This window comes from Eucalyptus grandis, chromosome 7, assembly GCF_016545825.1.
Source record: "Eucalyptus grandis isolate ANBG69807.140 chromosome 7, ASM1654582v1, whole genome shotgun sequence".
Classification (NCBI taxonomy): Eukaryota; Viridiplantae; Streptophyta; class Magnoliopsida; order Myrtales; family Myrtaceae; genus Eucalyptus; species Eucalyptus grandis.
In genome coordinates, this window is record NC_052618.1 from 22,614,157 (window position 1) to 22,757,594 (window position 143,438).

The 143,438-nt window shown below is 38.6% G+C and overlaps 8 protein-coding genes, 1 long non-coding RNA gene, 2 other non-coding genes and 1 pseudogene across 16 annotated transcripts; 8 read left to right on the top strand and 4 right to left on the bottom strand.

The window, feature by feature from the left end:
• Nucleotides 1-10,298: 10,298 nt before the first annotated feature.
• LOC104453068 lies at nt 10,299-12,555 on the bottom strand. Its single transcript, XR_005552820.1, has 2 exons — nt 12,013-12,555; nt 10,299-10,616 (listed from the first exon to the last, which is right to left on the bottom strand). It is a non-coding gene; the product is annotated as an uncharacterized LOC104453068 (long non-coding RNA).
• Nucleotides 12,556-17,311: 4,756 nt separating this feature from the next.
• LOC120295982 lies at nt 17,312-18,431 on the bottom strand. Its single transcript, XM_039317621.1, has 3 exons — nt 18,344-18,431; nt 17,920-18,130; nt 17,312-17,873 (listed from the first exon to the last, which is right to left on the bottom strand). The coding sequence occupies exons 1-3, from the start codon at nt 18,429-18,431 to the stop codon at nt 17,312-17,314; spliced, it is 861 nt and encodes a 286-aa protein (XP_039173555.1).
• Nucleotides 18,432-31,459: 13,028 nt separating this feature from the next.
• On the top strand, nt 31,460-36,752 carry LOC104453062 (serine carboxypeptidase-like 13). The gene is made up of 14 exons (XM_010067563.3): nt 31,460-32,108; nt 32,244-32,389; nt 32,881-32,957; nt 33,079-33,201; nt 33,299-33,401; nt 33,643-33,680; nt 33,769-33,870; nt 34,191-34,277; nt 34,416-34,574; nt 35,546-35,617; nt 35,736-35,854; nt 35,941-36,054; nt 36,350-36,404; nt 36,554-36,752. The coding sequence occupies exons 1-14, from the start codon at nt 31,975-31,977 to the stop codon at nt 36,635-36,637; spliced, it is 1,413 nt and encodes a 470-aa protein (XP_010065865.2). The 5' UTR covers nt 31,460-31,974; the 3' UTR covers nt 36,638-36,752.
• A 1,235-nt stretch (nt 36,753-37,987) lies between these two features.
• LOC104454710 lies at nt 37,988-48,251 on the top strand (annotated as a pseudogene).
• Nucleotides 48,252-49,972: 1,721 nt separating this feature from the next.
• Nucleotides 49,973-64,275, top strand: LOC104453066 (serine carboxypeptidase-like 2). Of its 6 annotated transcripts, none has more exons than XM_039316598.1 (14): nt 49,973-50,189; nt 50,330-50,475; nt 50,967-51,043; nt 51,166-51,288; nt 51,386-51,488; nt 51,730-51,767; nt 51,856-51,957; nt 52,518-52,604; nt 52,746-52,904; nt 53,854-53,924; nt 54,040-54,162; nt 54,249-54,362; nt 54,637-54,691; nt 54,842-55,054. In XM_039316598.1, exons 1-14 carry the CDS (start codon nt 50,056-50,058, stop codon nt 54,923-54,925), a joined length of 1,416 nt encoding a protein of 471 aa, XP_039172532.1. In that variant the 5' UTR covers nt 49,973-50,055; the 3' UTR covers nt 54,926-55,054. The 6 variants fall into 6 exon arrangements, 5 of the variants coding, with proteins under 5 accessions (XP_039172532.1, XP_039172531.1, XP_039172530.1 ...); XM_039316597.1 differs by lacking the exons at nt 52,746-52,904; nt 53,854-53,924; nt 54,040-54,162; ... (1 more) ...; nt 54,637-54,691; nt 54,842-55,054 and adding exons at nt 61,919-62,077; nt 63,048-63,119; nt 63,237-63,355; ... (1 more) ...; nt 63,828-63,882; nt 64,025-64,275 and having other exon boundaries at nt 49,974-50,189; XM_039316596.1 differs by lacking the exons at nt 51,386-51,488; nt 51,730-51,767; nt 51,856-51,957; ... (5 more) ...; nt 54,637-54,691; nt 54,842-55,054 and adding exons at nt 60,808-60,910; nt 61,151-61,188; nt 61,277-61,378; ... (5 more) ...; nt 63,828-63,882; nt 64,025-64,275 and having other exon boundaries at nt 49,974-50,189.
• Nucleotides 64,276-64,924: 649 nt separating this feature from the next.
• On the top strand, nt 64,925-77,138 carry LOC104453072 (serine carboxypeptidase-like 13). Its single transcript, XM_010067577.3, is given in 15 exon segments — nt 64,925-65,225; nt 71,666-71,801; nt 71,920-72,065; nt 73,197-73,273; nt 73,350-73,472; nt 73,612-73,714; nt 74,808-74,845; nt 74,936-75,037; nt 75,208-75,294; nt 75,404-75,556; nt 75,994-76,065; nt 76,190-76,308; nt 76,389-76,502; nt 76,614-76,668; nt 76,786-77,138. Coding segments are annotated over 15 exon segments (1,710 nt in total). The 3' UTR covers nt 76,870-77,138.
• A 13,319-nt stretch (nt 77,139-90,457) lies between these two features.
• Nucleotides 90,458-97,734, top strand: LOC104453073 (serine carboxypeptidase-like 18). Its single transcript, XM_039317622.1, has 14 exons — nt 90,458-90,830; nt 90,946-91,091; nt 92,269-92,345; nt 92,599-92,721; nt 92,826-92,928; nt 94,770-94,807; nt 94,899-95,000; nt 95,299-95,385; nt 95,550-95,708; nt 96,598-96,669; nt 96,779-96,897; nt 97,049-97,162; nt 97,448-97,502; nt 97,651-97,734. Exons 1-14 carry the CDS (start codon nt 90,610-90,612, stop codon nt 97,732-97,734), a joined length of 1,500 nt encoding a protein of 499 aa, XP_039173556.1. The 5' UTR covers nt 90,458-90,609.
• Nucleotides 97,735-99,266: 1,532 nt separating this feature from the next.
• On the top strand, nt 99,267-100,400 carry LOC104453074. The gene is made up of 3 exons (XM_010067579.3): nt 99,267-99,605; nt 99,830-99,876; nt 100,042-100,400. The coding sequence occupies exons 1-3, from the start codon at nt 99,389-99,391 to the stop codon at nt 100,171-100,173; spliced, it is 396 nt and encodes a 131-aa protein (XP_010065881.2). The 5' UTR covers nt 99,267-99,388; the 3' UTR covers nt 100,174-100,400.
• Nucleotides 100,401-108,644: 8,244 nt separating this feature from the next.
• Nucleotides 108,645-110,939, top strand: LOC104453075 (cysteine-rich and transmembrane domain-containing protein WIH2). The gene is made up of 3 exons (XM_010067580.3): nt 108,645-108,836; nt 109,060-109,237; nt 110,678-110,939. The coding sequence occupies exons 1-3, from the start codon at nt 108,785-108,787 to the stop codon at nt 110,721-110,723; spliced, it is 276 nt and encodes a 91-aa protein (XP_010065882.1). The 5' UTR covers nt 108,645-108,784; the 3' UTR covers nt 110,724-110,939.
• A 4,318-nt stretch (nt 110,940-115,257) lies between these two features.
• LOC104455228 lies at nt 115,258-117,780 on the top strand. Its single transcript, XR_005552762.1, has 5 exons — nt 115,258-115,469; nt 115,663-115,829; nt 116,150-116,248; nt 116,314-117,107; nt 117,402-117,780. It is a non-coding gene; the product is annotated as an endo-1,4-beta-xylanase 5-like (transcript).
• Nucleotides 117,781-118,795: 1,015 nt separating this feature from the next.
• On the bottom strand, nt 118,796-121,630 carry LOC104453076. Its single transcript, XR_005552939.1, has 5 exons — nt 121,393-121,630; nt 120,967-121,133; nt 120,504-120,602; nt 119,633-120,428; nt 118,796-119,328 (listed from the first exon to the last, which is right to left on the bottom strand). It is a non-coding gene; the product is annotated as an endo-1,4-beta-xylanase 5-like (transcript).
• A 6,162-nt stretch (nt 121,631-127,792) lies between these two features.
• LOC104455230 (ankyrin repeat-containing protein BDA1) lies at nt 127,793-131,412 on the bottom strand. The gene is made up of 2 exons (XM_010070051.3): nt 130,720-131,412; nt 127,793-128,703 (listed from the first exon to the last, which is right to left on the bottom strand). The coding sequence occupies exons 1-2, from the start codon at nt 131,410-131,412 to the stop codon at nt 127,966-127,968; spliced, it is 1,431 nt and encodes a 476-aa protein (XP_010068353.3). The 3' UTR covers nt 127,793-127,965.
• Nucleotides 131,413-143,438: the final 12,026 nt, after the last annotated feature.

The following is a 143,438-nucleotide window of genomic DNA, read 5'->3' on the forward strand; positions in this document are numbered from 1 at the left end:
AAATTGCTTCATAAAGCTCGTTCAAGTAAATGGTAGAAAAGTCTCATTTGGAGGAAACATTTGAGGAAAAATTGTGGATTTGGAACTGTAAAGATTGGAAACCTCACTATAAGCAATGTTTCCTAGTGGAAGGACTCAACTACAATCTGCACAAAGATCGGGGCTGTAATCTGATACCGGGTTTCAAAATCAACTTTCAAGAGGGAATATGTTCAGAACCGAGAAAGATTCTACTCGATCATTCATGGGCCGAAGACATGGAAATATCTATCTCTTGGATGTGAAACTAGATGAATCGCAATGTCTAATCTCAATTCAAGATGAAGCGAACTTATGGCACGAAAGCTTGGGCACATCAATATGAAGCAGATAAATAAAAATTTCAAAGAAGCTTGTTAAGTGGTCTACCCAAATTATCATACTAAAAAGTCTGATCTATGTACACCATGCGTAGGAAATCAGGTAGAAATTCCTTTAAACCAATAAATCAAGTTTCCACTAATCGTGTACTTGACTTCTGCATATGGATCTCTTTGGACCAACCGGAACTCGTAGCATTGGAGGTAAGAAATATTGCCTAGTAATTGTGGATGACTACTCACGATTTACTTAGGTATATTTCTAGCAAGTCTGAAACCTCTTACTTTGAAAAGTTTGCTAAAAAGGTTCAAAATGAAAAAGGGTATGCTATCTCGAGTATAGCAAGAACAGACCATGGAGGTGAATTTGAAAATCAAGATTTTTACAAAATTGTGATGAATCTGGTTTTTCAGCATGTATTCTCCTCTCCATATACTCCCAGCAAAATGGAGTTGTGGAAAGAAAGAATAGATCGCTTCAAGAAATGGCTAGAACTCTTTAATTGAGTAACATCTCTTCACGATTTTGGGCTGAAGCAGTTTCAACAGCATGTTACATTATCAATAGAGTTTTTCTAAAGCCTATTATGGAAAAAACCCTATGAGTTATTTAAAGGAAAGAAGCCTATTGTTTAATATTTTCATGTGTTCGGATGCAAATGCTTTATATTGAAAAAAATGCAAATGATAGAGTTGGTAAGTTTGAAGAAAAATCAAACGGAGGCATCTTCCTTAGATATTCTACCTCAAACAAAGCCTACAGTCTATAACAAGAAGAGTCAATGTTGTGGAGGAATCAATGAATGTCAAATTCAGGATTCTATGCAAAATGAATTTGCTTTAGACTCATTCTTGAAGAATCTGAACCTGCTCGCATTTTTACAAAGTTTAAATCTCAGAAGCAAACTCGGACTTTAAAAGACTGTAACAAATGGTTATTGAAGATTCAAATGAAGGAAGTGCTCATCAACTCCGACAAATCAACCAAAAGAATGGAAGCATAAGTCAGCCATCCCAAAGACCTCATTATTGGCGACATTAATGAAGAAATTCGCACAAGATCCAAAAGGCAAGATTGAAGAGTCTAAATGGTGGCTCTTATTTGAAATAGAACCTAAAAGCATAGAAGAAGCTTTATCCGATGAAAGCCGGATTGAAGTTATGTAAGAAGAACTCGGACAATTCAGTATTAATGATGTCTGGGAGTTAACTCATAAACCAAAAGGTAAATATATTATGGAGCTAATTGGGTTTTCGGGGAACAAGATGAACGAAAAGGAAAAGTCGTAAGAAACAAAGCAAGACTCGTGGCCCAATGGATATACGCAAGAAGAAGGGATAGACTATGACAGAGACTTATGCACTAGTAGCAAGTTAGAAGCAATTCGATTATTACTTGCTTTTGCTTGTTACAAGAATTTCAGGTTATTCCAAATGGACGTCAAGAGTGCTTTCCTGAATGATTTATCCATGAGGAAGTCTATGTGGAACAACCACCTGGGTTTGAAGACCCAAGGAAGCCGGACTCGGTATTGAATGAAAAAGCCTGTATGGTTTAAGCAAGCACCGAGCTTGGTACGACAAGCTGAGTAAGTTTTTTTAATTCAAAATGGCTTTGAAAAAGGTAAAGTAGACACTACTCGTTTATCAAAAGAGAAAACAAAAGTTTTTGCTTGTTCAAATATATGTTGATGATATCATTTTTGGATCCTCTAATGAAAGTTTGTGCAAGAAATTCTCTAAGTCTATGCGGGATGAATTTGAAATGAGCATGATGGGTGAACTAACATTCTTTCTTGGACTTCAAGTGAAACAATTGAAGCAAGGGACTTTTATTCATCAAGAAAATATGCTAATGATCTTGTCAAAAAATTTGGACTGGAAAATTGCAAAAAGATTGACATACCAATGTCAAGTTCCTTGAAGATAGAGAAAGATGAAGGAGGAAAGAAAGTTGACCAGAAGCTATACAGGAGTATCATCGGTTCACTTCTTTATCTTACTGTTTCTAGACCTGACATTTTGTTCAGTGTTTGCATTTGTGCTAGATTTCAAGCAGACCCTAAAGAATCTCATCTAAGTGCTGCAAAGCGTATTATCAAATACATTGCTTCAACTTCAAGCATCGGCCTTTGGTATCCTAAAAGGAGACTTACTCTTCTTGGATACTCGGACATTTAGCTGGTTGCGAGTTGATAGAAAGAGCACCTCTGCACTTTGTTGGTTACTTGGAAGCAGGATGGTGTCTTGGTTTTCAAGAAAGCAAAAATATAGTAGCTCTTTCTACGTAGAGGAGAGTATGTAGTTCTCGGAAGTTGTTGTTCACAAATACTATGGATAAAACAATAGCTAAGAGACTTTGGAATTGAAGATTCATGAACGGAGATTAATTGTGACAACACTAGTGCAATCAATCTTACCAAGAATCCAATTCTTCACTCAAGAGCAAACATATAGAGATTCGACATCACTTCATTAGAGATCATGTTCAAAATGAAGAAGTTTCGATTCAGTTTGTTGACTCAAAGAACCAATTACATGTTATATTTACGAAGTCTTTGAGAAAAATCAATTTGAAATCATCCGTTCCGAGACTCAACATCTTGAAGCTTGAAGAAGTTAAAGTCTAGAGACTTTCGGTCTCGAGACAATCATGGTTCTTGACTGTAAGTTATTTTATTTTCTCTTAAATCTCGTAAAGGTACGATCTTTTATCCATATATAAATGATTTATACTATTGTCATTTCCGTGAAAAGTACTTTTCCTTTCAAAAAGAGTTAATGGCGTTATCCATTTTTGAAAAGGCAGTTATTTTTTAAAAATGTATCTTTTTAACATTCCTTGCCACGTTGCATTTCCTGTTTCAACTAAGCTATATACTGTTCAGTTTCCTCTTCACTTAACTCCAAAACCCTAAAAGAACTGATCTTCTATTCATGTCTTCCTCCCTTGTTTAATCTTCAAAAAGTTGTCATCTTTCTTGGGAAAGTCAAGAAGGAATCTTTCAAAGACCGAGAAAGATGTCATCTTCAAGAAAGTCTTCGAGGATTGCAAGCGGGGACCACTGCGAATGAGTGAGGGGGCCTACTCACTTTGATCTCACCGAGGAAGAGGAGTCACCAAGTTAGCAAGCAGAGCCCACAACATTCTCGCAGCGTCATTCTCCACCATCTAGTCCACGGGATGTTGGTCATCAACAAGAGGAAGAAATCATCAAAGACACGAGATCCTTAAGAGTTCAAAGGACCTCTTTTATTTATAAACTTTACCGTGCTTTATAGAGAGTTGGTACACCATTGAACTACATCGATGAGTTTCTTAAGGACAAGGGATATGGGAATGAGTACATCTTTTGCGAAAAATGGAGCGTTTGGGAATTGCTCCTAAAGGGTTGGCGTAAGAAACCCTTGCAAATATCCCAAGTGATCCGCATGTTGGGGGATTTAATTCGATAGATGGAAATGATGATGACAGATTGTACAACCAATTTCAACCAAGAATGGGTATTGCGGCAAAAATTGAGGAAAAAGAACAGAGTTGTTTAGATCGAAGGAACGAATGATCTATACTCCAAATTGTTGAAGCGTGGGGTGATAAACCTAGGAGTGTAGATTTTGATTTCTTGATGTGAATGTAAATTTGAGGAAAAAGTTCAGTTTTCTTCAACTTGGAATAGTTTTTGTTACACACGTGAAGCCTATGCTCAATTAATCGCATATTTCTATTCAAATCTTAGTTTCTTGGATGCGAATAGAATCTCTTTTCGGTCCGAGATCAGGACTTTGTGGTGGATGTGGATATTCTCATGGATGTGATTAGGGCTGAGAGAGGGAGATATCAACCCATTAGTGTCTCTATAGCTCGTGCCACATTGGAATTTGTTAAAGACGGAATGACGAGGGAAGGATTTCCCTACTCAAGGATGTGTGCGTTCAACATTTTGCTTCACAAGATTGTGATTAATACCTCGGACAAATCAATTTCCAAGGCGATGTTTCTAACTCGGAGGCAAAGCCTGATGTACGCCATCAATGCTAGGAAAAGTTTTCTTCCTCACACTATACTGTTCCACATGTATAGAGCAAAGGTGAAGGACAAGGGCCAACTTCTTATCCAGGTCTTGTGTCAAAGATATTCAGACATTTGAATATTCAACCTCCACAAATTCTATGTGTTCGACCGTAACTGACAAAATGGTGGTAGGACCGAAAATGGTGTCCAAAATGTGTCCGAAAGAACTCAACAAGGCGTTGGAGAAATTTAAAGAGAAAACTCTTGTCAAATCTCATCAAGTCTCTTCTGCAGCGAAAAGAAAAGGGAAGGAGCCCATGGTTACTCCATCCAAAAAGAGAAAAGCTCTCATTACTGATGAAGATGATGAGGATGACCTCACAATTTCTGCTATAGCATTAAAGAATCCGAGTCGTTAACGTTCTGAATCAATGGAATGATAGGAGAAAGAAGCAGAGGAGAGAGAATAACAGGAGAAAGAAGAAGAAGAGAGAGAAGCGAGAGGAGAAGGAAGAAAAGGAGAAAGAAGCTGAAGAAAAAGCCGAGAGGAGGAAAGGTTTGAAGAAGAAGAAGAAAGATAAAATCAAGAGGAATGAGAGCATGAGGAAAACTCTTCTACACCCGAAGCCATGGAAACGGGGAAGATGGTGAGAACAAAGGAATGTCCTCATATCCTGTTGTCAGTGAAGGAGTCAGCCGTTCTCAAGCAGATCCAGAGGACATCCATGCCTCTCAATTTCCTGAGGAGGAACATGATGCTTCATCGCCACATCGCCAAATCTGCGTGATTTGCTTTTTGAAACTAAAGATGCGGTGATAACTCACAGATTTTCGCGAGAATCATTAATGTTCTTTTGGAAATGCGGGGTCAGATATATGCTTTAGAATGTGAAGTTCAGAACTTGAAAAATGCAGGACAAGCTTCTTCCGTTTCTTTATCTGATCAGATCCAAGCCCTTGCTCTTCAGATTCAAGCCAATGCTAAAGGAGAAGAGGTGGATCAACTGAATGAAGAATTGAAAAAACTGGAAGGCATCATCCAGTCAATGGGAGATTTCCAGCTTGTTTGGCATTCCCAAGTAGACTTGACTCCATTCTATTCCCATCTCAACCTTTTTTATGATGACAAAAAGGGGAGAGATGCGAGATTTGAAATCTTTGAACTTTGAACTTAAACTTGTTAAATTTTTTTTTTTGTTTTGATGTTTGACTTGTATGTCCATGTACCTGGATGTGGATTTGACCGAAAGTGGATTTGGATTTGATTTCTTTGCTTATATTAAGTACTATTGATATCTTATGAATGGCTTTACTCTTATGCTAGACTAACCTATTTTTCTGTGATTGCAGATTCTAGTGTTATCATTAAGCCATTAATCTTTATGAGATATCCATATTTGCTTGAGTAATGTTTTGCAGGTCAAAGTTATTCAAATCTGCATAAAAGTTTTGTCACCATCAAAAGGGGGAGATTGTTAGAGAAATCCTTCGAAATATTTTGAAGGCGACTTAACGTTTCTATCGGTCTAGTATGAAGATTTGCGAGACTCTATTATTAAAGTCTGAAGACCTCTGGACTGCCAGACTCAATACTCAAAGTCTATTCTCATTGACAGTTTCTAATCCGTTGAAGAAAGGCTTAGTGCTTCATTAAGGATTTGGCTTTATCGACTGGAGTAGATCTCTTGGCTTGATATGACATAACATATTCCTTTATTCAAATCAAGAATGATTAAGATCCGATGATTGGTGAAGTATTCTTGGAAGGTTCTACTTATGGAAACCAAGATACTGGATTGTATGGGCATCAACATGTTCCTTTAATAGCTCGAATAATCTTCTTAATTGATTCTGTCCCAACGGAGGATTGGAAGAATTCATTTGGTAAGTGGCAATGGGTATGATGGCACAAATGAGTATAAAAGGAAGACGTTCCAGTTGTTCGAGGAAGTGCACGAGAGAAGAATTCCAAAGTCGGAAGCTTTTTGATTCTTAGTCAATTCATTTCGAGCGAAATCTTGTACGCAAAAGAGAGTCTATATTTTGAGATACCTTGAGGAAGTGTGGTAGAGTATCTACACTGTGGAATCAAGGAAAATCATTCTTTGTAACATCTCTTTTGTTCATAGTGAAATCCAGCCAGTGGGCTGTCAGTGCAGAAGAGTGGACGTAGGCTTAGAATAAGCCGAACCACTATAAACCTTGTGTTCAATTCTCTCTTCCCTTCTCTTTGCTTTACTTTGATCATAGTTCGATTTGTTAACTAAAGGAGAGCTTCCATACTGTTGTTTATCCAGTATTGCTTTCATATCTCGAGAAATTATTTTTACACCTATTCAACCCCCTCTAGGTGCTTATACTAGCTATATCACCTAAAACTATTGGGCAAGAGTGATTGTGTTAGTGTTTATATGGATAGAGAGATGTTCAATTTAAGTTGGAGTTGAAACTAGAAACTCCTAAAGTTGATGGTGTTAGCATGTTAATAAACACAAATAGTGCTTATAGAGAGGTAGAGCTTATAGAAGCGATGGTTGCTATAATTGTTGGGTTTAACAAGGTGCATGTTTGATCTCTTGATAGGTATGCATGCGATGATTTTGCTTTATCTGCAGTTTAGGAAGTTGTGTAGGAAAATCTTTGTGGAGAAGTTAATAAATGCAAGTGGAGTTGGGATTCTAATGAGGTCAAGGTTATGGCGAAGTTCATGTGTAACTTAGATTTCAAGGATATTGGTGGGGTTGAGCCCATAAGGATCTATGGGTGTGACATCCCAAATTTTCGATCATGTTTTCCACTGAATAAATCAGGCATTTTATTGATCGCGTCTAGAGAGTTGTTCTCGAGTTGATCACCTCGAGATAATTGGACCATCTGAGGAAATCATTAAGGAATTTTAATGCAATAGACTTGAGAATTTGACTAAGAATCGATTTCTCGATCGTGTCCATCTTTAGAGATCATTATGGCACAGATATTAATCAATTCGAGATCAGAGATATGTTGGTTTGACTAAGATATATGGCTAATAGTGGGTGACACCACTAAATTTAAAAATTCTCGTCAATCAATACTAGATTGATTTTCTTATTGTTTTGGTACCATGTGTCCGTATTTAGATCATCGGGATTTTCACGACAATCGAGAGTCGCCAATAAGTTAAGTAGGTTCATAGTGGCTCGAAGAAAATCGACCACGGGTCATTTGTACTAAAATTTTTTGAAAGTTACCTAGTAGCCTAAGCCACGCTAATAACGCGTTGAATGGAAATTAACCGTGAATTCAAGTTTGATTTCAAAATTGAAAGTTCGGTCATGTCACGAGCTATTTTAGGAACGTCGACTCACCCTTCGAAGAATTTTGAGAGATCCGAGATTTTCACTGAAAATCTATTCAGATGTTGCGGAAAATTAGCGAGAGAGATTCATATGGGCTAAATCAATGGAAATTATGACTTCTAAGCTGAGCCTTTGAGTGCCAGGGACCTACAGAAAATTGCTCATGATTTTTCTTCAAAGGAATTGGACCTCGATTTGGAGAATTGGTGAAGAAAATTAAGAGTATTTGAGTGAAATTCGGAACTAAGGTCTTGGGGCTGTATTTTGGCACCATTTGAGCTAATTGTGGATTAATTTGCAAGAAAATAATTGGGAGACCAAAGGGTAGGTGTGTGGGTTTTGGGGGACACCATAGGATAAGATGGAAGACTTCTGGACCCATTTCATGATGAAAATTGAGATATCTTACTAGATTTTTTGCCTCTCTCCTTTGATCTTTCTCATCGGTGCGTTCATTCTCTTACCGTTCCATTCTCCCACGCTTCTATTTTCATTTCCTCTTTTCCCATCTCCTTTGCACGCCATAGCCCCACCGAGCGAAACCTCCGCATTTGGCGGCCTTTGTCTTCTTCCCAATTTCCTCTCAGCTGAAGTTCTCCCACGGAAGCGCTTGTTTCTTCAGCTCCTCGCGGTCACGTCCCTCTCCGCGTCCAAGCCCACCGATGGCCGAATCCCCATGCCTAGTCAACGAAAGAGTCCAACAAAAATCGGTTTGTTGACCTCCTAGCCCCACACGAAGCCGCCCATCTCCACGAAGCCTTGCTGAACAAAGCCCCACGCTGCCCGTGTTCAACCCGATCAACCTAGCAATTCCACCGACTCTCCGGTCGCGCCGGCCACGCCCACGCTCCACCAAATTTTGTCTCCTCAAGTCAACCCGCCAAGCAGATTGTTGACTCCTCCACCGAATCAAGCTGCAACTCCATTCGGCTTCACGTTTAGCCGGCAGCCGCCACGAGCGAGGTAGCAGCCTTCATCTTCGGCTTCTTCAATCCAGCTCACCCAACGCCGCAGCTGCTTCTCTCACGCTAGTCCCCTTCGATTGAAGCCGCGGCCCGTGAATTCCAATGAAGCCAAAGACAAGCCCAGCAGCTATTTGGTCCAGTCCATTTGAAACCTGACGAATTCTGGCTTTGGAGCCCGTGAATTTTGGCCTAGCCAATCCGAAGTCAAGCCCCGCGGCAAGCCCATCTCGGCCCATTTGAAGCCCAAGTCCACAAGTGCGAGCCATCTTGAGTTTTCGGCCCAACCTTAAGTAGCCCAATCTTGAAGCCCAAGCCCGCGAAGCAAGTCGGTCAAGCTCGGGCCCAAGTTTGGTTCAAGCCCAGAAATTTTGCGGGCTTGCGAGGCTTGTAGGCCCGGCCAGTGTCCGTCGATCCCGAAAGTTCTTGGTTCGGCCGCCGTTGCGGTGATCCGGTCCCCACTTTTAATCAAGTGAGTAATGTCACTAATCCTTGCTTAGTAGACTAATGATGCTTAAGGGTTAATTAGATTTAGTTAAGTGTAATTAGGTGGTTAGATTAGAATGTATTAGTGATTATTAGTTAATTGCAATGTATATTAGTTAGGTGGTTAGTGTACTTAACTAGAGAACTGTCTATACTATTTATTGAATGCATCTCGGGATTTTTCCTGACTTTCTCGAGCTTCAATTAGGCATTACGGGCCTAAATTTGATTTTTAGAATTTATTTATTAATTTTTGAAATTAATTATTTAATTATTTATTTTTCGAAAATTACGCAAGGATAGCTAACGACCGAAATTTCGTGCTAATCGTCGTGGTGCAGTCCGTTTAATTATTTGAGCTCTACGTTGTGCTGAATCGAATTAATTGTGTAATTTGAGGAATTATTCCTTAATTGATTGAAATTGAGTGAAATTGAATGATTGATTGGTGGATGACCAAGTATAGTTAGTTAGCATTGACAATGCTTTGATGAGTTGTAAAGTAGAGAAAATCGTGAGGCTGAACGAGAATAATCTTAGCCTGAGATCGATTAGGTACGAGGTATAGACATACGTGGTTCGGTGATAAGGAAATGTTTGATGAAAATAGCGCTTAAAGAACGCACGAGTGCTGTCTATTACTTGCATCAATATAGGTATATGTGGTTCGGTGATAAGGAAATCACTGGTGAAAACGACGCTTTAAAGAAGGCACGACTGTTGTCTACTGCATGCCTCATTACGGACATATGTGGTTCGGTGATTAAGAATATCACTGGTGAAAACGATGCCTTAAAGAACACATGAGTGGTGTCCAGTACATATGTCACCTTGGTAAAAACAATGCCCAAGAGCATTTACTATAGCTTTGTGACTGAGAGTGCAAATGGGAGGTTTTATATTGAGAAATGATTTAACCTGGAAATGGTCCGACTGACATGTAATCGACAAGGTCGATTGATCAATGATTTGATCCGTTGTCATGAATTGATTGATTGAGTGTCACGACCCGAACCCCGGGCACATGCACATCCCTCAATGGTCGATTTTAAATTTGCAACATCCTAGGAATTGTTGCCGACCCATTCATTTATTTTGCACATGCGGAAACGTAAAACAATCTCCATACAACAAAACAGTGGGATAGAAACGTAGGATATTATTTTTCACAAACCACAACTACAACATCACAGTACTTATACATATAGACCAGTTTAATACCCCAAGATCTGATACAAAAAAAGTGAAGCTGTTTGATTACCTACTAACTAAGCTTCTATCTATAAGACTGGGGTTTACTATTACAATACCATATTTCTCAATATCTCGGGGGTGAGCTGTCACCCTACATCCAGTCTTGACGGAAAACCCGTCATCACTTGGAAGGAGATAACGAGAGTCCTATTCCTCCTTTACTGCAACCGACTGTACACGACCTAGCCTTCCTCCATTTAGGGACCTGAAAAATGTTAGCCCACTAAGGGGTGAGATCACATCTCAGCGAGTAAATCTCCTAATTCCAGATTAGGTGAAGGGTACATCCAGCATGCAATCTAATCACATTTCTTACCACTCTTTTAACACCAGCAAGTTCCTGCATATTAGTATCAAATAAAATATTCCTAATAGTGTCAAGTTCACACATCACAGGAATACTTTAGCATAAGCATATGCAATGGCGTGAATATCCATGTAAGCATACAGGCCAAGTCAATGTAAAAGCAGATAACAATCTTCCGGTAAAATCGGGCATCTCGTGTGTCACAAATGATGTCAATGCTCAGATAACAGTCTTCCGGTATAACCGGGCATCGCCTCGCACCGTCGAGCGCGGCATCGTCTACATCTAGACGGCATTCCATATAGGAGCATCGGTCCAGCCTCCATTGCGACCGGCATCCGTTGACGTGGGGCATTCCCGAAGGAGCATCGTCCGGCTCAAAGGCACGTGACGGAATCATATCGTGAATGCGTATGATCGATGTCACATTTCAATAATCAATTATATACAGCATCCATAGCATCAATTGATCAATTTCAGCAAGAATACTTCAAAACAACCATACATTCTTACTAGCCCAAATTCACAGAAAACTGTCCAATTACGTTCTTCCAAATTCGAAGTCAGAAACCCACTCATATGAACTCGAAAAATTTTCAAATTTGGACACGTGTTAGAAAATATAAAAAGGAACATTTTTCATGAAGACGCCAAGATCCAAATATCTCTGGATTAGGCCCAGAAATTCTTTCTATCCAGCACAAAAATCGGATCCAATTCCAGAGAGCCAAACCCATCGAAATCAGTTTTTTTTTGGGTCGAAACATGCTTCGTTTGACTTGAAATTTAATTATGTTAAACTAAAAGTTATAACAAACAACTTTCATGAAGGAACCAATTGGAAATTCGACCTCTAAAAGTCATTAACAGCCCTCGGAATTATAATAAGTCACGGATTTCAAAACTGTCCGATTACTGTTCCGAGGATGACGTCATTAAAATCGTCATCTTTTTAGTTTCTAAAAATTAAGAGAAAAATATATGTTATTATTTAAGATGTTCACAACGTTTCTTCAGAACAAAATCATTTCAAAATCGTAACACAAAGTTGTCTACAAAATTAGCAAAACACACATGTTCTAGAAACTGTTTCAGTAATTAACTACTGTTCTAGTCCGAATCTTCCACCACGACTTTTGTTTTGCTCTCTAAACCTTATCTATGCTTTTCTATGTCTATCATAACATCCCTAACAAACATCTATCCATATATAACGTCATCTACATAATTTTAACTTGTACAAATTCCTAATAGAGGTACTCAACCCCTAGTCCAAATTTAGAAGACAACTCACCTAATCACAGCTAACGGCGGCTCTCGTTGGTGCTTGAACAGCAACACAGAGATCAGCCTTGATCCTCTTGGTGATAGTGTTGAGCCGAAACCGCAGAAGATTGTGAAGTGGTATGATGGCAACGGCAACACACAAACTTATAAAGTTTTTGGTAGAGGAAACTAAGTATGGAGTTTGGTCGGTTGTGTGGTTCTTGTGCGGGTGAGGGGGGTTTTTCCTCACTGAAACTATACGACTTATATTTAAAAACCATGGTGGTAGGCGGTTGTCGTTTATGTGGGTCCAAGAATTTTTGGTAACGTCACGTTCACGTCTTGGTTTGTTTTGTTTCTTAGTCTCCGGTTTGTCGTTCAAGAGGAAGCAAAAATGGAAGTAGCACGTTCAAGGGAAAAGAAAACAACGGCTTGTACGTTGAAAAAGACAAGGAAGAAGAATAAACTAAGAGAAAGAAAGGGAAAGATGGAAACTGCCGTGTAAAATACAGCAGGCAGACTTACAGCAAACAGACTTCTATGCGTAAGAAAAAGGATGGGGAAGGAGAGTGTAAATTGATGGGAAGTTTCATTGAAGTTTCCTTCAGCCTTTTGCCTAATTTTCCATGGAAACTTTGGCCACCCATCACCCTCATAGGCCCCACCAAGTTTCCAACATTGTTTCTTCTAGAGGAGATGAAAGAAAAGGTTGGAAATCTACGTAAATTGCTTAATCCGAATTTTGAAGTGATTCTCATAGTCTTTTCCCATGGAGAATGAGTTCCTTTCCTTATCAAGTGGTCCCCCTATCTTTTCCAAGTCAATTTCCATTAAATACCAAGGAAATTGAGGTGAGGTTGTAGGAGAGAGGGATTCCTACGAATTTCTTTTTCTTTGAGAAGACTTCTCTTCTTTATTTAATTACCAATCTAACATCCCATTCAATAGGGTCAAGTCCTTTAGTAACCAATTATAATACCTCTTAAATTGTTTCACAATAGAGGTCTTAAAATCCTACTTAAAATGTGGTAATTCCCTTGCTCTTCTAATTTGCTGATCTTGCATATTTCGTGAACAATTCTCATCATCCATAAATTTTGAGAAGACGCAACCATGTCCTTGGGATGAATTGTGACACGTGACAATTCTTAATTTCTGTAATCGACATCATTTCATCGGTTAATTTCAGTCAAGATGTGATTTTTAGCACAACTTAAACTATCGGTTAGTTTTTGAGAACTTTTGGTGCACTGACCCGTGGTCGATTATTCCCGAGCCACGATATATATTTTCGACGCATTAGCAACTTTCGATTGTCGTGAAAAATCTCGAGGTTTCAATTACGAGCACAGGGTACCAAAACAACAGAAAAATCGGTTTAGTGCCGATCGACGAGAAATTGGTAATTAGTTGGAATCACCCAATCCTAATTTTATTTCTATCGAATCGATCTATTTTCGATTTCTGATAGATTTTCGACTGTGCCGAACTGATCCTTGTAGACTAACACGGTCGAGCAGTCGATTCATGGTCGAATTTTCAAGTCTGTTGCATCAAAATTCTTTAATAACTTTCCCGATTAGTCAAGTTATCTCATGAGTGATCAGCTCAGAGAATAGCGCTATAGGCACGTCGACGAAAAGCCCGAATTATTTAATTGAAGACAGAAGCGAAAAATCAGACTGTCACAATTCTTCCCTCTTATAAAAATTTCGTCCTCGAAATTTAAGTCGTTACATCTTTCAAATAAAAAAGATAAGGGTATTGTTCTTTCATGGCATCTTCTCTTTCCAGGTTGCTCATTCGTGCCATGATGTTGCCAAACCACTTTGACCAACGAAATCGTCTTGGTACGTAAGACCTGCTCTTTTCGATCTACAATTTGAATTGGTCTCTCCTCGTACGATACCCTCTCATCCACGTCCAATTCTTCAAAATTCAGTACGTGGGTTGGGTCAGGTTCATACTTTCTTAACATCGATACGTGGAAGACATTGTGAACTTGAGCAAGTCTTGGCGGCAACGCAAGGCGATATGCCAAAGTCCCTATTCTTTCCAGAATTTCAAAGGGACCTACGTACCTTGGACTTAATTTTCCTTTCTTGCCGAAGCGTGAAGTACCCCTCATTGGTGACACCTTCAAGAAGACGTGTTCACCAACTTGGAATTCTAATGGCCTTTGCCGCTTGTCAGCATAACTTTTTGACGACTTTGAGCAGTCTTCAATCTATTTCTGATGACAGTAACTGCATCTACCGACTGTTGGACTAATTCTGGGCTTGTAATCTTTCGTTCTCCTACTTCATCCCAACACACCGGCGTTCTACACGCCCGGCCATACAACGCTTCAAAAGGAGCCATTTGGATGCTCTGTTGATAACTATTGTTGTAGGCAAATTTGACAAGATGAAGTTGTTCTTCCCAGCTTCCTTTAAAGTCAAGCACACAAGCTCGTAGCATATCTTCAAGGATTTGAATGGTCCTTTCAGATTGACCATCTGTCTGAGGATGATAAGCTGTACTATATTGCAGCTTTGTTCCTAAAGCGGCTTGAAGACTTTTCCAAAATGCAGCCGTAAATCTCGGGTCTCGATCTGAGGTGATTGTCACTGGCACTCCATGTAGGCGGACAATCTGACGGACGTATAGCTCTGCAAGCCGGTCTAAATCATGATCTTTCCGTACTGCAATGAAATGAGCCGACTTAGTCAGTCTGTCGACTATTATCCAAATGGAATCATTACCTCTCTGACTCCTCGGTAAACCTGTCACAAAATCCATTGTGATGTGCTCCCATTTCCACTCGGGAATTTCGAGAGGTTGTAAAAGTCCTCCTGGCTTACAGTGCTGAGCTTTAATTTGCTGACATGTTAGACATTTGGCTACATGCTTGGCTATGTCCGTTTTCATACCGGACCACCAATAGTGTTGTCGCAAATTTTGATACATTTTCGTACTGCCAGGATGTATACTGTAACTACTACGGTGTGCTTCTGACAAGATTTCCTCTTTAAGTTCTGCATCATCGGGTACACATAATCGTCTCTCGAATCTCAACGTTCCGTCTTACGAAACTTGAAAATCTGGTTTCTCTTTCCTACCTCCTCCTGTACAATCTTTTGGATTTCTGGGTCGGTCCACTGGAGTGTTTTAATTCTCATTTGAAGTTCCGGTTCAATTTTCAGGGTAGCCATAAGATTCGAAAGATGGCCTACCTCAAACTTGAAGTTCGAATCTCTAATCTTCTCGATTAAAGCCCACTCCTTGAGCACCATCTGTGCTACTGAAGATTTCCGACTTAGAGCATCTGCGACTTTGTTGGCTTTACCAGGGTGATATAAAATATCACAATCATAATCCTTCAGAAGTTCCATCCAACGACGCTGTCTCATGTTTAGTTCCTTCTGAGAAAATAAATACTTGAGACTTTGATGGTCTGTATAGATCTGGAATCTTTCTCCACACAGATAATGTCTCCAAATCTTCAGAGCGAAGATGATTGCAGTAAGTTCTAAGTCATGCGTCGGGTAATTCAATTCATGAGGTCTTAACTGACGGGATGCGTATGCAACAACTCTACCATGTTGCATCAACACACAACCCAATCCCCTAAACGATGCATCACTGTAGATCTCATATCCTCCAGGACCAGAGGGTATGGTCAGCACAGGTTCAGTGGTTAGCTTTTGCTTAAGTTGCTGAAAACTATCTTCGCACTTGTCTGTCCAGACGAACTTCTCTTCCTTCTTTAGTAGGCGGGTCAACGGTGAAGCTAATGCTGAGAATCCTTCCACAAACCGTCTGTAGTATCCTGCTAACCCCAGAAAACTTCTGACTTCTGTCACTGTAGTCGGTCTTGGCCAATTCATTACTGCTTCTATCTTGCTTGGATCTACAGAGATTCCTTCTTTTGAAATCACGTGTCCAAGGAAAGCAACACGAGTTAACCAGAACTCACATTTGCTAAACTTGGCATATAACTCGTGAGTTCTTAGAGTCTGGAGCACCGTTCTCAAATGTCTTTCATGCTCCTCTACACTTTTAGAGTACACTAGGATATCGTCGATGAACACAATCACGAACTGATCCAAATATTCCTTGAAAACTCGGTTCATCAAATCCATGAAAGCAGCTGGGGCGTTCGTTAATCCGAACGGCATTACTGTGAATTCATAATGGCCGTACCGGGTACGAAATGCTGTCTTAGGAACGTCTTCCTTCCTGATCCTTAGCTGATGATAACCCGTTCTCAGGTCGATTTTAGAAAATATCGACGCTCCTTGCAACTGGTCAAATAGGTCGTCTATCCTTGGCAACGGATATTTATTCTTAATGGTCACCTGATTGAGTTGTCGGTAGTCGTTGCATAGACGTAACGAACCGTCTTTCTTTTTCACAAACAGAACTGGAGCTCCCCAAGGTGATGCACTGGGGCGTATGAATCCCTTATCCAACAGTTCTTGCAATTGCACCTTCAATTCTTTTAATTCAGACAATGCCATTCGATAAGGAGCCTTAGAAATTGGTTCTGTCCCTGGGGCTAGTTCAATCACAAATTCTATCTCTCTTTCTGGTGGTAAACCTGGTAATTCTTTCGGAAACACGTGTGGAAATTCTTGTACTACTGCAATATCTTCGACTCTCAACTCCTCAACTGTCGTGTCGATGACATTTGCCAAATAACTCAGACAACCCTCGTCTAACAATCGGGTTGCCTCGAGTGATGAGATGAGGGCAATCGAAAGTCCTCCCCGACTTCCACTAAATTCGAAACTTTCACCCTCTACTGGATTGAACTTAATCGCTTTACGATAGCAGTCCATCTTGGCTCGTTGCTTGGTGAGCCAGTCCATGCCAATTATTATATCGAAATCATACATGGCTAGAACTATCAAGTCTATTCTCCCCTCTTGTTCACCAATTATCAACTTACAATCTAGACAACCCATCGTAGACAGTATTCTATCTTTTAATGGCGTTGATATACTAACAGCCGATTCCAACAATTTAGGATTTAATCCTATTAACTTAATGAATCGATCACTATAAATGAATGAGTTGCACCAGGATCAAATAAAGCGTATCTTTGGATGATCATTCGGGGAAACCATACCGTGATCACGTTCGGTGCATCCTCCGCCCGACCTCCGGTGATGGCATATGTTCTTCCGCGTCTTTGGAGGTCTAACTGGTTCACCTTGATGTGCGTTTGGGGGTACATATCCCCTATTCTGACCTATCGGCGGTGGAGGCGGTAGTTGTTGTCCCATCGATCTCCTGGGACAATCTTTGACTTGGTGGCCTTGTTGACCACATCCATAACAAGCTCATGTCCTAGTATAGCACGGTGCAGATCCGTGTTGTTTTCCACAGAAACGGCAGGCTCCATTATTGCTGGGTGCTGACTTACCCACCCCACCTTTCCTATTAGGTGGAATGGGGTACCTTCTTCCGACCATAGGCTTCTTCCCGAACCTGATACTGTTTCTGTGTGCATTAAACCTCGACCCTGACGCAGCAGCTTGTTCATTCAGATCCCTTTCTATCAGTTGAGCTCGTCGGTAAATTTCCCGATAGTCATGCAGGTCAAAAGGCACCAATGGTTGCTTCAGCTCCAATCGAAGACCATTCTTGAATCTTCGAGCCTTTTCTTCAGGATCCTCTATCAGCCTTGGAGCATATTGAGAAAGCTCTGCAAACTTGACCTCATACTGGTCAACAGTCATTGATCCCTGGCGGAGACGTTGGAATTCATCCATTTTCTGTTCTCTGGCATTCTTCGAGAAATACTGTTCATTAAATGCCCTAAGAAAGGCATCCCATGTTGGAATTACTCCTTCTGGAAATACGTTCTCTTGAACAGCCTGTCCACCAGATACCGGCATTATCCTGCAATTGATAAACTGCCAGAGATACTTTCTCTTCTTCATTGCACCTTAAAAGTGCAAATGCTTTCCCTAAATCTCGAACCCAGCGAGAAGCAGTTTCTAGATCTCCTGTACCAGTGAACTTTGGCGGATTCAACTTCAAAAACTGTTCCACCAATTGGTGTATAGGTCTATCCGCAACTACATTCCCTGGTGGAATCCCAGCAGGTGGAGCAACAGGCGGAGCAGCAAGTGCAGCAGCAATAGCGGCGTTGGCGGCTGCGAGTGAGCAGCCGGCATGTAGCGGCGGCAAAAGTAATGGCAGTTTGCTTGATTTTGAGCCGCTGTTCCATCAAATCTCTCATTGCTTCTAGCGCCGCATGATCCCTATAGTTCCGGATCACGGGTGCGCTACCCCAGCACCAACCGGTGGAACCGGTTGCGGTGCTACACCACTAGCACCGGCTCGAGCCGGCGCTTTACCCCTATTACCTCGAGCACCGCCTCTAGTTGGCGTCTTAGCTCGAGTAATTAGTCTAATCGCCCTTTTCCTAGGCGTTCTCTGTTCTTGCTCACTCATGGTACAGATTCTTTATAGACACCTGCTTCCAATTCAAACACCTGGTTAGAATTTGAGTGAGCTCACAAGCAAACTACCAATCAATTACCACTCACATGCATTAGCATATTAACAGTCTTTCCTACTAACTATCCCATGACTCATCGCGCCTTATCACTCCAAACACTAACCTTGCTCTGATACCATTCGAACGAGGATGTCACGACCCGAACCCCGGGCACATGCACATCCCTCAATGGTCGATTTTAAATTTGCAACATCCCAGGAATTGTTGCCGACCCATTCATTTATTTTGCACATGCGGAAACGTAAAACAATCTCCATACAACAAAACAAGTGGGATAGAAACGTAGGATATTATTTTTCACAAACCACAACTACAACATCACGGTACTTATACATATAGACCAGTTTAATACCCCAAGATCGATACAAAAAAAGTGAAACTGTTTGATTACCTACTAACTAAGCTTCTATCTATAAGACCTGGGGTTTACTATTACAATACCATATTTCTCAATATCTCGGGGTGAGCTGTCACCCTACATCCGATCTTGACGGAAAACCCGTCATCACTTGGAAGGAGATAACGAGAGTCCTATTCCTCCTTTACCGCAACCGATTTTGTACACGACCTAGCCTTCCTCCATTTAGGGACCTGAAAAATGTTAGCCCACTAAGGGGTGAGATCACATCTCGGCGAGTAAATCTCCTAATTCCAGATTAGGTGAAGGGTACATCCAGCATGCAATCTAATCACATTTCTTACCACTCTTTTAACACCAGCAAGTTCCTGCATATTAGTATCAAATAAAATATTCCTAACAGTGTCAAGTTCACACATCATAGGAATACTTTAGCATAAGCATATGCAATGGCGTGAATATCCATGTAAGCATACAGGCCACAATCAATGCAACAGATAACAATCTTCCGGTAAAATCGGGCATCTCGTGTGTCACAAATGATGTCAATGCTCAGATAACAGTCTTCCGGTATAACCGGGCATCGCCTCGCACCGTCGAGCGCGGCATCGTCTACATCTAGATGGCATTCCATATAGGAGCATCGGTCCAGCCTCCACTGCGACCGGCATCCGTTGACGTGGGGCATTCCCGAAGGAGCATCGTCCGGCCCAAAGGCACGTGACGGAATCATGTCGTGAATGCATATGATCGATGTCACATTTCAATAATCAATTATATACAGCATCCATAGCATCAATTGATCAATTTCGTAGCAAGAATACTTCAAAACAACCATACATTCTTAGGGCCTGTTTGGCAACTTGCCCAATGAGTGCGGATTCCGATTTTTGTTCCAGGAATCAGTTTGGGACGAGAATCGCGTTTGGTAAATTTTTTGTTCCCGGGAACAATTTTGGACAAGATTTGAGAATCAAAAAAAATTTGATTCTCGTCCGAGAATCAGAAAAAAGAATCAAAACGGTAAAACCTTGTTCTTCTCTTTCATCATCTCGGTTGCCATTCGCCATCACCGCCGCTGTCCGCCGCCGCGCCGCCGCCCGCCGCCGCCGCCGCCGCCGGTCGCGGTTCGCCGCCCGGCCGCCGGTCCGGCGAGATCGCGGAGGCTCGCGAGCCAGGCGAGGTCCGCGAGCTCGCCGGAGGCAAGCCCGGCCACCGGCGAGGCTTGGCGTCGCCGGATCGGCGAGGCCCGGCCTCGCCGTGGCCGGCCGGCCTCGCCCGGAAGACCGGCGAGGCCGACGGGCCACCGAAGGGGCGGGCAAGCCTCGCCGGTGGCCAGGCGAGCCTCGCGGCACACAGGCGAGGCTCGGCCTCGCTAGATCGGGCGAGGTCGAGCCTCGCCCGGCCCGCCCGTGGCCAAGCCGGGCTCGCCGAGGCCGGGCGAGGCGCCCCGCCACCGGCGAGGCCGAGCCTCGGCGGGCCAGGCGAGCCTCGCCAGCCTGCCGTGGGAGGCTCGGCCGACGAAGGCCGACCTCGCCGAGGGCCGGCGGCGCTCCGGTGAGCGTCGCCAGGCCCCTCATCGGCTTGATGTCCGGCGACCGGCCAAATGAAGAAGAAGAAGAATAGGGAAAAAGGGAAAAAAAGAAAAAAAGGAAAAAAAAAAGGAAAAAGTAAAAAGTAAAGAAATTATTTAAAATTTTTTTTAAAAATCAAAAGCAATTATTTAAAATTTATTTAAAAATCAAAAGAAATTAATTTGGAACAGAATCAATTAATACGGTACCAAACGCAATTCTATTCCGAGAATAAAAATTTTGAACGAGTTACCAAACACGTGTTTTTACTCGGAATCGGTTCGGAACAGAATCAAAAAGAATCGTTCTTATCGAATCAGCTCAGGGAATGAATCGTTCCAAACGCGCCTTACTAGCCCAAATTCACAGAAAACTGTCCAATTACGTTCTTCCAAATTCGAAGTCAGAAATCCACTCATATGAACTCGAAAAATTCTCAAATTTGGACACGTGTTAGAAAAAATAAAAAGGAACATTTTTCATGAAGACGCCAAGATCCAAATATCTCTGGATTCGGCCCAGAAATTCTTTCTATCCAGCACAAAAATCGGATCCAGTTCCAGAGAGCCAAACCCATCGAAATCAGTTTGTTTTTGGGTCGAAACATGCTTTGTTTGACTTGAAATTTAATTATGTTAAACTAAAATTTATAACAAACAACTTTCATGAAGGAACCAATTGGAAATTCGACCTCTAAAAGTCATTAACAGCCCTCGGAATTATAATAAGTCACGGATTTCAAAACTGTCCGATTACTGTTCCGAGGATGACGTCATTAAAATCGTCATCTTTTTAGTTTCTAAAAATTAAGAGAAAAATATATGTTATTATTTAAGATGTTCACAACGTTTCTTCAGAACAAAATCATTTCAAAATCGTAACACAAAGTTGTCTACAAAATTAGCAAAACACACATGTTCTAGAAACTGTTTCAGTAATTAACTACTGTTCTAGTCCGAATCTTCCACCACGACTTTTGTTTTGCTCTCTAAACCTTATCTATGCTTTTCTATGTCTATCATAACATCCCTAACAAACATCTATCCATATATAACGTCATCTACATAATTTTAACTTGTACAAATTCCTAATAGAGGTACTCAACCCCTAGTCCAAATTTAGAAGACAACTCACCTAATCACAGCTAACGGCGGCTCTCGTTGGTGCTTGAACAGCAACACAGAGATCAGCCTTGATCCTCTTGGTGATAGTGTTGAGCCGAAACCGCAGAAGATTGTGAAGTGGTATGATGGCAACGGCAACACACAAACTTATAAAGTTTTTGGTAGAGGAAACTAAGTATGGAGTTTGGTCGGTTGTGTGGTTCTTGTGCGGGTGAGGGGGGTTTTTCCTCACTGAAACTATACGACTTATATTTAAAAACCATGGTGGTAGGCGGTTGTCGTTTATGTGGGTCCAAGAATTTTGGTAACGTCACGTTCACGTCTTGGTTTGTTTTGTTTCTTAGTCTCCGGTTTGTCGTTCAAGAGGAAGCAAAAATGGAAGTAGCACGTTCAAGGGAAAAGAAAACAACGGCTTGTACGTTGAAAAAGACAAGGAAGAAGAATAAACTAAGAGAAAGAAAGGAAAGATGGAAACTGCCGTGTAAAATACAGCAGGCAGACTTACAGCAAACAGACTTCTATGCGTAAGAAAAAGGATGGGGAAGGAGAGTGTAAATTGATGGGAAGTTTCATTGAAGTTTCCTTCAGCCTTTTGCCTAATTTTCCATGGAAACTTTGGCCACCCATCACCCTCATAGGCCCCACCAAGTTTCCAACATTGTTTCTTCTAGAGGAGATGAAAGAAAAGGTTGGAAATCTACGTAAATTGCTTAATCCGAATTTTGAAGTGATTCTCATAGTCTTTTCCCATGGAGAATGAGTTCCTTTCCTTATCAAGTGGTCCCCTATCTTTTCCAAGTCAATTTCCATTAAATACCAAGGAAATTGAGGTGAGGTTGTAGGAGAGAGGATTCCTACGAATTTCTTTTTCTTTGAGAAGACTTCTCTTCTTTATTTAATTACCAATCTAACATCCCATTCAATAGGGTCAAGTCCTTTAGTAACCAATTATAATACCTCTTAAATTGTTTCACAATAGAGGTCTTAAAATCCTACTTAAAATGTGGTAATTCCCTTGCTCTTCTAATTTGCTGATCTTGCATATTTCGTGAACAATTCTCATCATCCATAAATTTTGAGAAGACGCAACCATGTCCTTGGGATGAATTGTGACACGTGACAATTCTTAATTTCTGTAATCGACATCATTTCATCGGTTAATTTCAGTCAAGATGTGATTTTTAGCACAACTTAAACTATCGGTTAGTTTTTGAGAACTTTTGGTGCACTGACCCGTGGTCGATTATTCCCGAGCCACGATATATATTTTCGATGCATTAGCAACTTTCGATTGTCGTGAAAAATCTCGAGGTTTCAATTACGAGCACAGGGTACCAAAACAACAGAAAAATCGGTTTAGTGCCGATCGACGAGAAATTGGTAATTAGTTGGAATCACCCAATCCTAATTTTATTTCTATCGAATCGATCTATTTTCGATTTCGATAGATTTTCGACGTGCCGAACTGATCCTTGTAGACTAACACGGTCGAGCAGTCGATTCATGGTCGAATTTTCAAGTACTGTTGCATCAAAATTCTTTAATAACTTTCCCGATTAGTCAAGTTATCTCATGAGTGATCAGCTCGAGGAGAATAGCGCTATAGGCACGTCGACGAAAAGCCCGAATTATTTAATTGAAGACAGAAGCGAAAAATCAGACTGTCACATTGAGTGGAAGTGACCTTGAATGGTCCGATTGACATGTAATCGACTAGGTCGATTGATCAAGATATTGATCATGATGTGATTGCTAAGGTGCCTATTGAATTGTGCTAATATGCAGGTGGAATCTGAGGCCAAGGTAAGTCTTCTAACCCGTGCGTGTATAGGCAGCCCGGTTAGCATATTGGTTTCCTAATCGAGTCTTAGTGAGGTAAAACTTGCTGAGACGTAGTCTCATCTCGGTTGTGGGACAACATTTCAGGACCCTGATGAGGAGCCTAAGGAGAAAGAGATTGAAGAGGAGTAACTAGAGGAGAATCCCGATGATGATCCGAGTATGACTGGGATCCCATCATCTTTGTGAACCCTGTTTGTAGATGGTTGAGTGTGAGATTAGACCTTTGTGAATAGTATGGTAAATTACTTTGAAGTGTGGTTGTATAAAAGTTTGGTTGTGAATTTCGTTATGAAAAATATGGCCCTACTTTTCTATCCTATTGTTTTATTGTCTGGGGATTATAATTGCTTCTGCATGTGCATATTAAAACGAAAAAAGGGTTGGCGATACGTAGTCCTGGGATATTGCTTTTAAAATCATCCAAAGGTAAGGGATGTGTGCGTGCCTGAGGATCGGGTTGTGACAATAGGAGAGTAGCAGTGAAGTTCGGAATCAAACAAACGGTTGTGACTTGACTCAAATATCAAGCCAAGGTAAATATTGTTGAAAATATATTTTGAGTTTGAGCTTGAAAAGGAACATGTTCCATAATTTGAGTTGGTTTCTACTTTAAGTAGTTTCCTATTTTTTCTAGGTTTTCTAAAAGGGATTTCCTATTTTGGATCTAACCTTGTCTATGTATAAGAAGTGTTGCTTTGTGAAGAGCATCCAAAAGGTTGCTTCTTTGTGAATCACACCTTGACACAATCCAAGTGTATTAAAGCCAATAAATTATGTGGTAACTATTGTACCCCTAGATCAGCTCATTAAATTTTTGTCCACTTTGGCCCATCTCATATGAAATCTCAAGATTTTGTTCTTCGGCATGCAGGTGAACATTTTCTTAGGAGATCACTCATCTTAATAGTGCTATCCCTTAAGCATGCTTAATGTTATGTTATGTCACAGCTATCTTATAAGTTAATTCCCATTTTACATATATCCCAAGAACACTCTCCCCCTATTCAGGGCGCAATCTGATTCACTTTTGTGTCATTTTCCATACTAAAAGCTTATCAAGAGCCATTTATTTTCTGGGCCCCTTGACATCAATAATCACTCTTTGCTTCATTGGATTGGGTTGTTACAATAAGATTTTAGTGAGGAATTGTTAGTGCTAAACAACGTGAGGATTATTTGGTGCAATTGGGGATGGTAAACACTGAGAGCGGTTGGGTGACTCAAATATGATTGGAATCTACATTATATCGTTTAATCTTCAATGGAATTTCATGTTGCTCTCCCTATGGATGTTGGTTACATTGTCCAAACTATCTAAATCAATTTCCGATTTATTATTTTATTTTGTTTATTTTGCCGTTCGATTTTTATTTTATTTTTTATTTTCTACAACCAAAAATTTGTCCAAAGGGTATGTTTTTATAGAGGTTCAGTTGTTTTTATGAAAATGATCAGCATAGTGTTAGTTAGAAGAGTTCTTCTACAATCTATGTGAAATACTAATGGATCTATGCATCTTGTGTGCAAGTACAAATTTTAATAAAGTGATAATTGCATTGACCAGTTTTGGGATTGTTTGGTAACATTCCCATTTCGAAAAAATACATATATATATTTTCAGAATTAGTCTTTTTTTTTTGTACTCCCTAAAACAATTTCTGAGTAAAATAACAAAAAAAAAAAAAAGGAGAAACGTTGACACGTGCGCTCTTAATGTTCTGATTTCCTCTGGAGTATAATAATGTTAATGACAATCGCTGCATTCACACAAGTCTTCAGCTCATGTTGGTGCTAGCGCTATTGGTGTTTGTTTGATTTCTGTCGTTTGACTTCAATTTTTTTTCCCTAAATGTCAAAAGGTGGTCTTTGTCTCCACTATCTTTAAATATTCGCACATTGGATTGATCCCATCGAAAAACTTATCCAAAACCCTCACTATGAGGTACTAGTACTCCTCCAAGAGGGGAGGGAGTCTTTAGTCAAATCAAGAAACAAAGATGAAACACTTATTTCTTCGAATCTTTTTCTATTTCTACTCTTGCACTAGTCTTTAGTGCTCCTAGCCTGTTTCTCATCTTGTTCCTCATCCTTGCATTAGAACATCTTGTACCAGCTATCGTACTCTCTCATAACTCGTCATGTCCTACATTAACCAATCACTCACTCAAGTAAAAAGATAGGACCTAGACCCCGGAAAGTGATCTTTTGTTGGATTAGATTATCCACTCGAATAACATAAAAAGAGTGATTCATCCCTCTCTTACTCTCGCTCTTGCTCTCACTCACATAAACCGCAACACGCCCCAACGGCTTCAAACGGCGATCATAGTAAGGTGACTAGCTTGGCTATATCTACAACTGCTGGCCTCATGATCGAGCTTTTGTTTCTAGCTATATATTTGATGTTACTATAAAAAATTGTGAATGTTGAGCCTTTATATCATACCGCATCCAATTCTGTGCAATTTCTTATTCCATTGACCAAATGAAGCTTGAAAGACATAATACAAAAATCATATAATGCATTGAATTTCTAATAGATAAATGTGATTTTGGGTAGGATTTTTCCTGAGTTTATGGTATTTTCTTGTAAATATGTCATTCTTTTCCTTTGCCATTTAAGTAGGCGTTTGGTAACATTTCGTTAAAAAATAATGGGGAATAATTTTTTAATAGAAGAACGCGTTTAGTAAACTTGTATAATTTTTATTCCTGAAATAGAAAAGAACAGAAACACATTTAGTAAACTTGTATAATTTCTTTTAATTTTTTTAATATTTTTTAATTTATTTTTCCTTTTTTCTTTTTTCTTTGTTTTGGCTGGTCGCCAACCTCGGCCATTGTCGACGACTGGCCGACGAGGGCCGACAGCCTCGCCTAGCCATGGCGAGGCTCGCTGGCCTCCATCAAGGTCGCCGGCCCTCGACGGCCGGTCCCCGTCATGGCCGAGGTGGCGGCTGACCAAAGAAAAAAAAAGAAAAGAAAAAATGAGAAACAATTTTCTCGGTTACTTTAAAAAAAAAAAAAAAAAACAATTTTTCTCGGGAGCAAGAAATGAGTTTTTTTGTTATTGTTTCTATTTTCAGGAACAAAAATATAAACAAAAGCGATTCTATCTTTTTTTTTGTTCCTTAAAATAAAAGAACTGAAATTGTGTTCTGGGAAAAAAAAACAAAAGAAGAGGACAAAAAGGAGCCATGGGTCAATGAAATTGAGGTGGGACCGAGTGTTGCCGAAGAAGAAAGGAGGGGATAAGACCGCAGGAGGGTGTGTCGGCTGAAGGAATAAGGAACGTGCGAAGCATTGAGAAAAAGACGAGGGAGAGATGTGATCGTAAATGGATAGGAAGGAATGGGGCCCCATTGGTCAACATTTAAACAAATGAAAGACCAAAGCAAAGGGAAATGAAAGCAACGTGAGGACTGCAGGGGTGTGCGTGCGTGGGTCCAAGAATAAGAAAGAGAAAATAAAACAAAACCAATTTATAATTTTGCTCAACTTCAACATTTTATCAATTGGTCATCCCGGGGTCCAATTCTTTACCAATTACAAAATTTGAAGTGTTTATAAATCAACTTCAACATTTTATCAATTGGTCAGTCGGTTTTTTTCAATTACACAATTTGAATTTCCAATGAAGACCGAGATGAGTCAAATCCAAACTCTCTTTCATTTTCTTTTGGAATCCGATTTTCTGAAAAAACTTCTCCGATTGAGATCCGATTTGTTACAAAAAAAGCCCGAAAATTTCCTTTCACCTATTCACTCACACTAGTTGCCAAAAATCCCTTCAAATAGGTCGGTCCAAATTTTTGTTAGTTTTCCGAATCGTCCATTCGATTTTCTATAAAACTCCCGAACTCGCCGGAAATTCTTCGAAAGGTGAGTCAGTGTTTCTAGAATGATTCATGACATGACAGGACTTCCAATTTCTGAAATCAAATTCAAATTTGTGGTTATTTTCAATCAAACTCGCTTTTAGTGTGACTTTACTTACTGGGTAGTTTTTAGGAATTTTTGGTGCAATTGATCCGTGGTCGATTTTCTTCGAATCACGATGAACCCATCTAACACATTGGCGACTGTTGGTGGTCGTGAAAATCTCGAGATTTCAAATACGACAAGGTACCAAAATGGTAGAAAATCGTTTTAGTACCGATCGACAAGAATTTTGCAATCAGGTGGAATGACCCACACTTTGATTGTCATCTTAGTCGAATCGACCTATCCCCGGTCTTTCGATCAAATTTTAATTGTGTCGTAATGATCCTTGCAGACTTGCACGGTTGAGTAGTCGACTCATGGTCAAATTCTCAAGTCTATTGTATTTAAAATCCTTTAATGGCTTCACTAAATACGTTAATTATCTCATGAGTGGCCACCTCAGAGAAAAACACTATAATCACGTTGATGAAAGGCTCGATTTATCCAATCGAAATAAGAACTTGAAAATCAGGATGTCACACTATACAAATTACATTTTGTGAGACTAGGTCAGCTCTGCTCAAGTGTTATCTGCTCAAGTCTTCTTACAAGACTAGTTGACATCGAGCGCCCATTGACAGTGAGCTGGTTTTGATCCGTGTTCGATAGAATCAACATACTGCGATAAATTTGTCCAAAGAGCACGGTTTTAGTGATGTTCGGCCCTAATGAAACGATCAGCATGTTGTTAGATGAGTTGCCTTGCGATTTATATGGAATATCGCTGTATCTACCCGTCTCCTATGCAAGTACAAATTAAAACAAGTGATAACGGCAAAGGCTTTGAATGTACACAAGCACGTGACCTGCGGGAGCACACGTGCGCTCACTTGCATGCTTAGCACCATCCAAAATCTTAAATGTTGAATTTACTTTATTGAGGAGTTCAAAATGTGGCTTATTTTATGGATTGAATCCATCAAAAAGCTCATCCAAAAACCTAACCGTGAGGAACCACTCAAGAGGAGCCTTTTATCAAATCTGAGAAACAAGTACTCCTTTTTGGTTAGACCTCTTTTAGTGCGATCGTGGTGTTGGCCCCTCTTAGTAAATCCTGCACCTGCTCACTGCACTCTCATAACTCACATAGGTCCCAAAAGAACCAAATCCTTCGCTCGAGGAAGATGGAATTGTGACCTCGGCAACGAGTGCCGCATCATTGGGAAATCGTTTGGAGCACGGGATATGAATCCGACCAAGCGTTTTACTGCGTCGATGAGCAAACTGTGTCGGGTTGTTAATCGCGGACATGCACAATGAGCATTAGAATAGAAGCAGCAAGGAGATCTTCCCAAATTCTCAAAAAACATGAAATTTGTTGGTGTTCCGTGGTCTGGCTATTTTTTTTTCCATCACTCTGGACTCTCTCGCAGACAGCAATCTAGGCTTTCCTAGCATTCCCTAGTGAACTTACTTTCTATCTTGAAACAGGGTTGGCGATGTATTAATTCTCTCTCTCTCTCCCTCTGTCTCTCTGTCTCTCTATCATAAATTTCCTAGAAGATGTTAAAATGTCCTATGTCACGTCCCGAATTCCACGAAGGTAGGGGTAATGACATAATCGTCATTTCACCAAAAGATAGGATCTCAAACTATACCTAAAAGTCAAGCTCCCAAAAGTGCTCTTGTATTATCGGTCGCTAATTGAGGAACCCAAAAAAATAAGGAAGGAAATGAGTGAACAATCACATTTTAGTAAGTAGTGCATATTTCTTCTAAACAAATTGAATATCAATTATGCACTTTACAAAACAATGTTCAAAGCTCACTTATCTTAATCCTAGTATAATACACATACAATATAAGAATAATTATATTGCTTTAACATCTACATATCAGAAAACATTTGTCTAATCAATAATATTATAACAAACAACAATGATCTAATCCTTTAATGAATCTTATCAATTCACATGTCAATGGTTTAAACCATTGATTAATCTCAACAAATCACACATCAATGATCCATTCCATCAACTAATCTCAAATTGCATGTAAATGGTCCATTTTGTTGACTGAATTTGTGCTCAAATATTAGCCATGATTATGCATAACACCTCGTGACAAGGCAACAAACTCATTTCTTGGCAATGTCACCACCTATATTGTCACCGCTTGGCCTATTAGGATATATTAAACTAACATGCACATACCCATAAGCCCCACAATGAGCTCATACATATTAAGCACCAACACAAACTAGTAACAGGATCCTTTACAATTTGCAAGCTAATTCGGAATCAAATTACAAATGGTTTCACAAACCAAGCATATTATCTTTCTCATAGAATACATTTACAAGGCATTTCTTAGACTATTTCAAAATCCATTTCATTAACTAGGTTCACAATGTATATATATAACATTTCGCAACATGTTTCATAATCATTCTCAACTGCCTAGTAAATGGCTGATCTAGATTTTTATGCAACAAACATGCTTTTTCATAACTCGTAATATATTGAATCTCTATAACTTTCAAGACATAAGTTCACAAATTCATAAAATAGATATCATCATTTAACCCACAACAAACTATTCGCATCGATGATCATGTAATCTTAACAATTAGACAAAAATAAACATTGAAACCAGTAAGAATACCTCAACTACAAATTGGTTAAACTATGACTCCTATGCACTAACAAACAACATACTATTCACGTTGAGGTTCTCATAATCCTAAAAATTAAACAAGAATCAAGTTTAAAACCTAGTAAAACTCTACCTTAACTACGAATTGGCTAAATTATTCTTAAATGCTAACAAAATGACTTCTATGCGCTAACAAATCACTCACTTGAACTGATTATTCACGCTTAAACGTAATGCGAAACAAAACCCTAAAATTCCGCTCCTACAAAACTGTTGCTCCAAATTGACTCCTATCAAAACCCACAACTCTATGACACTATAGTCCACTATTTCCATAAAATCTCATAACTTGACAACTTAAAAATTGGACTTCATAGTTTGATTCCCTAAACTTTGAATTTGTGCCTAACCTCGAAAGTTACTTTGATTGAATGAATACAAGACATGAATCCTTACTGGGCAATGCAATTTGGGGTTGAATCGATGTGTTATGGTGTCTCCATTGCATACGTGGAATCCCTTTTCTTTCTATTCTTCTTCCCTTATTTTCTTTCTCTCCCTTTTTTTGCATTGCTTTCAGTCCTCTCTCTAAAATCAATTTCCTAACACACAATGTTCTAGTTTCCCAACTAATCAGGTCAAATTGGAATCAATCTTGTAAGAGATTGGTAGGGTTTAAACATTCACTGACGAAGATGAAAAGCGGGGAAAGAGAGAGGTCAAAATCTCAATCATTGATCGACGGATCGAAATGCACGCCATACGATTCAGCAACATTAAGTTTAAGGCCAACCGATAGCAGGGATCGAATTGCTTGGGGAGCACCTAGTTACTGTTAGGAGATTTTCCTGTCTAATCTTTGGAAGGACATGGTTGTCATGTTTCTAGCTCGGGAAGTTCGGTACCGTCTTCAATCGAGGGAATTGGGTTAACTTGTGGTTGAGGACAGTGCCGTAAGGCATGTTAACCCAACTGTGGGCATTTAACCCACCCTCACTCACTCTGTCTACCTGGTAGTAGCCAAAATCGAAGTCCTGATGTGGTGTTTACCTTCACTACCGTAAGGCGTGTTAACCCAACTGTGGGCACTTAACCCACCCTTACTCACTCTGTTTACCCGGTAGTAGCCAAAATTGAAGTCTTGATGTGATGTTTACCTTCACCACCGTAAGGCGTGTTAACCCAATTGTGGGCATTTAACCCACCCTTACTCACTCTGTCTATCCAATAGAAGCCAAAATCGAAATCCTGATGTGGTGTTTACCTTCACCACCGTGAGGCCTCCTAATTGCCTGTCTACATTTGTCTTCCCGACAGAGAGGGAATAGGAGGACAGCGTGGGGTTTCTCATCCTAGGGTGGTTCTCCCTGCCTATTTTCTCCGTGAGCCCTTTGAGGATCTGCTCAGGTCCAATATACCTAACCTCTTGCGGTGCTCTTTATGCCACTCTTATCTCTCCTTTTTTTTTTTTTTTTTTTTTTTTTTCCGAATCTAATGTCAGAGCTTCAATCCTAACCCTTATTCAATGCTGTTCGGCGGACCTCCCCTTCAACGGTAAGAAAGGTCGCTGGACCCCCGCCAAGTTTTGCCAGCTGGACATAGGGTCGATCCTCCAATTGTTGCACAAAATCTCAGGTCGCGATCAAACGACGCCGACTGCTGGTCCTAAACGAACAAATCTTGTCTCAACACATGCCCAAGAGTTCGTTAAGCTGTGGAACCTCTTTTTGGATTAATCTGCTAGAAGTAGCTACTGCGCGAGTTCTAGATTTCACCTAGGCCTCATCTACCCGCATTATTCGAACCCTAAGCCTTGGCGGTATTTTGGCCTGTTAGGTAACTATCACCATCGATTTGGCAGACCCCGGAGCCTTCACTAGAATCGTGGGCATGCACGGTGAGGATATAGCCTTTCCAAGTGTCGCAAAAGGAGCGTGTAGAAAGCACAGCTCCATAATCACCTTAGGAAAACCTCCCCTCTCCATTCTCCTGAAAAAGCATGAAGTTGCGGGCGCTTTGCGGTCCTCCTCTGTGTCTTCTCCTCTGCCTTCTCTTCCAGTCTGGACTGTCCCAAACGGTGGTCAAGTCTCTTCCCGGATTGCCTGGAGACCTCCCTTTTCATCTCGAAACCGGGTCAGTGACATTCCCTTTCACTTTTTTGTGCTGTTGTCCTTATCTCTCTCTTCTCTCTCTATCTCTCTCGGTACTTGTTTGAATCTTTGCATGTTATGACTGATTCTCTCCCCCAATTTTTTATAATTGTTTTAGATACATTGGAGTTGGGGAGTTGGATGATGTTCAACTTTTTTATTACTTTGTCGAGTCGGAGAGGAGCCCAAGAGACGACCATCTGGTGCTATGGCTCACCGGCGGCCCCGGTTGCTCTGCTCTCTCCGGACTGATTTACGAGATCGGTGAGTCCTCCTCTGAACCTTTGCCTTTGCCAAAACACGGGTCAAGAGAAACCGAGCCGAGCTTGTCGGATGTGGTGGTCACCTGCCGAGAGTGAAATCTAACATTCCCAATTTTCATGGTCACCATCTCACTGTCTTAATCAACTAATACCCTTTTCTTTGCAAATCGAACTCCATACTCATGAGAGGTTGATTTTGAGGCTTCATGCCGAACAAGATTGTAGCTGACAACCAAGTGTTAGAAATCAATTACTACTTTCCTAGGTGAATAGTTACTATATTACGTCTCTTATGTCAATGACACAAAGGGGATATTAAATAAATGTTCATTAAGAGACAATGACATTTCTTCTTGGTTCAAAAAGTAAGTTCATGTGGCACTTGAATTTTGCATGCCGTCGCATGCAAAAGCTGATTTCAGCATGATAAATGGACATGTCATTTTGAAATTTTATGTATTCTAATGCGGATGTTCATTACATGTAATGTAGGTCCATTTACGTTCAATTACGAGAATTCTTCTAGATTCAGACCAACACTCAAATTTAATGATTATTCATGGACAAAGGTAACCAGAAATGATTTATGCTACATGAACCTCTTAATTTGATTGGACAACTGTTGAGTATACCATATTTCTGGTCTTATATGTTAGCAAGTCATTCACAATTAGCTTGCTCACTATACAGGTGGCGAATATTATATTCTTAGATCAGCCTGTTGGAACTGGATTTTCTTATGCTAATAATTGGGAAAGCTATAATATAAACGATAACATTTCGGTCGCAGAATCTTACGAATTTCTAAGGAAGGTAAAGTCAAAAAGAGAATTTTTATATAAAGGAGAGTCTCTACATAATTAATACTATTAATCTCTTTTTAATCTTTTGGCCTTGTTGCTTGATTTAGTGGCTTAAGCTCCATCCCCAGTTTTTGAGCAACCCACTCTACATTGCTGGGGACTCTTACTCGGGTGTCACTGTTCCAAGGGTCGCTTTAGAAGTTGATAAAGGTATCATTATTTATTCATTTTTTTATATTCTGCTTCCTTGTGATTAAGCATTTTATATTTGTAATTCTACACGTCAATAATTTTATATTCAAAAAATTTTCGAATAAAAAAGCCCAAGTGCGTACTCCCCAAATTCAAATTAACCAAAAAATAAGAAAAATATAAGTCAATTTAGATGCGTCCTAAAAGGCAATTTTGTTTGTTTCTTTCGGGGATCATGGTTCATTATGATTTATACCAGGAAATGAAGCTGGTTTGGAGCCTAAGATGAATCTTGAGGTAACTATTGCTATCATCACATTAGTACACTCATTATTTTGCATTTCCTTTTTGAAAGAATGAAACTTACTAGTTCAATTTGATTCAGGGCTATGTACTTGGAAACCCCCTAACAAATTATGATAGTGACCTCAATTCAAGAGTCCCATTTGCTCATCTGAAGAGTCTTATACCAAATGAGCTATATGAGGTAAAGACTTCCGCTTTTTCTATGGCATGTCATGCCACAAAATTTTCACGTTTTTCGTTATTGCTTGGTGCATGAAAAGATTGATTGAGACGCATACTAAATGTATTAGATGTAGAATGTGTATCATTATTTTTAGAATGAAATACAAATTCAGGAAATTTTCTTAATTATCAATACTAATATCATAAAAAGCGAGAAAACAAAAGGCAAAAATATGTGTTATGAGATTTTTGCCCCCACCGAATATTTCTCCATGAGTCACTTATTTTTATTTAATATTTGATTCGAAAATTAATGTCCATCTTTTGTGTGTATTTCAGTCAGCTAAAACTGATTGTAACGGTGAGTACATAAACGTCAACGAAAGCAATGCTGATTGCGTTGACGATCTTAAAGCTGTGAATCTGGTTAGTTGGCAATCATTTTTTTTACCCTCCTCTTTATTTCTTTATTATTTCTTTCTGTCTTTTTTCCCTTTTTGACCAATATGTTTTTGTATTATTGGAAATTCCATGCATTGAACCTTGACTTTTTGCTAACTACAGTGCGTGGAGAATATAAATACGGCAAACATACTGGAACCGACCTGCGTGCCTCAGTCTCCCAAATCGACGGTCAGTGATAGGTGGGACCCAATCTTAATAAATCGAGACCCTTCACCTCTCCTTTTGTCGACGGAGAGAGCTTCCCGGGTTTGGTGCCGGGTAAGAATCAGTTTTTGTTTATTTTTAACCACCGTTTTGCCACATTTTCAGAAAAAAGAAAAAGAAAGAATCAATTTGTTAATTGAATTTTGCCTTTTACCTTTTAATTAATTTAATTTTAGCCGCGTAGGCACTTTGACTTCTCCATACTCGAAATACCAAGAACTTCCTTGATATATAAGTATGACATGTAAATTCGAGTATAAAGTTCTCATAAATTATTGGAATTTAAATAATATTTTTTTATTCTGACAAGAAAACTAGATGTCGTTTTTCGTTTGGTTGAAGCGGATGTGACTTAATTAATTAGATTATTGGTGGATCATCATCTTCGTTGGTCAATTACAGTTTTTCAGATTATTTTGATTCTCTACTTCTCATCCATTCCCTAGTCAAGAATATCAAATACATGTTAACATAACATTTACGTTCGAGAGAAAAAAAGGGGAAAAAAGAATAATATTCATGTTTTTGATTAGTAGTCACAACATGGTAATTATGTACAAATACAACTTCGTATTGCTGTAATTAGTATTCATTTACATTGAAATTTGATGATTAATATATCAAATTAAAGGGTCAAGGTTAAAAATTAGAAATGACAAGTCTCGAAATTTAATGACTTACCTTTTTGCCTGACCATAAAAAAATTAAGTTCTTATGTGAATAGTTGCCAATGCTGTGTAAAATATTTTTAATTTCTCCAGGGTTGAAATTTTACGATCAATGAAGTTGGCTTAAGGATGATCCCCTTAAGCTCTCTAATCAAATAGTTGGTGACTCATTTTTTTTTTAATTTTTGAGTGGCTAAATACACCCTCAAGTAGTCTGACCCGAAATTCTTGACCGAAAAAATAATAATTTGACAGGAAATTTGTGTCGAATCAGTCATTTTCAGCTTAAATAGAAAGGATCATGATCAAATTGCAAAGTTCCCAGCTCAATTTTGTAACCTCATTTTTACAATGTAGAATTATAACTATCTCTACATCTATATCTGGGCTAGCGCTAAAGCAGTTCCAGATGCTCTTCATATCCGAGAGGTATGTCTACCACTAATGTTAATTACATAATATCACTTTTATTTATTTATTATCTTTTTTTCTTTTTCTTACATCTATTTTTGGTCTATATTTTGTGATGTGCTTAATGATAAGCTAGGGGACAGTTGAGAAGTGGGTAAGGTGCAATAAGACTTTATCTTACACATCCCATGTCCTAGTTGTCATTGACATACACAAAGAGCTCATAAAAAGGGGATTTCGAGCACTTATTTATAGGTAATTAAGCATCACTTTGCAATGTGATTTATGGCTCATAGTTGACCTACTTACTTCACTTAACGTTACTCTTTCTTAACGTGCAGTGGTGATCACGACATGCTCATCCCGTATGTGGGAACTCAAGCTTGGATCCATACATTGAATCTAACGATTTCTGAAGATTGGCATGCATGGTTTGTCGATGGACAAGTTGCTGGGTTTGGTTTCGATAACAACCTCTTAACTATTGTATAGTTCAATTTCTAGACGAATTTGTTCCGATGGAGAGAATAACCTCTCTCGACATCGCGGTACTTATGTTGATTTATGAAATGAGGCTCCTGCATTTTCGATACTCGGTGAAAGCAAAAGTCTGTCCATCCGAGTTCCCCGGATAATATCGCAAAATGCATGTATAGCAGCTGGATAACTGATCGCTTTTTATTTTTATTAAATCTTCTATTGGGTATCTCGATCGTTTGTGGTTACTTTTCTCTCTTTTCTCTCTTATAGGTATGCTACGCTATATTCTTCCTTTCCATCCCTTTTTACATTTGTAACCGTCAAGGTAAACAGATTCATATAATATACTTTCTTCTTCGCAAGCCCTTTTTTCTTAGCTTTTCACATTTTCATATCATAATTTCAACGAAATTGGCTCCTTAGAATTCGCAAACCGTACGTTGAAAGTGGTGTTATATGAACTCCTTCATGCAGGGAGTGGGACACACGGCTCCAGAATACAAGCCCAAGGAATGTTTTGCACTGATTAGTAGGTGGTTTGATTATTTTTACATTTAACTTGCACTTGTAGCTCCCTTTTAGTTCGACGATTTATATAATAAACATATCGTTGATGTAATAAATTTCTGGTGCTCCGATTCGGGAACAATGCTGAAATGGATATCCTTGTTCATCTCTATGAATTTCGGATTAGATTGAGCTCCTCAGACATCTAAGGGCCTGTTTGTTTATTTTTATTTTTGTTCCTTGGAACAAAAATTTATGTTTTTTTGTTCTGGAGAACAAAAAAAGAACAGAAATGTGTTTGGTAAAATTTTGTTCTCGGGAACAGATTTGGAACAAAAACAAGAAGTAGAAAAAATTGTTTCTTGTTTTAGGAACAATTCCGAGAAACAAATTTTCTCTCTCCTCTTTTTTTCTTCTTCTTTTCTCTTATTCTTCTTCTTCCTTTTGCCGGTCACCGGCCTTGGCCATAGTCAGTGTTGACGATCGGCCAGACGAGGGTTGGTAACCTCACCGAAGCGTCGCTAGCCCCTGGAGAAGCTGAGCCATGGTGAGGCTCGACCTCGCTAGGCCAGGGCGAGGCTGACCTCGCGCCGCTTGGGCGAGGTCGACCTCGCGCCGCCTGGGCGATGTTGAGCCTCGTTGGTGGCCTCAGTGGCTAGGCGAGCCTCACGAGGCCATCGGCAAGGCTCGACCTCGCCCGGGCGGCGCGAGGCTTGCCCGGGCCATCAAGGCCATTGGCGAGGTTCAGCCTCGCCTAGATCTAGCGAGGCCGAGCCTCGTGGTAGCCTAGTGAGGCTTCGGCGAGCTCGCCAGCCCTCGTGGTGGCTTGGTGAGGCTTCGGTGGAGCTCGCCCAGCGGGTTGCTGGCCGTCGCTGTGGCTGGTGACCAGCCATAAAGAGAAAGAAGGAAAAAAAAATAGAAAGAAGAAAGAAGAAAAAAAAAAAAAAAAAAAGAAAGGAGAAAAAAAAGGAAAAATATGATAAAAATATTGAAAAACTAAAATAAATAACAAAATTATATAAATTTACCAAACATATTTCTATTTTTGGAGTAGAAATTTTTTGCGTTACTAATAACATGCATGACAAAATTTTTGGAATGGAAATCAATTTATGGGCAGAAATTGATTTCTCAATTTTCTATTCCATGGACGAGTTTCTAAGTAAAGAAACACGTTTGATAACAATTCAAAATTTCTATTTATGAAATAAAAATTTGTTTGATAACAAAATAAAATTTCTATTTCTAGGAGCGGCAACGACCGGTGTTTGGTAGCCGGAGTTCAACATTCAAGGCGGCGGCGAGTGATCGAAGTCTAAAATCCAACGTTTGGTGTCCGGTGGCGGGTGGCCAAAGTCCGGAGTCCAACATTGGAGTTCGACGACTAGCAACCGGCGTCCAATGTCCAAAGTTCGACGTCTAACATCCAACATCCAACATCTAGAGTTCAGCGACAAGAGGCCGGCGGCGGGTGGCCAGTGGCTGAAGTTTGGTAGCGGGTGATGGCCGGCTGGCATCTGGCGACTAGTGGCGAGCAACAAATGGTCGCCGGGAAACATTCGGTGGTTGGTGATTGTTGACACCTAAATTTTGCTATTTTACTTAAAACTTAATCACATACAAAATTAGGAATTAGTCGAAAAACAAAACAAAAAATTATTAAAAAAAAAATGCTTAAGGGTGGTTAAGTTGGGCCCGATCTGACCTTGGCCCGACTCGGCCCGCCCCCCCTTTCTTTTCTTCTCTCTCTCACGCGAGGGCCCAGCCTAACTAGTTTTTCCCCCAAGGCATCCTTTTGCATGCGACTTGCGAGAAAAGGGAAAAAGAAAAAACCCTAGAAAGAGAGGGGAGGCGGGGAATGAGCAGGAAGGAGAGAACGGGAGGACATAGAGTGGAGGAGGAGACCGGGTGGAGAGAGAGAAAAAGAGAGAAGGAACGGAGGGGAGAAGCGTAGCGGCGGTGCTGCCCGACGCCGTCCAAGCCGCCGCACTCCTCCTCGCCGCCGTGTCCCGTCGCTGTCCGAGCCCCCGCACTCCTCCTCGCTGCCGTGTCCGAAGCTGTTCGAGCTGCCCCACGTTTGTGACCGCCTAGCGCTGACGTGCTTCTACTCTGCCTCGCCTTCGACTTGCAGATCCTGCGTTCGCCAAGCCCCTCACCGTGTTGCCGAGACTCCTGCAAGCCTAAAGCCCCGCCTCCCGTCAAGACCCCCTATTGCTAGGTCCTCCTCTTCTTTGACACCCAGCAGATCTGCTTTGAGCCTCTTCTGAGCGAAGCTGCCTTCTACTCCCTACCTGTTGCTCCGCCCGTATTTTGCTCACCCAACGTCGCTCCTCCGCTCGCGATGACCTGCTAGCACTGCTGCCTATAGCCGTCGCTGCCACCCATTGTGTCGCCGCCGCCGTCCATGCTACCGTTCGTCACCGCCGTTGCCAACGCCGCCAAAAAAACCCTAGGGTTTCGGCCATGAAATCGGGTATGAAGTAGGTCCAAGAGATGAGTAGGGTTTTGGACGAGTGTGGGTCGGTTTTGGGCCTTTGGGCTTTTGGGCCTGTTTGTTTTAAAAAGAGAGGGGGTAGCCTCACTTACGAAAGGGGGTTGGGCCCGTCGTGGGCCTAACCCCAATTTGAGAAATGGCCCGACCACATCTGGTCGGGCCAAATCTCCTTTCGGAGTCGGCCAATCGGCCCGCCCCCAGCCAAGCCAAACTCGGGTCTGGTCCCCGACCGAACTTGACTTCCACAGACCAGGCCGAACCAGGTCGGGTTTGACCCGACCTAGCCCTGTACGGCCCAAAAAAAATAAAAAAATAATTTTTTTTGAAAAAAAATTAAAAATTTCGAAAATCCAAAAAAAATGTAGGTTTTGATTAGGAATGGCCATGTATTGCCTATATAGTGTAATTAGGCATTTATTTGCCCGTATATTGATTATATTGCATGTTTAATTTACCTGTTTAATTATGTTTGCAATTGCTTAGTTGCATGTGTTTAATTTTACTGCAGTTGGGATTTTGGTAGTTATGATTGTTACTTTAATGATTGCGCACCCGCATGATCACCTTACATGTTAGTGGATAGGTATAAAATCAACCAAAACTGCTTGCGAAAAATCATTTTGTTAAAGTGAACAAGATTAGGTACCGAAAGGGCACTAATTGGTCAATTAGTATAATCAAGTCCCCGACCCTAGACTCTCTGGTTGCGTAGGAGGTGAGGTATACTCCCATGTCTCACTTGGTTTCTGGTTGACCCCAATAGGCTAGTGGCGACTTTTTTTGTGCAAAATTTCTTTTGAATATCCCAACGTCACGGGGGGTATGGGCTTGGGAGAGCTCGTGCCTAATCATGGGCCTTAGGCCCGTCCTTTATGCAGTATTCCTAAACCTACTCCCTCCCCCTGAGGGTAGGTCGTGACAGTGATGAGCCTCGGCATGCAATGATTGGTGATGAGCAACCAACGACCAGTGGGTGTTCGGCATCCGGCAACCGGTGGTTGGTGACGAGCGGCTGGAGTGCGGTGGCCAGGGTCGGCGGCGGGCATTCGGCATTCCACAGGTGGCAAGTGGGCAACGGGTAGTGATGAGAGTGAACGATAAAAAAAAATTTTTGATTTTTCATTTCTGTTCCAGAAATAGAAAAGCTAAAAATTTTAACTTTTGATTTATGCTCCCAATCTATTTTTGGAATAGAAATCTGTTCTAGAAATAAAAAAATGAAATTGCATTACTAAATGGATTTCTATTACAAACCCGTTTTGAGGAATAGAAAAACAGAGAAATAAAGAAACAAAAATTTCATCATCCGCATCCCAAGCGTGTTCTTATATTCAGAAATTGTTTTCGGGAAAAAAAAAATCTATGTATGTTCAAAAATTGTTCCTTGTAACATAAACGTTACCAAACACGCCCTAACATTGCGACATCTCAAAGTGTTTTTTCTTTCATGAATGTTACTGATGAGTGATAACACCACACTTGATAAGTAACTGATGAAGCATACATACTTTACATTTTTTTTAATGCACTGATCTATCTGATATCATATGTGATCAATACCTCGATAGTCAAACCGTTCCATGTGGAGTATGTTTAATAGGGGCCCCAAAGGCACTGTTGACATGATCCTCAATAGTAATCGGGAGCATTGCTCCCTTATGCACCTCCTTGGTCATTGAATGATTGATGGAAACACAACCCGCAACAGTTCAACAACAGTAATTTTTTAAGGCCGATTATTGCTATTGGTTGTTTGCAAACAAACAAAATTATTATTATTATTTTTTTCACATAGGAAAGTTTGGAAGGATGTGAGCCACTCTATAAGCATGAGCATCTTCTAGTGTGTGGGCTAGAGCTCATAACACCCGTGTGCAGGTGTGCCATTTTAGTGCAATTATTAGATGTAGTTAGCACTTTGTGTGCTCATGAATAATAATTAGCAATAATCCTCTGTTATTATTTTTTTTTCGTGTTGCTATTTTGCTAATCTTTCTTAGTCATGTCTCAACCTTTGGAAGGTTATATTTGTTCAATCGATATTTTTCAAAAGTTATGAAATTTAGAATTTAAAAAACTATTTCATTGTTATTGTTGTTGTTGTTGTTGTTGTTATTACTATAATTTATTTACTTATTAATTTTTCCGAATTGTAATATGTCTTTTCAATGTAATCTTTGAGAATGTACCTATTCACTTTGCAACCTGTTTTGAAGGGTTGCAGAGGACTGAAATAAATACAACGGTTTCGAAATCAATGAAAAATTCTGGTCAGTTTCTTTCCAAAAAAAAGTTACAACTATTATTTCAATTGTTTCCCTGGAGAGATTCTAAAGAAATAATAGAATTACTATATGATATTTTCAATCTAGATTTTGTTGTATTCTGGAGGATTTTGTCGGTAACGATTCGTAACATAGTTAAGCAAATAATTCCTCAAAAAAAAAACAGTGTTATTATGCTTCAAAATCTGATTTCGTTCTACAATTGCATGGAGGATCAAATGCTTTGTTAACTACTTAATGTCTTTTTCTGAAGTTGGTATCGAACGCTTCAATCATCGTTTTCCCTTATTCAAACTAGGGTTGGTGTACCTCCCCTTCAACGGTGAGAAGGGGCGATGATGAGCCCCTCCTTGTCTTGCAGCTTAACATATGATCCATCCTCTAATTCCCAAACTCGTAATAGGATTAGAATAAAAGACATAGACACAACTTTCACTTTCTAGCTCATTACACTTCACGAGCGACCAAAATTCCTGGACAAATTTCGGTCGTTTACCAAATGACGCGAAAATACCATTTTATATGGATAAATCTCGGGGTCCATACCGCATGAGTCCATTAAGCGGGGCACGAGCCAAGCCGATTTCATGACATTGCATTTTACGAGAAATCTTTCCGTGGCCATAGTTTGGGAATTCAACTAGAAGCAGACCAACTATAAAAGTGCGTCCATATTCATGGACAAAACAAAAGTAACAAGAATTTGATTCACTCCTCTGCTGGGACTTTTGCTGCATCAGTTCCCATCATTTAATTGGTTAATTTTTGCAGGTCGCAAATATTATATTCTTGGATGATCCTGTTGGAACCGCATTCTCTAAATGACAAATTTTCAACATTCAAGATATTTATATTCAAGATGTTTCAAGGAACCATTTTGAAAAATATTTTTCTATAATAATTGTTTATATCATGCAAAAGAATTAGTCAATGAAAATCTTTTTTCTTTTTTAATTATCAACAACAATTTATATCTCTCTTTACCCAAAAAAAAAAAAAAACAATTTATATCTCAATATTTTTTTGACGATGAAGTTGACTATTTTTTTCTTAATAATATGAACAATCATTTTCAGGAAAAATATTATCCAAATCGTTATATTTCCGTGAACCAAGTACTCTCTTAATTTTACTATGATATTTTGCTGCTTGAGCTTTGATTCAGTGGCTTACATTGATCGACTCTGTAGCTTTCGCAAGCCCACGGCTGTTTTGGGTGAAGCTTTAGTTTCTTGTAGAAGTTCGGCGGTTGATTTTCCGCTGCTTTCTTTTTTCTTTTCCGGGTTTTGATTTCCCTTTCATGCGTGAAACGTTAGATGATGTGCCTCCCGAGTGATCAGTGGAGTTGCTGCTGCTTGTTTGTGTCGATGATGATGTAAACGTGTTTGCTTAGGGATGAGCATGGTCCGGGTTGGGCTAGCCCACCCCTTAACCCTAAGACCAACCCATATAGTATTGATCCTCGATTTTTGGAACTGATGACTGATCCTATTGAGCTTGGGACCGAGAACTAGACCGACCCAATGGATTTGGTCCTGGTTCGAGAGTCAATCCGGGACCAACCGATAATGTGGGATGAGCGTCGAGCGTCGAGTAGGGAGTAACAAGCTAGGTGAGCATCAAACAGCAAGCGGCACGAGTGACCCAAAGTGAGCGAAGTAAGTGTCGAGTGGCGAGTGGCGAGTGGCGAGCGGAGAAGTTGTTTATTTCAATTTTGGCAAATTAAAGATTAAGAGAACAAATAAGATAGAAGAGAACAAATACTAGATGAGGATGCTGTGAAGAGCTATTTATGCCATTTTGAACGTAGTGAGGACTTCTCACAAAAACATTATCCTCATTTATAAATTATGGTTGTTGATGCCGTAAAAGACATTAAAAGATCTAAGTTATTAAAAAATAGTGTAAAATTACTTGAACCCCTCACTAAGGAGTTATTTAATGTTGTTGACGCTATTTATTTTAGGGTTTTTATATATAAAAAAATTATAAATAATATATTAGATATATAATATATATAGAATGAGGATTGATCCGGGTTGGACCGACCCTAAACTCTCGGGACTGAGAACCAACCCGCACAGTGCTAATTTTAGAGGTCAATGAGTGAATTCTTTTTTTTCTTTTTTTGTTCTTTTTTGTTTTGTTTGCTTCGATTTAGATTGATTGAAAATGTGATTGGTATGGCTTTTTGTGTTGCAGAGATAGATTGCGCGAATGAAAAGGATGGAGTTGGGCAAGATTTTGTTGTGCTAGTCTGGCTGTAGATGGAGTGGTAAAGCAAAGTTCCCTCCCTTTTTTCCATAGTCTTGTGTTTTTTGATTTTTCAAATTTGAATTTGAAACCGAAGTGCTGTCTGATTATGTGTTTGCGATTTGGGCTGAACTATGCAAACAGGTTGCTGCTCCGCTGACATACCCTGCCAATGACCTTGGTGGTGAATGTGATGATGCTGATGATTGGAAAGGAGAATTTTTCCCAGGCATTCCGAACATCAAGTATGAGGTGAGGCTTTCCAGAGAAAGGGTCTGTTTAGCTTCGATTTCATTGCAATTTTACTTCTTCAACTTTGTGTTAGGGCCTGCAAAATTTCATAGCAGATCGTGTTTTGTTTTAGCTACTACATGCAGATTAAAGTAGTAAACATGATTTTTTTTTGTATGTACTGAAAGAAAATTCAATAATTTCGTTTGAGAACTCAAAGTCTAATTTTGAACTTTTTATATACTATTGGAAGTGCCTGCTGGTTGAGATTCTCACTTTAAACAACGTGCTTCTCATTTAGGGTCCTTCAAGCAAGAACCTGCTGGCATATAAGTGGTATAACGCCGAAGAGGAGATACTAGGCAAGAAAATGAAGGTGGGTTCTTTTTCTTTCCCTTGGTGATTTTTTCTTTTTACTTTGCCGATCAGTTGTGCGGGTTATAAATATTGATAGCGGGCTGATGCTTGCAGCATTGGCTAAGATTTAGCGTTGCCTTTTGGCACACATTCAGGGGAACAGCAGGTGATCCTTTTTTCTGCCACGAAGTTTTGGCCCTGGGAGGATGGCACTAATTCTTTAGCTATGGCCAAAAGGAGAAGTAAGAAATGTTTAGCTAGGAAGTGAACAATAACTGTGTTTCAGTTTGGAAAATACCTCAGTTTGGAATGTATATAGGAATCAGTGCTAATAACTTTTTATTTCATTCTGCATTCGATGAACAAAACAATGAGGGCCAACATTGAATTCCTGAAGAAAATTGGAGTTGATCAATGGTGCTTCCATGACAGGGATATAGCTCCTGATGGCTAGACATTGGAGGAGAGTAAATAGTCGAAGTCAGTTTTGGTATTTCAAGTACATATGTAGATTTTGGTTGCTCAGGACAATGATCTTAGAAAAAACTTTGAAACACCCCTTCTTAACTTGTGCTGACGCAGCTGCTCATGAAAATTCTTAATCCAGCAGTCGAGTTTAAGTTTGCTCTTTGTCATTACTGTCACAGGAATCTAATGCGAACTTGGATGAAGAGGCCCTTGCGAAGGAGCTGCAGGTAGACTCCTGGACAAACAAAATATGATTGTTTTTGTTACGGCTGTAGCACTCTTGGAATGTAATTCTTTATGATGCCTTCTTTACTCAATTAATGAAGTCTTCTAGGCTATTGAACACATTGAACACATGAAAATCCTTAACCTGACTCTGAATTTTCTATATTAGAAGCATTGGCTCAGCGTTGATTGATGGAGTGTTTGGATGGATGATGATTCCATGTTATTGCTGAGAGTACCATCATTCATAAAGCATATTCCTAAGCTGTGAGGATCTTTTGCTCTTACTTTCTAAATTACGATCAAACTTGATGTCGGGACTTGAAGGCATGGTTTCTAATTCATGTTTCCATGTTCTTGTTATTCTGAGCTTAATTTGTTGAATGCAATAAAATTTTGGAGGGAAGTCTCTCAACTTGTATATTTCCATTATTCATTTTAATCATTTTAAGGAAGTTCTTTCTATTGCCGCTCTAGACTATCTGTTATGATCTCAAGTAAGATGAGATCTTGCAATTGTTTGTTACAATTTTATTGGATGCCCATTTTATCTTGTTAAGCATCAGCCATTATTGGTCAATATGCTATAGAATGACACAAGCGAACGCAGGTTGACTCCCTTTTTTTGGTGGCTTGAACAGGAATGCATCAAATTAAAGATAGTTTATATGTCTCCCACGACACAAGTGAACTAAGCTTGCTTGATACTGGTCGCATCGCCTAAATCATCTAGTATTTTACATTTTCGTTCCACTCAACTTAACGTCCTATCCTTAAAATACCTTTTATCATAATTGACAGGCAAGCTTCCTCGAAGCAGCTGTTGCCTATAAGGAGAAGATTGGATTCAACGGTAATGTCTTTCTTGACATTTAAATAGAACACTTTTAATAGAAGTAGTGTTCTATTAGATTGGGGATTACCTGGATTTGTGTTCAGACTGTTTTATATTTAGCATCCGTTAGCTCTGCCACTGAAATTCTTTCACTAATTGTTTATTTTGCCTGCCATATCGGCTTTGCCTGATTTTCCTTTTCCATGTGCTTAACCAGGGACTTTATTGCTTGAACCTAAGCCTCAAGAGCCAATGAAGCATCAGTATGATTATGCATTTGTGTAAATTGGTGAAACAGCTTCCATGAATCACCTTTACTTATGGGAATCTTGTTACAGGTATGACTGGGATGTTGCTACAACTGCCAGTTTTCTGCGGAAGTATGGCCTTTTAGCTGAGTACAAATGATTTGCCGGTCTGTGTAGGAATATTGAATTAATGATTTGCCGTGTTGTTCTTTTCCTTTACTCATATGAGTTATCTGGTGTTAGCGTACCTGCAAGTCTTGAGGAACTTTTTAACTTTGAGTTCTGCCTATTTTAAAACCTTGTCTTGATGTTGCTCTGTCCATCCCCTTGCAGGAGAATTTAAAATTAATGTTGAGTATAACCATGCAACTTTATCCGGGCGCAGGTATTTCATGCTATGTGATGCTAAAACTGAATGCTGATTTGCTGCGACTAAGTTCTTGAATTTGGATTGTGGACCCGAAGATCTCATTGCTTCGGTGAAACTTTACTTCTTTTTTCATTTTTGTAGTTGTCACCACGAGCTAGAAACCGGTAGACTTAATGGTCGATTTGGAAACTTAGATGCCAACACTGGCGATACACAGATTGGTACTTTTCTATATCCAAATCCGGAATATGCGCAATTAAAACATCTTAATAGTATTAATAATTATGTAATGTAATCGTTGATAGGATGGGACACTGATCAGTTCCAAACTGATATTGGAGAGGCGACTTTGGTCATGCTCAGTGTAGTCAGAAATGTATGTCAAAAATTAATTTTGCTTTTGGATAAATAAAAAGTATTTTTGTGACAAGCCTATGTAAATGCAACTTTATAATTATGTTCTTCATTCTTACCTTTCATAGGGAGGATTGGCACCAGGGGCATCAATATGTAAGCATACTTTTCTTCTCTTCTCGATGCATCTTTTTTCTATTTCAGATTAATACTGATTATAGAGGTTATGAGGCATAATATGGATTTGGCCTAGTATTGTTTTCAATGCTTCATTTCATATGTCCTTTGCTGTAGTATAAATATTGTTTGTGTGATGCTGTAGACGAAGAGAGTATGGACGTTGAAGACTTGTTCATCGCTCATATTAGCGGAATGGACACCTTGGCTCGTGGGTTCCGAAATGTCGCCAAGCTGATTGAGGTGAACTAATTACTTCCGTTCAACTCATTGATGTTCCTAGTCCTGACAGTTCAGATACTCCTTCTCTATCAACATGACTAATTATGTTCACTTTTCAAACACAGGACGGTTCACTGGACGAACTCGTCAGGAAGCGATATGAGAGCTTTGATGCCGAATGCGGGGCTCAAATTGAGCTACTTCCTCAGAGCAAGCATCGCTTCTTACTATTCCCTTTAAATATGCACCGCTTCTTCACCATGTCTACTCTTTTTTTTTTTAATGATAGATCCTGAACTTTCTTGGTCAGGCTGGTGAGGTGGATTTTGAAACGCTTGAAAAGAAGGCTACCGAATGGGGTGAGCCCCAGGTTCCTTCAGCTAAGCAGGTAATACAGAAGGACTTAATGAGGACCTTACATCCTTCACTTTATAATTCTGTTCTTGGGTTCTGTGCTTGGCTTATGTTTCTAATCTTTTAATCTTCCTTTTTCAGTTAATACAGATGCTTTAAATACTAGGGAAACTCTAGAATGTGTTACCACATGACTTGGCTAGCGGTTGCTTGATCTTAAGTTGTAGGTCCTAAGAGTGCTAAATACAACACTGTTAATCAAATGATGCCACATGAGCATGTCTCAATGAAGATTTAGTCCTAATCAAATAATGCCACATGTTTCATGAAGCAAAGGAATTAACTAACTGGCTATGGCAATGGACCAAAGTGCTTTCAAGTACTGCGTTTTCTTTTGTTTGTGTGTTACTAGGATAAATATAAGAGATATAACTGTCCAACATTGACATATTCAATAAGTTGTGCCTGAAACATTTAAAGAATTGGAGCTACAATGTTCGTTATTAGTCACAAATTATGAACTTCTTTAGTACTGTCCCTTTGATGCCAAGTTATTTCCTCTTGTTTCTTTCTTGAATGCTTTGCCTTTCTCGACTATGATTTTGCACTGAGCTACTCTTGATCATCTTTGGTGCTTTCTTGGAGCTTTATCATTGCATCTTTATCCTTCTTTTGCACTTGCATGTGCTTTTTTCTAACGCTCTTTCTCATGCGAAGGAGGTAGCTATATCTTTTTGTTTCTGGGTGTATGAACTGTTAGGGTTGTAGTAGCGAAAGGCGTGAATTTTTTATGTTTAGGGAAAAATCTGATGTTGCTAGTTATCTGATTGATTTGATGTGACTGCTCAATGACCATATGACATGCGTCTCAATGTGAAAGTCAAGAAGTTATAGTTCATAGTTTACGACCGACTTATTTTGCCACGTGCTAGTCGTTACTCCACTTTATGCACCCGCTATACAAATTACATTTTTCGAGACTAGGTCAGCTCTGCTCAATTGCTATCTGCTCAAGTCTTCTTACAAGACTAGTTGACATCGAGCGCCCATCGACAGTGAGCTGGTTTTGATCCGTGTTCGATAGAATCAACATACTGCGATAAATTTGTCCAAAGAGCACGGTTTTAGTGATGTTTGGCCCTAATGAAACGATCAGCATGCTGTTGGATGAGTTGCCTTGCGATTTATATGGAATATCGCTGTATCTATCCGTCTCATATGCAAGTACAAATCCAAACAAGTGATAATGGCAAAGGCTTTGAATGTACACAAGCACGTGACCTTCGGGAGCACACGTGCTTAGCACCATCCAAAATCTTAAATGTTGAATTTTCTTTATTGAGAAGTTCAAATGTGGCTTATTTGATGGATTGAATCCATCAAAAAGCTCATCCAAAAACCTAACCGTGAGGAACCACTCAAGAGGAGCCTTTTATCAAATCTGAGAAACAAGTGCGCTGGTATTGACCTCTTTTAGTGTGATCGTGGTGTTGACCCCTCTTAGTAAATCCTGCACCTGCTCACTGCACACTCTCATAACTCATATATGTCCCAAAAGAACCAAATCCTTTGCTCGAGGAAGATGGAATTGGGACCCCGGCAACGAGTGCCGCATCATTGGGAAGTCGTTAGGAACACGGGATATGAGTCCGACCAAGCGTTTTACTGTGTCGGGTCCCAAATTCTCAAAAAAAAAAAAAAAAACATGAAATTTGTTGGTGTTTTGTGGTCTGGCTGTCTTTTTTTTCACTTTGCACTCTCTCATAGACAGTGATCTAGGCTCTCTTAGGATTCCCTAGTGAACTTACTTTCTATCTTGAAACAGGGTCGGCGATATATTAACTCTCTCTCTCTCTCTCTCTCTCTCTCTCTCTCTCTCTCTCATAAATTTCCTAGAAGATGTTAAAATGTCCTATGTCACGTCCGAATGCCACAAAGGTAGGTAGGAGTAAATGACATAACTGTCCTTTCACCAAAAGATAAGATCTCAAACCATACCTAAAAGTCAAGCTCCAAAAAGTGATCTCGTATTATCGGTTGCTAATTGAGGAACTCGAAAAAATAAGGAAGGAAATGAGTGAACAATCACAGTTTAGTAAGTAGTGCATATTTCTTCTAAACAAATTAAATATCAACTATGCACTTTACAAACCAATGCTCAAAGCTCACTTATCTTAATCCTAGGATAATACACGTACAATTTAAGAATAATTATATTGCTTTAACATCTACATATCAGAAAATATTTGTTTAATCAATAATATCATTACAAACAACAATGATCTAATCATTTAATCAATCTTATCAATTCACATGCTAATGGTTTAATCCATTGATTAATCTCATCAAATCAAACGTTTCATTAACTAATCTCGTATTTTCAGGTTCCTCAATTAGCAACCGATAATACGAGATCACTTTTTGGAGCTTGACTTTTAGGTATAGTTCGATTTGGCAGACCCCAGAGCCTTCACTAGAATCGTGGGCATGCACGGTGAGGATATAGCCTTTCCAAGTGTCACAAAGGGAGCCTGTAGAAAGCACAGCTCCATCATCACCTTACGAAAACCTCCCCTCGCCATTCTCCCGAAAAAGCATGAAGCTGCGGGCGCTTTGCGGTCCTCCTCTGTGTCTTCTCCTCTGCCTTCTCTTCCAGTCTGGACTGTCCCAAACGGTGGTCAAGTCTCTTCCCGGATTGCCTGGAGACCTCCCTTTTTATCTCGAAACCGGGTCAGTGACATTCCCTTTCACTTTTTTGTGCTGTTGTCCTTATCTCTCTCTTCTCTCTCTATCTCTCTCGGTACTTGTTTGAATCTTTGCATGTTATGACTGATTCTCTCCCCCATTTTTTTTTTTTTAAATTGTTTTAGATACATTGGAGTTGGGGAGTTGGATGATGTTCAACTTTTTTATTACTTTGTCGAGTCGGAGAGGAGCCCAAGAGACGACCCTCTGGTGCTATGGCTCACCGGCGGCCCCGGTTGCTCTGCTCTCTCCGGACTGATTTACGAGATTGGTGAGTCCTCCTTTGAATCTTTGCCTTTGCCAAAACACGGGTCAAGAGAAACCGAGTCGAGCTTGTCAGATGTGGTGGTCAACCGCCGAGAGTGAAATCTAACATTCCCAATTTTCATGATCACTGTCTTATTGTCTTAATCAACTAATACCCTTTTCTTTGCAAATCGAACTTCATACTCATGAGAGGTTGATTTTGAGGCTTCATGCCGAACAAGATTGTAGCTAACAACCAAGCGTTATAAATCAATTATTACTTTCCTAGGTGAATAGTTACTATATTACATCTCTTATGTCAATGACTCAAAGGGGATATTAAATAAATGGAATTAAGAGACAATGACATTTCTTCTTGGTTCAAAAAGTAAGTTCATGTGGCGCTTGAATTTTGCATGCCGTCACATGCAATAAGCTAATTACGGCATGATAAATGGACATGTCATTTTGAAATTTTATGTATTCTAATGTGGATGTTCATTACATGTATTGCAGGTCCATTTACGTTCAATTATGAGAAATCTTCTAGATTCAGACCAGCACTCAAATTGAATGATTATTCATGGACAAAGGTAACAAAAAATGATTTATGCTACATGAACCTCTTAATTTGATTGGACAACCGTTGAGTATACCATATTTCTAGTCTTATATGTTAGCAGGTCATTCACGATTAGCTCTACTCACTATACAGGTGGCGAATATTATATTCTTAGATCAGCCTGTTGGAACTGGATTTTCTTATGCTAATAACTGGGAAAGCTATAATGTAGATGACAACATTTCGGTTGCAGAATCTTACGAATTTCTAAGGAAGGTAAATTCAAAAAGAGAATTTTTATATAAAGGAAAGTCTCTACATAATTAATACTATAAATCTCTTTTTAATCTTTTGGCCTTGTTGCTTGATTTAGTGGCTTAAGCTCCATCCCCAGTTTTTGAGCAACCCGCTCTACATTGCTGGGGACTCTTACTCGGGTGTCACTGTTCCAAGGGTCGCATTAGAAGTTGATAAAGGTATCATTAGTTATTCAGTTTTTATATTCTGCTTCCTTGTGAGTAACCATTTTATATTTGCAATTCTACGCGTCAATATTTTTATATTCCAAAAAGTTTCGAATAAAGAAGCCCAAGTGTGTACTTCCCAAATTTAAATTAACCAAAAAATAAGAAAAAATATAAGTCAATTCAAATGCGTCCTAAAAGACGATTTTGTTTGTTTCTTTCGGGGATCATGGTCCATTATGATTTATACCAGGAAATGAAGCCGGTTTGGAGCCTAAGATGAATCTTGAGGTAACTATTGCTATCATCACATTAGTACACTCATTATTTTGCATTTCCTTTTTGAAAGAATGAAACTTATCAGTTCAATTTGATTCAGGGCTACGTACTCGGAAACCCCCTAACAAGTTATGATAGTGACCTCAATTCAAGAGTCCCATTTGCTCATCTGAAGGGTCTTATATCAAATGAGCTATATGAGGTAAAGATTTCCGCTTTTTCTACAACATGTCACGCCACAAAAAAATTTCACATTTTTCGTTATTGCTTGGTGCATGAAAAAGATTGATTGAGACGCGTACTAAGAGTGTGCATGACAAAATTTTTGGCCATAAATTGATTTCTCAATTTCTATTTTAAAAATTGGGAAGTTAAAAATTTTAGCTTTTGATTTCTTATTCAAATCTATTTTTAAACTAGAAATCTATTTTAGAAATAGAAAAATCAAATTGCGTTATCCAACGGATTTCTATTCCAAACCTGCTCCGGGAAACAAAGAAATAGAGGAATAGAGAATTATAAATTTTATCATGCGCGCCCTAAATGTATTAGATGTAGAATGTGTATCATTATTTTTAGAATGAAATACAAATTCAGGAAATTTTCTTAATTATCAATACTAATATCATAAAAAGCGAGAAAACAAAAGGCAAAAATATGTGTTCTGAGATTTTTGCCCACACCGAATATTTCTCCACGAATCACTTATTTTCATTTAATATTTGATTCGAACCTTCATGTCCATCTTTTTGTGTATTTCAGTCAGCTAAAACTGATTGTAACAATGAGTACATAAACGTCAACGAAAGCAATGCTGATTGTGTTGACGATCTTAAAGCTGTGAACCTGGTTAGTTGGCAATCAGTTTTTTTTCCCTCCTCTTTATTTCTTTATTATTTCTTTCTGTCTTTTTCCCCTATTTGACCAATATTTTTTATTATTATTATTGGAAATTCCATGCATTGAACCTTGACTTTTTGCTAACTACAGTGCGTGGAGAATATACGTACGGCAAACATACTGGAACCGAACTGCGTGACTCAGTCTCCCAAATCGACGGTCAGTGATAGGTGGGACCCAACCTTAATAAATCGAGACCCTTCTCCTCTCCTTTTGCCGACGGAGAGAGCTTCCCGGGTTTGGTGCCGGGTAAGAATCAGTTTTCGTTTATTTTTAACCACCGTTTTGCTACATATTTTCAGGAAAAAAAAAAGAATCAATTTGTTAATTGAATTTTCCTTTTTACCTTTTAATTAATTTAATTTTAGCCGCGTATGCACTTTGACTTCTCCGTACTCGAAATACCAAGAACTTCCATGATATATAAGTATTGACATGTAAATTCGAATATAAAGTTCTCATAAATTTTGGAATTTAGATAATATTTTTTTATTCTGACATTTCGTTTGGTTGAAGCTGATGTGACTTAATTAATTAGATATTTGGTGGATCATCATCTTTGTTGGTCAATCACAGTTTTCTCAGATTATTTTGATTCTCTACTTCTCATCCATTCTCTAGTCAAGAATATCAAATACATGTTAACATAATATTTACGTTCAAGAGAAAAAAGGGGAAAAAGAGAGTAATATTCATGTTTTTGATTAGTAGTCACACCATGGTAATTATGTACAAATACAACTTCGTTACGCTGTAATTAGTATTCATTTACATTGAAGTTTGATTATTAATATATCAAATTAAAGGTCAAGGTTAAAAATTAGAAATGACAAATCTCGAAATTTGATGACTTGCCTATTTTCCTGACCATAAAAAATTTAAGCTCTTATGTGAGTAGTTGCCAATGATGTGTAAAATATTTTTAATTTCTCTAGGGTTGAATTTTACGACCAATGAAGTCGGCGTAAGGATGATTCCCTTAAGCTCTCTAATCAAATAATTGGTGGCTCATTTTTTTAATCATTGAGTGGCTAAATACACCCTCAAGCAGTCTGACCCGAAATTCTTGACCAAAAAAAAAAAAAAAATATTGACAGGAAATTTGTGTCGAATTAGTCATTTTCAGCTTAAATAAAACGGATCATGATCAAATTGCAAAGTTCCCAGCTCAATTTAGTAACCTTGTTTTTCAATGTAGGAGTATAACTATCTCTATTCCTATATTGGGCTAGCGATAGAGCAGTTCAAGATGCTCTTCATATCCGAGAGGTATGTCTACCAATAATGTTAATTACATAATATCACTTTTATTTATTTATTATCTTTTTCTTCTTTTTCTTACATCTATTTTTGGTCTATGTTTTGTGATGTGCTTAATGATAAGCCAGGGGACAGTTGAGAAGTGGGTAAGGTGCAATAAGACTTTATCTTACACATCCAATGTCCTAGTTGTCATTGACATACACAAAGAGCTCATAAAAAGGGGATTTCGAGCGCTTATTTATAGGTAATTAAGCACCACTTTGCAATGTGATTTATGGCTCATAGTTGACCTACTCACTTCACTTAATGCTACTCTTTCTTAACGTGCAGTGGTGATCACGACATGGTCTTCCCGTACGTGGGAACTCAAGCTTGGATCGATACACTGAATCTAACGATTTCCGAAGATTGGCACGCGTGGTTTGTTGATGGACAAGTTGCCGGGTTTGGTTTCGATAACAACTTCTTAAGTACTATATAGTTCAATTTCTAGACGAATTCTCCCGACATCATGGTACTTATGTCGATTTATTAAATGAGGCTCCTGCATTTTCGATACTCGGTGAAAGTAAAAGTCTGTCCATCCGAGTTCCCTCAAGATAATATCACAAAATGCATATACAGCAGCTAGACAACTGATCCCTTTTTATTTTTATTATACCTTCTATTGGGTATCTCAATCGTTTGTGCTTACTTTGCTCTCTTTTCTCTCTTACAGGTATGCTACGCTATATTCTTCCTTTCCATCCCTTTTTACATTCGTAACCGTGAAGGTAAAGAGATTCATATCCTATACTTTCTTCTTTACAAGCCCTTTTTTCTTAGCTTTTTCACATTTTCATATCTTAATTTCAACGAAATTGGCTCCTTAGAATTCGCGAACCGTATGTTGAAAGTGGTGTTATATGAACTCCTTCATGCAGGGAGCGGGACACACGGCTCCAGAATACAAGCCCAAGGAATGTTTTGCACTGATTTGTAGGTGGTTCAATTATTTGTACATTTAACTTGCACTTGTAGCTCCCTTTTAGTTCGACGATTTATATAATAAACATATTATTGATGTAATGATTTTCCGGCGCAAAACATCTAACATTGCGACTCGGAAACAATGCTGAAATGGATATCTTTGCTCATCTCTACGAATTCCATATTAGAAATTGGACTTCGTAGTTTGATTCCCTAAACTTTGAATTTGTGTCTAACCCCGAAAGTTACTCCGATTAAACGAATACAAGACTTGAATCCTTTCTGGGCATTGCAATTTGGGGTTGAATCAATGTGTTATGGTGTCTGCATTGCGTACGTGGAATCCCTTTTCTTTTTATTCTTCTTCCCTTATTTTCTTTCTCTCCCTTTTTTTTGCATTGCTTTCAGTCCTCTCTCTAAAATCAATTTCCTAACGCACAATGTTCTAGTTTCCCAACTAATCAGGTCAAATTGGAATCAATTAGGACAACAGTATCTTCTACACTTTTTCTTCTTCTTATTTTTTGTTGTGGGACCCTCCCTTTGACGGGTCAAGACATTTTGTATCTTTATGAAGTCCAAGAGACGTCTAAAAGACGACCCTTTAGGCTTGTCGCGACCCGATCTCGCCGCCCCCTCGAAAAGTGTCAAGGTCGGGTTTAGGGATACTTGATCTCAAGATTGCGAGCTCTCCCAAGCTTGTACCCCGCATGACAGTATGTTTATTTATACGATCTAGGTATCTAACAACCTAAAAAATATACAGGAGTCGCCACTAGCCTCAATTTGGGGGTCGGCTAGAAACTCAACCGAGGGTCGGGAGTGTTCCTTCGATTCCTACGTAACCAGATATCTAGGTTCGGGGACTTGGTTACGCTAATATTGCTATTAACGCCCTTTCGGTACCTAAATAGTATGTTGCGTTTTTCCTAACATGTCAATACATTTCTTTTTATATTTTTCAGAATCGTCAATTCTATACTAAATGATCATGCGTGGTGGATTACTTTCATTCTATTCTATTCCTAAAAAAATGAAAGGAAAACAATCAATGAAAATGAAATTGCAAGACATGAAGTAAACAATCAAGAAAAGCAATTAAACCTAATCACGCAATTCTAAAAATATAAAAGAGAAAACAATTGGGAAAGAAAGGAAACCCACAACTCGTCGGGTTTTATACAATGCATGGAACCCGAGACATATATCGGGAAAACAAATAGTTCATGACAACGGTCGGAATGGACATCGACCTTCACCATCTTCACGCCTTCTCCATCTTCAAGATCCTAATCTAAACCTAATCTAAGAAACATATGAATAGGTGCATACAAGTGAAAGAAACAAATTTTTAAATCAAATGGTATGTAAATGATGCAAAATTAACATCATCTGAAAGATTAAGATGAATCTTAAGACTTCCTAATAGGGTTCAAGTCCAATCAAGATCTAATTGATGGTCAAAAATTGATATTTGTGAACTCGCGCATGTCAGCCACAAAAAAAAAAAAAATACAATGCATGTTTAATGGTTCGTAAGACCACCTAGACAATGCATCAAAATGTGAAACTTGCACATGACATAAGGTTGAATGCGAAAAAAGTTTGGGCAAACATTTAACCCTAAATCAGAATGCAAAGAAATCACACAAGTCATTAACATTGCAAAGTGACTTAGAACTAAGAATGTCATGCATGATAAATTTCAATTGCAATTAGCCAAATGAATGCATGATATTCACATCAAACGAGATTCAAATATGATATAACATGCGTCTTTCCGAAGTCTGAAATGCCCTTTATGAATATCTACAACACATCAAAGGCAATTGGACACATCTACTAGCTCATTCAAGAATGATTTAATGAGCATTGTCATTATCAAATCAACTCCAAAAAATTCTGAAAAAAATATATGTTGTAGCCAAGGACATTTCAAGCAACTTTTCATGAGACACCGAATGATTTAATGAGCAAAATTCAGTAGAAAATCGCAAACTACAATATATCAGTTTTCCAGTCGAAGAAGATTTCAGATAGCTAATGATCATCGAAGAAGATCAAGATGTGCTATAGCTCGTTAGAAAGCTAATCAAATCATCTTTGACTTTCATGAAGACATCGAGCACCAAAAGGCACATATACTAACTCAATTATGGGCATACGCACAAAGAGGTCTGTCAGGAATCCGAGGTTGTAGAACAATTGTCATCCAAGTTCAAAAAATCATAGAACCAAAAGATCTAACTGTAATCATAGTATTGATTCTAATCAGATTCGCAATGCATCCTGGCCCCAAACCTTCATTGTCAAGAATGAATTTCGACATGGAAAGCTCTCGCCTCATCGGATGCTATTAAAAGGAGTTTCAAGCACTTACCTTGATTGAATCGGCGAAGACATAATCGGCGAAGAACATGTCTTCGAAGATCTCTTCATTTAGCAATGACGAAATTGCTATTTAATATAAAAAAAAAATATATTGAAATCAGCAGAGGGTCGAATTTTATTTTGTTCTGTAATCAAAACACAAAAAGGAAATGGAACGCTTAGCTTTGATTTTGCTTCGAGGACTACGGAACGTGAAGAACACCGAGTCAGATTATGGTATAAGAGCTATTCAGCACCGATCTTTCAAGCTCTGACTTATGACTTTCACAAATCATGATCACTCTTCTCTAATACTTTTTCTAGATCAGCACTCAGAGATGAACACATCGGTGCATCGTAGTCGCTAGACTTTGCTGAAAATACTGATCGCCTGATGAAGAAACGATTGGACTTTGCTCGGGACTTCATTCGACGTCGATCTCCGATTTTTGACTTACGAGGCTCATCAACGGACGCTAATCAACGAAATTGAAGAGATCGACGTCAACAAAATCTAATGTAATCAGAGTCCAAGCACACCAAGTATACGAGTAGAGATTGAGAAGACTTAGCCGAATCCAGAATCTCAGCTTGTTCTGATTTCAGTTGTGGATAATCTCCTTGGATTGTGCAACGAAACTCGTGAAGATCTCGATTATTCCCTTCGGTAAAAAACGAAATCTGTTGCCTCTATCAAAGGATTGAGTGGACTAAATCCATGAAGAGTCCATGAATGGAGAATTTCTGCACAGATTTGCAGAAGTTCACCCGTCACATCCCGGGAGAGAGAGAAATCGTGGAGAATTTTCTTCTTCGCTTTTTGTTGATGGGGTCAAAGAATGATCGAACAAAAAAAATCCGTGAAGCTATTGCCTTCCCCTCCGAGAGAAAAAAAAAATCGAGCCCATTCCAGAGAGATTTTTAGAGAGAGAGTTATAGTCAGAGAAAGTAGATCTCCAGAATGGCCTCCCCCCGAGAGAGAGAGTCCCAAGAATAGAGAGAGAGTTCTCTCCCGCCAGCGTTCCCCGATTCTGTTTTCTATTTTTTTCTTTCTTTTATTCTTTTTCTCTTTCTCTCCTTTTTTTTTTCTCTCCTGTTTTTCTTTTTCTTTCGTTTTCCTTATTTCTAACTTTTTTTCTCTTTTCATTTCATTTCATTTTTTTTCTTTTGCTTTTTATTTTTGCAAAAAGGATGTTTAAAAATGTCAATAAAATTTCGGGTGTCAACAGGGCTTTTTGGATCACCGGATGCCCCAATACCTTCACTCTATTGGCAATCTTGTAAGAGATTGGTAGGGATTAAACATTCACTGAGGACGATGAAAAGCGGGGGGAGAGAGAGAGGTCAAAATCTCAATCATTGATCGACGGATCGAAATGCACGCCATACGATTCAGCAACATTAAGTTCAAGGCCGACCGATATCAGGGATCGAATTGATTGGGTTGCACCTAGTTAGTGTTAGGAGATTTTCCTGTCTAATCTTCGGAAGGACGTGGCTGTCCCGTTTCTAGCTCGGGAAGTTCCAATGAATGTATACCTGATCTCTTGCGGTGCTCTTTATGCCACTCTTATCTCTCCTTTTTTCCGAATCTAATTTCAGAGCTTCAATCCTAACCCTCATTCAACGCCGGCGGACCTCCCCTTCAACGGTAAGAAAGGTCGCTGGACCCCCGCCAAGTTTTGCCAGCTAGACATAGGGTCGATCCTCCAATTGTTGCACAAAATCTCAGGTCGCGGTCAAACGACGCTGACTGCCGGTCCTAAACGAACAAATCTTGTCTCAACACATGCCCAAGAGTCCATTAAGCTGTGCAACCTCTTTTTTGGATTAATCTGCTAGAACTAGCTAATCACGTAACAAGAAAAAACACGACAGCGATCCACGCCTGATCCCGGGGCGAAGCACGGATTTCTGCGCGAGTTCTAGATTTCACCTAGGCCTCATCTACCCGCATCATCCGAACGCTAAGCCTTGGCGGTATTTAGGCCTGTTAGGTAGCTATCACCATCGATTTGGCAGAACCAGGAGCCTTCACTGGAAAATGGGCATGCACGGTGAGGATATAGCCTTTCCAAGTGTCGCAAAAGGAGCGTCTAGAAAGCACAGCTCCATAATCACCTTAGGAAAACCTCCCCTCTCCATTCTCCCGAAAAAGCATGAAGCTGCGGGCGCTTTGCGGTCCTCCTCTGTGTCTTCTCCTCTGCCTTCTCTTCCAGTCTGGACTGTCACAAACGGTGGTCAAGTCGCTTCCCGGATTGCCTGGAGACCTCCCTTTTTATCTCGAAACCGGGTCTGTGACATTCTCTTTCGCTGATTTGTACTGTTGTCCTTCTCTCTGTTTCTCTCTCTCTCTCTCTCTCTCTCGGTACTTGTTTGAATCTTTGCGTGTTATGACTGATTCTCTCCCCCATTTTTTTTTATAATTGTTTTAGATACATTGGAGTTGGGGAGTTGGATGATGTTCAACTTTATTATTACTTTGTCGAGTCGGAGAGGAGCCCAAGAGACGACCCTCTGGTGCTATGGCTCACCGGCGGCCCCGGTTGCTCTGCTCTCTCCGGACTGATTTATGAGATCGGTGAGTCCTCCTCTAAACCTTTGCCTTTGCCAAAACACAGGTCAAGAGAAACCAAGCTGAGCCTGTCGGATGTGGTGGTCAACCGCCGAGAATGAAATCTAAGATTCCTAATTTTCATGATCACTGTCTTACTGTCTTAATCAACTAACACCCTCTTGTTTGCAAATCGAGTAACACCCTCTTGTTTGCAAATCGAACTCCATACTCATGGGAGGTTGATTTCGAGGCTTCATGCCCAACAAGATTGTAGCTGACAACTAACCTTTAGAAATCAATCACAACTAACCTTTAGAAATCAATCACTACTTTCCTAGGCAAATAGTTACTATATTATATGTCTCTTATGTCAATGCCACAAAAGGGGATATTAAATAAATGGAATTAAGAGATAATGACATTTCTTCTCAATTCAAAAAGTAAGTTCATGTGGCACTTGATTTTTGCAGCCGTCGCATGCAATAAGTTGATTACGGCATGATAAATGGACATGTCATTAAATTTTGAAATTTTATGTATTCTAATACGGATGTTCATTACATGTAATGCAGGTCCATTTACGTTCAATTACGAGAAATCTACTAGATTCAGACCATCACTCAAATTGAATGATTATTCATGGACAAAGGTAACAATAATTCATTTATGCTACATGAACCTCTTAATTTTATTGGACAACCGTTGAGTATACCATATTTCTAGTCTTATATGTTAGCAAGTCATTCACGATTAGCTTTGCTCACTATACAGGTGGCGAATATTATATTCTTAGATCAACCTGTTGGAACTGGATTTTCTTATGCTAATAATTGGGAAAGCTATAATATAAACGACAACATTTCGGTTGCAGAATCTTACGAATTTCTAAGGAAGGTAAAGTCAAAAAGAGAATTTTTATATAAAGGAGAGTCTCTACATAATTAATACTATTAATCTCTTTTTAATCTTTTGGCCTTGTTGCTTGATTTTTAGTGGCTTAAGCTCCATCCCCAGTTTTTGAGCAACCCACTCTACATTGCTGGGGACTCTTACTCGGGTGTCACTGTTCCAAGGGTCGCTTTAGAAGTTGATAAAGGTATCATTATTTATTCATTTTTTATATTCTACTTCCTTGTGATTAACCATTTTATGTTTGTAATTCTACACATCAATAATTTTATATTCAAAAAAGTTTCGAATAAAAAAGCCCAAGTGTGTACTCCCCAAATTCAAATTAACCAAAAAATAAGAAAAATATAAGTAAATTTAGATGCGTCCTAAAAGGCAATTTTGTTTGTTTCTTTCGGGGATCATGGTTCATTATGATTTATACCAGGAAATGAAGCTGGTTTGGAGCCTAAGATGAATCTTGAGGTAACTATTGCTATCATCACATTAGTGCACTCATTATTTTGCATTTCCTTTTTGAAAGAATGAAACTTATTATTTCAATTTGATTCAGGGCTACGTACTCGGAAACCCCCTAACAAATTATGATAGTGACCTCAATTCAAGAGTCCCATTTGCTCATCTGAAGGGTCTTATACCAAATGAGCTATATGAGGTAAAGACTTCCGCTTTTTCTATGGCATGTCATGCCACAAAATTTTCACGTTTTTCGTTATTGCTTGGTGCATGAAAAGATTGATTGAGACGTATACTAAATGTATTAGATGTAGAATGTGTATCATTATTTTTAAAATGAAATACAAATTCAGGAAATTTTCTTAATTATCAATACTAATATCATAAAAAGTGAGAAAACAAAAGGCAAAAATATGTGTTCTGAGATTTTTGTCCACACCGAATATTTCTCCACGAGTCACTTATTTTTATTTAATATTTGATTCGAAAATTAATGTCCATCTTTTGTGTGTATTTCAGTCAGCTAAAACTGATTGTAACGGTAAGTACATAAACGTCAACGAAAGCAATGCCGATTGCGTTGACGATCTTAAAGCTGTGAACCTGGTTAGTTGGCAATCATTTTTTTTCCCTCCTCTTTATTTCTTTATTATTTCTTTCTGTCTCTTTTCCCTTTTTGACCAATATATATATTATTGGAAATTCCATGCATTGAACCTTGACTTTTTGCTACCTACAGTGCGTGGAGAATATAGATACGGCAAACATACTGGAACCGAACTGCGTGACTCAGTCTCCCAAATCGACGGTCAGTGATAGGTGGGACCCAACCTTAATAAATCGAGACCCTTCACCTCTCCTTTTGCCGACGGAGAGAGCTTCCCGGGTTTGGTGCCGGGTAAGATTAGTTTTTGTTTATTCTTAACCACCGTTTTGCCACATATTTTCAGAAAAAAATAGGAATCAATTTGTTAATTGAATTATGCCTTTTACCTTTTAATTAATTTAATTTTAGCCGCGTAGGCACTTTGACTTCTCCATACTCGAAATACCAAGAACTTCCATGATATATATGTATTGACATGTAAATTCGAGTATAAAGTTCTCATATATTATTGGAATTTAAATCATATTTTTTTATTCTGACAAGAAAACTAGATGTCGTTTTTCGTTTGGTTGAAGCGGATGTGACTTAATTAATTAGATCTTTGGTGGATCATCATCTTCGTTGGTCAATTATAGTTTCTCAGATTATTTTGATTCTCTACTTCTCATCCATTCTCTAGTCAAGAATATCAAATACATGTTAACATAACATTTACGTTCAAGAGAAGAAAAAAATGAGGAAAAAGAGTAATATTCATGTTTTTGATTAGTAGTCACACCATGGTAATTATGTACAAATACAACTTCATTACGCTGTAATTAATATTTATTTACATTGAAATTTGATGATTAATATATCAATTTAAAGGTCAAGGTTAAAAATTAGAAATGACAAATCTTGAAATTTGATGACTTACCATTTTCCTGACCATAAAAAGTTTAAGTTCTTATGTGAGTAGTTGCCAATGATGTGTAAATATTTTTAATTTCTCCAAGGTTGAAATTTTACGACCAATGAAGTGAGCTTAAGGATGATTCCCTTAAGCTCTCTAATCAAATAATTGGTGACTCATTTTTTTTCTTCTAATTATTGCGTGGCTAAATACACCCTCAAGCAGTCTGACCGGAAATTCCTGACCAAAAAAATAATAATTTGACAGGAAATTTGTGTCGAATTAGTCATTTTCAGCTTAAATAAAAAGGATCATGATCAAATTGCAAAGTTCCCGGCTCAATTTAGTAACCTCATTTTTTCACTGTAGAATTATAACTATCTCTACATCTATATCTGGGCTAGCGCTAAAGTAGTTCGAGATGCTCTTCATATCCGAGAGGTATGTCTACCAGTAATGTTGACTACATAATATCACTTTTTTATTTATTATCTTTTTGTTCTTTCTCTTACATCTATTTTTGGTCTATACTTTGTGATGTGTTTAATGATAAGCCAGGGGACAGTTGAGAAGTGGGTAAGGTGCAATAAGACTTTATCTTACACATCCAATTTCCTAGTTGTCATTGACATACACAAAGAGCTCATAAAAAGGGGATTTCGAGCGCTTATTTATAGGTAATCAAGCATCACTTTGCAATGAGATTTATGGCTCATAGTTGACCTACTTACTTCACTTAATGTTACTCTTTCTTAACGTGCAGTGGTGATCACGACATGGTCATCCCGTATGTGGGAACTCAAGCTTGGATCGATACACTGAATCTAACGATTTCTGAAGATTGGCACGCGTGGTTTGTCGATGGACAAGTTGCCGGGTTTGGTTTCGATAACAACCTCTTAACTATTGTATAGTTCAATTTCTAGACGAATTCTCTCGACATCCTGGTACTTATGTTGATTTATGAAATGAGGCTCCTGCATTTTCGATACTCGGTGAAAGCAATAGTCTGTCCATCCGAGTTCCCCGGGTAATATCGCAAAATGCATGTATAGCAGCAAGACAACTGATCCCTTTTTATTTTTATTATATCTTCTATTGGGTATCTCAATCGTTTGTGCTTACTTTGCTCTCTTTTCTCTCTTATAGGTATGCTACGCTATATTCTTCCTTTCCATCCCTTTTTACATTTGTAACCGTGAAGGTAAAGAGATTCATATCCTATACTTTCTTCTTTACAAGCCCTTTTTTCTTAGCTTTTTCACATTTTAATTTCAACGAAATTGGCTCCTTAGAATTCGCGAACCGTATGTTGAAAGTGGTGTTATATGAACTCCTTCGTGCAGGGGGCGGGACACACGGCTCCAGAATACAAGCCCAAGGAATGTTTTGCGCTGATTAGTAGGTGGTTCGATTATTTATACATTTAACTTGCACTTGTAGCTCCCTTTTAGTTCGACGATTTATATAATAAACATATTGTCGATGTAATAATTTCCGGTGCTCTGATTCGGGAAAAATGCTAAAATGGATATCCTTGCTCATTTCTACGAATTCCGGATTAGATTGAGCTCCTCAGACATCTAACATTGCGACATCTCAAAGTGTTTTTTCGTTCACAAATGTTGTTGATGAGTGATAACACCACACTCAATAAGTAACTGATGAAGCATACATACTTCACATTTTTTTAATGCATTGATCTATCTCATATCATATGTGATCAATACCTCCATAGTCAAACCATTCCACATGGATTATGTTTAATAGGGGCCCCAAAGGTACTGTTGACATGATCCTCAATACGTAATCAGGAGCATTGCTCCCTTATGCACCTCCTCAGTCATTGAATGATTGATGGAAATGCAACCCGCAACAGTTCAACAACAGTAATTTTTTAGGACCGGTTATTGCTATTGGTTGTTTGCAAACAAACTAAATAGTATTTATTTATTTTTATTTTTTTTATTTCACATAGGAAAGTTTGGAAGGATGTCAGCCACTCTATAAGCATGGGCATCTTCTAGCGTGTGGGCTAGAGCTCATAACACCTGCGTGCAGGTGCGCCATTTTGGTGCAATTATTAGATGTAGTTAGCACTTTGTGTGCTCATGGATAATAATTAGCAATAATCTACTGTTATTATCTTTTTTTTTTTTGTTTTGTGCCGCTATTTTGCTAATCTTTCTTAGTCATGTCTTAACCTTTGGAAGGTTATATTTGTTCAATCGATATTTTCAAAAGTTATGAAATTCAGATATTTGTTCAATCGATACTACTATTACTACTACAGTAACAAGAATTTGGATTCACTCTCTTGTTGGGACTTTTACTACTACTACTACTACTACTACTACTACTACTATACTGCTACTGCTACTGCTACTGCTACTCCTACTACTACTACTACTACTACTAACAAGAATTTGATTCACTCCCTTGTTGGGACTTTGGCTGCTGCTGCTGCTGCTAACAAGAATTTGATTCACTCCCTTGCTAGGACTTTTGCTGCATCAATTCCCATATTAATTGGGTTGATATTTGCAGGTCGCAAATATTATATTCTTAGACGATCCAATTGGAATTGGATTCTCTAAATGAAAAATTTTCGATATCCAAGATATTTATATTCAAGATGGCACTCAAATGAACAATGAAAAGTCATGGTAGTGAACATTTTTTTAAAATTGTGACACTGAATTAGTCGAAGGAAAACAAAAGTTATTGTACTCAAATGAGATCTGTACAGAGGTTAAAGCACATGAGGTTTTCTTGTTCCCACGTATTTGGTATCATTCAAAGGCCCCCGTACTTATTTGAAATTCAAATGATAAGTTGACTTTGCCTAAAATACCCGATCGTTGGTTTGAGCAAAGACACGAGGGGGACTGTCACGCTGTGTTCGGATTGGAAAAAGTACTTCTAATTGAATTTGAATGAAGAAGGTCGTTTGGGTTTCGATTTCAAAGTCACGTCGTGCTCGGATTCTTCTGACGAATTCTTCCCCACTCGGGCCATGCACCCACTTTGCAATTGCAAGTGCCCGCCCCGCAAGAAAGAGGCACTATTTTGTAAAGCTCGTCGCATTTTCTTACGACAACCCCGTACTTCCAGAACTTTCCACTCTATTAATTCGAAAATATTATCCAATTAATCTTAATTTTTTTAATTTTATTAATATAATTCTAAAAATTTACGTGAAATTCTAATATAATCCTTTAACCCGATTTTCATCAGAAAATGCTGACGTGGCGTTCGGTCATCACTGGCCGTCCTCAGCATCTGACTTGAATAACTTCTAGTAGATCAACATCGGTTTGCTTATTTTTTTTTTTCCTTTTCTTTTCTTTTTGTATATTGTTCCTTTTTTCCAAGTATTAGGTCATTCCCAATAACCTTGGAGACCGGATGCAACAACGAGAAACTTCACCCAGCTGACAATGTAACACCAAAACCAAAAAGTGAGTACGGAATTTTAGTCCAAACAATGCACTTTACTAAGTCAATGAGATAATTGTGTTTGCTATAAATTAGGGGCATGCACGATTAGCATTAGCACCGGCAGCGACGTAATATGAAATTCTCAAAACACAAAGTATGGTCGAGTAACCATTTTTATCATTCTTTTTTTGATAATTTTCGGTTGCCCATGGTAAACTCAATAGAAACGCAAGAAAGTGTATATTCCAAAGTTATGCACAATGTGACTATGGCTAACGGTTGTGGAACTCAAAATTAATTTACCTTTTATTACTAGAGAAGTTATATTTGATGACTTCCCAAGACTAATCAACAAGAGTGATTGTGGCAATGTTTATATGGACAGGGTGATGTTCAATTTAAGTCGGAGTTGAAACCACAAACTCCTAAACCAGATGGTGCTAGCATGTTAATAAACACAAACAGTGCTTATAGCAAGGCAGAGCCTATAAAACTAATGATTTCTATAACTGTTGGGTTTAACAATGTTCGTGTTGGATTTCTTGATAGATATGCATGCGATGATTTTGCTTTATCCATGGTTGAGGAGGTTGTGTAGAAAAATCCTTTTGGAGCATTTAATAAATGCAAGTGGAGTTGGGATTCTAATGAGGTCCAAGGTTAGGGCAAATTTCATGTGTAACTTGGATTTCCAAGATCTCGGTGGTGGTCGAGCTCATGAGGGGCTGTGGAAGAGTAGCAGTGAAGTTCAAAATCAAACAAAATGATTGTGACTTGACTCAAATGTCAAGCCGTGATAAGTATTGTTGAAAATATATGTTGGGTTTGAGTTAGAAAAAGAATGTGTTTAATAATTTGAGTTGGTTTCTACTTTAAGTAGTTTCCTATTTTGACTAGGTTTTCTAAAATGGATTTCCTATTTTGGATCTAACCTTGTCTATGTAGAAGAAGTGTTGCTTCGTGAAGAGCACCCAAAAGGCTGCTTCTTTGTGAATTACACCTTGAAACTATTCAAGAGTATTGAAGCCAATAAATTTTGTGGTACTTGCATGAATGCCACAACTAAAATTGGGCAGTTCATTTCTTTACAATGAACCATTGTTTAACCCTTCTTTGAGCCTAAACACTTGAAGAACTTCATACTACCCGCTTCAAGAATCGGGGCAAATGGAGGTAAGGTGACATTGAAGGAGAGAAATGAATGGAAATTTTCTTGCTCTCACTTGCATTAAGTTGGAATTCCATGTGGTAATTTAAGTGCCTTTGACGAAAGTTTCTTTCACTATCCTACACACTTATAGCATAGCCCACTTGAGCCTGTTTTCCCTTGAAGGTTAAAATGTATACTTGACACACATTGAAATCAAAATAGAACCAAGGGCATGCCTCTGCCCGATCGATGCCTATCATCAAAGAAAATGATTTTTAGAAAAGATCTTGGATTTAAAGAAAAGAGAAAATTGGTGGTAATGTCAAGATGATCACCAACTCTTACCCATTACACACATCTTTGAGTGCTTTTCAAACCTCATGCCTATGTTACGTCCCTACAAAGTCTCTTGTAGGGCACTTGAATTAACATAGAATTATAGCTTTAAGCATTGCTCGAAGAAGTGCGGAGCAAGATTATTTCTTTTCAATGGTTCTTGACTTGTAAACAAAGTGTTCTTTCAATTGCTTCGACTCAAAGAAGCCCACATTACAATCCTTGTCAAAGACCTCTCAGATTGGTAAGATTGCGATTGCAAGAAATTTGAACTTGTCGTAAGATGAAGATAAGATTGATATATTCCACATCAATGGTCGGGAAAATGATATGAAAAAGTTGGGTCTCATTTAGCATGTTCAAGAGATTTCACATTATAACTGAAAATGTGATAATTTTTTTAGCTTGATAAAATTTGAATTTTTCCTCAAAGACCAAAAATTGGCTTTGAAACCCTCTCTTGGTGCTTCGATGAGAATTGGTACCCATTTATAAAATATTTTCAAATTTGAACCCTTAAATGCTTGATGACTTAGTGTTTGTCTTTCCAAATGTCCGATGTGACTTCCGTATGTTTAGAGTAAAATATTTTCAAATGTCTAGGTGACTTCCAAAATGGATTTCCGTGATGTTTTGGATATTTTTTACTTGATGCAATTCTGCTTGGGATTTGATGAGAGTCCCAAACAAAGATTTCTTCTTCGCCTTGTCACCGTAGAATGGTACGGGTCCTGTGAAGTGTTGCTTCGCGATATTCTCCAAGGCGACCGTAGAGTGGTACGGGTCCTCGACAACACCTGCTTCCGTGAATGGTACGGGTCCTAGAAAGTGAATTCAAATCGTAGAATGGTGAAACTATTCTGACATGTAACAACACCAGAACTATTCTATCCTTCTTGAAGGTAGGTTATTCCGTGTGCTTGGGATCTTATGAGAGTTCTAGATCTCTAAAGAGAGCTTTCAACTCATTAAATTTTTGTCTTTACTTGCATTTCATTTAGCTCATTGAGATTCATGTGTAACTTGATTTCCAAGATCTCATTTTGTGGAGTGTTCTGAGATCAACTCATTAAATTTTTGTCCGCTTTAGCTCATCTCATACTGAACATCATGATTTTATTCTTCGGCGTATAGGTGGACATTTTCCTAGGAGATCCTCATCTTAGTAGTGCTATCCCTCGAGCATGCTTAATGTTACATTATGTCAAAGATATCTTGCTAGTTAATTCCAATTTCACATATATCCCAAGAACGCTCCATACTAACAGCTTCTCAAGAGCCATTTATTGTCCGGGCCCTTTGACATCAACAATCACTCTTCGCTCTTGTCGGACTGGGTTGTTACAATAAGTTTTTGATGAGGAATTATAAGTGCCAAACAATGTGTGAATTATTTGGTGTAATTGTGGTTGATAAACATTGAGAGTGGTTGGGTGACTCAGATATGGTTGTAATCTACATTATATCCCTCAATTTACAATAGAATTCCATGCTGCTCTCCCTATGGCCGTAAGTTACATCGTTCAAACCATGTAAATTCAATGTTTGATTTATTAAATTTTGTATATTTTATCATTTGATTTTTATTTTACTTTTTGTTTTCCACAACAACAAATTTGTCTGAAGTGTATGTTTTCATAGAGGTTCAGCCCTTTTTATGAAAATGATTAGCCTAATGTTAGTTAGAAGAGTTCTTCTACAATCTATGTGAAATACTAATGGATCTATGCATTTTGTGTACAGGTACAAAATTCTAACAAAGTGATAATCGCATCAGCCGGCTTAAGGTATGTTTTGTAGTCATTCTATTACTAGGAACAATTTCAGTTTTGAAATGATTCTTTTTAATTATGTTCTTGGAGTAATTTCTGAGCTTTTGAGGGCGTTTGATAACTACCCAAAATTTTTATTTTTTGAATAGAAATGCGTTTGGTAGGACTCCTAAATTTTCTATTTCTTTTAATTTTAAATACTTTTATTATATTTTTCTTATATTGTTTCTTGTTTCTTTTTCCTTTTTCCTTTTCTCTTCTTCTTCTTTCTCCTTCTTTATGGATGATCACCAATGATGGTAGTGGCTGACGCCTGGCTGCGCAATGTCTGGTGAGCTCAATGGAGCCTCGCCAAGCTAGGGCGAGATCCAGCGAGCTCACCAGAGGCTTGCCTAGCCACCGTGAGCCTCGGCCTCACCAAATCTGGGCGAAGTCGACGAGCCTTGCTTGGCCATTAGCGAGGCTCGACCTTGCCTAGGTGGCAAGAGGTCAACCTTGCCTAGCCTGGTGAGGCCAAGTCTTGCCGGTGGTTGGGTGAGGCTTTCCTCGCCAAATCTAGAGAGGTTGACCTCGCGTCGCCTGAGTGAGGTCAAGGTTTGCCGGTGGCTGGGCGAAGCTCGTGATAGCTAGGTGAGCCTTCAATGAGCTCGTCAAATCTTGTCTAGATAATCATCGGTAACCATCAGGGGCGGTTGCTGGGACCAATTTGGGGGGAAGAAGAAAAGAAAAGGAGAGAGAAGGAGAAGAGAAGAAAAGAAAAAAGAAATAGTTTTGGATTTGATTCTGGAATTGTTCTTTGGAATAAAGAAGCAACTTTTTTCTACTTCTTGATTTTGTTCTAAATCTATTCCCGGTAACAAAAATACGGATTTTCGTTCTTGGGAACAAAAATTATTAATCAAATAGATTTATATTCCAAATCTATTCTCAGGAACAAAAAATAAATAAATAATAGAATCAGTTACTATTAGGTAAGTTACGAACTGTGCCCTTAATGTCCTAACTTTCCTCCATAGTACCATAATGTCAATGACGATCCTTGCATTCACACAAATCTTCAACTCATGCGGATGCTAGTGCTATTGGTGTTTGTTTGATTTCTGTCGTTTGACTTCAATTTTTTTTTTTAAATGTTAAAAGATGGTCTTTGTCTGCACTAATCTTTAAATATTCACACATTAAGGATTGACCCCATCGAAAAGTTTATCCAAAATCCTTATTATTGTGAAATTTTGTGAGACCAATACTAACTATTCTAAAAGTTTAAATTATTATATAAAAGTTTGGTTTATAATTTCAATATTTCAACACTCTCCTTCATGCTTAGCCTAATTTTTTGGCCTGGTAGTAAACGTGAAAATTTGATTGGGAGATAAAAGGAGGCAGGAAAGATTCGAATTTAAAATATCTATCTCTAATGCCATGTGAAATCTCATGAGATCACAATCAATTGCTCTAAAAATTTGAAATTGTATGAAATCATAATTAACTATTTTAAAAGTTTAAACTGTTAGATAGAATCTTGATTATATTTTAATAATTATGAGGTACAAGTACTACTCAAGAGGGGAGGGAGTCTTTAGTCAAATCGAGAAACAAAGAGGAAACACTTGGTGCTTCTAGCCTGTTCCTCAATCTTCACTTTTTGGTGGATATACCTAACTTTCCACGGAGGGTAGATATATACCTTGCGTTAGAACATCTTGTACCAAGCCATCGTACTCTCTCGTAACAAGCATGTCCCACAAGAACCAATCGCTCGCTCGAGTAAAAAGACAGGACCCGGACTCCGGAAAAGGGACCATCGTAGGATTGTCGGCAATGCGTGCCGCGTTGCCACATTCCCGTCCACTAATTTCTGCATATCTGTCGCGCCGTTACCAAACCGTCTCGGTGCGACCGAAAGAGCACTCCTCGTTGAAAATGGGTAAAGAAATGGGTCGATTCCGAGTTGAGTCATGTGATAGTCTGATTTCTCTGAACGAATTCTTCTGCGATCGAGTCACGTTTGGAATTACCCACCCTACGAAAAGGCATTAATTTCAAAAACTCGTCGCAATTATTGTTTTATAATAGCACGGTGCGTTCAAACCTTTTGACTCTGTAAATTTTCGCTAATTATCATTTTTGTGTGCATCTGATAAGATTCAAACCACGCGGGGTTGGTGAGCAGTACCGGCTAATGCTACTTTGAGGGCACATGAGACACTGCGATTCAAACACTTAATTTAAGACCGAGCCAAGCGTTTTACCACGGCAACGAGAACTGACGGAAAGATATTCCTAAATTCGGAAAGACAAGAAGTGGTCATTGGCGTTTCTTGGCCTTGCTCTGTGTCTCCTGTCTCGCTCTGCACTCTCGCAGACAGTGATCAAGACCCTCCCAGGATTTCCCGGTGAACTTCCTTTCTATCTTGAAACTGGGTCAGCGAAACATCAACTCTCTCTGTTTCTCTCTCTCTCTCTCTCTCATTTTTCTCTTTATCTTTTCTTGCTAAGATTTCATGTTTTTAACTGCTGCATTGCTTTTGGTGGTGATTAGGTACGTTGGGGTGGGCGATTTGGAAGATGTGCAGATGTTCTACTACTTCGTCAAGTCGGAGAGGAGTCCAAAAGATGATCCTCTGGTGCTCTGGATCACTGGAGGCCCCGGTTGCTCCACTCTCTCTGCAATTCTGTATGAGATTGGTAAGTCTAAACGTACACTGACCATGTCATGTAATGTCAGTGTTATGAGGAAAAGAAATGAAACTTGAGTTCCGTTTATTTCATACAAAATATTAACTTTGAAAAAGTATTTTTTAGAAAGTTAATTTTTAGGAAAATAAAAATATTTTCCATTGGGCTGAAACATAAAAATGAACTAAATTTGTTTTCAGTGTTTGGAATGAAAAATTTGATTTGGTTTCTTGGAAATAATTACCAAAAGATTGAATTCTTAACTTTATTTTTGCTTTTTCCTTGGTCACCAACCTTACCCTCCAACGCCCCCTCCAAATCTAGTGTGACTCCACCCACGGCACCCACTTGGCCGACCTTGCCATGGAGCCGCCCTTGCCCTCCCTCCCGTGACCGCACCCTCGCAGCGACTGCGTCGGTGAGTGCGTGGATTCGCCATGTAGGATTCTGCAGATCACGAGAGAGTCGACGGAGAAATGCAATTTCCTCATGAGGATTGAGGGCTTCTTGAGCTAGAGTATTGCTGGCCTTTGGCGAGGTCGAGCTTGCCCGAAGATGGCGAGTGAAGATGAAAAGAAAAGAAGGCGAGGGAGGGGGCTCTATGGGCGTGACAGAGAAGACGAAGATGGTGCGATCCGAGTGAGAAGCATTGAGATAGAGAGAGAAGAAAGAAGAGAGAAAAGAGAGTGACCTCAAGAAGGGAAAATGATTTCCTCTTGTCAAAAGGAGGAAATCATTTTCCCTGCCTTAGAAGGTGTTCTTTTTTTTTTAGTGATTGAAAATATTTTCCTGAATTAGTTTATTTACTGCATTTCATACCAAGAATTTGAAAATTCTTTTTGTTTTGTTTCAATTTTTTCTTTCTTTATTTTGTTTCGTTTTTAGTTAAGTAATATGAAAGTGAATGCAACAATAAAAATCCTCATTTGTCAATAGTAAAGATCTATAGAAGATGAACTGTAAATTAAAAATAATAATAATAAAAAGTTCAAAACATGACCATGATCCATTAGTTCCCGATTTGTTTTACTCGGGAATGAGGAACTGGACTGGTTCCTATGGCCGGTTCGGTCTGATTTTCAAAAACCGTTGCTCACCTTTAGTTCGGACAAAGGTTACTTAGTGTCTGGTTGCATTCAGGTCCATTCACGTTCAACTACGAGAATTTAACTCCGAGCAGACCGACTCTGAAAGTGCATGAATACTCATGGACAAAGGTAACAAGAATTTGATTCTTTCCCCTGCTGTGACTTTGGTTGCATCGCCCCGATCATTTAATTGGTAAATTTGCAGGTTGCAAACATCATATTCGTAGATGAGCCTGTCGGAGCTGGGTTCTCTTACGCGAATAATTGGGAAAGCTACAATGTGAATGACAATATTTCGGCCACGGATACTTAAGAGTTTCTTAGGAAGGTAAAGTAAAAAAAAGTTGAGAAATTTATTATTTTCAAGATATATATTTATATATTTCACTGTAACTATATTAGGCCCAAGACATTATAATTTAGTTTAATTTTACTCTGATTTTTCTGTCGCCTGAGGTGTGATTCAGTGGCTCACGTTGCATCCTGAGTTTCTGAGCAACCCACTCTACATCGGTGGTGATTCTTATGGCGGCTTTATCAATCCGATTGTCACTCTGAAAGTTGCTGAAGGTATGCTTATTTATTCATTTATTTATCTTCATTTAAATACCATTCACCAAGGATTTTTCTTTCTATTAATGCCGTTGACATACGATTAACAATTCGTGTTTGTATTGACAAATTCATGTCACTACAGAAATTTATTTCAACGTGAGTATGTGATGTTTTTATTAAAAACGAGAAAAAAATGTCTCAAATTGTGCCAATTTAGATTTTTTTTTTTTTTTTTGTGGTTTTTTTGGGGGGGGGTGTCGAAGGAAAGAGCTTTCATTATTGAATTGCTGAGGAAGCATAAATAGGTCTAGAATTAGATCATAATGAAACTTAAAGTGAGCGAGGGGGCTTAGACGGCCAATTATCAGGGAGTAGGTTTCTTCGATGGGTTTTAACTATCTAATCCACGGTCTGGTTTGCTTCATGGGGTTCATAAGTGATTGAAACTCCTCTTTAGCCGGGCCAGAAATTGCTAGCAATCTTCTACGATAGACTTTCACTTGATATGAGCTCTACAGCTGATAAGCTATCAGTGACTACATCAACTTGCAGCTTCGAAGACTTCAGTTTAAAATTAAGTACTGTTCAGTCAAGATGGGTTTGGATTCTTTTTCTTTTAACAAATTCGTGTTGAGAATCATCGGGCCTACGTCGATCTATAGGATGTGCACATGAATCATTCTCTTCTCAATAATCCATGCATATTAAGATGTGAAAGGGAAACAAAAACTAGGATTTGGTCTACTACATCAAATTGAGGTACCAAAGAAATCGGCTTGAGAATATTTTCTGTAATATTTACCAGTTTATCTCATTTTCTCCATCCTTCCAATTTTTTCTAGAATAAAACTTCTCTTGCTCACATAACAAATTGTCTTAGTATTATCTGGACAATCGAATTAAATAAATGATTAGGTTTGTTCAATTCTATTTAAAAATATAAGTTAATTTATAAAGTTCACATGAATATAAGTATAACAAATATGAAAACTCGGGTGTCATCCAATTAATTATCACAAGAACAACTTCCTTTACCAAACCTTATAAATTTTTGTTTCCTGGAAAACAACAATCTATGACTGTAGTCGAATATTATAACTTGTTGCAGGAATTGAAGCGGGCCTTGAGCCAATAATGAATCTGAAGGTAAATGTCATCAACCATACTAAATACCATGTTTCTTATATCCATTTTTCCGTTGAAAATGCCAGCATTTATCGGTCGAACTCGATTTAGGGGTACTTGCTTGGAAACCCAGTAACAAATTTGCAAAGTGACGAGAATTCAAGGGTCCGATTTGCTTATTTGAAGGCTCTTATATCTGAAGAGTTGTACAAGGTAACAATTCCAACATATCTATGGTATTGTTATTATTTTTTCGATATATTTTGTCAAATGATTGGTTTTTAGAAGCTATGCCAAATCGTAGTAGAAAGCAAAGGAAACAGTCAAAGAATGTTCGGAATTCTTATTGGCTCTTCCCGAAAATTGGTTTCTCTGAATCTCAGTCGGCGGACAAAAATTGTAATGGCGATTTCATAAACGTGAATGAAAGCAATGCTGCTTGCGTCGACGACCTCAAAATCGTGACTATGGTTAGTGTGCATTCAATTTTTTTTTAATTTTTTTAAAAATATGGATCATATCATTTCCTGTTGAGAATTTCGCGTATTAAATCTTTGCTTTTATTTAAATTGACTTTAGTGCCTGGAGAAATTAGACATAGCAAACATATTAGAACCAAATTGCTTATATTCGACTCCAAAATCGACGGTGGATGGTACGTGGGACCCGAGCTTACTCAATCGAGACCCTACATTTCTTGCCTTACCGCAGCTTCCTGGGGTCTGGTGCCGGGTAAGTATAAGAAATGTTTTGTTTTTCTATTTCATTTTGCAGGTGAATAATACACTTTTATCGTGACCTTACTAAACAAAACAAAATAAGAAAACTTAGACAAATGCACCTAATAATTGAGACTTTGACATTTAATACTCATGTATAGAATAATTCATATCAGAATGGCATTAATTTAATCTTTGACTTCATCGTGATATTATTATATTGTCGTTCATTTTCTATCACATCATCGTAACTAAATGATAAGCGTATCTTAATAATTTTGATATTCAATATCAAAAGAACATAAAACGAGTTTAAACATACGGCAATTGAATTGGAAATAACTGCTGATCCCGAAATTTAATTATTCATTTTTTTTTTAAGATTCAATTTGCAGGTATATCAGATTCGCCTTTCAAAATTTAAAGGGTGTTCTTTTTTTTAACATGTAGGTCTATAACTACATGCTTTCCTATACTTGGGCTAACGATAGAGCCGTTCAAGAGGCTCTTCACGTCCGACCGGTATGTAATTGCGAATACTACAACGAAATGCAATTGAATCTGCAAAGTAATAGAATTTCCTCCTAATTAAATTGTTAATTTCTGTTTATTTTCATCTTGTTTCGGGTAAAAAATGATATGCCAGGGAACAATTAGGAAGTGGGCAAGGTGCAACGAGAGTATATCTTACGAATACAGTATTAGAGAAGTGATTGACTATCACAAAGAGCTCTTGAAAAGGGGATATAGAGCACTTATATATAGGTAATTAAATTAACCAATTTCTTTCTTCTTCTTCTTTTTTTGGCTATTACCCAATTTACTTAAACTTTCTCGAAATGTAGTGGTGACCATGACATGGCCATCCCGTATGTGGGAACACTCGCATGGATTGAGACATTGAATTTAACAGTATCTGAAGATTGGCAAGCGTGGTTTGTCGATGGACAAGTTGCAGGGTCAGTTTCAATAATAACCCTTTTCTTAGTCTTTACATTTTGTTTTATAGGTTGATGAAAAGAATCACTCTTAATATATGATGTTTACGTTTGCAATGGGCTTTTTATTAGATACACTACAGTATACTCTTACGGAGAAGCCTATCTTACATATGCAACCGTCAAGGCAAGGGCAATCGCCTCCTTTTTTTTAATATTTATTTTAAGGATCATAGTTTTCACAGTTTCAAAGTTGCTAATTATTTGTGAGAACATCATTAAACTGTCCACTCGTTTTGGGCAGGGAGGAGGACACACAGCTCCAGAGTACAAGCCCAAGGAATGTTTTGCCATGATTGATAGGTGGTTTGCTTATTATTACCTCTAATCTGGTGGAGATCGAGATGAATGCTATCATTGCCAAAGCCAAAGGTCCTTAATTTGCATGAATATTATGCAATTCGAATTTGTGTTTTGGTGTATCTAACCCGCGTCGATGTTCAAATAAATATCTTCTCTCATCTCCTATAAATCCCGTATCCGCTGAGGGATTTAATTTTTTAACTCTTAATGTGTTTTTATTGCATGAACTTTGTTAATGAGTGATAAAACGGCACTTGATGAGTAACTGAATAAGTGTACTTCAAAATTCTCCAATGTACCGACATATCTCGTATTATGTGCAATGAATTCTTTGAAAGTCGAAGTATTCCATTTGGAATATGTTTGACACCATTTGGAATATGTTTGACAAGAGCCGACAATGCTTCTCGTCAAGATGATCCATAATACGCACTAGGGAAGCACCGCTCCCGCATGCACCTCATCAATCATTGGGCGACGGATCGGGATACACCGAGGCTTGCAGGGAGCAAATGCTTTGGGAGCACCTAATATATGTTCTAAAAGTTCTCTGTCTAATCTAAGATTAACGCACGGCATTGTACCAAATAATTAATGTAGATCAGTGGAAGCGCGTAGTTGTCTTGTTTGGCTTAATTTCCTTTTCGGGAGCTAATGTCAAAGCTTCAATCCTGAGAAGCGGCGATGAATCAGTACTGGGAAAAGAATTGAACGAACCGACGCAGCCGGCACGTTCTAGCTCATCGCACTCCACGAGTGACTATAAATGTTGCACATATCTCGATTCGTTATTCACGGTGCGAAATGCAATTTTAAATGGACGAATCTCGTCTCGACATGACATGAGTCCATTAAGTGGCGCCCGAGCCAAGTCAACCTTGTAATACCGCACGTCGTATGCCCCCCGCAAAGCGCGACTTTCTGCGCAATTCTGAATTCGGATTCCTGCTTCATCCCCTAGTCACCATCCGCATGGTGCAGACCGGAGTCTTCAACTTATATATGATGGCCATGCATGATGAGCGAAATGTAAGAATTTTCCTAATATAGACTAAATTAATTGATATTGTAATTTACTATTTTTACGATTATCGTAAAACAGGGTTGGTCTAAAGAGAGATAGAAGATTTCTTCATTAGTCTAATATGGGTTGGCTAGTGTGGGCCGAGTTGAGCCTGACCCGTAATGAGAGGGACTGGCTGGAAACTCTATAAATAGTGCTTAAGTCTCTCCTCTAATCCTAATTCTCACATGTATCATCATCTAATGGGCGTTTACCTAACGCTAAACATGAGGGGGCCGCCTCATTGAGCCAGTGATACGGAGGGCAATAGAGGAGGACTTGATACGTGGATCCCCTTGATATATGTGGGTAATCATTTTTCTGTTTCCGCTTTATGTTCGATGGATCCCAAAACAGGTGTATTAATCTTTCTACTCAATTATGTATGTTCTTGTTCTGGTTATAGAGATCTTGGGGTTGCGCAAATTTGTGTCCAACATGTGGTATTAGAGCAACCATAACCCTAGAACTTGAACGCAATTGGTTTTGTCCTAATTTGTACGGATTTACCATAATTTGTACGGATCTACCCTAATTTGTATGGATTAGCCCTAATCGATACTGATCTTGCCATAATTTGTGATTTTCGAGACTTTTTGTTCAATAAAAATTAAATTAAATCACAAATTTGGATTGGGGGAGACGAAACGAGCAAAAGGGTCGGCAGTGAGTCGCTGGGGGATGCCGCACGCGTCCCCACGCGCCGCCCGGGCGTCGAATGCGCGCCGCGCATTAGCCCCATGCGCTGTGCACTCAGGCGGCGCGTGCGGGCTCGTGGGGGCTTATTTTGGCGCGTGGTTGGCGGTGTTGGACTCATATGGTGATTTCCTATCTTGTGTTATATTTATTTTATATGTTTGGTGATTTTATTGATGTGAAATTGCATATGGAATCCTAAATACGTGTATTTTTAGTGTATTTTTGCGTATTTTTCTTGTATTTTCTGTGATTTTGGAAATACAGGTGATGAGTTACTAGTATGTTATCACATAATAAAAATGTGTGATTCATCAATAAAAATCAAACTTTATTGTGAACTGAAGCTGGCTTAATGAGATACAATTCGTATGAGATTGTATTTGAGCTATGTATTGAGCTGATAAGAAACAGTAAAGATTATGAAACTTTTGTTACTCAAGTATACTTCTTTACACACTAGTAATCTTTGAATGATAGACGACTTAAGACTCATGACCAAACTGATGTACTGATTAACACATCTGCTAAATGTGAGTAATGCATGTCAATTAAGTTACTGCATATTGTACATGAACTCATTTGGTCACTTGTTAATGTCTATCAAGTTGAATATTTTTTATGGTTAAGGAGTATGACAACATTTATGCAAAGTAATAGTATCTACTATTAAATTTTAGATATTTTGGTTCTCTGGTTTGACTCAATTAATAGGTCACTGGTTGAAGTAATGATATTTGTTACCTAAAATTGATTAATAAATTAGTTGTTGGCCTTGGAGTCATTTTTGCCTTATGAACTCATGAGTAATAACGGATCAACTGTCAAATTTGTCGATTTGGTGTACCATGTATTACTATTGATGTTAATTTGTGAGAGATATTATAAATCGGCATTCTTTTTATGTTGTTCAGGTAATATGTAATTGGGGTGCATAAGAGATGTTTTATTCTTTGTTATGAGATGTTTCTTGTGTTACTGTGATTAATGATCTCATTGGAATCTGTCTTTCAAGTTCGCTATATATATGTATGATTAATTTTTTATTAATGAATAAAGCAATGTAATTAGCATGATATGTGATTTTGGTGATATGCTGCCCATATCTCTAAAGTTAAAATCACATGTATATGGTATATGTGAGGAGTAAAGTTTATATCCCTAGTATGAGAGAATTTCAATGATTCAATTGAGTAGTGACCGTCAAAGTAGCACGCTTGATTGAGTTTGAGAAATTTCGGTCTCATATGATGATTGGGATATCTCCTAATCTAATGCATAATCATACTCCCAAAGGAGATGATTGTGTATTAGTTCATGGAGAGATACATGATAGTGTGGTGGAGGAGTGACTAATTCTAGTGATTCATATGCCCAAAGGTGATGAATTCACGAAGAATTTGAATATATTCTCATAATTGTTATCATGTGAGAAGTGTACAACTGCATGTCATGTATTCTGCCCAAAGGTGATTATATGATTATGCATGTAACTCTCTGGATGTATACTTGTATGTCAAGTTACATAGTGCTCACATGATGCTAATTATATACATTGCTTGATTTTCAGTCACATTTTATGTAATTAATAACTTCATTATTATTAAGGTTTTTACTGTTTCAAATTTTAAGTTATGGACATATGATTTGCTGCTTGAGAAAAGAGCAATAGAATTTTTTTTACTGTCCATGAGAACACTTGAAAAGAGGTTTGCTTGCGGATTACACTGCTATAAGATGATGAAAGCCTTAGTTGTTTGAAATTATATTTTGTCTGATATTTAAATTAGGACACATCTGCAAAGATTGTGTTTAAGTCTTAATGACATATACATCTCGTATATGATTAAAATGTTGTCAGGTTTAACAGTGGCTATGAGTATTTTGGCAAGTATGACAATGCGAAATAACTTAAAGGGTCATTTGTCAAATACTTGGTAGATTCTGGGGTGGTAACTTAATTACTATGCCTGAAAATCTTGACAAAAGATTCACTCGAAATTATTTTGTATCTTACCTAGATTGTTCAAAAGAGTATTGATTTTATGACCCTAAAGAAGGTACAAGAATTATGGAATTGCATACTCTAAAGTTTTTAAATATTGACGTAATTGTAGATGATAGCTGCTCTCAGACTATTAAAAATAATAGTATGATGGATGTTACTATGTTTTTGTCTTTACCTATAAAGATAATTATGGAATCTCATGTACTATAGACTAAACTTGTTAAGGTTCAAGGTACTATTCTTGATATAGTTTATAATGAAATTTCTTAAACCTCTCAAGTGCAGAATGAAGTGGTTGCAGCTTTATTAAGGAGATTTGTTAAGGAAAGACGATCAGTTATACCATCAGACTATATAGTCTATTTGTGAGAGCATGATTACAATATTCACTATATGGTTGATGTAATAATATATTTATAAATGTCGTTTCTTATTCTCAATCAAGTATGTGATTAGATGCCATAAAAGACGATATACAATCTATGAAATATCATAGTATTTGGAAACTAACTTACTTGCCTAAAGATTACAAGTTCATTAGTTGCAAATTAGCGTACAAAATTAAAAGAATTTCAAAGAAAGATTGTGGAATTTAAAGCCAAATTGGTAACTAAAGTTTTCACTCTGAAAGAGGGGTGGATTGTTTATAGTGAAGAAATAAATATTTCTTTCTAATATTTTTAAAGATTCTTTCAGAGTGAATGTGGCATTAATAATTTATTTTGATATGGAGTTACGCCAAATAGATACAAAATCTATATAGTGCAACTGGATGATTTTGTAGCAGATTTAAGTAAACTTGTATGTAGACTGAAAAGTTCTAATTCATAGTCTTAAGCAAGTTTCCAAACAATATTATTAAAGTTTCATAGTATTATTATTTTGTTCAATTGAGAACAAAGTAATTCAATATATGCAAAGTTAGTGGGAGGAAATTTATTTTTTCTCATACTTTATGTACATGATGTTTTGCTTACAAGTTGTAATATTGAGACATCTTATATCCTTTGTACTGAAGTCTGTAAGGATTGTTTTTGCCATATTATATTAGATTTTCTCGGAGGACATTTGCTGATTGTATATTATATTGGAAATATTCAATATACATCATTGCAAGCCAGGAATTGCTCTTGTTGTTAAGGGAGATGGACTAAATCTATCACATTGTCCTTGTTTAGATATTGAGAAAATCTAATTAAATGGTGTACCTTGTGTCGGTGCACTTAAAAGTATAATGTATGCTCGAATTTGCACTAGACTAAATGTTGTCTTTGTGACGGGACTTCTAGGCAGATATCAATCAAATCCAAGACGCGATCACTGGGTTGCTACCACGAACATTTAAAGGTACTTAAAGAAGACAAGAGATTATATGCTAATTTATAGACATGTTCAATTCTTGCAGTTAGTAGGGTATTTGGATGTAAACTTTGCTAGCTGTTATGATAACATGCAATCAATAACATAATACATATTTATGTTAGCAGTAAGTGTAGTAAACAAAGTTTTATGTCATCTTCTACTATGTAAGCAGTATTAGTAACATTTTTTTAGGCTGTTACTTAGGCTTTTAGGCTCCAGAACCTCATGAAAGGAGTTGATTGTTTTAACTTTATGGATAGACCCATACGGTTGTATTGAGATAACAAATTTATAGTATTATTTATTTACTACAGATGTCTCAAGGGGTCTAAATATATGGTGGTCAAATATTTTTTACCATAAAGAAACGGTACAGAAAGGTGACTTATAATATAACATATTTTCACAGATAATGTGGTTACAGATCCACTAACTAAAGGCCTACGCCCATGTGTATTTGAGTGACATGTCATTAGCATGGGCTTAGGAGTATTTTTGGATATTGTTGTTTAGTGGGAGCTATTTTGGCTTTACTCTGATAAATGTTTCATTTGTGTTCGTTACACTTTGTAACAGTTTGATATGTATCAATTTTTGCATTCAATAAAATATTTTGAATGTATTGTTATTATGTTGAATACATATTGATAAAGTCTCAAGAGATTGTATAAACCTTGAGTGAAGGCTAGGGGCATCCGGGCATCCGGTTATTAGCCTTGTGCATATGTCTTGTGATACATAAAGAAATGTTAGCCATAAGGACAAGACATATGTGAGTTCATTTGAACCATAAAGCATTTTCTAGTTGCACAAGTTTTTGTGACACCTAAGGTAAGAGAATGGTGACTGACAAATGGGATCTCTCTATGAAAGATGTTATCCATTTGACACACTACCATATTGAATCCATATCAATAAAGTTGAGAACATTCGTGACCATGGAAGGCTCTGTGTATATACATGCAGTTACAGCCATGATTCAGTGTTTAAGACTTTATGGGATAGGATTGACTATTAAGAATTATCTCTAGACCAAATGTGCGCACATATGGTACGATTTCAATTAATATAGTCCAAGTGGGAGAATGTAAGAGTTTTCCTAATGTAGACTAAATTAATTGATATTGTAATTTACTATTTTTACGGTTATCATAAAACATGGTTGGTCTAAAGAGAGATAGAAGGTTTCTTAATTAGTCTAATATGGGCTAGCTAGTGTGGGCCGAGTTGAGCCTGACCCGTAATGAGGGGGACTGGCTGGAAACTCTATAAATAGTGCTTAAGTCTCTCATCTAACCCTAATTCTCACATGTATTCTTACCTAAGGGACGTTTACCTAACGCTAAACATGAGGGGGCCGCCTCATTGAGCTAGTGATATAGAGGGCAATAGAGGAGAATGACTTGATATGTGAATCCCCTTGATATATGTGGGTAATCCTTTTTCTGCTTCCGCTTTATGTTTGATGGATCCCAAAACAGGTGTGTTAATCTTTCTACTCAATTATGTATGTTCTTGTTCTGGTTATGGAGATCTTGGGGTTGCGCAAATTTGCGTCCAACATGAAATTGTCGCAAGAGTCGCAAAAGGAGCGTGAATTGGAAAGGCAGATCCACTAGCACCTAAGGAAATCTCCCTCCATTCTCCAAAAAGTATGAAGTCGTGGGCGCTTCGTTGTCTTGCTCTTTGTCTTCTCTTCCGATCTAGACTCCCCCAAACAGTGGTCAGGTCTCTTCTCGGATTGCCCGGTGACCTCCCTTTCTATATCTAAACCGGGTCGGTGAAACCCCCCGCTCTAAATGCAGTTGTAAGATTAGTCAACACACCGGGTTGGTGTTCCGACCAGGATGCGCAGGTCATGTGTGTTTGGATGTTTGCATGTTGTTGCTGATTCTTGTCCTTCTGTTTTTAGATACATCGGAGTCAGGGAGCTGCAAGATGTTCAGCTATTTTATTACTTCATCGAGTCAGAGAGGAGCCCGGAAGACGACCCTTTGGTGCTGTGGCTGACCGGCGGCCCCGGCTGCTCTGCTCTCTCCGGTCTGTTGTACGAGATCGGTAAGTCCCCTTTTATATCTTCTGATACTTGGGACAGGGATTGAGTAAAGACCGAAGTTGTTCTCTGAGAGGAAAATGTACTTCTATTTTCATTTTTTATGCAGGAATAATTTGATACCACATATTGATTATTTAGTGTAAAAAATATCAGCATTTTGGCAATGAGCCCGGTTATTGAGAAAGATATTTTATTCCTTGAAAATCAAGTATAATAATTGCAACTCTTTTATGTGAATCTCACGACCTAAATCACCATGAAGGAAAGCATTCTTCGTATCCGTCTTAGTGTTTCATAACTCGCTCACATATCATGATTTTTATCTATTAAATTGGAATCTCATCATAGTCTAGCCCATCATCTAAATAAATCCTTGAGCCATCCATCGAGTCTTATATTGCTCAATCAAACCAATTAGGTAAATTCTTTATCTTGTGAACTCATTTATAGGGAAAAGTGTTCAAAAAGTCCTAAACTTATTACACTTTTGTTAATTTAGTCCTAAACCTTTCAAATTTGCAAATTGAGTTCTCAACCTTTTCATTTTTTGTCAATTAAGTCTATCCCGCCAATTTTGGCCAAAATTCACTAATATGAGCACCGACCCTAACATGAACAAATTTTATTAATATTTTTTTCTTTTTCTTTTTCATTTCTCTTTTTTTTTTGCCCATCTATTTCCTCTGCCAATCACTAGCCTCTAGCAACATGCCAGAGCCTACAATCGACAAGCTCACCCTCGCTGGGTTCTAGCGAGGGACAACCTCACTGGCCTAGGGTGAGGCTCGCTCGCCCTCATCAGATTTGCTGAAGACAAGCCTTGCTTGCAACCTATGAGGTTGCCCCTCACTTGCTTTGGGCAAGGCCAAACCATGCCTAAGCAAGCACCGTGTAAAAACTATGACACTTTTTTTTTTTTGGTGAAAAAATAAAATATATGACACTTGTGGTGTTATTTTCCCATTAATCTTTATTAATACATGTAAACTGGTGTGTCCATGTACATCAAATAAAGCTTTGTCTCATAGTTATGACAAATGCCATACATTCACTTAACAATTCGGTCAAGAGTTTTTATTTTTCTTTTGGGTCTGTAATTTTCGTAATGGAATAATCCTTTAAGTCTTTATCTCTCAAGTTATGCATTATAGATGCGAAAGGAAAACCAGAAAACAATGCAACATAGTCAATCGACTATCAACACTGAATTAGGGTTTAAAAAAATAAATACAAGATTATGTCGAAGGAGTTATTCTTTAATTTCTTTGTTTCTGGTTATATTTCTTGATTTTTAAACACGGCTTATGTTTAAGAGTGATTATTATTTACGCGACTTTGCAAGAAAATAAACTGAATAACCGATTAAAAGTAGGTAGCGACATGCCTCCTAATCAAATTTGTTATATTTTTTTGTGAAAAGAAAAATCGTGACCTTGCCTTCCCACCAGCAAATTCTCTCACCACCATAATTGGAATTAGGTGGAGATTACTATTTCACAATTACTCGCTGGCATGTTTTAATCTTGGTCCATCATCGTGATTTCTGCCAGCAAACAAAGCAGGTTTGAAGCCTATAATGAATCTTGAGGTAATTATCACTGTCATCACATTTATGCACCGTTCCTGAGTCTGCATTTTCTTTTCAAAGTAATGAGACGCATCGACCGAATTTGATTCAGGGCTACGTGCTTGGCAACCCTCTTACAAATGTGCATAGTGACTACAACTCAAGAGTCTCATTTGCTCATTTGAAGGCTCTTATATCTGAACAGCTATATGAGGTAACGGCTTTTATCGCGCACATAGTGTATCATGTAAAAAAAAGTTCACGGTCTTCTTTATCGCACAGTTCGTGAAAAAGATTTATTCAAATGAATATCGGATGTATTACAGGCATATTGTGTATCGTTAATTTCAAATGAAAAAGTGAGAAAATAAAAGGCTGTCAATGTGTGTTTCGGGAATTTTTTTTCCACATTGATTCTCTTCCCATTAGTCGCTTATTTTTCTCTGATAAGTCTAACCCAAAAATTAATGTCAGCTTTTTTCGTGCATTTTCAGTCGGCTAACGCTGATTGTAATGGCGACTACATAAACGTCAACAAAAATAACGTTGATTGTGTCAATGACCTTAAAGTTGTGACCGAGGTGGGTGAGTGTTCATTCTGTTTTCTTCTCTCCTATCTATTTTTGTTTTTTCTTATTTTTCCCCGTTTCTGGTCTTTTAATATAACTTAAGATATTAGATGAAGACATGATTTAATATTTGAATATTCTAACATTAGGTACTAATTAAACATTTTCCCAATATTTTATTGGACCTAAGCCCAATTAGATATTAATAACTATACACATGGCCCAGATCAGAGTCTTCATTATATATGATGGACTTGCATGATGAGCATAATCTTTCCACGAGTCACAAAAGGAGGGTGAATGAAATCTCTCTCCATTCTCCAGAAGTATGAAGTTGTGGGCGCTTCATGGTCTTGCTCTCTGTCTTCTCTTCCAATCTGGACCCTCCCAAACAGTGGTGAAGTCTCTTCCCGGATTGCCCGGTGACCTCCCTTTTCATCTCGAAACCAGGTCAGTGAAACTCCCCTCCTCTCTCTCTGTCTCTCTCTAAATGCAGTTTAAGATTAGTCACACACTGGGTCGATGTTCCAGCCAGGACGTGGAGATCATGTGTGTTTGAATCTTTGCATGTGGTTGCCGATCCTTTTCCTTTTTGTTTTAGGTACATCAGAGTGGGGGAGACGGTAGATGTTCCAACTGTTCTATTACTTCGTCAAGTCGGAAAGGAGTCCAAAGGATGACCCTTTGGTGCCGTGGCTCACCGGCGGCCCCGGTTGCTCTGCTCTCTCTGGACTGTTGTACGAGATCTGTAAGTCTGTCCGGGTGAATCCCGAGCTGTGCCTGTCGCATCTGATGGGACCGCAGATTTAGATCGATGAATCCATCTTTCTAACTAACATTCACAGTTCACGCCACGACATTGGAGTCGTCAAAAGTTCTAGGATTGTTAGCTCTGAGCGGAAATAAGAAGAGACAAAAACATCCTTTTTTTTTTTTTTGTTTTTTGTTTTTTTTGCCTTTTCAAATCCTAACCCGCCACAAAATAATGAGGGGCCACCAAACACGATTAGAGATATTTATTTTTTATTATATATCGAAAATATTTAGTACTAACAAATATATATATTTATTATTGAAAAGGAAATAACATCCTTGGGAAAAAATCAAGTTCATGTCATTTGAAAGTCTCATCATAATCTACTTCATGGTCTGGAGAAACCCTTGAGCCATTAATCGAGTCTTATATCGCTCAATTAAACCTATTAGGCAAACTCTTACTGGGTTCGATGCCTCTCAGCCTTGGTATGAGATCTCATGTCTGATTCTACTTTTAAGGCTTGGATCTCTCCCTCTATTGCCTTCTTTCATTCTTGCTTTGGCAAATCCTTCTCCATATGAGGATAGTTCTCTCACTCCAACGTCCTCAGTCAGTGCTATATCAGTGTATATAGGATTTGAGAAATATACGTGAAAGATTTGTTAGCAAGGATTTCAACTTCCATGACCACCATCCTGGTTCATTCTAAGGAGGTGATTCTTGATATGGCCTCGAAATCCTTAGATTTTGATATCCGCCAACAGCATGACCCCTTGAGGGGTTCCTATATGCTTTTTGGTCTAGAGGATCCGTTTCTTCAATCATCTATTTGCAATGAGTACAAATGTGTGGTGGTTTGTACTCTTGTCTCAAGATCTTATTGAAACCATACCAGTCATTACTGTGAAATGGTCTATGTCTACCTCCATTGGGGACTTCCCTTTATCATCAGCAAATTTTCCTTTGTCGAATTGCCTCCGAATATTCTTCTTTAAGGACCATGCAATCAGAAGTATTATGACTCCATGAATGGTGCCATTTACAATACTTCTTTCCTACTAATTCTTCTTTGGGTGGAACTTTCTATCCTTTTTTAATTTTATTTACCCATCTGCCAATAATAGATCAAAGATTTCTTCAGTCCTACTAATATTGAAGGAATAGTAAACCGATTCTTTGGCCTTACTCATAATGCTTGACTTCTGCTTTGCTTTGGCTGGCTTCAGCGCTTGGCATTTGCATGGCATTTTAATGACCATTTTTACAATAGCTACTTCTCCTGGCTTCATTTGTTCTTCATCGAAATTATTTGTCTCAACAAAGTTAACACCTCCTCTTCAACCATGTCTTCTATTCTTTTTCTGAAGCGAGCTTGATTGCTTGATTGCTATGGTGGACAATTGGAACAAGTCTAAATAAGGCTGACTTACCATTCTCTTTGGGATTTCAAGCATGCCAAAAAGATGTTTCCTTAGTTTTGGATCCCGAACGAAATATCTTTTACCAAGTGTTATAATTTGATTTTTATTGAAGGAGAATTAGGTTATATGTTAGCTTTGGAAAGAGAAGGTCAAATGTGAACAGGACTCTGTACCTTATAATCTCGAAATTAAAGAAGTCATTGAGCTGTTTAATGATAATTAATGTCAAAAGCTAATCATTTGCATCATTTAGACGTACTTTATATAATAATGAAAGCCCATTGAAATTAAAGTCGTCTATATAATATCAAAGGTACTTCAACAACGCTAGGTACAAGCAAGATGCCCGACAAGGCACTGGTTTCTACTGAGTTCAAGGACACAATGTCGCAATCTAATCAACAACGTTGGACAGTGATGATCACCTAGTAGACCACGGTCTAAGACGGATATGAAGACACAACGTTGAAATCTAATCAACGACACTAGATAATGATAATAACACCTAGTACACACTACTATTAGATGCATGTGTGAACACAACGTTGGAATCTAATCAACAACGCTAGACTACAACAACATCTAACGACCACTATCTTTAGATGAGGATGAGGACACAACGTCGGAATCTAATTGACAACGCTGGACAATGGGTTAGCACTAGAATCTAATCGATAGTACTTCCCAGGATATAGACACTTGCTAGAATTGAATCTACAATGGAAATCTTAAGCTATGGTTAAGCTAAAACTAGGTTAAGATAAAGGCAATATAAAGTAGTTTTGTGTGTTGTTCGGGAAGGGGTCTCTTTGTTGGATAGTTTGGGGTATTTATAAGCTAACTTGGTAACCGTCAATAGTTGGTTACTTTCTCCTCAAGAGTCACTCCACATTTCCAGCTAAACCTCCTTATTTATGCTTGTTCGATAACTATATCATGGCTTGCCCAACAAGTATTAACCGCTCCTCTTTTAAGTTTGGCGCCCTTTTAACGATTCCCACCTATTTTAACCACCAAAGTTACATCTTATTGACATTTGGCTTCAACACGTGGCACTCTGTCACTTCATCGTGATATTACATGTCTTGGTCTATCAAAATTCAGCCCATAATTTTTCAAAATCCTTAATTATCTTTTTTTGTATGGATATTTAGAGGCCAAGCCAATGTAAATTATGGCCCATATATGGCTGTGATGACTACTTCAAAGCTTTCTATCCCTTGTGTTTTACATGTGCCCATAGGGATATTTTTGGGTGTCAACAATAATAAACACTGTCGATGTTGCAAGTTTTTTTTATAATAATACCTTTAATCTAATAGTATCTTACTGCTGACTTAAATTTTGGTGGACATGAACTTTTCCATTGCCAAAGCCAAAGTTTCTTAATTTGCATGTATCTTATGCAATTGTATTTTGAATATAGGTAAAAAAAAAGTTTATTTACATAAATGACATAAAGCTTGATAATGTATTTACCAAATCATCATTTATTTTCCGAGGTTCCTGGGCCAAAACGCCAAAATAAATGTCTTCTCTCATCTCTACAAATTCCGTATTAGATTAAGCTCGTCCGACATTTAATTTTGTAACATGTTGAAAATGTTTTTTACCACGTGAATTTTGTCAATGAGTGGTGAGAGGGCGTTTGATAAGTATACTTTCACATTTTCCAATGCGTCAGCTCGTCTCATATAATTGATATTTTGAAAGTAGAAATAACTAAAATCTGATGTTGGCTCTTATGCTACTTAATTCCTTCTTTATGGAATTAGTGTCAAAAGCTTCAATCCTAATATTTCCTTATTCCCACTCCGTTTGGTGTACCTCCCGTTCAACGGTGAGAAGGGGCGATGGACCCCTCCACGTTTTGCAGCTAATCATATGATCGACCCTCCAATTCTCGAACTAATATTAAGAAAAGAAATTGAAGGCACCGATGCAACGGGCACTTCCAAGCTCATTTACCTCCTCGGATGACCAAACTATTGCACAAATCTCGATTGTTATCACATCATGCGAAACGCCATTTTAAATGGACATGAATCCATTAAGTGGTACACGAGCCAAGCCAGCCTCACGGCTTTAACAATTCACGAGAAATTTCAGCGTAGGGCTTACTCTGTTTGGCCGAGCCAATCACAGAATAAGAAAACACAAGGATCCAACTGCAAAGCACGAGTTTCCACTCGATTTCTAGCTTCAAAGAGACTCTATCTACCGCAGTATCCGCTAGCGGAGCCTTCATTATATATGATGGACATGCATGATGAGCATCATCTTTGCAATATTCAAAGAAGGAGCGCCAAATGAAATACCCCTCCATCAGTACCTAAGAAATCTCCCTCTATTCTCCAAAAGTATGAAGTGGTGGTGGGTGCTTTGTTTTCTTGCCCTGTGTCTTCTCTTCCGATCCGGACTCTCCCAAACCGTGGTGAAGTCTCTTCCTGGATTGCCCGGAGACCTCCCTTTCTATCTCGAAACCGGGTCAGGGAAACCCCTTTCTCTCTCCCTCTAGAAATGCAGTTCTAGGATTAGTCAACAAAACATGTGTGTTTGAATCTTTGCATGTGGTTGCTGATTCCTTTCCCTTTTGTTTTAGATACATTGGAGTGGGGGAGTGGGAAGATGTTCAACTGTTCTATTACTTCGTCAAGTCAGAAAGGAGTCCGGAAGATGATCCTTTGGTGCTGTGGCTCACCGGCGGCCCCGGTTGCTCCGCTCTCTCCGCGATCTTGTACGAGATCGGTACGTCCCTTTCCAAACCTCCACTTTAACATGGTTCTCCTCTGTATGCCTCGCCCATTGGCTTTGGCAATTGTCAAGCGTAATGTGGCACAAGGAAGTTATAATAGGCAATCCCTTTTGTCTTCTTGAAGTCAGTTGTTAACACAAGGGAGAGTTGTCTGAACAATTTTTCTAGTGCCGCTACCATGAAACATGATAAATAGTACCTGAGCAGAATACCAAAGTGCAAGATTACTCTGCATGCGGTATCAAGGTTTTCGCGAAATGCTCAAACACGGAATCAATCTCACTAACGTTGGAATTGAGATTGTTTTTATCAATCTAAGGATTTTATTGTTGCACGATTAGAGTTTAGTATGAATTTGTTTGGATTAGAGACCAAATCAAATTAAAATGAACAAACTCAGTTTGGGAAAACTACAATCAAGCTTAATCGACTTTAATTGAATAGAGCTGTTAGGTTATGTATGAAATCAAATTGAACTGAATAACTCAGACAAATGTACTAAGAATATGCCTAAAGTTCAAAAAGTGATTTGGAAAAGGCTGGCACACCATGCTTAAATTTCATGGAAATTTTTCTTTTTGATTGTCCTACTCTAAACTCCTCTCTCTCATGCTTTTACTTTGCCTGTTTGTATAGTATGGTAGTTAAACTCCACACCTGAAACTAAACGTCCCTAACTCACCCGATTCCCTTACCGTTGGGCGCATGACTAGTCCAGTGGAAAAATGTCATGGACTTGCCTAATAAGTTTTAGGAGATCTAACTACTATCTGGGTTGAATCAAACTAGTAGTTTCAATTTGATTTGGCAATTTTAATGTTAGCGCTAATTTTTGGCAGGGCACTCTTTCAAATCGAAATGCGAGCAGAAAGAATTATCCATTAGAGAAATGGTTCCCACCAATTTGGACATGGCTTAAATAGCTAACCATGCTCATACGCACAAATTATCATTTTCTTTTCACATATATAACACAGTGCTGAAAATAGGATTAAAAGGTTCTTTGATGATAATTACAAAATGATAACCGAATTTATCAATCTCTTACCAGACATAGAAAAGGCTATATTTCAAACCTGTTTATTAATATATTTGGCAGGGTTCTTTTCTCCATCAGTCTTTATGAATTCTTATACGTGAAGCGTGACATATTGATTACATTTAATGTAGGTCCATTTACGTTCGACTACGACAAATCTACTAGAGACAGACCAGCTTTAAAATTGAATGAATATTCATGGACAAAGGTAACAACAACTATTTTTTTTTTTCTTTTCAGGCTATTATCTTTTCCACATTACGCTCATAATTTGATTGGACAGTTGCTAAGTATACCTAATCAATGAGCCGGCCAGGGTGAGTGCCAAGCCCAAAAGTCATTTTCCTAAACCTAATGATAAGAATGATACTTTGTTTTTATGGTCTGGTTTCCAAGGGCTAGCAAGCCATTAGGTTCATAATCAGCTCTATTCATGGATTGGCAAATTAATATTCATACAGGTGGCGAACATCATATTCCTAGATCAGCCTGTTGGAACTGGATTCTCCTATGCAAATAGCTGGGAAAGTTACAATATAAACGATAATATTTCAGCCGCTGAATCTTACGAATTTCTAAGGAAGGTAAAGAGAAAAAGAGAATCTTCAACTAAAGGGAAATCGCTGCATTATTAAAATTTATAATCTCTTTCTAATCTTTTGGCTTTGTTGCTTGAGCTGTGGTTTAGTGGCTTAAGCTCCATCCTGAGTTTCAAAGCAACCCACTCTACATTGCTGGGGATTCTTACTCGGGTATCATTGTTCCAATGCTCACTCTGCAAGTTGATGAAGGTGTGCTTATTTATTCTTTTCTTCATTTGCTCATCAATAAGCATTTATACATCCTATTCTACACGTCAATATGTATATATTTCGAAGATTTATTTAAAGTGTATACTCCCCAAAGTTTAAATAAAACAAAAGGTAAAACATAGGAATCAATTTAAACCCATCGTAGCTTTCATAGAAAGTGATGAGAAATTAATAGGCATACGTTTGAAAAATTTGAAATATGAGAAATCATATTAACATCTCAAAATAATTAAAAATAGACGTGTGGCACAACTTTAAGGTTTGAAAAATTTAAGTGCCAAAATCGGAGTAAAATGGATCATAGTTAACAAAATCAAAATCAGAATAATGTGGTACGGCGTTGTTTTATGACGTGGAAAAAAATAAATAAATAAATAAATAAATTTAATTTAAAATTTATTTTAGTTAAAATATAAAAAAAAAAATTAAATTTAGTTAAAATATTTAAAAAATAATTAAAATTTTTTTAAAAGTTTAAAAAAATTAAAAAACTTTAAAAAAATTAAAAAAATTAAAAAAAAAAAAAAAAAAAGGGAACGGGGGAGGCGCCGAGAGCCCTCATTTCCGCCCGCCCAACCCTCCCTTGCCCGGGAAGGGCCGGCAACGGCGGGGAGGGTCGGCCGAGGTCGCGGGCCCCTGGCCGAGGGTCACGACCCCGTGAAGCCGGCGACGAGGGCTCGCGAGCCCTCCGCCCCATTGGATCTCGGTGAGGGTCGCAAGCCCTCACCCGCTGGATCTGGCGAGGGTCGCAAGCCCTCGCCGTGGATCGGGGGCGAGGGTCGCAAGCCCTCGCCGCTAGATATGGGGGCTCGCGGCCCTCGCCCGGATCCGGCGAGGGTCGCGGCCCTTGGCCCGGCGGGCGGGCCGCCGATATCGATCGGCCGGGGTCGCCGCCCTCGGCCAAGGCCCGGCGACCCGCCGACCCTCCCCTCGCCGTCGCCGGCCCTTCCCGGCGGCGGTGGCGGCTGAGTTTTTAAATTTTTTTTAATTTTTAAAGTTTTTAAAGTTTTTAAAATTTTAAAAATATTTTTAAAAAATATTTTAACTAAATTTAATTTTAAAATTATTATTTTTAATATTTAACTAAATTTAATTTTTTTATTTTTATTTTTATTTTTTTACTGCGTCGGCCCAAAGCACGCCGTTTTGCATTATTTCGCTACATCAACATGCAAAACGGCGTCGTTTTGGGCGTATTTCACGAGAAAAATGCCACGTCGGCGTTTTTTGGCCGGAGTGGCACTCAAGTGATCCGTTTTCTTCGAATGTGGCACTTAAGTGTACCTTTCGTAAGTTATGGCACTTAAGTGTCCCTTTGACCAAAGTTATGGCACTTGAAACGTTCTTTTGCCATTAAAAATATATACATTTTTTTAAGCTTCTATGTCTTTAGAGGGTCCTTAAAATATAGATAGGTGATTATTCTATAGAGAGATTATCCAAACCTTTTTATTGGACTAATCTTTATGTGTACATGCTAACTATCATGTCTATGTACATTGATTACATAAAAGTTCATCCTTAGAGTGATGATAAATGTCATATATTTAAACTAATCACTTGGTTACTCAGTCAATAGTTTTTTTAATCCTAATTATTTACTTTATAGAATAATTATTTATGCATTTTGGATACGAAAAAGAAAACCAAAAAGCCACGAAACATAGCATATCCAGTATCAACACGTTCCAAACAATTAATCTGAGGACTGTTAGTTTTTCTTTAAGCTCATTGTTCCAGATTATTTTTCTTGATATTTAGACAAAGCTTATGTTTTGGGCTAACATGCTTTAATCTCGGTCAATTATGATTTCTACCAGGAAACATTGCCGGTTTGAAGCCTAGAATGAATCTCGAGGTAAATATCACTATCATCACATAAAGACCCTGTCCCCTAATTTGCATTTCCTTTCTGAAATGATGAAACTTATCGATCGAATTTGATTCAGGGCTACTTGCTCGGAAACCCTGCAACAAATATAAGTAGTGACAGGAATTCAATTGTCCCATTTGCACATTTGAAGGGTCTTTTATCTGATGAGCTATATGGGGTAACGACTTTCATTGTGCCTATAGCATATCATGTGAAAAAAGTTCGTGCTTTTCTTTATTGCATAGTGTGTGAAAAGATTAATTCAGATGCATCAGATGCATATTAGATGGACAACGTGTATTGTCATTTTTAGAAGGTGAAACAAATTAAAAAAATTCTTAAGTCACGACCCTATCAAAGGTAAGAAAGTAAGTTGTGGGATTTCTTTTTCACATCGATTCTTTCCCCTATTAGTCACTTATTTGTATTTGATATTGGACCTGAAAATTAATATTTACCTTTTTGATGCATTTCAGTCGGCTAAAATTGATTGTAATGGCGATTATTTCGACGTTAACTTAAGCAATGCTGCATGTGTCAATGACCTTGAAGCAGTGACCAAGGTTAGTGGGCGTTCATTCTGTTTTTTTTTCTTTTCTCCACCCTATTTAATGTTTTTTTCTTTATGTCTTTTCCCCCTTTTTGATTATTTTCTTTTCTTGTTGGAAATTTCATGTATTGAAACCTTGAATTTTTGCTTCTTTTTTTCTTTTTTGGACTAATTTAGTGCCTAGAAAATATATATGAAGCAAACATACTCGAACCCAATTGCCTGCTTATGGCTCCGAAATCGACGGTGGGCCGGGCGTGGGACTCCAGCTTGATAATTGAAGACCGTTCACTTCTCCTTCTTCCCACGCCGGGAGCTTCCCGAGTTTGGTGCCGGGTAAGTGCATCGGATTTATGCTTTTACCTTTTGCCATTTTTTTTTGTGTAAAAAAATAAGAATAGTAACTTTTAAGAAGAAAACCCAAAAAATTCTCAAATTATGCCCGTTGTGATGTATTTACCTTGAACTCTTTTTCTTTTCTTTTTTGTGACATGTTTATTGTAACACATTTACTTTAAACTTTTTTATGTGACATAAGAAACCTTAAACTTATACCTATTATGCTTATGATTCTCAAATTATGCCAATTATGCTTTTATCTTTTGCTTTCCAATGTTCATGTAGGCAGATTTCATGATGAAGTCCAACCAAGCATTCCTTCAAAAAAAAAAGATTTACCACTAAATGCAAGTTCCAATTCTTTTATTTTTTTTCCATTTAATTTTTCTTGTTATCTTTAATCTATTCCAAAGATAACATTATTAAACCATTAAATAACACAAAAATGTAAATTTAACACGAATGAATTATGGTAACACAAATTAGACAATGATAAAGCCTAAACATGTGATGCCAACCCCGAAGTCACGTACCAATGTGAATGGGACATCCCAGATTGGCTCGGGACCCTCATCGGTGCCAAATAAGGACCCCAGGCCTGCTGTTTAGCGGGCCAAAGGAGTTGGACATTGGGTTTAGAGCGCTTATTTGGGCTCCAAATGGGCCCGAATGAACCCCGAAATACCTCGAATGACATGCTTAAGTATTGCCCTAGGATTGCCCAGGACCATCCAATGAACCGCAAAGGGTCCGGCAGTCCAGTGTCCAGCACGTTAAAGGTTATATTGGGAAATTTGTGTGATATTTATCTGCAAGTTAAAACGAAAGAATCGTTATCAAATTGCAAAGTTCAAGTTCAATTTTGTAATCGTGTTTTTACTTGTAGAGTTATAACTATCTATACTCATATATTTGGGCTAGCGACAAAGCGGTTCAAGATGCTCTTCATGTCCGAGAGGTATGTCAATTGGTAATATGAATTACATGAAATCACTTTCTTATGTTTTTGGTCTTTATTTTTATATTTTTTTCGTCTATGTTCCGCGATTTGTTCTATGATAAGCCAGGGGACAATTGAGAAGTGGGTAAGGTGCAATGAGACTTTATCTTACACATACACTGTCTCAGATGTCATTGACATCCACAAGGACCTCATAAAAAGGGGATATAGAGCTCTTATTTATAGGTAATTAAGCATTATTTTGCAATATGATTTATGAAAGTGATATTCTTATATTGTGATGTTATTTATTTAATTGTGTTTTTTTCTTTCTTTTTGCACCATAACCCATCGATCGTATGACTTTCTTCACTTAATATAATTTCTTAACATGTAGTGGTGATCATGACATGGTTGTTCCATATGTGGGAACATTAGCTTGGATTGGAACACTGAATCTGACAATTTCTCGTGATTGGGAAGCATGGTTCGTCGATGGACAAGTTGCTGGGTTTGTTTTCGATCGCAACCTTCTAACTTCATTATATTTTAACTTACTGATAGATTATCCCAAAGCCCCTATACTTAATAGTTCGTTGATGAACATGTAGTGGTTCGATTATACCGAGTGTGGCTCTTGTACTTTTAATAAGTCGTGAAAGTATAAGCATCTGTACCCGAGTTACCTTAAGAGTAATAATGCATAGTATATACATTGTCTAAACAGGATTGATTTATTCTTTTATTTGGCTTCTCAGTTGTTTGTGATTACTTTTGGTCTCTTTCTTTATTGTAGGTATACTACGTTATATTCCTACTTCCCATCCCTTTTAACGTATGCAACCGTCAAGGCAAGCAGATTCATACTCAATAATTTCTGCTTTACAAAATTTATTTTCTTCAGCCTTTTCCCATTTTGATATTCTAATTTCATTCAAATTGGCTCCTTAGAATTTGCGATTCGTAGGTTGTAAGTGTTATACGAACTGCTTTGTGCAGGGAGGGGGACACACAGCTCCAGAGTACAAGCCCAAAGAATGTTTTGCGATGATTAATAGGTGGTTTGATTATTATTACCTTTAGTTCCCAAATGTAGCTCCCTTCTAATTCACGGATTTATATAATGAACGTCGTTAATTTTAATAAATATTTGTCTTGTATGCATGGGACCATACATCATCAATTAAATGCGTTGGTGCCATTAAATTAGGACGGTTTGTCGATGCAGATTTTTCCCAACGACAGTGTTCGGTGTAAACGTCCTAAATTTGCTTGTGTTATGCAATTTTATTCTAAAATTCAGTAGTGCTAATATATAAGATAGTTTTGTGGAATTTTTTTCAAAAATAATCTCCACTTTTCACTCCTGTATCAAATTGCTACCTCAAGTTCGAAAACCAACAACTTAGATCCTCATATCTCCCACTTCATTTCAAGTTGCATCGATCATTTGGTTCTACAATTTGTATCCAAATTTGCTGCTTCCTCCCAATTTTTCATTTTACCCACTTCCCTAAACCCTAATCCTCCCACCCACAGCTCAAACCCTCTCGTTCCGGCACCGCCACCCCTGCCCGCCACCTGCGGCCGCCGTAAGCCAAGCCACCACTCGCCCGGCCAACTTCTAGCTCCCCATGTTCTCTCTTAATCCATGTTTAGGTCGAGAACAGACCCGCTCAACTATTCTAGGATAGGTTTTGAAACCTGTTGGAGTGTTCTAGGTCCAACATTGTACATATTTCTGATTCCATATGATGTACGCTTGTTCTAGCGACGAAGGGCATTCATCGGAACCATGTCCACCTAGACGTAGCGTTGAAAGTCGTACCTCTTTAACAACCTTAACAAATCTTATACCAGCATAACAGTTCCTCATACCTACTACGATCGAAAAAATAGTAATAAAAGAAATTTTTTATTCCGCCACATATATTTATCCCCTCTCCATTTAATCTCTACAATTACGTGACTCGCCGTCACACTTTCATATAGTCAATGACTGCGACACTTTCACGAGGACCTTTGAAAGACTGGATAACTCGGTGGCGTGGAGTTTGCAACACCAAAATGTTACGAAATAACTGGGAATTTTCGAAATTAAATGTCACTATTGCAAATCTTTTAACTCTCTATTATTATAATGGTTAATATCACGCAAAGCCATAAATTAGGACACATGTGATAAATTTACCTTTAAACACCAAAACCCCAAAATTAGTATACCCATAACAAATTTACCCTTTATTATTTTCTGATATATTTTACTATCAAATTACTTAGTTGGGTAACCGGTTAATGAGTGTATCGGTTTAGGGTTTTACCTTCTATTTGTCACAAATATACGAGTTTGTTTTTCATTGATATCAATCTAATTGAACGGAAACTAACGGATGAATTGTCACAAATATCCAAGTTTTGGGTTTTTAGTGGTAAAAAAATTAGTTTAAGATAAATTTATTTTTGAGATTTTTTATGGTTAAAAAATGAGTTTGGGATAAATTCTTATTCTATTATAAGTGTATTAATTTGGATTTTTTTAAATATTTACCCTTATTATAAGACGGATGATGACCCTCTTTGTCATCTTGCGCTTCGTATAAGAAGCATCGCTCTAACGTTATCCACAAGCACAAGGCCTCGTGTGGACGAGCAGTCGAGCAAGCATTATCACATAGAGAGAGAGAGAGAGAGAGAGAGATTTAGTCATTGGGGATCGATGATATAGTCGGACATTTTCATGGCTTCGATTGCACAGAATGTTTTGATGGCGCTGACCGCGACGGTGAACAAGTTCGCCTCCTCCAACGTCCAGGCCGTTCCGAGAGGCGAAGGCTGGCGGCGAAAACCGAGAGCCACTCCGGCGGACTCCCGCCAATCAGTTGCTGGAACCAGACGGTGTCTCCTCCTCCTGTCCGCGGTGGCTGTTGGGGACTCCCGGACCGATATTCTCGAGAGTACTCTCTCTAAACTAGTCTCTTTGCCTTTTCCATCTCCAGTTTTTACCGTTGATTTTCTTTCTATACATGAAGCCAAAATGCTTGTTATATTCGTCGGCCTCAATGGATAGAATTTTTATTTTTTTTAGGCGAAATAAAACATGATTAAAAGCTAATGGCACATTTGTGATATTTTGTATTAATCAGTGTTACTAATTTTGCACCATCTTGACTCGTTTTAGAGTATTTGAAGAAATCGGAGGAGAATAAATCGAAAAATGACAAAGAGGTATGGAAATTCTCATTTTTTACTACCTATCTGGAATTTGTCCTTGCAATATTGTTATAAATATTATTTGGGGTAATTGATTATAAGTACACTAAATAACCTGTTTTGCCCCTGGAATGGGAGCTCTTTTTTTTGTTTTTTGTTTTTTTTTGTTCCCCCTTCTAGAGGCTGGAGAGCTACTACAAGAGAAACTACAAAGACTATTTCGAATTTGTGGAAGGGTCATTGAGGAATAAGACGGATCAACTCACTGAATCAGAGAAGGGTATTCTCGATTGGCTTAAAAGTAACAAATGACAAGAGAGTGACCATGTTTTCTTAGGACACTCCTTTTTTTTTTTGCCCCTTTCTTATAATTATCTCTTTTAATCGGCATTTGATGTTAGAATTGTCCAACATTACTTGTGTACGAAGTTGTTATACTCTGTATATACATGCGGTCTCCCTTCACCTATAAGGTTTTAGATTTTGGGTTGGACATTCTAACGCGATATCAAAATCGGACTCTATCTTGGTTTGTTTCACATGGGTGGCTACTTGCTTGTCAAATCTCACGTTGTCTTCCTAATCTCGCTCGTATTTGAAATAAAAGAGGTATCGAAGTAACTTGAATTACTTGTCTAGAAGATTCATTTACTCTTCATGTACATGCGATTTCCCTCAACTTACAAGCTTAAGTTTTTGGATCAGACATTATAACGTTAGCCTTCTAGTAGACATATACTTTTGTTCAAAAAGACCCCTTAATTTGATGTTATCTTTACTCAGGTTGTGTGTATATATATGTAACACGAAATGGCCTGGTTTAAAGGTGGCAAAGGAGCCGTGCCGTCCGTTATCTGTTGGTCTGTGGACCGGCATGGCCTATTTTCTTAGTGAACTATCATTTATGTTTTGATTCATCTACTCGTATTACCTTCAACTAGTAATACATAAGCACACGTATAAACAGGGAATAGTAAAAAGGCCGATGGACCTTAAAAAGAAAGAGGACTATAATGATTTTGGCCCATGGGCTCAATCATAATTCGGAAATTCAAATAGGCAAACAGATGCACACATAATTAAAAAAAAAAAAATTACACCCAAAATTAGAAACCCAATTTTTTTTTTTTTTTTTTTATGTTGACCCAATGTCTGTTCATTGATTGTGTGGTCGAAAATATTAACAATTAATAAAATAAAGTTTATTCAAGGCATCTGCTCGGCTCGTTGCTTGTCAATTTCCCCCTTTATTTCTGATATGACTCGTCCAAGTGGTCTTTAGGTGAAGCAATGCTCTCGTCCTATAAAATTTAGCGCTTGTACACGTCGACCATCTAGCTTTTATTTTGCGCAATCAAATCTTTTGTATGTTCTCATTTTGTATGATTAGGTGTTGTTTGGCAACGTTTCGAGGAACACCCGATTCTATTTTATTGTTCCTCGGAGAAATAGAACAGAAGTGCGTTCAGTAATTTTTTATTTCCAGGAATATATTTAAAACAAAAATAAGAAACAAAAAAAAAATATTATTTCTTGTTCTCAGGAACAACTCAAGAAACAAGTTTTTTCTTCATTTTCTTTTTCTCTTCTTCCTAGTTGGTCGCCAACCTCGGTGATGGCCGACAACCGGCCGACGAGGGTTGACGACCTTGTCGAGTCTCGTCGACACTCGGTGAGGTTGCCTAGAGCTCATCGGCCACCGGGGCGAGGCTCAAGGGAGCCTCACCGTGGCTAGGTGAGCCCCCCGAGCCTCGCGATGGCCGGGTGAGGCTTGGCCTAGCCAAATTTGGGCGAGGTTGAGCCTCGCCAGATTTGGGGGAGGTTGCCTTGCCCAGCCATGGCGAGGCTTGAGGGGACCTCGCCAGTGGCCAACAAGGCTCCCCCGAGGCTAGCAGCCTCGCTAGTCCTCATCTAGCCAATCGTCGGCCAGCCATGGCCAAGGTCGACGACTAGCTAAGAGGAAGGAGAAGAAAAAGAAAAAAGGAATAAAATTATTTATATATTAAAAGAAATTATAAATCACAAAAATATTTAGAGTTGTACCAAACGTATTTCTGTTTTTAAAACAAAATTTTTAGTTACCAAATACTTTAAAATGGTCAGAAATTGTTCTCGAGAACAGAAATAGAAAAAAGTATTTATGAAAAGAAACTGTTCCCGGAAACAAAAATCTTATCATATGCACCATTAGGCTCTCACTTGTTTTGTTGTTTTCCCAAGTTGTTGTTTCGCCAATAGGGCACCAATTAGGCATCGCAGTAGCATTGTGCCTTTTTTGCCACATCGGTAATGCCTCGTCATTAATTGAATTTCGCAGTTTACTAAAAGGAGTTGACCATAGAATCCGACTGTACCAAAAGAGGAAATAATAAGAATTGATTACATAAAAATAAAATTTAAAGGACCAAACGATACAAATCAAGAAAATTAGAAAACTCAGATTGGATATAAGTTAGAGGATGAAATCATGCAAAAGAAGCTTCAAGATTAGAATTGCAGCTAAATCCGTTATCTCCCGGAATGCTACCAGAAAAAAGGAACGCAAGTGCTCTTACCCTGTTTGGAATTAGCTTTTTCTTTATCAATGTCAAGTATATTATAGCTTCAATTAACAATTATGAATTAGGTGTTTCTTTTAAATTCAATAAATACATTTTCAAAGCATGATGGATGCATTTTAGACTCTCTTCAATTTTGTTAATTACAAAAATGGTATGTAGGAATCATGAAAAACAAACGCAAATAACAACATGGTTATCCTTAGTAAAAAAAATGTATATACGCTCTATTAAAATTCCTTTAATTTCGTTGAGGAGGAAAAATGAATAAAAATAAGAAACCAAAAGAATTGCCATCGTTTAATTATTTTCAGCAATAAAGTTTAATTATTCGTCAAGACTTCTTTTTTTATCGTGTTGGTAATCTTTTCCACGCAAAAGTCTGATCGCGACTTCAACAAGTCGCTTCGCAAGGTCAAGAGATTGGTTGGACTGTCCGCTGTCTTGAGGAAGACTTGAGAACCATGTATGACAAGAATTATTAATGAATCATGATGTGTTTCTGGTAACGATAGTCGCTAGAACGACAAAAAAAAAAAAAAAGAAGTTCATTTAAGTTCCTATTTTTCATAGAAAATGGCCAAAAAAAAAGTGGTCCTATTGCTAAAAATTTTGCACTTTAAAAATAAGAAAATATGTGCTTTCAAAATCACTTGGGAGGTGAACTATTCAAATTGCTTTAAAACTAGTTGATAACATTTGACTGCTTCGAAAAAATAAAGAAAATATATGATAGCACAAAAAATAAAGGGACAAGTTAAAAATAAATCCGGGAGTTGAGGTAAGTACTTGCATTTTCAGTTTTACATTTAACGACCATTTTATCCCACACCAAATAATCATGTGATTAATTTTAAACCACCTCTTTCTTTCTTAGATTGCCCTACTACATTGATGTGATTAAAAACTAGTTTACTAGATGTACACTTTAAATAGTATGCACCTTAAATTTTGGGATAAATATACTAAAAGTTTTAAAAATTATTATGAAAGTATAATTGAATCTTAGAACTCTCAAAATGTGTAATTAAAACATAAAACTTGCTACACAGTTAACGAAGAGATTTGATTGCATCAACTTGATATATTTAAGGATTTCATTGTACTTTTTTGAAAATTTCAGGACTCGGTTATATTTTTACGACAAATTTTAGGATTTTCAGTGTACTTATTTATTAAATTTAAGAAAACTTGTATGCTCTTAATATCAGCTTGAGAGGATGACCTAGTTGGACACAAGAAAAATAGATAGAATCAAAAACACTGCATAATAAAGGGACAAGTTACAGAAGCACTTGCAATTTTCAGTCCGATAACACTCGACATGAAGAACATCTTTCCATCCTCGCTTTTACATTTATCGGTCAATTTTCATCTGGTACCAAAGAATCATGCAATTTTATTTACTAAATCTTTACTTTATTCCCTAAAGAGTGCCCCCTTCTACTTTTATATGTTGTACTAGCATGAAATCCTAGACCCTCTTTTCACACCACCAAGCTCCACAACAACCAACATCGTTGTCCTATCAATGTCGATCATTAGCATCACCACCTCTCTCTTTCCCTGAGAGTGCCATGAAAATCCCATATTTGACATCGTGGAGCTTTGATGACCAGAGGTCATGGAAGTCATGGATCACCTAAGGGTTGAGGTAATCCATCACAACCACGGCAACCTCGACTTGAAGTCATTCGAGCTAGAGAGGTTGATGTGTTAGCTGGGTTCAAGCCAGTGAAGGGAAGAGATGAGAGAGAGAGAAAAGAGATTGAGGCCGATGATGAGTTATATGGAGAAATAATGGTTTTTTTTTTTTTTTTTTTTTTGGTAAAGGTAAGATTATGAAGAAATAAGGTTTCTCACTATGGTAACCACAAAAGACATAGTAACAAAAGAAAAAGAGAAAGCAGAGAATTTTGGGTTTTGAGCAATATTTGATTTACATCAAGCTAGCATTGGAGGTCAATTTGTGGTCCAATTGAGTTGAAATTTTGTCAGCATGTTTGTGGCACAATTTTCTCGAATCTGAATGGTTTGATTTTCGTTTGAAGCTTCATACATTAGGTTTTTCGTGAATTGATCAAAACTTGCATTTTTGATAGATTTATCTTTGATCTCTTGTGAAATTCATGTGTATTGCCAAGAATTATGTTATTGAGGTCTTTCCTACTATATACCTCTAATATTTGTTAGAGAAGAACATTCTTCACCCAATTTTATTGATAGTGAAGATTTTCGAGTGGACACCGATCCCATGACTTTTGATCTCCTCACATCGATGAGGTTTTCCACTTAAAAAAATCGTTGTGTTCGCGTTATTGGTATTTATTTTACTTTACTATATCGATTCTATTAGGTTTACACAAGATGGGGATTATATTTATTCCATTGCGTTGATTTGATATTGTTTGAATTGTTATCGTTCTTCCATCGTGATGATGACATTAGAGCGATGATGTTTGAAGGTGGCTATGGCCACCGACGGTTGATGATGGTGGGGGAGATTAGTGTTGAAAAAGGTATGTTGCGGTAAGGGGCTTTAGGAGATTTGTAGATAGGGTTTTCAAAGAAGGGTAATCTATTTTTTTCCCTTATGGGATCTTGTCCAAGATTGCTTTAGGAAATTTCTTGTCCTTTATATCATATCTTATGATACCTTGATTGATGGTAAAATCATGGAATAGCACACGGAACGCCTAAACCTCTTTCTAGAGACTCTCACATAGGTGAAATTGTACTTCAATCACAAGAAATGTCCTTTCGTGCAAAACCGGGTTAAGTTTTCTTAACTTTATTAACGCCTAAGCTTGATATCATCATCAATCCCGATAAAATTCAACCGCACCCCGAGCCCAAAACCCTTTTGATAGAAGAGGTTTAGATGGATTAGCTACTATTAGAAACCCTAATACCATCATGGCCTCGGTGGAAATGAGGAAAAATTCAGACGGATCACTTCTAAAGCCTTTTGGGAAAGGAAAAAAAGCCACAATATATTTACCCTAAACTTTTCTTTTTTCATGCATAAAAAATCTTGAACTTGTACTCATGTGATATATTTATCTTCCATCAAAGTCTGTTAATAAGCACCGATAAAAATTTGCATACATGAACGCTAGAAAGCAAATGATGTCGACATATAAAAACAATGTTATTTTGACTAAAAAATCATCAAATCAAACCTTGATTGAGAATAAATGTATCACATGGGTATAATTTTTAGGATTTTTTATGATACAAAAAAAGTTTAGAATAAGTGTGTTATAATAGGTGTGGTTTGGATTTTTTATGTTAAAAAAAAATCAGGATAAATATGTAATCATGGAAATAATTTAAGTTTTTTATGGATTTTTCTCAATGAATGGTGATACCACTAAGAGACAGTGATCTTAAGGTGGATGGGGAGGCAGGTAGGGCCGACGTAGCAATTACAAGTAAGGAATTGAATATGCTATTTTATTGCCTAAAGAGACGACCGAGATGCAATGACCTGAGGTAGGTCGACCCACCAAGTTCGACCAAAAGGAAGATGACCAAAGACACGAAATTGACCTGAGATCGACTTGCCATTCCATGATGAAGCCATTGATGGTTCATGAATAGCACGATTTTTTATTGTTCGTATCTCTGATTTCAAGGGTTTAAAATGATGAATGTGTGCTTTGTAATTCGAAGTGTGTAGAGCACTGGCTAGTTCTAGGTTTTTTTGCATCGAAAATGACACGAAATATTTAATTGCAAATGGTAAAGGGGTCAAGCAAGATACTTGCTTAATGAATCGAACGGTCGCATCAAATTCATCGTGATCATTCTTGCGAAGTTTGGATGATGTGGTGCATAGAGTTGATTAATGGCATATCGATTGGTCCACGTATATGTGACCAATATGCCATGAAGCCGCATGCGATGTGCATCGAACTTTCATCAGCAATTCAAAAGATGATGAACACATTACTAATTTTTCCAGACACCATGTCATTTCCACATCGCTTCTCTGTTAGTGAGTTGCCAAAAAATTGTCTGTATTTTAATGAAAGTGCACCAATTCCCAAAAAAAAAGAAGTATTTAATGTATTGATTGATCGAAACCAAAGAGTAACCCAATTATTAATTTCACTACAGCTTAATGAGGAACGAGAAACTACCCGCCATATCTCTATTACTAATAAAACTAACACAAGAGCAAACTTTGTCTCAAACTTTTACAAAACAATTATCCATGACAATTCCATATTTATAATTAAAATAAATTACAATACTTATACCTAATTGTATAAGAACCTATGATTTACAATAATAAAGATGATTGTTAATTGATCCATGAATTTCTCACCATTAAAATTCAAATTCAAGTTGATTGCCAAGGTTATGCGAATTCAATTATCTTAATGCTTTGTTTTTTGGTATGAAAAGGAGGCTAAAATTGAATACAAAAATTTAACTCGTGAATTTATTATTCTTATTTTATCACCTAATAAAACATGAAGTGACTCTCTAAGAGGCAATGAAAAGAGCATAGCGTTCAAGCACTTATAAATTCCAGAATTAGTAAGCCAGCCAATAGGACGATTTTCTTCCCGAAAATCTTATTACACTTTGAATCCAAAGTGAGAACTTAATAGTCTTTCGATATTTTTAAGTAAAGCAAGGCCAATATTATCAACCATAAGCTCTAGACTAACAAGATCATTGATGACTTTTAGAGTCAATCTTAATAGTGATCTTGTGAAAATCAAGTTGTTTTAGCAAAGTTTAGTCCCAATTACAATACCCAAAATTCTGCTTGTGTCGATGAACATTTTCTCTCGAACGTGGCAAAACCATCAATTTGATCACCCTTTTCATTTCTTAATAAACCCCCTACACTCGCAAATCCTAATTCCTATCAATATTCACTTTAATCCACCTCGAAGGAGGAGAGATCCCATCCGATCAAAATTGGAAAAGTGCCCAACCCACCTTGCATCTAGTTCTTTATAGACAAAGCCTCGATGATTTCTTTTTCGTATTGCGTGTGACTGAATTTTTATATAGAAACCATATAAAAGCGCATTCCCAAATAATGGACCAAACATCGTCATATCACGTTTTCAACACTTTTTCCAAGTAGTTCTTCTTCAAACGCAAAGCATACGCTGTTCTCTTTCCTTTCTTCTCCTTTTTGATGTTATGAAATTGAAAGGAAGAAGATCTATTTTATATGGTCAATTTTGGGAACCTACTCTTAAGTATATTTTAGAAACGACCCGAACGGAGACGCATGCTTCACGCGGTGCTTTCGCCCTCAAATCGCCTTTCAGCCCACTCCCGCTTCCCCCGTTTGACAAATGCACGAGTTTTGCCTTTTCCTTTTGGCTTTTTCCTCTCTCTCTCTCTCTCTTCTTATTTTATTTTATTTTTATAAAAGAAAATTTGAATTTTTCTTGTATTTTCCCTTTTGATAAGAAACGGTAACAATCACGTCTTCTGATGCTGATTCGCTCCTCAACAAATCACACACGAATCACAGCCCTCGAGCTCCCGCCTACCGCCACGTGGCGAAATCGGGACCCTCCATCAGTCTGATGACGGTTGCCACTGCTGATTTGCAAAGATCACCGTATTCGGACGGTAATGATGGCCCCCTTCCTTTTTGATTCAGCAATTGCCACTTACATCCCACCTTTCCCTTTTTAATTCCATTTTAAATTAGGAATCCTCGATTCAATAATTGGATAAAATCCCGATTAACGATCCAAAATTCGTCTTTATCATAACAGTCCTAGGGCCGGCTTGAGAATTGAACTCGAACTTGAGTAAAAAATTATACCACGCAAACGATTTGTGACATATTGATTACATGATGAATAGACTTCCTAGTTGATCAAATCCAATTCTCCGGTTTTCATATTAGAAACCTATTAGTCTCGTGTAAATCAACCTAAAATCGGTTGGGTAAAGTTGATTTGGTCGAGTTTCTTTCACACGGAAGACTAAATTTTGAATTCGAATTTGAATTTCTATGAAAAAATTAATAATATAATTCGCTCCGTCTAAACCGCCGTTATCACATAAAAAATTATATTATTAAAGTAAGCGGACCACGAAAGATCTTATCAGTTGCAGCACCAAACACTCCCGTTGTCTTTTTATTCATTTACAATCCACGTAAAATAAATTTAAAAAAGCTAAAAAATAAAAAGAAAAAAAAATCATTAAAATACAAAGTTATAAAAATCCTCTCCTTACCCGTCTCTCTCTCTCCTTTCTCTATCATCACTCTTTCTCTCTCTCTCTCTCTCTCTACAAGTTCTGGTTTTGCTCGCAGACGAGGAGGAGGAAGCAATCACTCCGACGGCCGCCGGGAGCCGATCTCCGCCGCGAGAATGAGCTACTACAACCAGCAGCAACCCCCCGTTGGCGTCCCTCCGCCGCAAGGTCAGCCGCGAGTCCCGAACCCCCCGATCGACCCGCGATCGACCCACTTCCGATTTCGCCGAGCTTCCGCGCCGGTCGATGGATGGGTCGTCGTTTCTTGGGCGAAAGTTCCGATCTTTATCCCCCTCAGATCCGCGTCGGGCCGGCGGTTTCCGGCGACGGATCTGGTGTGGGGTTCGGCTTCGTCGTCGAGAATCTGACCCTGTTTGGTTGCGTGTATTAGGTTATCCGCCGGAGGGGTATCCCAAGGACGCGTACCCGCCCCCCGGGTACCCCCCGCAGGGCTACCCCGCCGGGTACCCGCCGCAGCCGGGCTACCCGCCGCCGCAGTACGCGCCGCAGTACGCGCAGCCGCCGCCGCAGCAGCAGCAGTCGGGCACCACCGGTATGATGGAAGGCTGGTACGTCTCCTAATTCCCACCTTGTTCGTTCTTCTCGACTGGGATCGGTCTTATTCGTGTAGCCAAACATGCGGTTTCTTCGGTTTTCCCGTCGCATCCGCCAGGTCGGGCGACTCGACCCGAACGGGTCGGGTCGAGCCCGGTTCTATGGGCGTCAATCGGGGCCGCCGGTCGCCGACGATCCGGCGGGTGATAGAGAGTCTGGTCTGTTTCGACCCCGATTCGGCGGCTGCCACCGCCGGAACTCCTGGCCACTTTGACAGAGGGAGGAGTAAGCGGGTCGGGTTCGGGTTCAATTTGGCCAGTGACAGAATCAAATTCAATTTTTGGGGATTTAGATTAGGGAAAATCTGTTTTGACCCTGATTCGGCGGCGGCGGCGGCGGCGGCGGACCACCGGAACTCCTGGCGACTTGACAGTGGGACGGAGTAAGCGGGTCGGGTACGGGTTCAATTTGGCCAGTGACAAAATCAAATTCAATTTTGGGGATTTAGATTAGGGAAAATGTCAGTGATCTGGTCAATTGGGTCTCTTGAGTATTTTTATCTTTTGGCTAATTCAAGATGATGAGTAGAGTTTGGTGCGCTGAAGTATTCTATTGAATTACGAATCAATTGACAAATTCTTAATGACTAAGTAAAAATTAAGGAGTTTTTCTTAACAAGGTCTTTCTTATCAAAACATCAAATCGAATAGGGATGGAGATTATCTTCGCCGTGTTATGTGTAATCAATACTTTGGAACCAATCTGGATGAAAACGGGCGGTGGTGGAGGTGCTAGAGTTTTCGGAAAATGGGCGGTCAACGCCGGTCCCCGGTGTCGGGAAAACCGAGGTATCTTCACATAGCTTTCGGGACCACCCATCGACGAGTTCCTATCCTATCCTATCCATCTAGAAACCCTTCGACATAGAGGCATGCGTGATCAATGTGCTGGCGTTAGTTGACCGGGTTCATTGCACAATGCTCAACTAGGGGTGAGATGCGCCTTTTGGGGTGCAACCTTGAAAGCGTGCAAGAACCCCGGATAAACATTTCGCAGCAGATATAGTAATTACTAAAATAATATAAAAATCGATTTTGACTTTCTATAATTCAATATCGCATTTACAGAATTGCTCGAGGATACATTTTATATGCAATCCATTCGGTAAGCTCCCTGGTCTGGCGGGTGATGCAATAGCGATAGTGGGGGTCAATATATATTTTACCTTACTGTTGTATACATCGGGTTCTATGTTATCGGCGTTGTATGCTTTCATGTAATCAATCAATTATCTTGGTTGAAACGCTAAGTTTTTAAGAGTAGCATAACCCTTTATTGTGGTCTAAATGCCCTTGTTTTTGGAAAATTATTGGCGGGTAAATGCCAGAAATCGATGCTAATCTTGGTTTTTTATTTATTTATTCTAATTTGTGAATGGTGAATGCAAATTGCAGTTTGGCTGCACTGTGCTGTTGCTGTCTTCTTGAAGCTTGCTTCTGAGGAGGAGAGCAACAAGACTTAAAAGTGTGATTTTCATGTGAAGGAGAAGGACTCTTTTGTTATTTGCTTTTCTTATTATTGTTATTATTATTATTATTATTATATTTTCCGCCTTTAATTTGTGCTCCCACACCGACTCCTCAAATAATACGAACTCTGCTTGTCAATTTGTAAGTGTATTTCCCCCCGCCCATGTGGTCGATGTGTTTTGTCCTAGAATCTGTGCCATGCCGCTGCTGCTGCTTAAAGTTCCACATGAATTTGTCCTTTTTTTCGTGGAGCCAGCAAATCCGATTTCATTGTACCACCTAGGGATGTGCAATCGGGTTGGGTTTTCAATTCGAGAAATCCAACGTAACCTAACCTACTTTACAACGGTCGATTCTAGGACGGTTCAAACTAAAGATTGGTTCAATTTTCGAGTCAAACCTTTTGGGGATTGGCCTTTGCCAATATGACTCTTGATTCCTTACTTTGAACTAATTATTCCCACCCTGAAACCTACCTTAGATGGTTCTTGGATAGAATCGGTTCTTATGGGGAAGGCTGGTTCTCATTTGCGCCTCTCTCTCTCTCTCTCTCTCATTTTTGTTTATGTAAATGGTGTGCTTTATTTTATAATATGGTGCTTAAATCCTTGCAAAAATTGACCTCATCATCCCCGTTATTAAAAATAATCTCGCATCATTCTTATATAGGGTTTTCCCCATTATTAAAAATAATCTCGCATCATTCTTATATAGGGTTTTCGATAAGATGGTATTAGAGCTACCAAATCCAATTTCTTTGTATTGTCACCTGTGTACATATACTCAGTGACTTGAATTAGTTCAATCTCGAGCTGATAATGATTTTGAAAATGGGTTTCGATGGTCTTAACAACGATTAAATATGAGAGTTAATCGAAGTATGTTCTATTCAATCGAAGTAAAATTATTGGGTTAGAATCTGTAGGACTATTGGAGTAATTACTGTTATTTTTTTTTCTTTTTTTTTAAAGATCTTTTCGTAAATCGATCTGGGCGTGTGGCGGTGGGTTGCGTGGTAGGGTGGGGGAAGGAATTTTCCTCCTTGCTTTTGGGGTGCGGTAGTGTGTTGGGATAGAAGATTGAAGAAGGGAATATTCGCATGCTCTTTTGGAAGGTGTAATGTGGAAGGGATATATACGAAATCAAGAAAAAGTCGAATCATGTCATCGTGGATTCCACCTTGTTTATGATCTCATGTCGCGTCGGTTCGATGCATCCATTTTTCGGATTTAGGCTGGGTATATACTATATAGTGAAATAAATTCGACGATTATTCTTACAACGTTGCATAATAAATTCAACAATTATTTCATTCATACTTTTATGATATCGATTTTTTTTTCTTTATTCTCATAATAATGACCATCTTACATTCACATCTCGAATATAATAAAATTTTCAAAAAAACTAATTTTTTTGTCAAACGATTGTTGTCACTAAGATGTCTCTCGACAGTGCAACACAAGCCTTTCGAAAGTCTAGTCACGACCTCGCGTTTATCACAACCTCAACTACCGTGGCGGATTTCAACCAAAACCCAAAAAACTAGCGTGGTGAAGATTTTGGTCAATATGAAATTATTGTATTGACTTGACTGAAAATGCATTTGTGGAGTCGCCTCAAGAGAAGACGACGCTTGGGAGATGGCCACAAGAGGATGTCATTTTCCAATTGCATCCAACCACCTTAGCATGTTGGCACATGATACCAACTAATTTTCTTTTTTCCTCTCCCGATTAATAAAACCAGAAAATATCTTTTAAAAATAATCATTTATATCATTTAAAATAAACGACCAATAATTTTTTTATTTTTATTTTTATAGGAGATAAAAATATTCATCATTCATTAATTTTTGTAATTGACACTGAGCGATTAATTTCGTGAATTTTTTTTTTCTAAATCATTCATTTTTCATAGAATAAACCGAGCCAATTCCCTCATTAATATTGAGGAAAATTGTAGGGAGAGATCACCTAATTTCTTGGCAACAGGAACCTTTATTATAAAAAAAAAGTGTTTTGTCCCATGTTCAATCTTTTCTAAGTTCAACATCAATATCATGCGTTCAGTCGGAACGAACGTGGGAACTCCACTCATTGCGGGGAAATTAATCCAAAAAATATTCCAAAAAAGAGAGAAAAAAAAAATTAAAAAGAATAGTAGTTTGGCTTTTACGTGAAGATGTTGCTTTCATCCCCATGCTGTCCTTATCATTCGAATTTTTCTCCTTTTGGCCAAACATTTATCATTCGATTTGTCCATTATTTCAAACGATATCCTTATAAACGACCCTTTTGGATTTGAATTGGTTTGACGGGGTAGTGAGAGAATCCTAGTCCTAGTATAGTTCTTCTTGAAGATTCTAACCTTTTAAGAATTTACACAAATACAAGTACATTTTCTTTTTGGGAAAAGGGGCCCCCCCGCCCCGCCCCCGGGGTAGGGGGGAGTAGAATTTTTTAAGTGATATACATCATTCAAGGATATACATGAAGGCATTTTTCCTTCTCTATCTATTCATTTCAATTTTAAACTCAAACTTTTGAATTGTAGATAGAAAAGATGAAAGTATTACAAAAACAAATTGTGGGTCTAACACATTTGCCACTAATTTTTGTCAAGCGAAAAATCCCAAACTAGTACCTTATAACACATTTATCCAGTCTCATAAATTGGTGTGCCTAACCCAAATCTAGAATTATGTTCACTATCCCATTAAAATTCATACATTACACGTGGTAGAAGACAATAAGATAAATCTAAGGTAGAGAACAACAAATCCAATGTGGAAATCTACATTGTTGACACATATCCTTTTTAACGAATGGTAGATTTCGTTTAGAGGTACTAGCCTATGAGGCAAAGATTACTTTAAGGGTAAACGTGTTATTAGATAAAATTTTACAATTTTTAATGGTATTAACTCTTCATTTAAAAAAAATTATTTGTTAGATTTTGCTCAATGAAAAATTCATATCAATTAAATAAATAATTATACGATTGAAGAGTACATATGCAAAACTATTTTCAAAATAAGCCATATCATTAAGAGTATATTTGAAAGGTGGTTTCTTTGATCTATCCGGTTGTTTTATAAGTCTAAACTGAACGAGAGATATAACTCGGCATACTCTATCTACCCTTTTACTGAAATTTAATCTCAACAAAAAAGATAACTCTTTGGAACCAACATCTTCTCTAACTCCAACTTTTTACCATATATATAAGTCAATGGCTTGTTCATTAAGGTTGTAGCAAATTCGGAAGTTTTGTCAAGAGAAGTAATTGGAGGTTCAGCAGACATTATTTGCACGGTCGATTTGCTCTTCTGCATCAGGTCAGTGGATTTCCTTCTCTCTTGGTTTGATTATATTGGCTTAGGCTATATAATTTTGAGTCTTGTATGTGATCCAAGAGGCCTGTCACTTTGATTTGCCTACTGAGGAGAGTTTGATATGGTGCCAAGATGCGCATATATGTACATATTGTCTATGACCATGTACTGATATGGAAACATGTGGAAAGTATGTGACGTATATATGTTATGTATCGTTTGGTGCTGAACTCTTTTATTCTTTCGAACTTTATGACATGTCTAATCCATTGCATTCTGAGTTGATGATTCATAGTTAAGTTAAACCAGTTACGGTTTTGTAGATTTTGAGTAGTTTGATCTTGGAGTTTATGGATCGTGTACTTTTGTGGAATTAGTTTGGCTTGTTCTTAACCTGTAACATTAGTTTGGACAGCACTGTTGCCGACCGTGATAGTTTTCGACAGGATTGATGGTTGACCTGTGCAGGCACTTCTGTGGCTGCTCTTTGTGCAGGGCTAGAAGACATGAAGGCTTTCTCAGGATTCACCATGCCGTTGCTTCTTTGTCTCGCATACGTGCTCTTCTACTCAGGATCAGGTTCTAGTTTCTCTCGTTTATCTCCCACTTTTGTTTGCTTTGTTTGCTAAATCACATGCCCCTCCAAGAACACTTTACCAGACTCCCTTTAGTACTATGTGATTCTCTTGTGTTCTCCTTGATGCTTTGAAAAAGGTTGACTGTTGGATTGTTTTACCTGTTGTGATGTAGTAGTCATGGGCAATTAAGCTAATGCTTTCTCGTTTTAAGCCATTCCAGGACAGGTCACGCAGGATGCCTTCAATGATGTTTACTATGATGCATCAGCAACAACACAGGCAAGATCAAATTCCTAGACACCCTTTTGCGAACTTTAAGCATGTCATATTCGCGATCATTGCTAAGTTGAATTCAAGCACAAAGAACCGGAGATTGATCTTAGACAATCAATTATTCCGTGCATTGGTTTTTCAAGTAGTTCACACTTTTGGTCTCCTGATAGTACGTAGCTAAAGCTTCCGGGAAACAACTTGCAATCCTAAGCTAAACATATTAAATGTTATTGAATTCGATGTTTGGTGAATTCAATGCTAATTAGAGAATTCTGAAGCTTCTATGTGTACGTATTTGATAAGCAGTGTCTAGCAGAGCCAGGGATTACCATGTATGGAGGCGGCATCATAGTTAACCCGCAGTTTACCTACGGCACATACGGATGGACTGTATCTGGGCAAGGAGAGATTGCAGAACGCGTATCGCGTACCAACAATGGGTTCATGGCGGCGTACAATAGGAAACTTCCACTGGACAGTTTCTCCCAGAAAGTTCTACTCGAGAAGGGCAAGTTCTACATGTTTTCAGGTAATTATTCCCTCTGCGATCTCCACAAAGATTATTGTATGCTCCCAGTACGCGTATGTATGCGCCTATACTTGCATGTTGGAGTTGTTCATGTGAAGCCCACAAGCTTGTGACATAACAAGGGATGTGAAAACATGAATTTCGGTGGAGTTAAAGATGAATGTTACTCATGTTGAAAGTGGTGATTTTGCAGCTTGGGTACAAGTCAGTGAAGGAAGTGAGACGGTATCGGCAGTATTTGGAACTGGAGGAGGCGAGTTTGTTCCCGGAGGCAGCGTCGTGGCTGAGCATGGTTGCTGGTCATTGCTAAAAGGAGGCATCGCTGCGAACTCTTCAGGACCCGTCGACCTCCTTTTTGAGGTGAAAGGCATTCAACTTTTTTGGTCTATCTAATTATGGTGAACATATTTCTACTAGTCAGTGCTTTATTAGGTGTTATCAGAAGATCAGCACATTCGAAAATAAACTGTATTCAAGATACTAAATCAGACTCTTAATGTATGATTGTTACTCTTACTTTCCATGTTGAGTGATCAATTCTTTTGATTTTACCGTTAATTCATCCTTAATTTTGTCAAGATTAAACCTTTGTGAGAACAATTTCATTGAAAAGTTCGAAGCTACATTAGGTGCAGACCTAATATTAAGCATACATTGATACCGATTCCTGATTGTCGCAGAGCAAGAATACCTCAAAGGAAATATGGGTCGACAATGTCTCGTTGCAGCCATTCTCAAAGAAGCAATGGCAGTTTCACCAAGACCAAAACATTGAGAAGGTAAGTGTTATGAGTTGAGTTGTATCTTGTGCCATAACAAACTGCGGTAAATTTCATAATTGCAGGTGCGGAAGGGCAAAGTGAGGTTGCAAGTTACTTATCCATATTCAAAAGCCGGAGTTGGTGGAGCCACAGTTCTTATCAAACAAACCAAACCAGGCTTTGCGTTCGGGTGCGGCATGAACTCCCACATTCTCAAAAGCACCGATTATCAAAATTGGTTTGCATCGAGGTTCAAATTCACTGCTTTCACCAACGAAATGAAGTGGTACAGCACAGAGAAGAAGCAAGGCCGGGAAAACTACACGATAGCTGACGCGATGCTGAAGTTTGCACAGGACAACAAAATCTCGATTCGAGGCCACACCGTTTTCTGGGATGACCCAAAGTACCAGACTGACTGGGTCAAGGCCCTTTCGCCCAAGGAACTGAAAGAAGCAGCTGAGAGGAGGATGAACTCCATCGTATCAAGATATGCTGGAGATGTGATTGCTTGGGATGTGGTCAATGAGAACCTGCACTTCAGCTTCCTTGAGGACAATCTTGGGAAAAACGCCTCTTCGATTTATTTCTCAAAGGCATATAAGCTCGATCCGAGTGCAAGAATGTTCGTGAACGAGTTCAATACCATTGAGTTTGGTGGAGACGTTAAGGTGAGCCCGGGAACCTGAAGAAGAGGCTTGAGGGGATGCTTTCGTATCCTGGAAACGAAGATATACCTGCAGGAATAGGAGTGCAGGGCCATTTTGGCCCTGGCCAGCCAAATTTGGCTTATATGAGATCAAGCCTGGACATTCTTGCAACAACTGGAGCGCCCATTTGGCTGACAGAAGTATCTGTGGAACCAGGACTTAACCAGGTATTGGACTTCCCCTAGGACAGAGGTGATCATGCCTGGCGGCGCCGCTCGACCAGAAGAGCAAAATGGGCAGGCTTGGGATAGCGATTCTCTTCTTGTGTCCTGCCTGCCAAACCTTGCCAATCTTATATAGAGCAGTTTCCTTTTCCCGATATTAGTCCTGATAGATCCATTATCCAAATATCCGCTGTCCTGAGCCAGCCTCGAGTTGTCATTAGTAACTAGAAGTACAGTTTTAAAAACTTGGCAATTTGACACTTTCTAATTTGCACAAATTTTTTCCTGACATCACAGGCTCAGTACTTGGAGGAGGTGCTTAGGGAGGCTTATTCTCATCCTGCTGTGGAAGGGATCATAATTTTTGCAGGCCCTTTGCCCGCCGGCTTTTCTGCCACTGCTCTCACGGACATGAACTTCAACAGTACCCCCGCCGGAGATGTTGTGGACAAGCTTATCAAGGAATGGAAATCTGATGACCTGAAAGCTCGCACAGATGAAGGAGGGTTCTTTGGCACTTCGCTGCTCCATGGAGAATATGAGATCATGATAATCAATCCAATCACGAATTCTTCTTCCGCTTCAATATTCGAAGTGACTAAGGATAGCTCAGAGAAGATCTTCCATATTCAGATGGAATGAATAGTCTGCCACAAGCTCCTATACACCTAAGGATAGTTTTTTAGCGTGGATTGATGCTGCTATAATTCATAGTATAGGTATTTTTAAAAGTAGATAATTCATCTTAGGATTTCATGAGCACTAGTCGATATTTTTCAATTTTCGTTCTTTCTAGGAGACTTTTCTGAAATGAGAGTAATAGGAACATTGCATATTTGGTTCTGCTCTTCTACTCAGGATCAGGTATTAGTGATTTTTGTTCTCTCGATGCTTTGAATGAAGTTGACTGGGAGAATGTCTTACCTGTTCTGATGACGCAGTCCTAAACAATTAAGCTAATGCTTTCAGTTTTAAGCCATTTGAAGGCAAATCAGCACCAACACAGGCAATATCAAAAACGCCAACTGCCCTTTTGCGACTTTCTTGCGTGTTGACATGCAAATTGCCAATTTGATTGCGTGATTAGTACTATCATGAATGCAAGAATGAAGAACCAGACATTGATCGTAGATGATAAGAACCCAAGATCTCAGCCCGAAAAAGAAAAATGACCATATGAATTATTCTGCACATCTGATCTTCCAAGTAGTTCACATTTTTGGTCTCCTAGAAGATACATAGCCAAAGCCTGCAGGGGACAGCTTGCAATCCTAAACTAAGCAGAAAAAAGATAGAAAATTTGTGATTGAGTTCGAAATTATGTGAGTTCAATGGTAATGAGAGAATTAACTGAAGCTTCGATGTCTACCTATATAACAAGCAGTGTCTGGCACTAAAGTATTTTTGCAACAATGACCTACTAGGCTAACTTTATGCTTAAATTTTTTCGAACTAGTTATATCTTTCTAGTTCGATCTTATATTTTAACTTACGCAAACATAAATATCACACTATAAAATGAATCAATCATCGTTTTTGCCTTCTGATGGACCAAGAGAAGAGACAACATTCGCAATGCGACTATCACCATCGCCACTGCACAGCTACCGCATTGCCTGAGGTGACCCGGCCAGCACTATTAACAGGCTTCTAAGAGAAATTTCCACATTCTCATAGAGGTGCAAAATTACTTGTATGTCATCAATAAGCATGATCTTCTAGGTCAAAATTACATGCTATTGACTATCCATACAAATAATTACTGACATTTTTATTGAACCCTTTTGCTTTTGCCCTCCTTAATTAATCTTAATCAGCAGTTATCTGTCAACCATCAACCATTATCCTCAGATATCTATAGGAGCTTCCAGCTGAGCTTTTATCCAATCTGAAAATGGAAAGTTCTCCCTGAGCTATCTCTGGTCACTTCAAATCTTGAAGTGGAGGAACAATTTGTGGCTGGGTTGGTTATCGTAATCTCATACTCTCCATGGAACAGTGAAGTGCTAAAGAACCCTCCATCATTGGTGCAGGCTTCGAAATCAGGGGATTTCCATTCCTCGATCAGGTTGTCCACAATGTCCCCAGCCGGCGTGTTGTTGAAGCTTTTGTCGGTGAGAGCCGTGGCATTGAAGCCAGCGTACGCAGGGCCTGCAAACATTATGATCCCTTCCACAGCAGGATGTGAAAAAGCCTCCCTTAGGATCTCCTCCAAGTATTGAGCCTGCAACGCCAGAAAAAGAAAAATCTTTAATGCATTAGGGAGTGCCAATCCTTTGATATTGCACTTTCAGTTTGTCACTAATCACAACTCTAAATTGGTTCAGGACAGCACATTCTAGGATGAGTGTGGATGCCCATTATTAAGAAAATCAAATATTTTATTTAATATTGACAGGGTCGGCGGGCGAAGTTGGGCGGGCCGATTGCAGGAAGAGAAATGCTTGCCCAAGCCTGCCCAATTTTCCCTTTCGGGCCAACCAGTCTGACCCGGCACACCCGGTTGCGTGGCCATGCATAGTTGATACCTGGTTAACTCCTGGTTCCACAGACACTTCTGTGAGCCAAATGGGAACACCAGTTGTAGCCAGAATCTCCAGACTAGATCTCATGTAAGCCAAATTTGGCTGACCAGGGCCAAAATGGCCTTGTACTCCTATTCCCGCTGGGATATCTTCGTTTCCGGGGTACGAAAATATCTCCTTGAGCCTCTTCTTGTAGTTCCCCGGGCTCACCTTCTCGTCCCCACAGTACTCAATGGTGTTGTACTCATTCAAGAACATCCTTGGGGTTGGATCGAGTTTGTATGCCGTCGAGTAATATATCGAGGAAGCGTTTTCCCGAGGTTGTCCTCGAAAAGCTGAAGTGCAGGTTCTCATTGACCACATCCCAAGCAATCAGTTGTCCTGCATATCTGGAGACAACCGAATTGATCCTCTTCTCTGCTGCTTTTCGCAGGTCCTCGGGTGACAGGGCCTTGACCCAATCGGGCTGGTACTTGGGATCGTCCCAGAAAACATTGTGGCCTCGGATCGAAATGCCGTTATCTTGCGAGAACTTCACCATTGCGTCAGCTATTGTGTAGTTCTCTTGGCCTTGTTTCTCCTCTGTGCTGTACCACTTCATTGCGTTGGTGAAAGTGGTGTACCTGAACCTCGAAGCGAACCAGTTTTGATAATCAGCGCTATCGAGGATGTGGAAGTTCATACCGCACCCGAATGGGAAGCCCGGCTTGGTTTGTTTGACAAGAAATTTGGCTCCTCTGACCGTGAGTCCTGTTTTCTTCGCATAAGTTATCTGGAACCTCACTCTGCTCTTCCGTACCTGCGAGATCAAAATTCGTAACAGTTTTTTCTTTTTTGGTTTTTTGAGCTAACTTGGGACAACTTCTGATTTTACCTTCTCTATGTTTTTATCTTGGTGAAACCTCCATTGCTTCTTCGAGAATGGCTGCAGCGCAACATTGTCGACCCATATTTCTTTCGAGGTATTCTTGCTCTGCCACAATCAGGAATCAGAACAACATTAGCACTCCACCTAATGTAGCTTCCAACTTTTCAGTGAAAGTATTCTCACACAGGTTTAATTTTGACCAAATTCAGGACGAATATGGCAAACACACTGCCCGTTTACTCCCGATCGAAGGGTGAATTTCGAAAAGCACTGATTACTGGAGAAGTTAACTGTACACATGGGGGATAACAATAGCAATCATACATCAAGTCTCTGATCTTGTCTTGAATTCAGTTCATTTTTCGAATGTGCTGATCTTTTAATAATCACCTAAGAAGGCATAAACTAGTTGAAGTGTGTTGTTTCAGAAGTAGATTAATCTAAAACAGTTCAGTGGCCATCACTTCACCTTGAAAAGAACATCGACAGTGCTCGAAGAATTCACAGCGACGCCTCCTTTTAGCAAAGACCAGCACCCTTGCTCTGCCACGATGCTGCCTCCGGGGACAAACTCGCCATCTCCAACTCCAAATACCACTGATACTGTCTCGCTTCCTTCATTGACTTGTATCCAAGCTGCGAAAATCCCTCATCGACATGAGTAATAAATCATCTTAAACTTCATCCACAGATACCGTTTCGCATTCCTTGATATTGGAGACCTGAAATTCTTTGCAAAAGTAAAAAAAACCATTCAAGTGTCCTGTTTATGCAAGCCCACAAACCACATGTTTATTGGCTTCCCATGAAGAAAATCCGACATGCACGTGAAGGCATGTGCACATACTTGCGGTTTGTAGTGATGTTCTGTAGGAAAAGTTTTTCAGATAATTACCTGAGAATGCATAGAACTTGCCCTTCTCGAGTTGAACTTTCTGAGAGACACTGTCCATGGGGCGTTTCCTATTGCGTGCCACCATGAACCTGTTCTTGCTAAGCGATATGCTTTCTTCAATCACTCCTTTCCCAAACATGGCCCATCCAGCGGTGCCATTACTGAACTCCGGGTTAACTATGACCCCACCGCCATACATAGTACTCCCAGGCTGTGCCAAACACTGCTTATTGGATACATAAGGATCCCAGTTACAGTTAGTTCTCATCAGTACCAAAATCACAATCTGGGCATGAACCAAAATTTTTCGCTTAATTTCAGCACAAAGTTTCCTGCAGACTTTTAGCTGTTGACTCTCAGGAACCAAAAAATAGGTACTACACGAAAACAGCATCATTGTACAGAATGACACGTTTGATCATATTTCTCTCTTTGGGGTGGCAATCTTGGGTTGACAATAATTCATTGGACTTATCGATGACCATGAAAATCGAGTTGGCATTCACACATGAACATAACTCAAAAAGTTGCGAGGAGTGTCCAGGACTTTGATTTTACCTGGGTGGTTGCTGATGCATCATATTGCACATCACTGAAGACAGCCTGGGTGATCTGCCCTGAAATGGCTAAGCATAGAAAGCATTTAGCTTAATCGTTCATGTCATCACCGACGTGACTAAGAAAATCATTTGGAACAGCTAAAACCAATCTAACAGTCAACTTTATTCAAAGTACATCAAGAAAAATCTTTTAAAAAACAACAAATCCTAAAATCTATTGAAAAGTTCTTGGAGGGATATGACATAATACTAATTATAATGCAAGTGGAATAAACTGTGAGAGAAACTAGCACCTGATCCTGAGTAGAACAACACAAATGTGAGCCAAAGAAACAGTGGCATGGTGCATACAGAGGAGCTTATCGCCTCTTTCCAGTCCTGCAATAAAAAGCCAGCCAGAGAAACCGTGTAAGGCACCAAGGTGTCGTCGCCTTGGAGGGATTTTTCAGTTTCTTGCAGTAATTTTACACGGTTCTTTTAGACACACAAGAAGAGACAAATGGGAATCTTTAAAAGCGGCATGGCAACGCATACGTTGGGAGATTTTCATTTCTTTCGGACACACAGGAATGGCATGAAGTTCAGTGCGTGACGAGGATGCGTGACGGAAGCTTTTGTGTCGAGGTAATATTTTTTGTAAAGATTTTGTTAGTATAATAGTCTTTGAGATACTATAAGAATAATAGCTTGTTTTGAGTCATAGATCATCAAATGAATAAATCCCACAATAATTTATAATTATTTGTTATTTAATTTTTTTTGTTATTTAAAATAAACTGCTATACTTATAGTAGATTAAGAACCATTATCAAATCATTTCTCTTTGGGGAGTAATTGTTGTCATGATCTTGTATGTTGCTTGTGAAATGCTTTGGTGGTACGTGCAGTGGCGTTTTGATTATGTTATTGTGATGCTTGGATCTATTAGAAACTAGTGGGAAGTCGAGTTTTGGGAAAGAACTTTTCTCGTGGGCCCGTTATTTCATGAAAAGAGTTCGAGTCGTGATGGGAAATTTTGAGGAGATGCTTCACATAAAATGGAAAGTAGTGAAGCTAATTACATGAGCTTTTAGGGAGTAGGAGGGAGAGATATGGTTGAATGATATGGTGAACTATGAACTAGTCCCCTTCCGACCAAAAATATAAAAAACTAGTCTCCACCTTTAATATTTTTTTTTAGTGGGTTCAATCCAAAGGTTAGAATATTTTTTAAAAAGTGCGGTTTTACACTTTTGACTTTGACTTCTATCATAGTTTCGAAGTCAATGGTTGATTGATGACCCATTCTCAATGTATATCGATGTTTATCATATTTCAAATAAGGAATCTCGTGATTAGCAATCTTTATGATTCGGTCTAGTGAAACAAGACGAGATGAAGGTGGGCGTTGTGGTGTAGCGATGTGATCTCAATGGCAGCCTTCATGATACGGTCTGGTAAAAGAGACTAGGAATGAAAGTCAAGAGATGTTGATATAGAAGGATACTTGGAATTAAGGGAGAACATAACTAAGAATGAGCTCCTATGTGAAAAGGAGACCACACACACACACAAAATATATAAACCCTATAATCAAGCAATGTGTGATATATTTTGTAAGTTACAACACTTGCAATTTTGAAGATAATTGTAAAATATATATATATATGTATGTATGTATTGTATGGCGATCAATTTAATTCTAAACTTTTCAACCTGGCAAATTTAGTTCTAAACATTTTGATGATTTGTCAATATAATACTTTCAGCCAATTTTTGACTGGAAATTGTGGACATGTATGTTGATTGTCTTATATGACATAGTCGATGCTAAAATAACCAATTTTATAACTTTTTAAAATTTTCTGAATTTTTTAATGAGAGGATAAACAAAGGGTCTAGATCTACACTAAATAACACTCCACCTAAACTCTAGATGATAATTTGATTGTTGTGAATATTTAATTTGCTAGAATTTTCTGCATATCAGTATATCACTCTTGCGGAAATTGCCGTCGACAATAACATTTAGAACAACATAATATATATGGTCTCACACCCGTGTAATGCATGAGCACCCTCTAATAAAACATATAATAGTGCTGAAACTAGCACGAGGTTAAGTTTCATGACATGTGTTGGAAAATCTCCTTTTGTTGAAGACAACAAAAAATTCTATGTGAAATAATATGTACCATTAAGTGCGTAGAGATCCTCTTGATACACGAGTTGATAAGCAGACAACATTAAGAACAGGACCTTTGTGCTAATGGAGAGTTTCCTTGATTTGCAAATGGAGAAAAACATACCAACCGAGAAGTGTTAGAATTGGAAGCACCTCTTGATTTCGACAAACAAGCAAGGGACATCAATAAAAAAAAGGTCGTGGAATTTGATAGAGGAAAGTATCGTCAAAATCGAAATCCAAAGCTCATCCAAGCGAATATGCCACTCTGGGGTCCCAAGCTGGTTCGACAATCCCACGCGAGGGATTCTCAAATGAAATACCCAGAACTGATGGAGAACATGCACCAGATTTAGAGCAACCATCCTCACTATGCACGTGCTATTGAAGTAAACGCCCACTCCATGCACGACCTATTGAGAAAATCGATGGAGAAAATGAGTGGATTTGTTGTTCACGCGACAATTGTGTTGAACATTGTGAAGCATCAAGTTCACTCCACCTATATTATAAAGTGTTAATAATCATATTTACCACATGTTTTTCCAGCAGATGCGGTCATACAGAATGAAAAGTACGACCTTGATATAAATAAATAAATAAATAAATATTTATTTATTATATATATATGTATATTCGGGAAAAATTATGAAATAAGTCTAAAACTTAATGTATAGATGTCAATTTAATAGTAAATGTTATAATTTCGCCAATTGAATTTTAAAATTTTTTGATGATTTGCTGATTAGCCAGTTTTGGCTAAACCCATTAAACTGTTGGGTCTGGTTGGATTTGGGTCGGGTCATAAATGGTCCAATTCAAATCAACCCATTTAACCTATTTATAACATATTTATCGTAATACAAAAATTTTGACCTATACTTGACCCGACTCATATTTGACTCATACCCGATCCATTTAACTAAACTTAACAAAAATTATTTTTAAATTTTTTTATAAAAATGGTATTGCTAAAATACTTTTATGTTTATAATTTTTTAAACTTTTATTTTAAAAATTAAAATTTTAATTATTTTTATTTTTATTTTACTTTTTATAAATATAATTTTCCTTTTCTCTTTACTCTTTTCTTTTCTCAATTCCTTCTTCTTTCAGTCAGTTGCCGACCACAATAATAGCTGTGCGACCAACCACAAATGAGCCTCCAACTTGTTGAGCTTGCCCAACGTCGGCGAGCTCGAGGCTTGCCAAATGTCGGCGAGGCCTCCGCCTCGCTGGATTCGGCCACCTCGAGCTTGCTTGACATCGGCGAGCTTGAGTCTAGCTGAATCCAAGAAGGCTAAAGCCTCACCAAATGTCGATGAGGCCTTCGCCTCATCGATTCTCGCGAGACTCAAGCTCGCCCGACTCTAGTGAGCTCGAGCATCACTCAGCCGATTGCTATGTCGGCCATCGGCTAAAAAAGGAGAAAGAAAAAAAGTAAAAAAGAAAATTGAAATATAAAAATAATTATAATTTTGATTTTTATAAAAAAATTATATATATCTATGAAGTTAAAGAGGGAAGAGAGATTGTGAGACTTTAGTTGAAATAGGTTTTAAGTCCAACCCATATAAAATCCTTTTATCTTAAACTTTTAATTTTTAAATTCATTTAACTAGTTCTTTTAAAAAATAAATGATCAAGTTATGACTATTTAAATGGGCCATATAAGGTCTAAAACCCATTTTACCGCCTCTAGCAACAACCAAGGCTGGTGGTCATGGATTAGGCCAGCAGGACAACTGGCGGCGGCAGGGGCCATGCGCGCGTTAACTGACTCCAAAGGAGAGGGAGTCCAAAGGAGAGGGAGACGGAGAAGGAGGGTGAGCGAGAGAGCGGACCCAGAGAGAGAGAGCGCAACCTAGAGAGAGAGAGAGGTTCTTCAGAGAAGCTGCCTGGGTTGAGCGTCGCTCGGCCATCCTCCACGCCAATCGTTGATCCCCTAGCCAACACCCTTGAGCACGCGACTTCTCGTTCCCAACCCTCGGGCATTTTCGGTGAGCTTCCTTTTGGTTCAATCCAGTCGTTACCGAGGATCTCGGCTCGGTACATCGCGAAGCGGCCGACTGAAGTCCGATTCGTCTCGAGGCCCTTGCGCCACCGAGTAGGTTTTTTTTTGTTACTGAAACTCATCCTCACGAACCCTCTTAGCACTGCTTTGTTTTGGCGATAGAATAGTCGAGGGAGTTTTCTCTGATTCTTGAGTTTTTTTTATTTTGTCTAACTGAATCGATTTGTTTGATGTTGAGCATTTCCCTGTGTTGGCTCCGGTCTAGGTCCGGGTTCGCGTCCTAAGAAGTGGCCAACGTCGTTCCCCTCTCTTCGTGCCCACTATGTTTTTGACGAAACGCTTGAACCGAACCTGCGTAAACCTGTCTCTGTGCCGTGCATTCTAGCTCCTTTCCACGTGTTTGAAGAAATGCCTAAACCAAATTCTTTAGAGCTGATCTCTGATTCCGAGTTGGCGAAAAGAATACGTGAACATATATTGTGCGCTATAGGCCCTTTGTTGATTACTGGGTATACGTTCAGTTAGATTACATTTCTACTGGGTCCAAATCTCTTCGATTTTTGGTTGCCTTAGATATTTGTTTTGGTCATATCCCTGTGAATGTGTTCGTGATGTGGCTACAAGCGTAAGTCTCGAATGGATGATGATGGAGATGGACGTCAACAAATGCTTGTCCAGTGGTTGGAAGCATCCGGGGATGGAGGTCCTGCGATGAGTCTTTATGATTGGGCGTATAGTGTTGCAGGAGCTTTGACGTTCTGGGCAGCAATTTTCATGGATTGATGATCGAACTGATATGCAAACAAGCTAGTTTCATGTTATCCTTGATAACAACAACCATAAAAGGTTGACACTTCTATAATTTCCATTGATAGGGTTGTTCTTGAGCCTCAGGAGAGGGAAGTCGAAGTTCTTGAATTTCTTTTCAAGAAATAGAGGAAGAATTTCAGGGAGAGCATGTTTTCCAAAGGCCCCTCTCACCTTGATCTAAATTTAGATACATATAATATTCGGCAGAGAAATTTGAAAAGACAAAAAATGGAAAGAGTAACAATAGACCCAAAATTATTTCACTATACCGACAAATTAAAAGAATCATTGATGGATTGACCTTGAAGTTTGGTTGGGATGTTTCTCTCAAAGCAAGAAATCTTGATCGATTATGCCGATACTGTAGCAGACATTAACCCTACATTTGTAAAGCTATAGGTTGAGCTTTTTTTCCAATATTGCAGCAGATCTCAAAGTTTGGTTGTACGCTTATCATGTGATGGATGTAGGATTTTGAAATTTGAAATTTTCTTATTTAATTAAGTTAGTTTAGGATACTCACATCTTATATATGTGAATATATTGCTGTTACTATTTTAACTTTTTAAATGGGTTAAAGATTCCACATGATCTGGTTGTTTTTCTAGATTTAGCTTAGGCTTCTGTTACATTCATTGTATTTCTTTTTCTGTTACTTTATTGAATACTAATTTCTAGAAAAAGTATTGCGACCGTGTGTTTTATCGGATCAAGCAATTTGCCTCTTTTAGAAATACAAAAAAGGTGAACGCTTCTAGCATTCGTGTTTGCAAGTTGTGACTCAATGCTTTCGTTTCTAATGTGTCGTGTTTTTGAATCTGAATTTAGAGAAAAGCTGTTCGAAGTCCCAACTTTAAGCAAGATCACAGGTCTTTCGGGATTAATGAATTAATAGATGAGTCCATTACATGCAACTAATAAAGAGTCTAGTTCTTCTAAACCTCCAAGACTAGAAACATAGATAATATACATACGCAATAAGAATAGTTATAAGTAAATAATACTTGCAAATCATAGCGGAACCTTCAAACCTTGAGGTGTCTCCCTGTGGCATCGATTCGGTGCAGAACTCGGAGGTGCTTCATCCACACGAAGAAGGGGAGCCACAGCACGACGATCACCAGCGACACATAACTCACCGCTAGGAAATTTCTCATGACAAGATTGGATTTCGGGAATTCGACTGCAATGGAAGTAAAGTAAGCAACGCAGAGAATAAATACAGAAAAGTAAACCATGAAAGTGTGGGGCAATAGTGGAATGGCGGTGACCCAGATTGTGCCGATGGAGGCTAAGAAAACCGCACTGTTGAGGACCGTGAACGTATATAGATCTGAGCCAGTCATGATAATGTTTCCGGCTCGATGTGGTTTTTCAATAGCAATGCCACTGGAATTGGCACTAACCTCAGTGGAATTGGGCAGGAGATTTGAAGAGTTATCCTGCCAGTATCCTCCCGGAGGACTGAGAGTGGCTTGGTAAGTTGTAGTCGCAATTAAGGTAGCCATTATAAGAATTATATCTCGAGCAGACTCATCTCGGAGGCCAAACCATAATGTGCTCTTCTGAAAGAAAGATAGTTCCATCCTTAAAAATTGTGATAGAGGGAGGGGTTGAAACCAGCTTGCTACATGTCCTAGACGGTGTAACATCTTCGCTAGATCTTGATCGCCACAAGGATTCTCTTGGAAGATTTTCAAAGCCGTCATACCTTGGTTGTTCATTGCAATCTCAGTCACATGCCCAATCAACAACTTGATGATCTAGGAGAAATGTAAAGGGAATAAACTTAAGTATGTGGTTCCCTTCAATTTTCCACGTTTGCTTTGTCACAAGTTGTACTATAATGCACAAAGTGAGCCCATGTCATAAGTTTGAAAGACGCTAGTTATGCAGGCAGATGTACTAAGGGGCCAAATGTACTAGACCTTATTTAACAAATGCAATCACATCAACTGATTTAAAGAAGTCTTGAATCTTTTTAAAAAGTGCAATTTAGTTCGTGCACCCGAAGTTATTTACGTGATAGCTTGGATTTGCCCATGTGAGTTGTAACATAGGCAAGTAATGATTTGAATGATTATGAATATAATAAAGTTTAGGACTTAATCACGTCAATTGAAAGGTTTAGGATCGTTTACATTTCGTATATGATTTTTTTTTTTTTTGGCTGTGAAGAGAAAGACTACCTTAAGTGAAAATGTATATCCTTTATGCATAAGATTCAATTGATCAAGGAGTAATTATCCCATCCACAAAGTGATTTTTTTTTTTTATGATTGTGTCGGATTATTCTTGTTAATTTATGTCTTGTACAATAAGTACGGATGGACTGATTGTGAAAGAAGGAAGCGCATTCGCTAATCAATAGGACAAATAAAAGTATAGAAAAGAATGGTAGGAGTGATTAGGATGGAAAGAGTTGGAAGGAAATTATTTATTGAAAACCATGCAACTTAGACAAATTTGGAGATCACTAAAAACAGAGTTTCCTCGGGGTTCGCCCTGACACGATTAATTATACCTTTTCTCTCCACTAAATAAACTGTAAACTGCTGTATCTTCCAACAAAGACATTTTGGCCAATTAAAATGAACTCAAATTGGAAGCATCATGACCTCAAAATAGTCTTCTCGCTAGCAGTTTTGGAAACGAAAATATGGGCTTTTTTTTTATAAAACTGAAAAAAAAAATTATGTTGATAATCTCAAGTGCAGAAAGTAGAAATAGGATTTTTTTGATAAAAAACTACATGCAGTGAATATGATTAATTTCTTACCGAACGTGGAAAGCGATTATTATTGACAGCTTTTACAAATATAATTGGGAAGATTCTAATTACTATCCATTATACTAATTACTAGGTTAAGTGAATTTTGTAATTGAATTGGATCTTTTAAGCCAGATACTATTTAGGATTACCACAGAAGTTTAATCTAATTTAAGCTCCATTTGTTTCATGAAAAATAACTTTCAAGAAAATATTTTTCAAATTTCCCAACATTCTTGTCATGGAAAATGATATAATCATGCAAAACATTTCCTATAAAAGGAAAAAAAAAATCCCCTAAAAGAGGGGAAAATATTTTATTGGAAGTTATTTTCCGTGAAACGTTCCGGTGTTCTTTTCAGGAAAATGATCTAGTCGTGCCTACTAGATCTAGCTGTCCAAAGGCCAGATCTGGCCTTCGTGACCTTAGGCACAGGCCACGTCGGTAGCGTCGCCTGAGATTGCGACCTCAAGCCACTAGATCTGCCCATCCGATAGCCATATCTAGCCTCTGCAACCTCAGGCTACTAGATCTAGCAGTCTAGAGGCCAAATCTGGTTGTTCGACGGTTGGCTGGCAGCTAGTCTAGATTGAATTTAATTTTCAGACTAAAAAAAAAAAAATAGCAAAAGCTCCTTACAAATATGGGTTTTACCAAATGGTATTTATTCCAATGCTATTTTCCAATGTTATCTAAGGATACAATTTACCAAATAATGTAGTATTTTGCAAAACCCCTTTACCTTAAAGGTAATTTGCCTTTGCTCAAAGTCATTTCTCAAAGCTGAACTAAACGAGCCTTTAATTCCTTTTCTCCTCTCCATCAAAAGAAACCAAATAAGGTGATCCCATTCAAATCTCGTCTCAAGAGTGTTTCTAAAACCATGTATTTTCAACCCTTGGTACTTCATTATCATAGCATCTGTTTAGATTATGTTGAATTTAAGGATCGAACAATAAAAGCACGAACAGTCACAAAATCGATAAATTATACCAACATGAACCATACCTCGGGCTGCTGTTCCAGCGCAGCAATGTGTAAGACAGTATTACCATCTTCATCTTTCCAATCTAAGATTTCCGTCAGGTAAGTTCGTTTAATCCATCCAAACAAAACCTTGAATACTTCGATGTTGCCCCTTTTAACGGCAAGGTGAACCGCAGTCTCACATTGGTTCGTCAAGTCTTCAATGGATGATTTGCAAGCGGATAGGAATTCGGCCAGGAGTTCCAACAGCTTCATGTTCTCCTCTTCATTGTCTCTTTTTTCCCTGGCTACAAAATGTAAAGGGGTGATCCCACCTCGTCCTCGGACTCGGATCAACTTGGGGTTGAGGGTCATCAGTGCCATGACGGTGCCATAATGCTTATTTTGCAAAGCCAAGTGCATAGGGCTATAACCCCCTCGATTCAGCTTTCGAGCAAATGACGGCTTCAAGATGGCTATCTCCATGGCCACTTTAGTTTTCCCCTTGCCCGCGGCATCGTGCAGTGGAGTATTTGGGAAGGGGCCTTTGGATATGTCATCTAAGAGCTTTTCGTTCAGCTCAATTAAGCTGTATAGCTCATTGACATCATCAGTTGCTATTGCTTCTTGAAGGGTCATTGTTTGAGGAGGGGAATGTAGGAGAAGAGGGGATTTACTCGTTGATGATGGATGGAAGTAGGAGTAGCAAACTGGCAATAACATAAATAGTGCCATCGTCAAGGCAATTTAATAAGGCAAGTCATTGTTTATAATTGATAAAGTAGGTACAACGCAACTAGTCAGGGATCTTTCTCTGTTGGAGAAAGTATATGCGAAGTGTCACAATGTGGGAGCCCAGTCAGCAAGATAATTTAGATTAATCGAAGAAGCCTAGTTAATACTAACCCAGTAATTTGTGGTTCGCTTTTTTTTTTTTTTTTTTTTTTGTTTTGTTTTTAATCGTTGGGTGCCATCTCAGCGCCATTGCTTGAAGTTGTGGGGAGTAGCAGCTGAGGCTGCCTAGATAAATAATTACACCCACTTAATTCCATTAACCGAGCTTTTTATAAATTTTAGGTCATCAAGTGGCCAAAAAATAAAACTTTACCTCTTCAATTCACCAAATACCCAAACTTAAGTCTTTTTCCACCCTCATCTCTTATTACAGTCAAGAAGATCAAATCAATACCTATAAATTGGTGTATCGTTAATGGGTTCTTCATTACTGGTTCCTCTTTAATGTATTTGACAATTGAGTTTTCCATAATCATAAATTAGATAGATGCTAATAAAAATGAGGAATCAGGTCGATTTAATTCGGAAATCAGTCCAAACCAGTCTTATTGGACGCAAGCTGGTTCCTACTAGAATCGGTTCGATTTCCAAATAAAAAGATTGGGAAATAGTATCTGAGGTAATTTTCCTCCGGCACCGACGGGACAATCCCAACTCCGCGTGAGGAACACGAACACTTGTTTGTCGCGGTGACGTCAATATTTTATTCAGTCAGTGGTGATGTCAGGTGCCGACAGTTTTTCCGCATTTTTTAGCATTAAAGCTGAAGAACCCTTGCCACTTGCACACCGACTTTTCGAGAGAATCACTTTTGAGCAGTGAAAATAGTGCTTTTCTCACGTCTCAGTGCTCTCTTTTCTTTTGCTTTTCTCTTTTTTAGTTTTTTTCAATGGGAGGTGGGTCACGAGTAGGGGTGAGCAAATTGGAATTCCGTGTCTTTTTACCGTGAAGACTCCATACAGTGAGCAGTTGGTCCGTGAGCAGTTTTTCTTTGAGCCCGTGTGGTAGAGTTGGTAGAGGTCCTTGTCTACTTTGGAGTTCAATTTTCCGTTGTGTGTAAAATTCAGATCTATGATCTATCTATAATGGAAACAATGTGGCTTCTAAGAAATTTAGGAGCGTTTTTGACAATAATGCGAGTTGGATGTTGTTCTTTGGCCGCGTCTCTTTTTGGCCTAATCAAACTTTATTAAAGTTTTTCTTTACATTAAGTGAAATCTATAAAGCAGAAGGAAGTTTCTATTTCTTTTGGTCTGTGTGTTGACGCCTAAATTTTGGCGATCCGTTTAGTAATTTATTATATTAAAAAATTAGAGATTAATTTTAATCCTTACAAAAAAATTAATTAATTATTGCATAACTATGTGCATTTATTTTGGGCTGGTGATAGATGGGCTCGAGTTGATGGTTCAAAACTTTAATTTGATGAATTGGCCCAAGCCCGTTCTCTAATGACCGACAATTGACTTATTTGATATTTTTGGAAAAGATTCGTAATATCCTTCCAATTTAGCAAACATTTCATATATTTATGCAATATATACATTAAGTGATATATTTCACAGAAGATTAGAAGATTTCAAAAAAAATATCAAAATAATCAAATGGAAATATTGCATTTGGAGGATATATTGATCGATATATTTTTGCCTCAAAATGAGAGAAATTGCATGGTCATTAAAGATTTCGTGCGGAAATTTTTTTTCCTCGATGAGATCATACTATAAAATGCCACTTGGTCAAGTAAAGAAAAGAAAGGGGGGAGGGGGGTTTCGCACAAAGGGGGCTCCTCTCGAGTTTTAGGTCCAAAAAATCCCAGCACAAAAGAACAAAAAAAGCTCAGGTTGTCTTGATTCGTTCATTGAGCCCAAGACCAAAAGGAGGAAGAAAAAGCTTTTGAAAAAAAAGAAAAGTCAGCAAAAAGCAAAAAGCAGAACAAAGGGAGACGTGCGGGAGACAGGTGAGGTGAGAGGAGTGAGAAAAATAAATAAAAAAAAGGGGGCCAACAGTGTCGTCTTCTTCGAGGACCCCCTCTTTTGAGCGCGCCGGCCGTGCCCCCGCCGTCCACCGCCGGATCTGCCCCTCCGCCTGCGACGACTGGGTGCCCCGACCGCCGCATCGCCGTTCTGCCCGCGACACCGGAGTTCCGCCTCACCCGAGTGACCACCCGAATCGCTTCCGTCACTGCTGCAGCAGCCTGGGCCGCCCTCAGCTGGTCTCCGTTTCGCCAGCACGCCGTTCCGCCAGAAGCTGGGTTCCCCTACTCTCGATTTCTCTGTCCACAGGCTGCTGCCGAGCCGCTCCACCAGCCCGACGAAGCCGCCGCTGCGCCGATCCGCGACAACCCCAACGCTGCTCCTGGTCCGTTCATCGCCGGTCCGCCTGCCTCCGTCACCGCTCGCAGCCCGGGACTCCACCGCTATCCCGATCTCACGCCCGCGAGCCCCGACGATGGCAGATCTAAGCCGGTCGTCGCTCCACCGCCGAGCGAGCCCCACGCTGGCCCGCGCCTCCGCGCTGCTATTCCTGGGCGCGTCTCCGCCAGCAACACCGTGGCCCCGCCGCACCTCCGTCTGAACAACATCGTCGCTGCTTCTGCTCCGGGTCCTCTCGCTGCTGCTAACGCCGCCGGTCCCTTCGCCGGAGCTCCGACGATCGTGCTCCTCCGGCCGTGGCTGCCCTCCACCGTAGCAACCCACCACCACAAGCCCAAGCCGTGTGTGAAAAAAAAAAAAAAAAAGGGAAAAAGGGAAAACCAACTTAGGTTTTTATTTATTTATTTACTTTATGTTATTTTTATTATTTTTATTTTTTTATATGTTTTGCTTTTTTAGTAGAATTATTCTTTAATGTATGACTGAAATGTTTTTTTTTTTTTGATGATCTAGGAACTGCGGAAAGCCGACTCTATGACTGAAATTTCCGACGTGAACTAGTCTCTGAAATTTGTGATTGTCAATCCGATTTTTGTACCCGAAATCCAACTCGCAATCACTTAAAAAATTATCAATCCGATCTCTTACTCAAGATCCGATTCACAATTTATGTAAAATTGGCCAAATCGATCTTATGCGCGATATATGATTCGTCAATTTTTTTTTTTTTTTTGGTAAAATGTAAGAATACGTGGTTCGTCAATTTTTGTATATCGATATTGCTTTGATTTGCTATCGTGTTGTTTAAGTTAATTTTATTTTCTTTAAAAAAATCCAAAAAATGTAGGTTAGATTAGGTTTATTTCTTGTTTCAGGTTTGCATATTTAGAATAGGAATTTTATTTCGAATTTAAAAAATTAAAAAAATCAAATCAATCAATTTAGGTTGCTAGTTTTTTGTTTACTTAAGATGCATGTTTAATTATTTGACAATTTTTAATTTTGAAATTAATACAAAAACACAAAAAAAAAAGGAAAAGAAAAATTAGAATTATTGCATTCTTTGCATGTCATTGCATTTTAGGGTAAAGTTTCATATAGTTTAATTCTAGATAATAATTTTTAATAAGTTTAGATAATTTTAGATAGATTGCATATTAGTTAGGGATTTCTAAGTTAGGGCAAAATCCTAGTTTAAATTAGGATCTGACTTAACTTCATTCCTAATATAAATTAGATGGCATTTTAATTTAGGTAGATAATTTTCGCATTTTTTATAATTTCGAATTTCATGAAAAATACAAAAAAAAAAAATGTCTTGGAATAAATTAGTTTCATTTTCTAGGATAAATTGCATTTTTAAAAAAGAAGAAGAAGAAGAAGAAGAAGAAGAAGAAGAAGAAAAATATCATGTGCATGTCATATAGGATTAGATTCATGAAATGTAAGTCATTTAGCTATAGTGCTAGGTCTATTTAATTAGAAATTACATGTCATTTGAATTAAGTTATTCAGTTTTATTGCATTGCATATTGCATGATTTTCATTAAATAAGTGAAAACAAAAAAAAGAAATTGTTTACCAAAAAAAAAAAAAAAGAAATTGTTTACCACCCGCCGTGGTGGCTCCGCTGGGTAGGCTTCAGACTTCCCGTGGGAGATCTGGAGTTTGAAGCCTTTGCGACGCAAGTTGCAGGGAGGCTGGTGGAGACATTGGCGACTTACCCGGGTGGCACGTGTGTAGTGGCTAGCACGTGTCACCCCCAGTGGTTTATCTCCGGCTGCCGGCCGTGTGGGGTTCCTTGGGTCACCAAAAAAAAAAAATTGCGTGTTAATTAGAAATCATATATAGGACTGTTGATGTAAATTCTAATCTAACAATGCATATGCTTTCGTTGTTAAGAGGTAAATCATGTATTTTTATTTTATTTTTACTATTTGCTTTCTTGAGTGTTAAATTGGTAGATTGTGTATCTGCATGATCACTTAGGAAGGTAAATTAAAATCAATTTAAGCTGCCTGCAAAACATTTTTTTGAAAATAAAAAGAAATGGTACTGAAAGGGCATTAAAGAAATCTAGTGTAACCAAGTCCCCGTACCCAAAGTCTCTAGTTTGTAGAAGTAAAGTAAATCTCCCGTTACTTTACTTGGATTTCTAATCGACCCACCAAAAATAGATTAGTGGCGACTCCTAATTGAAAAAAAAATCAATCGCATGTTAAGAACTTGAACTTAAAGTCGCGAATTGGTATGGACTTAGGATAACCCAAGTTAAGTCTAGACTTAATAATCCATTAGCCAAACCCTATATGGTTCACCTGAAAATTTGGTCGCGACACTGGGTATCTGGAAAATTTAGTTCAATGAAAAACTTGTTCTTGTACTTATATCGATGCATCCAATTGCTTATTAGAACCCTTCAGCCTTTGGGTTTGAATTTACGTTTTAAAAATCATTGCATGATTTGATGTTTGAGGTGAATGGAATCACATATTTTTCTCGTTGTCATGTCATGACATCTTGGGATTCATGGGATATATTGATAGTTGTGGATGACAATCATCTACATCATTCTAAGCCTTACTGGATGCATGGGATCGACTTGCTAGAGGGAATACTTGGATCTCTCGTAAAGGATGAAACATAGTTGTGTTTGTATATTGTCTTCCTCACACTAAGTATGAAAAAAAAAAATGTAGGCCAATCCCCAGGTTTACCCTGAAATTAGCCAGTCTAGTTCCAAGTTAGTTTTAGGATCGGTTCAATTTGCAATTCCAAAAACTAAGAATTGGCTCTAACAATATAGATTCCACATCTCTAGACTAGAGCATAACCACCTTGAAATCAATCACCTCTAAATGCTATAATAGTTCGTTTGCTTTTAATTTCAAAGCTTTATAAAAGATTCATGAACTCTCACGTACTACATAACGTTTTAGAACAAATAAAATATAGCCGTAACGTGAAATTAAATAACAAAGCTATATATTTAAATCTAAAGACCTGATATCTTATGACTATGAAGACTTGAACCTTAGCTATAAAATACCCGCGATTGGAAAATGATAGTGAAAGGATGGATTTTAATGCTCTGCTGGAGAGAGAGAGCATGCTCAAGAACGAAAATGAATTGCATAAAAGTGTCACTCGGTGAACTCTTTTATTGAGATGGCGGTTCGAGTATAGTGAACAAAATGCTCATGGCACCGACTTCACTGGTTCAAGACGATGAGGGGAGTACATGAGACTAATTGGCAGGCATATCATAAAAAGCCGCTATCATGTTTAGGTAGTCAACACATATGCACAGTACTCTTTAGAAATATCAGTAGGCCTTTCCCCAAGGATGAACCCCGCATCTCTAAACTCAAGTAAAGCACTGACTCAGGCAAGTGACAAAACGATGCAAGAAAGGCCTGAGGATGATGCCGCTTGTTCTGCCAGACCGCTGGATTGATTTTGTCAATTTATGATTGACTATTTGTATATATATATAAAGTAAAATCCTTTTCCAGAAAACTAATCATTGAAAAATATTTTTCAAATAAGCTTCATTCTGGATCTATATTGCCACTATATTAAGTCCAGTTCTGGACTCTCCCTCGTTCTGACCTCAACACGATCTCATTTTGATCTTGTCAGAGTGAAATATGCTTCTGGGATAAAATAGACTTTGACAAAAGTTTTTGATAAATCCTCATAAACAACTTATAATCAATATGTTCTTAAAATAGATAATAGAATTAGAAAGTTTTGCCAATTTCAAAATCTGATAAGAGTTTTCTCAACAATTATAGGCTTCAACCTTGATAATAGGAAAGAAATTCTAAAAATGATAACTCATAGAACTATATTTTCCTCCGTTCACAGTTGGCGGAAATTGTTTCTAATTGGTGAATTCTATAATGTAAATATCACCCACATGTTGTTTAACTATAAATAATTGTGACTCAATATTTATTACTGTCCGATTGTAGACCTGATTGGAAGAATAAGTGATGGAGAAACATACTGATATGGACCTAGGGGGCTGGTCGTGTCCCGGCTCCTCTCTAGGTACAAAAGTTTCCTTTAACTTAAGGGAGACGCGGACCCCTGGAGTGCCATAACTTGGCAGAAAGGGACACTTAAGTGCCATAACTTACGAAAAGTACACTTAAGTGCCAAAATCGGAGTAAAATAGATCACTTGAGTGCCAATCCGGCCAAATTGCATACGTGGCATTTTTCCGGCGAAGCGAGTGCAAAATGACACGGTTTTGCACACCGACGTGGTAAAAAAATAATATAAAAGTTAAATAAATTAAATTTAGTTAAAATATTTAAAAATAATAATTTTAATATTAAAAAAATTAAAAAATTTAAAAAAAAAGTGGGGGGGAGGCGGTTGAAGGCTGTCACCGCCTCCCCGCCGTTCTTGGGAAGGGTCGGCGACCCCTGGTTGACCGGCGGTGAGGGCTCGCGAGCCCTCGCCCGATCCGGGCGAGGTCGCGGCCCTCGCGATTTGGGTGAGGGCCGCGACCCCTCGCCCTTGCCACAAATATGGGCAAGGGTTGAGGCCCTCACCCATTCGGCGAGGGTCGGCGGCCCTCGCTCGACCGGGCCAAGGACCGTCGCCCGCCGGGGTCACCCTCGCTAGATTTGGGCGAGGGCCGCGATTCCTCGCCACTCGCCATAGATTTGGGCGAGGGTCGGCAGCCCTCGCTTGGTCGGGCCAAGGGCCGTCGCTCGGCGGGGTCGCCCTCGCCGGATCCGGGGCGAAGGCCGCGACACTCGCCGTCGGTTGGCCGGGGTTGTTGGCCCCTAGCCAAGGCCCGGCGACCCCGGCCGACCCTCCACCCACCGTCGCCGACCCTTCCCGCAACGGCGGGGAGACAGCGGTGGCGGCCGAGGGCCGAGCCCCGAGCCACCTCCTTTTTTTTTTTTTTTTAAATATTAAAATTATTTTTTTAAATATTTTAACTAAATTTAATTTTAAATTTAATTTATTTAATTTTAGATTATTTTTACCACGTTAGCCCAAAACGATGTCGTTTTTGTATTATTTGGCCACGTCAGCGTGCAAAATGATGTTGTTTTGCACTCGCTTCGCCAGAAAATTTACACGTCAGCGTTTTAGCCAGACTTTAGCCGGAGTGGCACTTAAGTGATCCGTTTTTTTCGAATGTAGCATTTAAGTGTACCTTTCGTAAGTTATGTCACTTAAGTGTCCCTTTGTGTCAAGTTATGGTACTTATAGTGTTTTTTTCTCAACTTAAGGAGAAAAAATTCTGTATATATACTCAATGAAAAATTTGTATCTCGCCCCTCGAGGGTTGATTGGAGACATAGACCATAACAATGCTAGGGGACGAAGAGAAACATATCTTATATATTGGTGATATTGCGATCGTACAAGCTAATGCTTGATTTCAACTAAATGATCACGTGTTATTTTTCATGTGTTCTAAATCTAACCTTGAACTAAATCATTCCCCGTTGACTTAACAAAGCGAAAGCACCGGCCAAATGATATGTTAAAGCCAATCTTTTCCATCACGTAATAGGTCGATTTTACCGAAGAACCGGCCTTGCAAGACAAGGTTCTAGGTTTCAACCGGTTCACCGCTAATCATAAGTTGATCTTTTTACTCTTCTATCAGAAGCCTCAACGCTTCTCTCTCTCTCATTTCTCCTTCTCAGTTACTCAGTCTTCCTCTTCAGCGGCTCGATCTTCGAGACCTTCGCGATTCGACCCTCTCCTATCCACTCCACCCCGAGGTACTCTCTACGCTGGTTTACTTTTTCATTTCTTCGTGGAATAGTACCTTAGGTAAATTTCTTCCGCCACCTACGGGATAATCCCATGACCCCGCGTGAGGAGCACTAGTGCGGCCGGGTAAGATCAAGATTCTATTCAGTCGGTGGTCATTTAATATGCCGAAGGTTTTTTTGGATGGTAGTATATAAAAGCTGCGTGAACTCGCGGGCCGGGTAAACTTTTCGAGAGAACGACTTCCGAGGAGTGAAAGTAAGGCTTTTCTCACCTCTCACTACTCTCTCTTTTCTTTTGCACGCGGGGCTGGGTAAGATCAAGATTCTATTCAGTCGGTGGTCATTTAATATGCCGTAAAGGATAATTTTTTATTTCTTTTATTTTTTCTAATTTTTTTCTTATTTTTCCTTTTTTTATTTTTTCTTTTTCATTTTTTTCTTTTTTTGGATGGTAGTATAAAAGCTGCATGAATTCGCGGGCCGGGTAAACTTTTCGAGAGAACGACTTCCGAGGAGTGAAAGTAAGGCTTTTCTCACCTCTCAGTACTCTCTCTTTTCTTTTGCACGCGGGGTGGGTAAGATCAAGATTCTTTCTATTCGGCCAGTGGTCATATCACATGCCGAGCAGAACACTGACTTTTCGAGGGAACGACTTCCGAGGAGTGAGAGTCGGGCTTTTCTCACCTCTCGGTACTCTCTCTTTTCTCCTGCTTTTTCTCTTTTCTGGTTTTTTAATGTGATGTGGGTCACACAACTAGGGCTGAGCAAATAGGAATTCGATGTCTTTTTTCTGTGAATAGTCAATGCTGTGAGTCGTTAGAATGTGAGCCTGTGTGGCAGGGTTGGTGGATCTTTTCTACTGTGGGGTCGGGTAGGTTAGGGTAGGAAATGATTTTCCGAAAATTGCCCCACCCAAACTTGTTTATGGCACGGGATAAAATCATGATATAAAAATTATTTTTCAAATTAGATCCAAACGAAAAAAAATATTTTTGCTGACATATCACTAAATAAAAAAAATTAATCATTTTCTTGAAATAAAATTCTCAGGAAAGCATTTTACTTTATTACAATTTTTTTCACCAAATAAATGCACCCTTAGTATCAAATATTCATTTAGGATCCATTTGTTTTATAGAAAATATGATGTTTCCGAAAATTATTTTTCAAGCCATTTTCTAATAAAATAACAATATTTTCTTGTGTTCAACTAAAATTTGAAAATGAACTAGAAAATATTTTTTTCGTTCAATAAGGAAAACATTTTCCTACATGCACTCATTTTCAATAATTATTTATTATCTTATATTTTAAAATCTATATATTTTTTTATTTTTTTAATATTTTTTTCCTTTTATATATATATATATATATATATTTTTTTTTTTTTCCTTCTTCCTTGGCTTTACTAGTCACCGGCTACGATGATGACGGCGGCCATTGGCGAGCTCCGGTTTCACCATAGGTTGACAAGGCTCGAGCTCACCAGATTCCGACAAAGTCGAGCCTCCCTGATCTAGCGATGTCGAGCTTGCCTGAGGTTGGCGAGCTGGGTGGGGCTCGAGCCTCACCCGAGGTCACCAGACCCTCATTGACCTCTAGCAACCTTGAGCAAGGCTCGAGCCCTACCTAACTCATTGGATCTAGCGAGGCTCGAGCTTGCCGGTCTCGTGCGAGCTTGGCTTCACTAGATCATGCGAGGCAAAGCCTTGCCGTAAGTCGATGAGGCTTGATCTCACCGGAATTTGGCAAGCTCGAGCCTCATTGGCTTGTGGCAAGGTTAGAGCTCGCCAATGGGCGGTAGCCAGCCATCACTGTAGCAAGTGACCAATTAAGGAATAAGAAGAAGAAAAGAAGAAAAAAAGAAAGAGAAAAATAAATAAAAACTCGATCCTTTAAAAAAAGAAAAAAGAAAAAAAGAAAACATAAAAATAAAAAGAAAATGTGTTTGGTAAAAGAAAGTGAGGCGAAAAAAGTTATGGAAAATGTTTTCCACTTTTCAATATTTTCCTCACTTGTGAATGTGTTTATTTTTCAATGGTGGAAAACGCTTTTCTTAACTAATTCATTTTTTTTTGGGTAAAGATAACTAATTCATTTTCTGTTACCAAAAAATTCGAAAAATGTTTCCTAGAAATTATTTTCCGTAAAACAAATGGACCATAATATAGACTATTTGACTTTTTTGTTTCTATTATTTTTAGCTTTTTTAATTTGTTAAGCTATCTTATCTTTAATTGGAATATATCTATTTTTTTAATCTAGGTTTAGCTAGTCTTGGTTATACTCTCACTATTATTTTTGTTTCTATAATAAGCAGTAATTCATAGTATTAGTGTTGCAATCTTTCCTGTGTTAGGTCGCCGGCAAGGGCTGGCCAAGGGGTGGCCTCACCCAATGCAACACATTTTCGAAAACAAATTGCAAAATATTGACTTATGTCCTTCATTAGATAAATTTGGGAATTTAAGAATTTAATATTTTCTTCATTAATTAAGTTAGTGTCAAATATTCAATTAGTATGGACCATCTGAATTTTTTATTTCCATTATTTTTAACTTTTTAAATTTGTTAAGCTATCTCATCTTTAATTGGAAGGTATCTAATTGTCTTTTCGTGGTGTAGCTAGAATTGGTTATAGCTCTCACTATTTTTTATTTATACTATATTGAATAGTAATTCCTAGGATTAGGGTTGCAATCGTACTCGTTTGTTAGGTTTTGTCAAAATACGTTGTTTGCCTCCTTTTAGAAAGGGATAAGTGTTACGGAAGTCTACAACTTGTCACGAAAATGCATTTCGGTCCTAAAATTTGCAAAAAGTGCATTTAAATCCTAAAAATTGTCAAATTATTTCAAACGAGTCCTAAAATCAATGCCGTTAGTCTTTTCCGTTAAAAATGCTGATGTGGTATTTTAAATAATTTTTTATTTTCCACGTGTATTTTTAATTAATTTTTATTCATTTTTAAAAAAAAATTAGATTTAAAAACTAAAAAAATTAAATTTATTCTTATCCTATTTTCAACAAAAACTAAAAAGAAAAGTTAAAAATTTTATTTTTAAAATTATTAAAAAAATTAGCGCGGCTCTTCTCCCCGCCACCGCGGCGCCGCCGCCCGTCGCCGGAGGGGCCGGGCGACGGTTGCCGGCCCTGGGTGGGGGTGGCCGGGCCTCGCCGGCCCCAGGTGAGGGCCAGCGACCGTCGCCGCCCTGGGCGAGGCCTCGTCGGCCCTCGCTCGGGGCCGGCGAGGATCGCTAGATCTGGGCGAGCCTCGCCGACCTCGAGCGAGGGCCGGCGACGACTCACCCGGGGGCGACGGGCTCGGATCGGGGCACCCTCGCTCGGCCCGGTGCGGGTGCCCGGATCTAGGCCCGCCGGCCCTCGCGGGGGCCGGCGGCCGTCGCCCCCGGTGACGGTCGCCCACCACGGGCGAGGCCTCATCGGCCCTCGCTCGAGGCCGGCGAGGCTCGCCCGATCCGGCGATCCTCGCCGGCCTCGAGCGAGGGCGACGAGGCCTTGCCTAGGGCGGGCAACGGTCCCCGGCCCTCGCCCGGGGCGGCGAGGCCCGGCCACCCCCGCCCGGGGCGGCGACCGTTGCTTGGCCCCTTCGGCGATGGGCGGCGATGGGCGGCGCGGCGGCGGGGGGAGGAGCCGCTGTTTTTTTTTTTTTAAATAAATATTTTAACTTTTTTTTTTTTTAAAGTTTTTGGTAAAAATAAGATAAAATGAATAAATTTGATTTTTTTTTAAATTTAATTTTTTAAAATAATTAAAAAATTCACATGTAAAATAAAAAAATTATTTAAAATGCTACGTCGGCATATTTAACGGAAAA

Bases quoted from the DNA above. Each gene is read 5' to 3' on its own strand.
- LOC104453073 (XM_039317622.1), top strand. From the start codon at position 90,610: ATGATGAGCATCATCTTTGCAATATTCAAAGAAGGAGCGCCAAATGAA. The intron at 92,722-92,825 runs GTAAAGAGAAAA...GCTGTGGTTTAG, and splicing joins CTTACGAATTTCTAAGGAAG to TGGCTTAAGCTCCATCCTGA. The intron at 97,503-97,650 runs GCAAGCAGATTC...TGCTTTGTGCAG, and splicing joins TAACGTATGCAACCGTCAAG to GGAGGGGGACACACAGCTCC.
- LOC120295982 (XM_039317621.1), bottom strand. From the start codon at position 18,431: ATGAGTGAGCAAGAACAGAGAACGCCTAGGAAAAGGGCGATTAGACTA. The intron at 18,131-18,343 runs GTAATAGGGGTA...GCTCACTCGCAG, and splicing joins AACTAGAGGCGGTGCTCGAG to CCGCCAACGCCGCTATTGCT. The intron at 17,874-17,919 runs GTGCAATGAAGA...TATCAATTGCAG, and splicing joins AAAGCATTTGCACTTTTAAG to GATAATGCCGGTATCTGGTG.
- LOC104453066 (XM_039316598.1), top strand. From the start codon at position 50,056: ATGAAGCTGCGGGCGCTTTGCGGTCCTCCTCTGTGTCTTCTCCTCTGC. The intron at 51,958-52,517 runs GTAAAGATTTCC...TGTGTATTTCAG, and splicing joins TATCAAATGAGCTATATGAG to TCAGCTAAAACTGATTGTAA. The intron at 52,905-53,853 runs GTAAGAATCAGT...TTTTCAATGTAG, and splicing joins CTTCCCGGGTTTGGTGCCGG to GAGTATAACTATCTCTATTC.
- LOC104453074 (XM_010067579.3), top strand. From the start codon at position 99,389: ATGGCTTCGATTGCACAGAATGTTTTGATGGCGCTGACCGCGACGGTG. The intron at 99,606-99,829 runs GTACTCTCTCTA...GACTCGTTTTAG, and splicing joins CCGGACCGATATTCTCGAGA to AGTATTTGAAGAAATCGGAG. The intron at 99,877-100,041 runs GTATGGAAATTC...TCCCCCTTCTAG, and splicing joins AATCGAAAAATGACAAAGAG to AGGCTGGAGAGCTACTACAA.
- LOC104455230 (XM_010070051.3), bottom strand. From the start codon at position 131,412: ATGGCACTATTTATGTTATTGCCAGTTTGCTACTCCTACTTCCATCCA. The intron at 128,704-130,719 runs GTATGGTTCATG...CATTTCTCCTAG, and splicing joins CGCTGGAACAGCAGCCCGAG to ATCATCAAGTTGTTGATTGG.
- LOC104453062 (XM_010067563.3), top strand. From the start codon at position 31,975: ATGAAGTTGCGGGCGCTTTGCGGTCCTCCTCTGTGTCTTCTCCTCTGC. The intron at 33,681-33,768 runs GTAACTATTGCT...AATTTGATTCAG, and splicing joins AGCCTAAGATGAATCTTGAG to GGCTATGTACTTGGAAACCC. The intron at 34,575-35,545 runs GTAAGAATCAGT...TTTACAATGTAG, and splicing joins CTTCCCGGGTTTGGTGCCGG to AATTATAACTATCTCTACAT.
- LOC104453075 (XM_010067580.3), top strand. From the start codon at position 108,785: ATGAGCTACTACAACCAGCAGCAACCCCCCGTTGGCGTCCCTCCGCCG. The intron at 108,837-109,059 runs GTCAGCCGCGAG...TGCGTGTATTAG, and splicing joins TGGCGTCCCTCCGCCGCAAG to GTTATCCGCCGGAGGGGTAT. The intron at 109,238-110,677 runs GTACGTCTCCTA...TGCAAATTGCAG, and splicing joins ACCGGTATGATGGAAGGCTG to TTTGGCTGCACTGTGCTGTT.